Raw genomic sequence first — 125,783 nt, 5'->3', positions numbered from 1 at the left:
AGTCCTGCAGCTTCATATTGCTGCAGATGGTGTCAATGTGCATCGGTCAACAATACAGCACACGTTGCACAAGGAGAAGCTGTATGGGAGAGTGATGCGAAAGAAGCCGTTTCTGCAATTACGCCACAAACTGAGTCGCCTGAGGTATGCAAAAGCACATTTAGACAAGTCAGTTACATTTTGGAAGAAGGTCCTGTGGACTGATGAAACAAAGATTGAGTTATTTGGTCATACATAAAGGCATTCTGCATAGAGGCAAAAAAAACACGGCATTCCAAGAAAAGCACTTGCTACCCACAGTAAAATTTGGGGGAGGTTCCATCATGCTTTGGGGCTGTGTGGCCAATGCCGGCATCGGGAATCTTGTTAAAGTTGAGGGTCGCATGGATTCAACTCAGTATCAGCAGATTCTTGACAATAATGTGCAAGAATCAGTGATGAAGTTGAAGTTACGCAGGGGATGGATATTTCAGCAAGACAATGATCCAAAACACCGCTCCAAATCTACTCAGGCATTCATGCAGAGGAACAATTACAATGTTCTGGAATGGCCATCCCAGTCCCCAGACCTGAATATCATTGAAAATCTGTGGGATGATTTGAAGAGTGCTGTCCATGCTCAGCGACCATCAAACTTAACTGAACTGGAATTGTTTTGTAAACAGGAATGGTCAAATATACCTTCATCCAGGATCCAGGAACTCATTAAAAGCTACAGGAAGCGACTAGAGGCTGTTATTTTTGCAAAAGGAGGATCTACAAAATATTAATGTCACTTTTATGTTGAGGTGCCCATACTTTTGCACCGGTCAAATTTTGTTTAAATGCGGATTGCACATTTTCTGTTAGTATAATAAACCTCATTTCAATCCAGAAATATTACTCAGTCCATCAGTTATTAGATATATGAAACTGAAATAGCTGTTGCAAAAACCCAAATTGTTATAAAGAAAAAAGGTTAACATTAATAGGGGTGCCCAAACTTTTTCATCTGACTGTACACCCTGCACCACACCCACCAGACACACCAGTGGACGGCTTGAGCAGAATAGGGTCGCCCACCTAGGGGTCAGGAAGGGGCGGTGAGGAGTGTTAGAGCAGAGAGTAGAGAGAGGAGAGAGAGAGAGTAGTGAAGTGAAGTGGAGGAGTAGGGAGCAGTGGCTGTCTAAGTTGCAGACAGTGGCTTGGACCTAGAGGAGTCGGACCCCCGGTCGCAGGGAATTGAGGCTAGGTGCCTGGACCTGTTAAAGAGAAGGGTAGGCAGCCTGGTCCTATCACCGGTCCGGGACCGAAGGCACGGCGGGGTACACTGACCCTAGGTCGGGGAGAAGCTTCAGGCTACCCGGCAATTAACCTGCGGAGAGCGGAGCCTTTATGGACTGTTCCCACTAGCTCCAGAATCAGAGCACTAGCGCAACGAGGGGGATAGGGCCTTCCACATAAGCAGCCCACTAAAATCCCAAGCGTGAGCCCTGAGAGCCATAGTGGGGAGCCGGGCCCGGCAAGTTCCAGACTACCAAGCCACTATGGTGAATTTAAACTTTGTGCCAGGAGGCAGGTCACGGACCATCAGGCAGCACTGTAGGGGACGGGACCCGGACAAGCTCCCCTTGAACGGCAGCGGCACCCAGAGACTTGGTTTACCCGGTTGTCAGCGTCTGCTTACTGGCTGAGTGAGTACATGAGTGATCTACCCGTCACAGTGTGGCGCACCAGACCGCTGCAGCAGCCCTGGGCTCCACAACAGCACCCCGTATCATCAATCAGAGCTCCGGGGCATACCCCTACCCATGGAGGGTAATGACACCTTTCTGCCCCATTCCATCACCCCGGGTACTCCCAACTGCAGCGGCAGTACTCTCAGTTATTGTACACCATGGGTAGCGTCACAAACTACAACTCCCCTGTAAATATCCCCCTTTACTTTAGAGTGTGGCCCCGGAGACCCTTAAGCCACCAACTGACACCATCCGAGCGGTTCGATCTGCTGCTGGGGCAGCATACTAGTAAACACAGGTGTACTGTCACAGGGATCTTTTGATTTCCAGAATATGGAGCTTTTCCTCCTTTATGTTTTTAGGAGTGGCACCGAAGGAAGGACTATCTCTTGAGATCTATGGAAGGTTTTAGCAACTTTAGGCAAATATGCTGGGTCTGTTCTTAGGACCACTTTATTGTCTAGGATCCGGGTGTATGGTGGATTGACTGATAGAGCCTGCAGATCACTAACCCTTCTAGCCAAAGTTACGGCTACCAATAGGACTACTTTAAGGGTAAGATTTTTGACTGAAGCCTGAGAAAGGGATTCGAAAGGGGGCCCGTTAATGAATCTAGCACTAGATTCAGATCCCAGGAAGGAACCTTCAGTGAAAGGATAGGTGTGGCTCTTTGACACAACCTAATAAACCTTAATCCAACTGTCCCCTGCCAGGTTGTATTTATAAAGGGCTCCCAAGGCTGATACCTGCACCTTCAGAGTACTTACAGCCAAGCCTATTTCTAACTCCTTCTGGAGGAACTCAAGAATGGGACCTTCCCATGTGGCCTCTCTCCTGAAGTAGAGATGAATTTCTTCCAGATCCTACCTTAAATTTTGGTGGTTGTTGGTTTTCTGCTACTCAGGAGGGTACAAACTAGACTCCTGGAAAAAATGTGGACTGCTAACAATTCCCTCTAAAATTCCAGGCTATCAAATGCAGGCCCGAAACATGAGGGTTAAGTACTGAGCCCTGGGAGAAAAGGTCCAGAATCTTTGGCAGTATCCAAGGGTCTGACAAAGACATCTTCCTCGCCCAATAGAACCAAGGTCTTTTGGGCCAGAATGGGGTGATTAATATTACTCTTGCCTGATCCTCCCGGGTCTTCCTCAAAACCGCAGGAATTAACACTAGAGGGGGAAAGGCATAAAGTAGTCCTGAGCATCAGGGGATCTGGAAGGCATCTACTGCCCATAAATTCTCGTGGGGGTTTAGATAACAGAACCTGTCTACCTTTCTGTTACTCTTGTTGGCAAAGACGTCTATTACCCGGGATCCCCAATGAACCACTTTCTGGTTGAAGATGCCTGAGTTTAGGGACCATTCCCACTGCCTCACTTGGTTCAGACTCAAGAAATCCGCCATAATATTCTCCACCCCTCTTATGTGTAGTGTAGAGAGAGAGGAGAGACAGGTCTGTGCTAGGATAAAGTGTCTCGCACCGCACTGGTCAAAGAGATCTTGTGCCCCCCTAGTGGTTTCGGTAAGCCACAGATACCCTGTTGTCCAAGAGGATGCAAATATGTTGCCCGACTAACACTGGAAGAAACCCCTGTAAGGCTCTTTCAATCGGCCATAGCTCTCTTTGGTTGGAGGAGCTTTGTTTCTCTTCGGAACTCCATCTCCCCTGGGCCATGTGTTCTCTAAGGTGAACCCCCCCAGCCTGACACGCTTGTGTGCCGACCCCGTGCCAGCAGCCGGCGCTGCTCGGATCCGGACCCGCTGCGTGGCTCATGGGATCTTCCGGACCAGGTGGTCACGCGGACACGCCGAATGAAAAGGGGGACGTAGTTGTACGGCCTTGACCGTATTCGGTTCGTGACGCCACCCACGGTGTGTGGTGAAGTGGGACACCACCGCTGCTGTTGTAGGATACCCGGGGGAGATGTAATGGCAGCCGGATGTTAACCCCTCCGTGGGTAGGGATGGTTGCCCCGGGACCCAGTGTCTCTGTACAGGGTATGGCGATGGTAGGGGCTTGCGCGCCTGGATGGACCAGGGGATGTTTGGTTACTCACAAGTAAAAGAATCACACGAGTCCTTTGGTAAACCAAGGTGCTGGTGGCCGGCCGCCGCAGCCGGTTGTACTCTGGTCCCCCAACCGTGCTGATGGTCGCCATCTTCTCCTTTGCACTAGTTGTGGTTGTGTTTTTAGACTTCCCGGTATGGAACTCGGGAGTCCGCTCCTGGCTTTCTGTGGGCCTGAGGAGCTGTGCCCGCTGACGCTGACCCGTGGGATCTATGGGCCCTGGCGGTTGCCCTATTCATCTCTGTAGGTGGTTGTCTGCTTTTGGGACTTTGGTTGGTACAGGACCTATAATCCTGCCCTCAATCGGTTGATTAGCTAGGCCGTTGGTTCTGGTCCTGGCTTCAGGGTCCGAGTATCCCCTCTGTGCACGGTTTTCGGTCGTGTCTCCAGTGTCGGTACCGGCGGGCCCCAACCCTGCTCCGGTCCTCCTCGGATCTGCCGAGCTGTCTTCCCGTCTCTTGCTGACGGAGACCACCGTCTGCCACCTAGCCAAGGTACCAGGGCTCCGACCCTGGCACTGTTCAACTTGAACTTCTCCGCTGGAGCTACACCTAGCTTCCAGCCTCCACTCCTCTCAACTTGAACTACAACTTAATCTGTTTGTTTTCCCACACCGGGCTGTCTAGACCCCTAGGTGGGCAGCCTGGTCACACCCACTGATGTGCCTGTCTTGCGCCAAGGGGGGGTGACTAGGGTTTCAGGTCGGCTGTATGTGAACTAGGTGAGGGAAGGTGTTATGTGGGGGCCTGTTGTGTGACTACCTGGTTTTGCCAGGGCGTCACACTTGCATCTGTAGTAATTCCATCAGATATACATTAGGTGGAGCCCAGGGTACACCAGCTGACAAATTTCATATGTCCAACTACCACTGAAGGGAAACTAGCATCGGAAAGGAAAATTCTATTCTTCCTTCCAAAAACCTAACTGCTTCTGCGCTTCCAGCACCTACCACTGCAGGAATTGCGCATGGATCTGTGCCCAAAGGACTGCTGGAATACATGATGCCAGGGAACCCAACAAGGACATGGCTTTTCTGAGGAACAAGACTGGATGGTCTATTGTGCAAAGATACTAAAGCCCTTATGCTGTGAATCTTCTCTGATGGGACTAGACACAGATGGGAATGAGAATCCAAGACGAGACCTAAAAAGGTTTGCCTTGTTGATGGCTGCAGCCTTGATTTCTTCGGGTTTAATATCCAGCCTAATTTTTCCAGAGTGGTGGTCAATGACAGGATCTGGGAACTGCAGTGCTCTTGTGATGTTCCCACTATCAGGAAGTCGTCCAAGTACCGTACTATGAGAACCTCCTTTTCGCGTATGTGGGCCATCATTTCCGCAAGATGTTTGGTAAACACTGTTGGAGTTAGGGTACGCTCATGTGAGCGTGAAAATCAGACGAGTGCAATGCGAGATAATCTCGCATTGCACTCTGACCAATGTTAGGCAATAAGGGTGAGCAGTTGGGCAGCTTTTATTGCATCCAGATTCTGGATGCGAGAAAAGCGACAGCATGCTGCGATTTTCTGCTACAGCCGTATCTCTCGCACCCATTCAAGTGAATGGATGCGAGAGATACATCGGACTGCACTCGCATGTTATCCCAGTGCAGTGCAATATACGCACAGGCTTACAATGGAGGAGATGGGAGGATTAACCCCTCCCTCTCCTCCGAAGCGCCCGTACTCAGCTTCACAGGTGTGACCCGATCGCAAGATCGGGTTACAGTTGCATGACACTAGGCTCACGCTCACAGCAGAGCCTGAGTCGGGGGTCATTAGTATATCGCATCCGATGTCATATGCTTGTGTAGGTCCAGCCTCATGGTGAGTGTGGAAGGTGGGGCCCCCCACAGGGAGGCGGGCTATCCTCAGGTATTTCTGATGTGAGACTTTGGATCGGGATATGTTAGTAGGCATTCCCAAGGTCCAGCACCCCCATGTAGCAGAGACAGTCACACACAGACAGCCAGAGGCACACAGTCACACAAAGACATCCAGAGACAGCCAGAGGCACACAGTCACACACAGAGACAGCTAGAGGCACACAGTCACACAAAGACATCCAGAGGCACACAGTCACACAAAGACATCCAGAGACAGTCAGAGGCGCACAGTCACACACAGAGACAGCTAGAGGCACACAGTCAAACACAGAGAGCCAGAGGCACACACAGACGGTCAGAGGCACAGTGGTACACACAGCCAGAGGCACACACAGACGGCACCCAGAGGCACAGACGGCCAGAGACAGCCAGAGGCACACACAGATGGCACAGAGGCACCCAGAGGCACACACAGACAGCCAGAGGTACAGAGGCACACACAGACGGCCAGAGACAGCACAGAGGCACAGAGGCACACAGAGACAGCCAGAGACACACACAAACACAGACATACACACAGAGACAGACATACAGCGACAGATATACAGAGACAGGAACACAGAGGGGAAAAAAAAAAAGCAGAGAGACAGTGTCAGATACACCCAGAAATATACAGATGCACAGGGACGAGACAATATAAACAGAGGCACATAGAGAAAGACACAGGGACAGAGACACATACATAGAGACAGAAAAACAGATAGACAGACACACAGACTGATACAGAGACAGACACACAGACAGACAGACACACACCCAGAGACACAGTAAGGGTCAGAGAAACACAGATACAGAGAGACACACACACACACACACACACACACACACACAGCCTGGTGAATTAAAGAAGGGTCTTGCAATCGTCTTCTAACTAGGGTCCAGGTACCCCGCCTGTGCACGGTTTCGGGACCGGATCTCCGCGGTTGGTACCGGCTGGCTCCAACCCTGTCCCGGTCCACTCTGGATCTCCCGCGACCGAACTCCCGTCGCCTTTGGACACGGTCCACTGCTTGCCACCTAGCCAGTACACCAGGGCCACTACCCTGGCTACCCTCCACTAGGCACAGCCTTGACCTTGCACTCACTTCCACTCCTCTCCACTTGACCTTCAAACTTCATCTCCTGTGTTCCCGCCCCCGGATCCTCAAGACCCCTAGGTGGGCGCTCCCAATCCGCCTGGTCCAGCCACTGGTGTGTCCTTCCTACCCTGGGGGGGGGGGTGGCTAGGATTTGGTGGCTGATGGAACCCAGTGTGGGATTGTGTTATGTGGGGTGTAGTATTTTTCTGTGACCACCTGGCGGCGCCAGGGCATCACATTGCCCCTTGGTTGAATACAGCCCGTCCGCAGGCTGGCCAACCACTGATGTTTATTTTTCTAAAAGAAATATAAAAGGGTAAAACAGGTAAAAAAAATGTCTTCCCTTTATGGGAGGCACTTTTTCTTAAACGTTGCAAACAATAAAAGCACAAAACATTACATTCACTTCTTCACCCGCCACCCAAACAACCTGTCCCATGGTGCCACCGCTAAGAATGGTGGGCACCCCTTTTCCCAGTCCACAGGAGTTTTGGGTAACGCCTACTCGGGCCGGGTAGAGAGTTCCTTACCAGTCAGTCCATCTCATGGGCCGCATGTCCGGGGGACCCCAGGCCTGGATATTAGCCACCAGTTGCAGTGGTAGCCGGACCTCGGCCTACTCTACCGCAGGCCCTTCCTCCAATCTACCTCTCCAGAGGCAGGGTAGGTGGTGAAGAACAACAAGAATGTGGGTGGAGGGGTATTTACAGGACCCAAGAAAGTTTTGGGTTGACCTCACCAGTCCTGAGGTCATGGTCCATGATTAAATAACGGTAAACGGGGTTAACATTAACAATGAACAGGTAGCCGGGAATCGCTACCTTTTACTCTCTATCTTCATGCTGGTGACGGTGGGAGGTGAGGCGTGGTACTTAGTCAACCATGACCCATTTCTTTATGTCCAGGGCAAACCACCCTTGCTCTCCACAGTGTCAGGTGTAGCTGACCAAATCACCGGGCTCCAGATTGCGGTCTGGATGGCCAATGGGCAATTATGGGGCTACATCCCTCCAGGACACGAATATTTTGGCATCCAGTCCCGGCTCAAAGATAAACCCCCACCCTTTCTGAGGGTCAAAATGATAAACCTGCCCTTTGTAGGTCAGTCCCCTGACCCGGAAAGTGGCTTGGTGCAGGTTCTCTTTTTCTTTATAGGTGCGGGCAAGCACATCTGCCTTTCTTTTCTCTCGGGCAGCGATCTCCCTTTTCAGCTGCTATCGCTCCCAGAACGGGGCACGGTGACCGGACTCTGCTTCCTGCTCAGGGGCCAGGCTCGCATGGATGCCCTCGGCACCAGCTACGACCAGCTTTTCACTCTGCCGAGGGCCCCATCTCTCATTGGCCTTCTCTGCAGGTACATCCCGGCTGCTCCACAACCGGGACTGGGCACTGGGGGAACGACCTGTGCGGTTGCCGTAGGTGACTTCGGGGCGGGCACCGCCTCTGGGCGGACTGCCGGGGCTGTCGTCATATCAGTCGCGGCCGGGCGGACTGCCAGAGCAGTCACCATCTCTGTTGCAGCCATGCGGACAGCCGGAGCTGTCGTCATCTCTGTTGCGGCCGGGCGGACTGCCGGAGCCGGGGATGACAATCTCTGCGGCTGGGCTCGGGTCAGAGGGGATGTCTTCCTGACTGCGGTCCGGGACGGGTGTCGGAGCAGGGATGCTGACAGGGCCCGAGGTCCCCATGGCTGGGGCCTCTTCGGTAAACATGACTGGTTCCGCTGCCGGTGTTTGGGGTAGAGGGCCGATCGGGGTATCTGCTTCGGTCACGGGTGCAGAGGGAGGCGACATGGCGGATGGGAGCAGGCCGGGCCCCTCAGCCGGGACGGCCGGTTCCTGGGGAACATAGGGGCGTGGGTCACTCCGAGGCCATCTCCATCTCGCCCGCCCGAACAGCTGCAGCTAGGCCCTTCATCTCGGTGGTCCACCGCGCCATGACGAACTGCGCCTGGATCCTCCGACACATCCTCCGTTTGCGCTTCAATCTAGTTGGCGGTCCCGGGAACTGGCCTCTCCACTTGCTGGTTGTTGGACCCCTGAGACATCCTGCCGCTTGTTTGTTCAGGAACGAGATTTGGCAAAGTCCTGATGTCCCTGCCTTTTATCCTCTTGTGTCACATGCCGCTTTTTCTGTCCTCCCCCTTGGTTTTTCAGCAGCAGTCTCGCGGGACCCACTGTCCTTTTCGCTTCCTGTTTGGGGAGTCACCAACTTCCGCCCGCGTTCCCAGGAGGCGGGGCTTCAACTTCGCACCCTTTTCCGGGGATGAAGACGTCTGCTTGTTTTTCGCACCCAAAAATGGCGGCAAAATGGCGGCTGTCCAAAAATTTTAAAACGGAGCACTGTTTACAGTCCAATTCAAGGCACACTTGCACTCGGTAGGCGAATGGGTTACAATCCTGTTCGTGACGCCAGGTTTTGGAGGTGTGCCACCCCCATGTCAGCAGTCGGGCTGTTCGGATCCGGATCCGCAGTGGCTCGAGGGGTTTCCGGACCCAGGGGTCACGCGGACACAAAAAAAAAAAAAAAAAAAAAAAAAGACGCATACTGTATGTACAGGAATTGTTGTAGATACTTTGACGCCATTCACGGTGTGTCGTAATATGGAGTACCACTGCTGCTGTTGGGAGGCACCCAGGGGCAATGGAATGGCAGCTGGTTGTTAACCCCTCCATGGGTAGGGGTGGATGCCCCGGGGCTCAGTGTCCAGGATACGGGGAGCGATGTAGGCTGGAGGTGGTGTGCTGGGCCGGACCAGGAATGCTTGTGTTCTCACTGCTGAAGAATTGCACACAAGTCTGATGGTAAACCAAGGCGTCAGTCCGGGTGTACTCGGGGCCCACACCCGGCTGGTGTACAAATGTCCCTTCCTCCGGCACTCTAATTCTTCCTCACTCTTGGACGACTCCTACCGTCCGGGGGGGGGGGGGGGGGGGGGGGTAGTCCACTCCCAGTATATTCTGGTTGGGAGACGTGCCCGCTAAAACTGACCCTTGGAATTCAGTGTGTGTTTGCGGATACCCTATCCCCCACGGTGGGCTGCCGTTATGCTCTGTCTGGGCTAACACTTCTGGAGCTAGGTTTGAAACCTGCTCCCGGCCTGGTGAATTAAAGAAGGGTCTTGCAACCGTCTTCTAACTAGGTTCCAGGTACCCCGGCCTGTGCACGGTTTCGGGACCAGATCTCCACGGTCAGTACCGGCGGGTTCCAACCCTGTCCCAGTCACTCTGGATCTCCCGCGACCATACTCCTGTTACCTTTGGACACGGTCCACTGCTTGCCACCTAGCCAGTAGACCAGGGCCACTACCCTGGTTACCCTCCTTTAGGCACAGCCTTGACCTTGCACTGTCACTTCCACTCCTCTCCAACTTCAAACTTCATCTCCTGTGTTCCTGCCCCCGAATCCTCAAGACCCCTAGGTGGGTGCTCCCAATCTGCCGGGGGGGGGGGGGGGGGTTGGGTTTGGGTTGAAGGGGGGGGTAGGGTTCCCAATCCGCCTGGTCCAGCCCACTGGTATGTCCTTCCTACCCTGGGGGGGGGGGGGCTAGGATTTGGTGGCTGATGGAACCCAGTGTGGGATGGTGTTATGTGGGGTGTAGTATTTTTCTGTGACCACCTGGCGGCACCAGTGCATCACACTAACTTCAAACCTGTTTCTAATCGCCAAACATCTCAAACGCTTGGTTCACTCCAGTCTAATCTGCTGTCAGATTACTCTTTGACCCTCTACAATCTGATTTCTGCTTACGCTTTACTGAAACTGCTTTTACTAAAGTCTCTAATGATCTACTAACATCAAGACTGCAGTGCTAACCACTGAGCCACCGTGCCGCTACGAAAAACAATTTGATTAATTCCCAACAGCCACACTTAAGTGGGCCTTAGAAAAAAAAACAAAACAAAACATTTCTTTAGACTAGCCTACCACCTCACTGCCCTCATCTAATCTAGTCCCATTCTGACCTTTACAAAACTTTCTTCCAAATCTTGTCCCCTGGATCTTCTGGATGCATTCCTCTTCATGTATAAATCCTGGCTGGCCGGATCATGCAGCTGGTTTTGAATCCCATATTATACGGATGGCTGGACCATGTATGATAGACTCCCATCCCCCCACAATTTACCTTTTGTGCTGTGCCCATTTCCTCAGATTGTAAGTAGGGCCTTCATTCCTTTAGGTATCTGTTGAATTTTGTTATTCTGTAAATATCAGTCTGTATATGTCCCCTCTGAATTGTTAAGTGCTGCGGAATATGTTGGCGCCCCCATTGATCAGAGGAGAAACTGGACCAAGTCACACCAAGCTCAATATCTACAGTGGTGATATAACATGGACTGTGTTGCTCCATCTACTCTCTGGCTACAGTTGGGAAGGATTAGAGCAAAGACTCTCCCATTCATGGCAGTGCCAGAGGTAAATCTATAAAGACATTAACTTCATATATTGTCCCCTATAGAGAGAGTCATGATTAGCAGTGTTAAAAAAAAGAAAAAAAAAAAAACAAAACTAAATCTGTAAACAAACAATTTGTTAAAAAGGTGACCTTTATTTTACTACATTTAAATACATTCCCCCAGTAAACCACGCAGTAGATATTGAACACGTCATAAAAACAAACCAATGTTTCAGTTACATTGATTATTCTGCTCCCATTTTCCTTGGAAACTTGTAGCGTCCCTACACAATGTGGCACGGTCAACACCAACTGCAGTGTGCGGAGACTCCTCATAGATAAGGCAGTACGGTTGTGAATGTAACACATTTCCAGGAGGAATACCAGAACAGAATAATGCATAGATTTAAGAAAAACACTGGTTTACAGTTTCATACACAATGTAAAAACCCTGCTAAAGAAAAGAAAAAAAAAAAAAAGTTTTAAAAAAGAATAAAAGTTTCGCACAAGTTAAAATTGATGTGAAGTAAAATTAATTCCAACAGGAGCATCTTTGGGCTTTTGTAGATTGGGCTCCTGAAACAGGGCTGTCATATCCAATATTAGGGATTAAAACTGTTCTGCAGGTAGGGGAGGATTGGTGCAGAAAGTCACGCAGGAGTCCTCAGTCCGAGTGTCAGGACTGGAACGATACGACAGTGTTGATTTTATATATAAAGTAGGACCTGTTCCAATACACCCGGGTGAAGTAGTTCACATATGGCAAATAGTTAGTTTTAATTTCTTGGCAGAACCGTCCATATTCCAAGTAGGCAAAAATGTCCTCATCTTCAATCACCACCTATCAGAACAGAGAACATGTGAGTGAGCACAGCCTCAAAATGTAACTTTTGTAGCAAAATGGGAAAGAAAAAACGAAAACCCACAAATTTGTAACACTTACATGGCCATTTCCAATGTCCAGCAGATCTTTTACTCTGCAGTTGTTCATTTTAAACAGCTCATTGCAGATGGACTCTTCGAGCACCACGTAGCTGGCTTTGTAGGTGGTCAGGATCTTGTAGATGTCCTCTGCAGACCTCATACTATAGAGCTGATACATCTGGAAGAGAAAAATATTTAAAAAGTGATTGTTTTGTGAATATAAAGCTTTAATACAAAAGGTATAAAAATAGGGGAGAGGGGTCAACAATCCAAAATGGAGAGGTGCTCTGAAGGAACATCTTTTGAGGACTTGGCTGACCGTGCAATACAAATTCTCGTTTACTTAATGCTGGGTGGAGGAATGTGGCGCCCCTGACCTGGTCAGGCACCACTGAGTACTGCACCCATGCTGGGGACAGTACAATACAGGTAGTCCAGAAGGCTGACCGGGGTGTGGTACACAGGCGCATAGTGATCAGGTCTCACACATGTACCTATGAGAGGACCCCTGGGGATCCCAGGAGGGGGAAAAGCCTTCACCTCCACTGGAATAGTGGAGGGGGCCAAAAGCCTCCATCTCCTCTCAAGGGGTGTGGTAAGAGAATCTGGTTGCTAGGTGGCGTAGGCAGGCACAAAAAGGAAAAGAGAAGGAGGAGTAAACAGTCTAGAGTCTGAAGCAGAGTGTGGAGGAGTGAGGAGCAGGAAAGTGAAGCTCTGACAGGAGCAGCAGTGAAGGTCCCAGATGTGAGCCGGTTCAGAGCAGAGTCCAGGGAGCTCCGAGGAGAGCTGACCCCTTCCCCTGGGCTGCTGTAGTCTGACAGCGTCCGCGCAGTGGCTACCGACGGGGGAGAACGGTCAACTAGGAGTGCTACCCGAAACCCATCTCAGCTAGAGAGAAGAGCACGGAGTGGGAAGTAAGGAGACTGCTGGAGAGTACCAGGCCCAAACGGGCGGCAGATCCCGAAGCGGAGATAGATCCAGCTTTCTTTTGCTAAACCTGCCGGTGTGGGGCTCTCAAAGCCCACGCCACAACACCACAAAAGCCGCAGCCACAGTTAGGGCCCATAGGTCACAGGAGGCAAGCAGCTGGAGTGGCCTGGCCCAGGCGACAAGCACACGGCAAACGAAGGGGAGAGAGGCTTCAGCATCTTCCCTGGGTGACCCCCATAGGGACTCAAAGTCGGGGTTACCCCAAACCACCAAGGGCTAAGGAAGGCGAGTTAGTAGTCACCCTCACAAGTCAGCCTGAAGGACACCTGGTTCCCACTTGGTTCATCCCAGCTACGCCCGGGTTACTCACCCTATCAACTGTGAGTAAAAACCCTGAAAGACATCCTGCCTGTGTTGAGTCATTCTGCGCCTTGTGGTACTACGCACCTACACCGGGCCCTGGGGCTTGCCTCACTCTCAGGAGGCTATCCCAACTGACTGCACCCACCATCAGTCCCAGGCGACCCTCAACCTGCAGTGGCGGTCCCCACTGACCGCAATACTGAGAGTGGCGTCACGACAAGAAGAAGATCTCCTACCTGTGACCAGATCCAGCCGAGTGGAGTCCCTGAAGGTAATGCACCGACACAACACCTGTGGGGCTTCACAGATGCTTGCATCAAATCCTACAGTGGTGTGAGCAGTGGGTTCCTACCATGAACTTTATTAAATTGGCTGCAAGTAATCAACCATGGCCAGGCAGAGTTTTTAGCTCTAGCAGGTCCCCACCACTTTTATGTACCATTACTGACTATTCTCAGGGATCTGGTTCCCTCTAGTGGGCAAGACACTGAAATCAAATGTTGAGGAAAATAAGATTTATATAGCATCTCCCCTCAATCCTAGTCCATATGTGTTAAGTGCAATCTCGTATGCAGTGTGGGGGGGGGGGGGGGGGGGGGGGGAATAAGTAAATTCCTAGTTGTAGTCTAAGGTCTCCATACACCATAGTGTTGACTGATGTGTCAGCCCAACCATCTTGCCTGACCTTTCCACACACAGGAGCACTTTGTTTGCAAATGGCTTATGATCTTGAGAGGTGCTGCCAGATCTCTAGATAATGATCAGCAGCCTGGAATCAGGCAGGGTGGATCCTCAACAGCATCTATTCAGGGAGAGTTGGGTCTCCTCCTCATATGTAGGAGTGTGACTAGTGCCCTGCAGCCCCACTGAAGAAGTCAGTTATTTTGTGTATGGGAAAGGTTTATGTGTGCTCTTGTGACGCCCTGGACCCCCAGGGGTCACAGGTCACTACACACCACACACACCCCCACCCTAGTAAGGTACCATCAGTCAACAAAGACCTGATTGCCTCCCTCAGAGTCAGACAGGCACACCAGGTGGGCGGAGTCAGGCAGATAGACACGCCCCCCGAGGAGTCTGCTTGCCTGAGGCAGGATAGGCAGGAGGAGATTGAGTTAGGAGAGAGAAGAGAGGAGTTCAGTTCTGCGTGGGGCCTGGGTTGGAGCATAGCACCCCCGATCAGTCAGGCAGGCAGACTGTAGTGGCCGCCTGCAGGAGACTGGGAATACGACTGGTGGAACCGTAAGGGACCGGGACAGGGTAGTGGCCCGCCGGAACCGAACCGGGGAGCCAACTGGATACCGGAGCACCAGGCAGGGTACTCAGACCCCGAACTAGGCTATAAGCCACCACCATAGTCAAATTAACTGATTGCGGTCTGGACCTCAGGGGTTCATTCCCACCTAAGTCCCGATCGAAGGCAACAGCCCAACCCGTTAGGATAGGAGCCACCGCCAAAGGCTAGAGATCCACAGGACCAGCGTCTGCGGGCTCCTACGACACTTATACGCCGGGGAGCGGACTACCAGTGCCCAGGCACAGGAGTCAAGATTCACATACAGGTGCAGGAGAAAGGCGGACATTACCAACCTCACAGGAAAAGCTGCAGCCGGCTGCGGGCCCCGTTCATCACCCCCGTTTGGTTTACCGGCACCTCCAGTGTCTTGTATCAGAGCGAGTACACCAGTGCCCTCAGGCACCGCAACACCGCGCCCTGCACCCCGGGCCTCGCCTACCGGGCCCCAGGACCAACATCCCCTACCCACGGAGGGAGTCAACACCTAGCTGCGCCACTACACCGCTCCCGGGAGTCCCCGTACCTTCACCGCAGGGGTGGTGTCCACAATCACCACAACCCATGGGTGGCGTCACGAACTATCACCCCAAAACCAAATACCAGCATCCCCAGTGCGTAGCGCCAACCCCTCTTGCAGAGCGACGTGACCCCCGGGTCCATGAGAGGCTCGAGCCACCACCCGTAGAACGCGAGCACGGATCCGAGCGGCTCGGCGGCCGCAGCAGAGGCCGCGGGGCGGTACACTTTCGGGTGCACAGTTTTCAGGCACCACTAGGTATCACTGTTCTCTAGTCCTTGCGGTTGGGATGGAGAACAGGGCTGAACAGTTAAAAGGTTAAATCCACCCAGCATCAGTGAGCTGATGTGGCGCCCCAGCGGTCTGGTTGCCACAGTAGTGTTGTCTCACAAAGGTCAATAGTAAGCCTGAAATCAAGGGGGGGGGGTGGAGTTGCTGGTCCCCTTGGCCAGTAATTACGTGGGAGAGGAGTTAGTGAGTAGAACCAGTTTGAACCAGTCAGTTCTAGTCAGAGTGAGTTTTCAGTCCGAGAGAAAAGTGACAGTTGAAAGCAGACGACTGAGGGGAGAGGAGCTTGAGTGAGGAGCTGGAGTAGTGCGGACATGCGAGCTGGGGTCTGGGGCTAAGATAGCTCAGCCCAGAAAAGCAAGGTCTGCAGAGAGGCACAGGAGGAAGATTCTGGGGAGAGTGGAGCTGAACCGGCTCGCCTCAGAAGAAACGCCAAAAAACGGACATCAGAGTCCGTGGTTGCTAGGGTGTTTGAGGCCCAGTAACCGAATCCGAAGGGCAGGAGGACTGCAGGTTTCCTGACCCCCAAACAACCCGAAGGTACAGCCGCACATCAGGGACTCCGAGTCATTGCCAGCAGAGCGGCACCAGTGAAGGCCCGCGCAGCCTACCATACGCGTAACAGGTAGTACCACAAAGTCCCAGCAGAGAGGGCCTCCGTTGGACTAACGTAGCAGGGTCCTGTAGAAGAGAGGAAAGGTGTAGGGAGAAGGCCTCAATACTCAACTAGCCAGGGAGACACCCCCCAACTGCTTCCAGGCCAACCGGATCGCTACCACCAGCTGTACCTGTCTCCCAGGACTTCACCGGTTGTTGCAGAATAAAAGGAAGGAGGAAACGAAACGGCTGTGATGGTCCGTTATTATCCGTATTCCGACCCTGCACCCTGAAGTTCACCGGGTTCCCAAAATAGACTTTGCAACAGTGTACCGGGGTTTCTCCACTTGTGAGGAGCAAGATCACCTCAGCTGCGCCATCACCAACTACCCTGGGGAACCCGCAGCGCAGCGGCCGCCCACATAGCTGCAGAAACCACAGGTGGCGTCACGCCACCGCTACCACCACCACCACCACCACCAGGCCTGCCATAGACTACTCCGGTGGCTGGGTCGGAGCCCAGTCACCATTGGCAAGGAGGCAGACGGTGGTGGCCGCCTGCAAGAGACCTGGAAGACGACTGGTGGAACCGTAAGGGACTGGGACAGGGTAGTGGCCCGCCGGAACCGAACCAGGGAGCCAACTGGATACCGGAGGAGCACCAGTCAGGGTACTCAGACCCAGTACAAAGCCCTGAACCGATAGGAGGGTCGAGTCAAATCAACTGATTGCGGGCTGGACTCAAGGACCTACCCCACACAAGTCCCTTTAGAAGACAACAGCCCAACCATACAGGGTAAAGCTACCGCCAAGGCATAGAGACCCAAAGGGCCAGCGTCTGTGGGCAAACGGGCTCCTCCGGCATATACCAGTCGGGGAGCGGACTACCGGTGTCTAGGCACAGGAGTCAAAACATTTACACACAGAGGTGCAGGAGAAAGGCGGAAATCACCAACATAGTCTGGAAGAAGCTGCAGCCGGCTGCGGGCTCCGTTCATCACTCCGTTTGGTTTACCAGAGACTCCAGTGTCTTGTGTCAGAGTGAGTACACCAGTGCCATCAGGCACCGCACCGCAACACTTCACCCCGGTCCGCGCCTACCAGGTCCCGGGACCAACACCCCCTACCCACGGAGGGGGTCAACACCTAGCTGCGCCATTACATCGCTCCTGGGAGCCCCATACCTTCACCGCAGCGGTGGTGTCCACAATCGCCACAACCCGTGGGTAGCGTCACGAACTATCATCCCAAATCAAACACCCAAATCCCTGCGTGTAGTGCCAACTCCCTTGCAGAGCGACGTGACCCCCAGGTCCATGAGAGGCTCGAGCCACCACCCGCAGTACGAGCACGGATCCGAGCGGCTCGGCAGTCGCAGCCGAACCCGCGGGGCGGTACAACAGTCCTGTAGTAGCTGGAGAGCAGTGTGCAGGAGGGAGTAGTGTGCAGGAAAATGTGAAATGAAACCAAACCGTAACGTTCAAGCTATGTGCTCCACAGAAACTGAGTTATTCAGTAAAGTAGTGTTTAAGGTTATCCTGGACTTTGAATTTGTCCTGGAGAGAAGCTGCGGTGTCCCTGGTTACACTGTGGATGTGGCAGGAGTGCAGCACCAAAGAGACGCTGCCTGGAAAATAGACGCTCAACTCTGCCCATGACTATGGCCCCCTGCCACCACACATACACCAAAAACTGTCGACTGAGTGTCAATACTGGTGGGTTTGAATGACAGTTTAGTATTTGTGGGCCTTAAAGTTTTTTAATGTAGTTGTAAGAGTGAAACCTGGAAAAATTCTACTTACATCTTCATTTCTCTTCATCAGCTCTTCATCATTGTAAACTGGTAAGCTGGTCACCATCCGTCCAGTGCAGAGTTTTATAGCTCCCATCAGTGCAGGGCTTCCAGCAAACACCGCTGTAGCAGGGGCCTGAGTCCTAAAGAAGGAGAGATGTGTCAGGTTCAGGAACTGCTTGGATGGGCTTGACCCATGTATGGAGTATAATGGAAGTCAGTGGGAAACTCGGAATAGTTTGAGGTTTTCTGTAAAGATACTGGAGACCACCATTAGCTTCAATTATACTCAGGTGCTTGAGTTGTGGCCATCCAAGTGTCTGTAGTGCTCGCTCATCACTTCTTCCCTGTTCTGGCTGCCAAGGAGTCACATGCAGACATGCCTTCAGTAGCTGGTGACTGGAATATCAAGTTCAGATGTACAGCACGTTACCAACTTACTTTATCCAGTTCATGACCTCCATTGTGTCAGACTCGTAGTGCTCCTCCATATCTGTCGATTCACCAACCATCTTGGGTGAGAACTGCAGAACACAAAGAAATGTGAGAAGACCTGATGGTCCCAAACAAGAGGGGCAACATAGAAAGCTTAGACTAACATTGCACACCATGCCTCTAGCAGTATGAGAAAAACCACAAGTCCTATTACATGGCTGGATAACAAGACTACTAGATCTGCAATTCACCCTGAAGTCAGAGGGCAACATCAATGCCAAAGATTAGGAATCTACGCAAAATAACGCATTCTCAGGAGCACTCTGCTCTTGCCTCTCAGCTTCCTAGGAAAGGAGGCAGTGCGCTCCTGAATGACTGCACAGATCTGACCAGTTGAATTCCTTAGATTGGAACTCCCAGTTTTCCCATACTGCAAGTTGATGAAGGCCTGCAGAGGAGGACTCAATCTGGCTGGATCTGCGCCTTCATGTTCTAGAGAAGAGTTCGAAAGTCCTTCACTTATTGCCCATGAAATTGGCCACTAATGACAAATTACATGAGGAGGTAGATTACGGCACCATGGTGCAGATTTACTTCCAGTAGAGCTGAGGAGGATTACCCCCCTCCCCCAGCACTTTTAGTCAGTGGTGAACAGTCATTTCAGAGATTGAATAATTTTGCTAGGATACATGTCAGTAGCAAGAAGACACCCCCCCCACCCCACACCCCCCAAATTCCCCATTAGAAAAAGAGAATTTTGGTTTACTTACCGTAAATTCTTTTTCTTATAGTTCCGTATTGGTAGACCCAGACCATGGGTGTTTAGCTTCTGCCTCCGGAGGACACACAAAGTACTACACTTAAAGTGTAGCTCCTCCCTCTGAGCTTATACACCCCCTGGAGAACCAGATCTAGCCAGTTTAGTGCAAAAGCTGAAGGAGAATAGCCACCCACAAATAAAAACAGAGCAAAAACCGGAACAACCGGAGACTGTCAACAACAGGCGGTGAAAACACGCGGAACAAGAAATTGCCAACAGGCAACAGGGAGGGAGCTGGGTCTCCCAATACGGAACTATAAGAAAAAGAATTTACGGTAAGTAAAGAAAAAATTCTTTTTCTTTATCGTTCCTATGGGAGACCCAGACCATGGGACGTCTCTAAGCAGTCCATGGGTGGGAATAAACAGAAAAACTAAGAAGTAGGCGGAGCCTAACTTCACAAATGGGCGACAGCCGCCTGAAGGATGCGTCTGCCCAAGCTCGCATCTGCCGAAGCATGAGCATGCACTTGGTAGTGCTTTGAAAAGGTATGTAGGCTAGTCCAAGTGGCAGCCTGACAGACTTGTTGAGCCGTAGCCTGGTGCCTGAAAGCCCAAGAGGCACCGACAGCTCTGGTCGAGTGTGCCTTGATCCCCGGCGGGGGAGGCACCTGAGAACACTGGTAGGCGTCCGAAATGGTCGACCTAATCCAACGGGCTAAGGTCGGCTTAGAAGCAGAGAGGCCCTTGTGCCGACCTGTGGTTAGCACAAAAAGAGGTGCACCGCCTAAGAGCAGCGGTGCGAGACAGATCCGGAGAGCACGCACCAGATCCAGAGTATGCAGCGCTTTTTCAAAGCGATGAACAGGAGCCGGACAAAAAGGAAGGTAGTGTAATGTCCTGGTTAAGGTGGAAAGGAGAGACCACCTTAGGAAGAAAGTCCGGAGTCTGACAGAGAACCACCTTGTCTTGATGAAAAACCAAAAAAGGTGACTCCGAAGAGATCGCAACCAAATCGGAGACTCTCCTGAGGGAAGTTATGGCCACTAGAAAGACCACTTTCTGTGAAAGACGAAACAAAGAAACCTCCCTAAGAGGCTCAAAGGGGGGTTTCTGCAAAACTGAGGACCAAGTTAAGGTACCAGGGATCCAAGGGCTGCCGGTAAGGCGGAATGATGTGAGACGCGCCCTGCATGAAGGTGCGGACCTGAGCCAGCCGGGCGAGACGCCGCTGGAACAGCACTGACAGAGCTGAGACTTGTCCCTTGTGAGAGTTGAGGGACAGTCCCAGCTGCAGACCGGACTGTAGAAAGGACAGAAGGGTCGGCAAGGAAAATGGCCAAGGAGGATGGCCGGAAGAGCGACACCAGGACAGGAAAACTTTTCCAAGTCCTGTGATAGATCTTGGCGGAGGAAGACTTACGGGCCCGAGTCATAGTGGAGATGACCTCAGGAGGAATACCAGAAGTCGTCTAAATCCAGGACTCCAGAGCCACGCCGTCAATTTGAGAGCCGCAGAATTCAGGCGGAAAAACGGACCTTGTGAGAGAAGGTCTGGACGGTCCGGAAGATGCCATGGCACCTCTACGGACAGATGGAGCAGGTCTGGGTACCAAGCTCGCCTGGGCCAGTCCGGAGCAACGAGGATGACTCGACGGCCCTCCATTCTGATCTTGCGCAGGACTCTGGGCAAGAGAGCTAGAGGGGGAAAAACGTAGGACAAACGAAACTGGGACCAGTCTTGAACCAGAGCGTCCGCGGCGAATGCCTGAGGATCGTGGGAGCGAGCCACGTAAACGGGAACTTTTTTGTTGTGACGGGATGTCATTAGGTCCACGTCCGGAGTGCCCCATTTGCGGCAGATTGGCTGAAAAACTGCCGGGTGCAGGGATCACTCGCCACTGTCCACGGTTTGACGGCTGAGATAATCTGCCTCCCAGTTTTCCACGCCTGGGATGTGGACTGCGGATATGGTGGACTTGGAGTCCTCCGCCCATTGAAGGATGCGTTGTAACTCCAACATTGCCAGGCGGCTGCGTGTCCCACCTTGGTGATTGATGTAGGCAACCGCTGTCGCGTTGTCCGACTGGACTCTGATGTGCCTGCCCGCCAGCAGATGGTGAAAAGCTAGGAGAGCCAGAAGCACGGCTCTGGTTTACAGCACATTGATCGAAAAGGCTGACTCTGACGGAGTCCAAGTGCCCTGCGCTAGTTGGTGGAGACATACCGCTCCTCAGCCGGATAGACTGGCATCCGTGGTGAGGATCACCCAGGACGGGGCCAGAAAGGAGCGCCCCTGGGACAGAGAGAGGGGCCGAAGCCACCACTGAAGAGAGCTCCTGGTCTGTGGCGACAGAGCCACTAACCTGTGCAAGGAGGAAGGCCGCTTGTCCCAACAGCGGAGAATGTCCAGCTGCAGGGGACGCAGATGGAACTGGGCAAAGGGAACAGCCTCCATTGACGCCACCATTTGACCCAGCACCTGCATCAGGCGCCTGAGGGAATAACGGCAGGGCCTCAGCAGAGAGCGCACCGCCAGTTGGAGAGACTGCTGTTTGATTAAGGGCAACTTCACAAGTGCCGGCAAAGTCTCGAACTGCATCCCTAGGTACGCGAGACTCTGGGTCGGAGTCAGAGTGGATTTGGGAAGGTTGACAAGCCACCCGAATTGGGCTAGAGTGGCGAGAGTGAGCGAGACACTCCGTTGACAGTCCACGCTGGATGAAGCCTTGACTAGAAGGTCGTCCAGGTAAGGGATCACTGCCAACCCCTGTAGGTGCAGGACCGCAATCACTGCTGCCATGACCTTGGTGAATACTCGAGGGGCCGTGGCTAACCCGAAGGGGAGAGCCACGAATTGGAAATGTTCCTCTCCGATTGCAAAACGTAGCCAACGCTGGTGTGAAACTGCAATTGGCACATGCAGATAGGCATCTCTGATGTCGATGGATGCCAGGAAATCTCCTTGGGTCATTGAGGCAATGACTGATCGCAGAGACTCCATGCGAAAATGCCGCACCTGAACATGCTTGTTGAGAAGCTTGAGATCGAGGATGGGCCGGAAAGGATCAGTCCTTTTTGGGGACTAGGAAGAGATTTGAGTAAAAACCTCTGAACCGTTCCCGGGCGGGAACCGGTACAATTACTCCGTTGGCCTGCAAGGATGCCACGGCCTGTGAGAAGGCGGCGACCTTGGAGCAGGGGGAGTTGAGAGAAAAAAAATCTGTTTGGCGGGCTGGAAGAGAATTCTATCCTGTAGCCGTGGGAGATGATATCCCTCACCCACTGATCGGAGACGTGTTGAAACCACGTGTCGCCAAAGTGGGAGAGCCTGCCACCGAGTAAGGACGTTGCTGGCACGGACAGATAGTCACGAGGAGGCTGCCTTAGCGGCAGCACCTCCTGCGGTCTTTTGTGGACGCGCTTTTGGGCGCCAGTTGGATTTCTGGTCCTTGGCTGAGTTAGTGGACGAGGCCGAGGGCTTAGAGGACCAGTTGGAGGAACGAAAGGAACGAAACCTCGACTGATTCCTGCCCTGGACAGGTTTCCTGGTTTTGGTTTGTGGCATGGAAGTACTCTTCCCGCCAGTAGCTTCCTTAATAATTTCATCCAGCTGTTCCCCGAACAGCTGGGACCCAGCAAAAGGGAGTCCAGCAAGGTACTTCTTTGAAGAAGCATCTGCCTTCCACTCTCGAAGCCACAAGATTCTGCGGACAGCGAGGGAATTAGCCGAAGCCACCGCAGTGCGGTGAGAAGCCTCCAGCATGGCAGACATGGCATAGGATGAAAAAGCTGACGCTTGGGAAGTTAAGGTAACCATTTCGGGCATAGATTCCCTGGTGAGGGAATGCATCCCCTCTAGAGAAGCAGAGATGGCTTTGAGAGCCCACACTGCTGCAAAAGTCGAAGAGAACGAAGCCCCCGCCGCTTCATATACGGATTTGGCCAGAAGGTCAATCTGGCGATCAGTGGAATCCTTAAGAGAGGTGCCATCAGCCACCGATACAACGGTCCGGGCTGAGAGTCTAGACACCGGGGGGGGGTCTACCTTTGGGGAATGAGCCCACTCCTTGACCACCTCAGGTGGAAAGGGAAAGCGGTCATCAGAACCACGCTTTGGGAAGCGTTTGTCAGGACAGGCTCTGGGCTTGGTCACAGCGGCCTGAAAACTGGAGTGGCTAAAGAACACACTCTTTACTCTCTTTGGCAGAAAAGCACCAGTTTACCTCGCCTGAGAGGGTTGCTCCTCTGATACTGGCGGATTGAGATCCAGTACAGAATTAATGGACGCAATCAAATCACTAACATCTGAGTCACTTTCGGACAGATCAATGGGGTACATGGAGTTAACCTCCGAGCCCCCCGTAAAGACATCCTCCTCGTCCTGCGAGTCAGCTTGAATCAGAGCCGCGGGACGAGGAAGGAGAGGGAACCCTGCGTCTCTTCTTAGAAGGACAGGGTCTGGGACCAGATGATGAATCCTCTGTGAGGTCCGGTCCTAAGAGACCCCTAGCAGCAGAGGCACCCTGTGAAAGGGGCTGATGCATGTTCAGCAAAGTCCTGGACAGAAGTCCCATGGAGTCCGCAAAAGACTCGGAGATAGACCTAGAAAAGGATTCTACCCAAGCCAGGGGTTCAGCCACAGGAGCAGGAGCAGCCTGAGAGACCACTGGGGGTGAGACTCCAGGCTGAGGCACCGCCAGGTTAGAGCAGGCATCACAATGTGGTAATATGCTCGGTTCAGGCAGCAGGAGCTTACATGCAGTGCATACTGAATACAGCTTTGGAGCCTTGCTCCTCGTGTGAGACATGCTGCTGGAGTGGGGGCTCTGCCAGAGAATGAACCCCAGAGAGTATAATCAGAGGTCCACAACCGGAGACCGGTTGTGGCTTACCAGACCGCTGGAGCGGTGTTGTGTGCCCTCCAGATCCCAAAGCCCGGACCCCCAAGCACAGCAACTCAGCAGAGATGCTGCAGACCAGCGCTGCAATGCAGAGAGAACGCTGAGAAAATGGCCGCCGGAGCGAAGAGAGGGGGCGGGACTTGCTTGAGGAGCGTGATCTGAAGGGCCATAGAGATCTACAGGGGAGGAGACACACTGCAGTGGGGAGTGTCCCTCCCCTTGCAGAACGGCCGCCGGGCGGAGCCGAGCCTGTCCCTCTGCATGAGTGACATGCGAGGGTAGTGAAACCGAAAGTAGGCCTCCGGCGAAGCCGGGGCCTAAATTTGAGCGGTGCGGCCGGCGCGCAGGCACCATCGGCGCGGTTTTCAGGCGACAGCCAGAGAACCCACCGGAAATGTCATAAAAACACATCAGCACACTCTCCCACAACAATAAAGTACAGGGACCCCCAATATATAAACGTCTCAGGTACTTAGCTTGCTGAGACGCCGGGTTCCAAGTCCCTGGGGATGAGTGCTCCGGTCCAGCAGGGTCCTGAAGGGCTGCGGATGGAGACTGGTCTCCTGCTAAGCATGGAGACCGTGCTGGCTCCCACTTCAAGCGAGAGCCCAGGAGGGATGGTGAAGGAGCGCGGCATGTAAGGCTCCAGCCTTGGAATCAACCTTAACAACACCGCTGACACAGTGGGGTGAGAAGGGACATGCCGGGAGTCCAGACTTGGACCCGCTTTTCTTCAAACTCTTTCCAAAAATCAAAAATCAGATGAGAATGCATGTGTGGATGTATGCCTCCTGAACACAAAGCGATAAACTGGCTAGATCTGGTTCTCCAGGGGGTGTATAAGCTCAGAGGGAGGAGTTACACTTTTAAGTGTAGTACTTTGTATGTCCTCCGGAGGCAGAAGCTAAACACCCATGGTCTGGGTCTCCCATAGGAACGATAAAGAAAAATGAAGCGAACAGTACCATGATATTTTAGGGTTCTTACCTCCCTCCATAAACTGAAGCCAATCAAAGCAGGGACAACAGCACTTAACAATAAGGCCTATGGGGAAAAGCAAAATAAAGAACATCTTTACAGTGTCTATATCATAACTGGCTCAATCGATTAGGCAGATTAGAACAGCCCTGGTCATTTAAGGGCTGTTGCGGTGTCCATAAAATCAGCTCATAGTGTTGCTGATCGAGATCTTCAGGACCCGTCAGCAGCCATTAGATTCTATAGAGAGCTGCGGTGTTCTGCCATATACACCAGTAACATCCCACCACTGCTAGAAGTAATAACTGAGGGGCCGAGAGTCAGACCCCCACCATCTTCTATTGATAGCTCAATAGTGGACCTGCGTATTAAATGTTAGGGCTAATTAGTGTATACAGAGCTCCCTATAATCTCAGATGCATACACCGGATACAAGTATGGCAATTACCGTAGGTGCTACTTATGATTTGCCAATAGTGAGTAGAGCAGATCCAGTTACATAGCAAAGGTAACGCTTCATCCTCACCAGCACAACTGGATTTACAGCTCTCAGACGAATCCACCTGAAGACTGTTAGCCAAAGTGCAGGAGAACAGACACCAGAAGCAGCAAGGACGCAGACGTAAGGAGTCCACAGGTACTTCAGTCTAAAGCAAAAGAAAATCACATCTCAATGTGAGTTGTACACAACATTCAGCCCATAGCCTAGGAGATTTTGAAGTTTCTTACCCCTCAAAGTTCATGGCAAATAGACCAAGGATCAGACTTTGGAAGACATGATAGTTGACACCAAGCCTCTCCCCAATCCTGCAGTCCTCAGATGTAGAATGGACCAGATTGGCACTAAACAAAAGCACAAAAGTAGCCCACAACTTTTAATCTTTAAGATTTACAGGCCTTAGTGGTAACTGAAGGCTGTAGTTAATGGGGGTATTCCAATTGTATAGCGTGGTCATGATAACATGTCAGCTTACTTTTTTTTGGGGGGGGTGGTGTAGAGGGGGGGGGGGGGGGGGGAGGTGAGCGAATGATACCTACTAATCCTTAGAATAAAAGGGGCTGCAGTGCTCACCCCGATGCTTTATTCCTAGGGATGGGGAGCTCCACATGTTGAGCAACTGATGATATCATGTCCTGCTGTGTGATCACTCCTGATTATGGGAGGGAACTTTTAGGCTGTGTGCGCACGTTGCGGTCTATTCCGCAGCGTGTAAGTCACTGCATGTGAGTCTCAGAACGCCGCCGAAAAGCTGCGTTGAGACGCATTGTTACTGCAGAATTCCTGCTGAATTCATGCGTTCTGGATGCTTCCAAAACGCACATTTTTTTGACAGTGCGGTCCCACTCGGCTCTGCAGCATCCCCATAGACTTTCAGCAGAGCCAAGTGGGACCGCACGGTCAACAAGAGCATGGCTGGCTGCGAGACAGAGCCGTGCGATCAGAATGAACTTCACCCAAATTCATTGTGATCGCGCGGCTCTGTGCATGTGCCGTGGCTTGATTTGCGGTCACACATGAAGGACTCACCTGTGATCGCAAATTCCCCGAGTGACTGCAGTGAGCCGCGCGATCAGCTGTGCTTTCACTCAGGTTAAATGCGGCCACAGATTCAGTCCTCCACCTGAGAGCGGTGGCCACGAGTAACATCAGTGACAGCACAGCTGATCGCGCGACTCACTTCACTTGCTGCATGGAGCTCACAGGAGCGGCAGTGTTCTGTCGCTCCTGTCAGCTTCCGATGTAGCAAAGCTGAAAATGTTGTGGGACCTTGCGTAAATTACGTCGGACCTGGAGGTGTTTTAGGGGTTAATAAAGTGGTGAAAGAGGGTGTTTTTTTGACTCATTACAAAAAGGATTTTTTTAGATGTGTGTGTGTGTGTGTGTGTGTGTGTGTGTATTTTTTTTAACTTACAGGTTAATCATGGAAGGTCTCTCAGGGAGACACCTGCCATGATTAACCTAGGACTTAGCGGAAGCTATGGGCTGCTGCCATTAACTCCTTATTACCCAGTTTGCCACCGCACCAGGGCAATTCGGGATGAGCCACTTAGAGTCCCGGGACTGTCGCATCTAATGGATGCGGCAATTCTGGGCAGCCGCTGGCTGATACTGTTAGGGTAGGGGGCTCCCCTATAACGTGGAGCTCCCCATCCTGAGAATACCAGCCTTCAGCCATGTGGCTTTACCCTGGCTGGTATCAAAATTGGGAGGGGGGGGGGCGCGGAGGTCAGCCGCACTTATTTGTTTTTACTGCTCGATAGACACGCCCACCAGCGGCTGTGATTGTTGCAGTGAGGCAGTCACTCAGCATGGGGGTATGTCTGACTACAACCAATCATAGGCGCCGGTGGGGCGGGGGAAGCAGGGAATACGAGATGGATTAATGAGCGGCCGGCATTTTCAAGAGGAGAAGAGAAGCCGCCACAGTGTGAACGCCATGCAGAGCAGCGCCGGTGATCGTGAATCGGTGAGTATGCGAGAGGGGGTAGGAGGGAGAGACCGACATGGACAGAGACCGAAAGATCTGCGTTTGTTATGTAAAAAAAAAATATGCGTATCGCAACAAAAATGCAGTGCAAACGCACTGCTTTGTCCATCTTGGCAGCGTTCTACACCCATTGATATCAATGAGTTGTAGAAAAACGCTACCAAAATGCTAAAGATTTGACATGCTGCTTTTCTAAACGCAGAGTTTGTCAAAAAATTGACAATCAAAACGCTGCGTTTAAAAAAGCATTGTGCACACGGATTTTGCATGATTCTCATCGATTTTGCAGGGGAACCAGAACGCATGCAGTTTGACAATGTGACGCTGCAGCTTAAAACGTGTCAGAAACTGAAAAAAAATAAAATCATCATGCAACGTGCGCACATGCCCTTAAGGATATGTGACATCCCTGCAGGGGGGAAAACAAACACACACACACACACACACAAATCTGTTAACTCTGCCAGGCAGGTGGGTTTTCAGGACTCATCTGCTACCACTAACGTCTGAGGCATCAGCAGTAAAGAGGGGACTGGGACATATTCCCTTAAACAGTCCAAGCTGCCTGCGGCAGGACCCAGACACCAGGAGGACCTCCAAGTGCTACACGCCAGAGAGGACCCACATACACCAGAGTGCAAAAGGTGAAGAGTGGCACTGTCGGGGGCGGGGAGGACGCCACTGCGCTGCGCTCGCTAACGCTCGGGTCTGGCGCTGCTGCTGCTCGGTGGCTCGAGCAGTGGGCCGGATCCGGGGACTCGAGCGGCACTCCTCGCCCGTGAGTGAAAAGGGTGGTTGATTTGGGGGATTTAGTCCGTGACAACACCCACGGGTCGTGGTGAAGGTGGGCACCACCGCTGCTGGTGACTGGGATCCTGGGAGCGATGGTAGGGAGCAGCTGGGATGTTGTTTTCCCCCTCAGTGGGTAGTGGGGGGGAGTGGGGGGGGGGGGGGGGGGTTGGGGGGGGGGGGTCGGTGGTCCCGGGGCCCGGTGGTGTGACGGGGAGGCAGGGTTGGTGAGGTGCAGGGTTGCAGGGACAGCGCGGCGCGGTGCCTGATGGCACGGGTGTACTCACTCAGCAAGAGATGCACAAAGTCCTCGGGAAACCAAACGGCTGGATGGACGGGTCCCGCAGCCGGCTGCAGTGTCTCTCCTCGGACAGGTGATGGCGGCTGTCTTTCCCTGCACCTTTGTGTACTTGTTTGACTACGATGGATCCCCAACGGTAGTCCGCTCCCCGGTGTATGGGTGCCGGAGGAGCCCGTTTGCCCGCAGGCGCTGGCCCTTGGGTCTCTAGCCTTAGGCGGTAGTTGTTACCCTCACGGTGTGGGCGGTTGCCTTCTATCGGGACTTTTGCTGTTAGGAAACCCCTGGGGTTCCTGTCACACTCTGATTTGACCATTGTCGGCGTCTCCAAGCCTGGTCGGGGTCAGATGGCCCTGCCTGTGTGTGCTGGCTTCACTTCGCTCCCCGGTCGGTATCGGCGGGCAGTCGCCCGTCCCTACGGTTCTGCATTGCTCCACCACTCCTGCAGACGGCCACCACCGTCTGCCAACCTTGCTGTCAGTGCCTGGGCCATGAACCCAGACACCCTAGTGTTTACTCCTCTCACTTCAACCTCCTAGACTGTTCTGTTACTTTTCCCGCCTCCAGGACTGTGAACTCCTCGGTGGGCGAGGCCAACCGCTTGGCTCCACCGCACCTGGTGTGGACATCAGACCCTGGAGGGAGGCAACAAGGATTTTGGGTTTGGCTAATGTTACTGTCTAGTGGCGGGTGGGGTGTTTGTGTGTTATCTGGTGACGACCTGGCTAGGCCAGGGCGCCACAGCACCAGGTTGGCTGGCAAAGTCATCAGGGACACGGACGCACCTGGGATGCAGCACGTCCCCAGGGTGTGAAGCGAGTAAGTAAAGAATCAATCTGCACTGTCTGGACTGCTTCATTGCGCTGCGACTCCACATTAACCCTTTACCCACCCCTGGAGAAAAGCCCTGCTTGCAGAGGGCTCGACAATCCACGCTGCCCCCATCTATCATCCCCAGTGGGAACCCGCAGCGGCGGCCCTGCCATCCCAGGCCGCAAACTGCGAGTGGCGTAGTCGGACTTTATTTTTAAATTAAAACTGTTAACTGGTGCCCCCCGGGAACGGGACTCCACGAGCCACAGACCGCCTGGATCCGAGCAGCTGGGCTTCCCCAGGGCGCGACAGATGCAAGTGATGAAATACCAGTAATATGCCATAACCTGATTGCTGCTGGACCAATATAAAAAAAAAACAAAAATAAAAAAACAAACACCAACCAACAAAACTACTCACCGATTTTTAAACAGTCCCAGGCACATGGAGACCAGGCATATAATTGAGACCAGGATGTAAAATGGTAGAAGTGAAGACTGTGTGAGCCTTGAGAGGCAGTCCTGAGAAAGTGGCTGAAATGATTCTTGACATAACAGCCAGTTCACTGTGAAGTCCCTGCTCAAAAAAAAAAAAATACAAAAAAACAAATAAAAATAAATAATTTCTATACAATTTGTTACATTGGATGATTTTTTTTGACTATTGCATAAACTTACTTGTTCGTTTTTAGTCCAAGTTTAACTTCCACAGACTTCAGGATTTGATCGTCGTCTTTTTGAGTAACTAGAATCTGAAAAACAAATTTACAGTTGACACCTGACTGCAGGAGACAGTCCATGGGCTGTGGTTAATTTTGCAGCTTTTTTTTTTTATATAAAAAAGGATGGTAAATTAGAAAATATGAGCCAAATCCAAGAAACCCTTCCACACTACTTACCCCTATTAAGAAGTGAGTGGCTAAGGAAAGGGTAAACGTTAGACAAAAATAAATCATCGTCATCACTTTGGGTTGGAAGGTCCCCGGTCTCACGGTGGCCTGAGAAAAGCAAATAAATATTTATGAAGAGAGAAATCTAAAAATTTATAGAATCTCATTTGTGCACAGGAGCAGCGAGTTCATGACTTGCATTCTGCATTGACCTCATTCTGTACATTGTGGCCGGCAGCACCAGCTAATATACAAGGTCACAGTGATTTCAGTAATCTAAATCACAGTGAAAAGGTGCAGCACAGACATCTCATGTCTATTCCAGGCATAAAAAAAAAATAAAAAAAAAATAAAATAAAATAAAGAAGGGCATTTTGTTACTTACCGTAAATTCCTTTTCTTCTAGCTCTTATTGGGAGACCCAGACGATTGGGTGTATAGCACTGCCTCCGGAGGCCACACAAAGCAATTACACTAAAAAGTGTAAGGCCCCTCCCCTTCTGGCTATACACCCCCAGTGGGATCACTGGCTCACCAGTTTTAGTGCAAAAGCAAGAAGGAGGAAAGCCAATAACTGGTTTAAACAAATTCACTCCGAGTAACATCGGAGAACTGAAAACCGTTCAACATGAACAACATGTGTACCCGCAAACAAACCAAAAAATCCCGAAGGACAACAGGGCGGGTGCTGGGTCTTCCAATAAGAGCTAGAAGAAAAGGAATTTACGGTAAGTAACAAAATTCCCTTCTTCGGCGCTCTATTGGGAGACCCAGACGATTGGGACGTCCAAAAGCTGTCCCTGGGTGGGTAAAGAAATACCTCATGTTAGAGCTGCAAGACAGCCCTCCCCTACGGGGAGGCAACTGCCGCCTGCAGGACTCTTCTACCTAGGCTGGCGTCCGCCGAAGCATAGGTATGCACCTGATAATGTTTGGTGAAAGTGTGCAGACTCGACCAGGTAGCTGCCTGGCACACCTGTTGAGCCGTAGCCTGGTGTCGTAATGCCCAGGATGCACCCACGGCTCTGGTAGAATGGGCCTTCAGCCCTGATGGAACCGGAAGCCCAGCAGAACGGTAGGCTTCAAGAATTGGTTCTTTGATCCATCGAGCCAGGGTGGCCTTAGAAGCCTGCGACCCTTTGCGCTTACCAGCGACAAGGACAAAGAGTGCATCCGAACGGCGCAAGGGCGCCGTGCGGGAAATGTAGATTCTGAGTGCTCTCACCAGATCTAACAAATGTAAATCCTTCTCATACCGATGAACTGCATGAGGACAAAACGAAGGCAAAGAGATATCCTGATTAAGATGAAAAGAGGATACCACCTTCGGGAGAAACTCCTGAATGGGGCGCAACACTACCTTGTCCTGGTGGAAGACCAGGAAGGGAGCCTTGGATGATAGTGCTGCCAGCTCAGACACTCTCCGAAGAGATGTGATCGCTACCAGAAAAGCCACTTTCTGTGATAGTCTAGAAAGTGAAACCTCCCTCAGAGGCTCGAAGGGCGGCTTCTGGAGGGCAACTAGTACCCTGTTCAGATCCCATGGATCTAACGGCCGCTTGTACGGGGGTACGATATGGCAAACCCCCTGTAGGAACGTGCGCACCTTAGGAAGGCGTGCCAAACGCCTCTGAAAAAAGACGGATAGCGCCGAGACCTGACCTTTAAGGGAGCCGAGCGACAAACCTTTTTCTAACCCAGATTGCAGGAAAGAAAGAAAGGTAGGCAATGCAAATGGCCAGGGAGACACTCCCTGAGCAGAGCACCAGGATAAGAATATCCTCCACGTTCTGTGGTAGATCTTAGCGGACGTGGGCTTCCTAGCCTGTCTCATGGTGGCAACGACCCCTTGGGACAATCCTGAAGACGCTAGGATCCAGGACTCAATGGCCACACAGTCAGGTTCAGGGCCGCAGAATTCCGATGGAAAAACGGCCCTTGGGACAGTAAGTCTGGTCGGTCTGGTAGTGCCCACGGTTGGCCGACCGTGAGCTGCCACAGATCCGGGTACCACGCCCTCCTCGGCCAGTCTGGGGCGACAAGTATGACGCGGCTGCAATCGGATCTGATCTTGCGTAGCACTCTGGGCAAGAGTGCCAGAGGTGGAAACACATAAGGGAGCCGGAACTGCGACCAATCTTGCACTAGGGCGTCTGCCGCCAGCGCTCTTTGATCGCGAGACCGTGCCATGAAGGTTGGGACCTTGTTGTTGTGCCGTGACGCCATTAGGTCGACGTCCGGCACCCCCCAGCGGTGACAGATTTCCTGAAACGTCTGGGTGAAGGGACCATTCCCCTGCGTCCATGCCCTGGCGACTGAGGAAGTCTGCTTCCCAGTTTTCTACTCCGGGGATGTGAACTGCGGATATGGTGGAGGCTGTGGCTTCCACCCACATCAGAATCCGCCGGACTTCCTGGAAGGCTTGCCGACTGCGTGTCCCCCCTTGGTGGTTGATGTATGCCACCGCTGTGGAGTTGTCCGACTGAATTCGGATCTGCCTTCCTTCCAGCCACTGCTGGAAGGCTAGTAGGGCAAGATACACTGCTCTGATTTCCAGAACATTGATCTGAAGGGTGGACTCCTGCTGGGTCCACGTACCCTGAGCCCTGTGGTGGAGAAAAACTGCTCCCCACCCTGACAGACTCGCGTCTGTCGTGACCACCGCCCAGGATGGGGGTAGGAAGGATCTTCCCTGTGATAATGAGGTGGGAAGAAGCCACCACTGCAGAGAGTCCTTGGCCGTCTGGGAAAGGGAGACTTTCCGGTCTAGGGATGTTGACTTCCCGTCCCATTGGCGGAGAATGTCCCATTGAAGTGGGCGCAGATGAAACTGCGCAAACGGAACCGCTTCCATTGCCGCCACCATCTTCCCGAGGAAGTGCATGAGGCGTCTTAAGGAGTGCGACTGACTCTGAAGGAGAGCCTGCACCCCAGTCTGTAGTGACCTCTGCTTGTCCAGCGGAAGCTTCACTATCGCTGAGAGAGTATGAAACTCCATGCCAAGATACGTTAGTGATTGGGTCGGTGACAGATTTGACTTTGAGAAGTTGATGATCCACCCGAACGTCTGGAGAGTCTCCAGTGCAACAGCCAAGCTGAGGTGGCATGCCTCTTGAGAGGGTGCCTTGACCAGTAGATCGTCCAAGTAAGGGATCACAGAGTGTCCCTGAGAGTGCAAGACTGCTACCACTGCCGCCATGATCTTGGTGAACACCCGTGGGGCTGTCGCTAGACCAAATGGCAGAGCTACGAACTGAAGATGGTCGTCTCCTATCACGAAGCGTAGAAAGCGTTGGTGCTCTGTAGCAATCGGCACGTGGAGATAAGCATCCTTGATGTCTATTGATGCTAGGAAATCTCCTTGAGACATTGAGGCAATGACTGAGCGGAGGGATTCCATCCGGAACCGCCTGGCGTTCACATGCTTGTTGAGCAGTTTTAGGTCCAGAACAGGACGGAATGAGCCGTCCTTTTTTGGCACCACAAAGAGATTGGAGTAAAAACCTTGACCTCGTTCCTGAAGAGGAACAGGGACCACCACTCCTTCTGCTCTTAGAGAATGCACCGCCTGCAGAAGGGCATCTGCTCGGTCGGGATGTGGGGAAGTTCTGAAGAACCGAGGCGGAGGACGAGAACTGAACTCTATCCTGTACCCGTGAGACAAAATGTCTGTTACCCACCGGTCTTTGACCTGTGGCAGCCAAATGTCGCAAAAGCGGGAGAGCCTGCCACCGACCGAAGATGCGGAGGGAGGCGGCCGAAAGTCATGAGGCAGCCGCCTTGGAAGCGGTACCTCCGGTTGCTTTCTTGGGGCGTGAGTGAGCCCGCCAGGAATCAGAGCTCCTTTGCTCTTTCTGAGTCCCTTTGGACGAGGAGAATTGGGGCTTGCCCGAGCCTCGAAAGGACCGAAACTTTGACTGCCACTTCCTCTGTGGAGGTTTGCTTGATCTGGGCTGGGGTAAGGAGGAGTCCTTACCTTTGGACTGTTTGATGATTTCCGCCAATTGCTCACCAAACAGTCTGTCTCCAGATAATGGCAAGCTGGTTAAACATTTTTTAGAAGCAGAATCTGCTTTCCATTCCTTTAACCACAAGGCTCTGCGCAAAACTACAGAGTTAGCAGATGCTATTGAGGTACGGCTCGTAGAGTCCAGTACCGCATTGATAGCGTAGGTCGCAAACGCAGACATTTGCGTAGTTAGGGACGCCACTTGCGGCACTGCTGGACGTATGAGAGAGTCCACCTGTGCCAGACCAGCGGAAATAGCTTGAAGCGCCCACACGGCCGCGAATGCTGGAGCAAACGACGCGCCGATAGCTTCATAGACAGATTTCAACCAAAGGTCCATCTGTCTGTCATTGGCATCCTTAAGTGAAGCCCCATCCTCCACTGCAACTATGGATCTAGCTGCAAGCCTGGATATTGGAGGGTCCACTTTTGGACACTGGGTCCAGCGTTTGACCACGTCAGGGGGAAAAGGATACCGTGTATCCTTAAGGCGTTTAGAAAAACGCTTGTCCGGATAAGTATTATGTTTCTGGATGGATTCTCTGAAGTCAGAGTGGTCCAGAAAAGTACTCAATTTACGCTTGGGATACAGGAAATGGAATTTCTCCTGCTGTGCAGCTGCCTCCTCTGCAGAAGGGGCTGGGGGAGAAATATCCAACAGCCTATTGATGGCCGCTATAAGGTCATTTACCATGGCGTCACCATCTGGCGTATCCAAATTGAGTGCGGCGTCAGGACAAGATTCCTGATCACCCACCTCTGAACCCTCATATAGGGACCCTTCTCGCTGAGACCCTGATCCACGTGATGACGTGGAGGGTCTCTCCCAGCGAGCTCGCTTAGGCGGACTGGGACTGTCATCGGAGTCAGAGCCCTCAGCCTGTGATGCCTGGGACCCCCTTGAAGTACGGATTAGTTCCAACTGAGGGGGACCGGGGAACATAGACACAGCAGTGTCTATGGTCTGAGCAACTGGCCTGGACTGCAAGGTCTCCAGGATTTTTGTCATAGTCACAGACATTTTATCAGCAAAGACTGCAAATTCTGTCCCCGTCACCGGGGCAGGGTTCACAGGCGTCTCTGCCTGGGCTACCACCACAGTAGGCTCTGGCTGACGAAGTGCCACTGGGACTGAACATTGCACACAATGAGAGTCGTTGGAGCCTGCTGGTAGATGAGCCCCACATGCTGTACAAGCAGTGAGGACAGCCCGTGCCTTGGCACCCTTGCGTTTTGCGGATGACATGCTGTTGTCTCCTCAAAGCAATCTAGGGTGTACAGCCAAGAAGCGACTTTACAGTGCAGTATTAAATATATCTAGACACAGCAGTGTATGTACAGCGAAAAATATAACACTGTGGCACTAGTGGGGCTGCACGTATGTGCTGCTTACCGCCCGCTGAGCGCGGGTGTGTGGTCGCCAGAAACCCGTAGCCTGGGTCCCCCAGAGCCTGCGTGCGTTCTCCAGCCAGACTGCATGTGTATAATGGCTGCCGGCGTCCTGGGAAGCTGCAAGGCTGGGGGCGGGCCTAGGGCGTGCACAGAGAAAAAGCGCGAAGCCTGTGTCCTACTGTGCTCAGTGAGAGGGCTGGAGCATGTAAATCGTGCCCCAGCCCTCGGCGCTGCCGATTGAATAACGTCTCTCCCCTACCCTGATTGACAGGGTGGGGGGCGTTAACGAAGCGGAGCTAGGCCGCAGAAAGCCGGGGACTAAAGTTAGAAGCGCCGCCGCCGTAAAAGCGCGGTCGGCGCGACCCCGGCGCACTACAAGTCGCAGCTGCGCCATCGCTCCAGGGGCGGTCGGCGCGGCGATCCACACACAAAGTCCCCCAGTAATCTGCGGGGACTATAAGCCCAGCGCACAGCGCTACAGTCCCCGGCGAACTAGCACACCCAGCAAGCCTGGGGTGCGCGTGGCCTGCCATACGGGGACACAGAGTACCTGAAAGTTGCAGGGCCTTGTCCCTGAACGGCACTCCCGCTCCACATCCAGCAGGTTCTATGGGTCTGTGGATGGAGCCCGGCCTCAGGGCTTGGTGGCCGGAAAGATCCCACTTCCTCAGAGCCCCTCAGGGGGATGGGGAAGGAAAACAGCATGTGGGCTCCAGCCGCCGTACCAGCAATAGGTACCTCAACCTTACAAACCACAAGTGGGGTGAGAAGGGAGCATGCTGGGGGCCCTAGTATGGGCCCTCTTTTCTTCCATCCGACATAGTCAGCAGCTACTGCTGACTAAACAGTGGAGCTATGCGTGGATGTCTGACCTCCTTCGCACAAAGCAGAAAACTGGTGAGCCAGTGATCCCACTGGGGGTGTATAGCCAGAAGGGGAGGGGCCTTACACTTTTTAGTGTAATTGCTTTGTGTGGCCTCCGGAGGCAGTGCTATACACCCAATCGTCTGGGTCTCCCAATAGAGCGCCGAAGAAAATATAATAATATAATAACCTAGATGTGAGTTCTGTGCCCAGGATTGTGCAGTCTTCCCTAGCTCTCATGTATCAGCACAACTGCATTCCTGGAATAAAGGGGGCTTTACACGCAGCGACATAACTAGCGATGTCGCTCGTGAAAGCACCCGCCCCCGTCGTTTGTGCGTCACAGGCAAAATCGCTGCTCAATGTCGCTAACACTTGTCACACGGACTTACCTTCCTAGCGACGTCACTGTGGGTGGCGAACAACCCCTTTGTTAAGTCGGAGGTTCGTGCGCCGTCACAGCGGCCGACCAATAGAAGCGGAGGGACGGAGACCAGCCGCATTAACGACAAGCCCACCTCGTTGCCGGAGGACGCAGGTAAGCCGTTAGTCGTTCCCCGGGGTGTCACACGTAGCGATGTGTGCTGCCTCAGAAACAAACAACCTGCGTCCACAACAACCAATGAGATTTTGAAAATAAACGACGTGTCAATGATCAGGTGAGTATTTTTGATCGTTAACACTCGCTCGGAGCTGTTACACGCAACGCCGTCGCCAACGACGCCGGATGTGCGTCACGAATTCCGTGACCCCGACGACATATCGTTAGATATGTCGTTGCGTGTAAAGCCCCCTTAACTTCTACAAACCATGAGACAGGTCCTCTGACACTGCTGGTCTCTGGTCCTCCACTCTTTACATGATACAAACTAAAGCATACCCTGTAAATAATCCAGAATCCAGACATTGCTGCATCCTGGATGTGTTTAATGGCCAATTGCCTCAAGTTTTCAGTGTTTATCAACTTTGTTGTTTAATTTTTATATAATATATATATAATATAATATATAATATATATATAAGTATGTTGTTTCAAGGAGATCTAGCAGTAACGTAGCTTTAAGTTAAAAAATTCTTAATAGGTTACCTGCAGCTTTGTAGCAAGCATGGAGGCCAACACAAGGCTTAGCAGAGGGGAGATCAGCAGCTTTGAATTTAGAAACTGAAATAAATAGCCAGAAGATACCGAGGCCAAGTACATTAGATTTATTTCATACATCTGCAAGACAAAAAAAAAAAAAAAAAAATAATCATAATAATAATAATAATAATAATAATAATAATAATAATAATAATAATAATAATAATAATATGGACAAACTAATACTTAGTTATTAATGAACAATAAAAAAAAAAAAAAGCAACAGATTAGAATTCTAGTAGCATGTGAATGGCAACTCAATATAATAATGCATAAAAGGGAAATTGTGAAAGAAGCCCTAAAAAGCATGTATTACAAAAGGATTACATCCCCTGTGACAAAGTGGGACAAACGTTTACCCCATAATAAAGTGCCAGTGCAGATGCTGTATCAAGGGTCCTGTAGAAATTGGGGGGGGGGAGCTCCGACGCGTTTCGCAAGAGTCCCCATGAGGAAGCGCTCTTGCGAAACATGTCGGGGCTTCCCCCCCCCCCCCCTTTCTACAGGACCCTTGATAAAGTGCCAGTGCGGATGCTGTATTATGGGTAAGCGTTCGCTGCACTTTATGTCGCAGGGGATGTAATCCTTTTGTAATACATGCTTTTTAGGGCTTCTTTCACAATTAAATCCCTGTAATCTATTACCTATGTAACTTTGGGACTGCCCTATATTTACTATATGGTGTTGAGGTCCTAGTATGGGATACCTCTGACTCTCCTGTATTTCCAAGCCACTGTTGTGTTTTATCAACTCACCTCCTATGACACTGCCCCCATCTGTATTTCTGTGATTAAAATAAAAATTTATATATACACTATGGGTGCACCTTTCATGTCATTCTTACTATGTATGGTCATATTAAACTCAGTTTTTCTTTTTTATACATAATTGTTAGTTCATGCAATGCTTTCAGAATGAGAAGGGGAGGGGGAGAGCTGTCTAGGGCTATCTATCAGCTAGTCACTCCCCACAAGTTAGTGTTCAACTAAATATATATGTTTTATATGAGAAGGTATCCATCTGGCATGAAGTGTATGAGAGGCCTCTGATCATATTTTAAAGGGAATGGTTTCTGCGTTTCGAAAGGCCATGAAGCTGGTTGGGCTGCGCCCCCCGAGATGCCAGCCTAAACCCACCTGGGAGATGAGTTGGTTTGCATACTCCCTCTTCACCATTGAGCACTACCATAATTGTTTCCTTATGCAGGCTTTGTGGTTTCCACAAATATGGTGACCTCAACCAGCCTATTAGGCTATGTGTGCACGTGTGTGCTCTGCACCGCACCAAAAGCTGCGTTCTGAAGCGCATGGTGCCGGCGAGAATGTGCGCTCTGCCTGCAGCTCCTGCCATAGACAGAGCAGGGGCTGCCGGCAAAGCGCACGGAAGTAGTGACATGTCACTTCTTAGAACGCAGCGATTCGGGCAGCAGCCAAAGCGCTGCGTTCTAATATGCCACGTGCGCACGGCCCCTGCACAATCTCCATAGATTGTGCAGGGGACGCAGGACGCATGCAGTTACGCTGCGCTACAAAGCGCAGCGTAACTGCATGAATTACGCACACGTGAGCACATAGCCTAAGCTGGTTTGACACCTTCAAGAGGGGGATGAAGGTCTGTCAGTGTTCACACAACACTTACGTTACAAGACATTAAATATTTACCTTGTCTTTATTGATGAGAGCAAGTCCATCCAGCAGACACAAGGTAAGGGCTTGTACAAAAAGCAGGTAATGGCTGTACTCCCACATCATTATTAACGTATAGGAGGCGGCACAAGCAACTGAGAATCCGAACCTCTGAAAAGATCAAATTTAGTCATTAGGGATGAGGTGGCGTCATTTAGGATCATTATCTGAATGTCCCGCTCACTTACCTCTACTTTAATGTTACGGTTGTGCCGTATGAATCCGGTGAGCCCCGCTACTTGAACTGCAAAACAGGGGAGCGCCCAATTCTCCCGCAGTGGAATAGAGTCCGCTATCCGTGTGGTATCTGTCCTGCATTACACACCAAGCAGACGTGCAATTAGGAGGGAATGTGTTATCAGAACCAATTCAACAACCTCCCCCTCCCAAATGGATGGCCCTATGCAAAGTGTTTTGTTAGGCAAGGTTTTAAATTATGGGAGGTGTTGCAAGTGAAGAAGCAAGTCTGGCATTATGGCAGGACTGTTTTTGCACAGAATAGAGTTAACCCAACCCCCACAGGTCACTAGGGCTTAGGCCCTGTGCATACTAGAAAATGGAATTTTCTTAAGAAAATTCCACAGGGTCTGAAAGATTACTGCACCTGCGGGAGGGGAACACCCCTCCAAAATCCGCATGCAGTATGTTGTGTATTTGTTGCGGAATTGCCGCAGGTTGTTCCCTGCGGGATTTCACAGTTCTCCCCGCTCCTGCTGTCCGTGGTGCTGAAGTCTCCGGGCCGTGCTTTTGTCCCGCGCGGCTGCCTCCAGCGCTCTGCTGTTTGCAGGTCAGCTGTGAACTGCATATGCATGAGCTGGCCTGGAAGCAGGAGAGCAGTGTCCGGAGGCAGCCTCGCAGGAGAAGGTGAATATAAGATCAGCAGTGACTTCAGTCAGCTGATGTGCAGTGACCGCTGGCGTCCTCCACCTGTCACTGCAAAGCACATCAGTGAAGTCACCGCTGATCTCGGCGGCTCACTTCACTAGCGTCCTGACCCTCACAGTGAGCAGTCATGGTCTATGGCGCTCACTGAGTGCCAGATGCAACAGAGCTGGAAGCGTCGTGGGACATCTTGTGGATTACGTTGGACCTGGAGGGCTGTTCTTAGGGGGTTAATAAAGTGGTGAAAGAGGGGGCTTTTTTTGTCTTATTTCAAATAAAGGATTTTTGGGGTGTTTGTGCTTATTTACTTTCACTTACAGTTTAGTGATGAGGGGGGTGTCATATAGACACCTGCCGTCACTAAACTAGGACTTAATGGCAGCAGCCCATAGCTGCCACTAACTCCTTCATTACCCAGATTGCCACTGTATCATGGCAACTGGAAGAGGCAGGAAAAGTTTGGGACTGTCTCATCTAATGGATGCGGCATTTCCGGGTGGCTGCTGGCTGATATTTTTAGGCTGGGGGGGCTCCCCATAAACGTGGGGCTCCCCTTCCTAAGAATAGCAGCCCCCAGACCGCACGCCATTTTTTAAAATTATTTATTTAATTTACTGTACGCTATAGACCCGCCCACTGGCGGCTGTGATTGGTTGCACCGAGAGTTGTCACTCAGCGTGGGGGTGTCTGCCTGCAACCAATCACAGCCACCGGTGAGCAGGGAAGGAGTGAATATACGTAATTACTTACCGGTAATGTGTTTTTTCTGAACCCATGACGGCACCACGAGAGAGGGGATCCGCCCTTCAAGGACAGGAAACCTCCAGAATAAAAAGGAGCGGCACCTCTCCCCGCATCAGTTGATTACGAGAGAATTACAGAGAGGAAGACCTAGGGAGGGACAACAGTTTGCAGAACCCGCCTCCCAAAGGTGATGTCGGTGAACGACAAATCAAGGCGATCGTGATTAAAGAAGGTGGACGGAGAAGACCAGGTTGCCGCCTTACATATCTGCTCAATGGAGACCTCCGATCTCTCTGCCCAGGAAGATGCCATCGCTCGCGTGGAGTGCGCCTTCAAACCAGGAGGCACGTCTGCTCCCCCGGCCGTGTAGGCAACAGAGATTGCATCCCTGATCCACCGTGCCAAGGTGGATTTAGAAGCCTTAAGCCCCTTTCTACAACCCTGGAAGACTACAAACAGACTTATCCCTCCTCCCTTCCGAGGTGACCAGCAGATACCGTTGAAGACAACGCCTAACATCCAGGCAGTGCCATCCCATCTCCTCTGGAGTAGAAGGGTTGGCATAAAAAGAGGGAAGCACCATTTCTTGTGATCTATGGAAGTGGGAATGCACCTTTGGCAAATAGGCAGGGTCAGTTCGTAAAACTACTCGGTCATCAAAAAACTGGGTATACGGAGGAGAAATGGATAAGGCCTGAAGGTCACTAACCCTACGGGCAGAAGTGAGGGCGACCAGGAGAATCGTCTTAAGGGACAGATGCTTGAGAGAGATAGAATCTAAGGGCTCAAACGGTGGCAGTGTTAAAGCTGAAAGTACTAAGTTAAGGTCCCAGGACGGTAGTGGCATGGTTCCCCGAGGCTTAGCCCTAGCACAGGACCTAATAAACCTAGATACCCAGGGATCTCCGGCCAGGGTATGGTTATACAAGGCGCTCAGTGCGGAGATTTGCACCTTAAGGGTACTAACTGAGAGACCCAGTTCCCAACCCCTCTGTAGAAATTCCAGGACAACCGGGACAGAGGGTGGCTTAGCAGGATCCGCACCCGTAGATGTCAGGAATTTTGCCCAAATGCGCCCATAAATGCGAGTAGTGACAGGCTTTCTGCACTGCATCAAGGTGGAGATCAGGCCCTGAGAAAATCCCTTAGTGCCTAATAGCGACCGCTCAAGAGCCACGCCGTCAGATGTAACCTGGTGTGCTGTGGGTGGAAGGCTGAACCCTGGGATAGGAGATCCGGTAGGTCCGGGAGAACCCACGGATCGGTGACTGACAGATGCATCAGCCAATAAAACCAAGGCCTCTTCGGCCAAAAGGGTGCTATGAGAATCACGACTGCTTGATCCTCCCGTATCTTTCTGAGCACTGCAGGGAGGAGGATGAGTGGAGGGAAGGCATATGCGAGGCGGAAGTCCCACTTGAGCAACAGCGCGTCCACCGAGTGGGGATGATCCCTTGGATCCAGGGAACAGAATCGGGGGACCTTCCTGTTGGTCCGAGTTGCAAAGAGGTCTCTCGGGAACCCCCCACAACCTCGTTATCCTGTTGAAAACGGACTGATTTAGAGACCATTCGCCCTGGTGAAACTGGGTGCGACTGAGAAAGTCTGCCAAATCGTTCTCCTTCCCTCGGATGTGCACTGCCGACAGGGAACCCAGATGAGCCTCTGCCTGAGACATGATCCGGCTTGCGACGGACATGGTGTCTGGAGTGAGTACCCCCCTGGTGGTTGAGATATGCTACCGTCGCTTGGTTGTCCGACAGAACTTTCACATGTCGACCCCGTAACAACGGCAGGAAACGACCTAACGCCTTTTCCACTGCCAGCAATTCCCTTGTATTCGAGGAATTTTGAGCTTCTTCTCCAGACCATCGTCCCTGAATGAAATGAGCGTCCAGATGTGCCCCCCAACCGTAGAGACTGGCGTCGGTGGTTACCACCACGGGCTCTGGCGCCCTCCAAGGCACCCCTCTGCCCAAGTGGACCGGATCTAGCCACCAATAGAGGGACTGCAATGTGCGATGTTTGAGAATGATGAGTCTGTCCAGATGGTCCCCGTAAGTGGCCTGATGCCGTAAGATATTCCACTGAAGGACCCTGGTGTGTGCCTGAGCCCATCTGACGGCCGGGATGGCCGCAGTCAGGGAGCCCAGGAGAGACATACGCCGGTGCCTCAGAGTCCGGTCTATCTGGGTCCGGAGGGCTTCCACTTTGGAAGGAGGCAACCGACAAAGTTGAGTGTTGGAGTCCCAAGTGAGTCCCAGAAATAGCTGAACCTTGGATGGGATTAATCTGGACTTTTCCTTGTTGATCAACCAGCCCAACTCCCGCAGGGAAGCTTGCACCTGCCGGAGAAGAGCCGCACAATGGAGAGCTGAGGCGCCCACAATCAAGAAGTCGTCCAGATAAGGAATCAGAAGGACCTCTCTGACGCAGATATGCTGACATTTCTGCTATTATCTTTGTAAAAATTCTCGGGGCGATGGCCAGACCGAAGGGGAGGGCTTTGTCTTGGAAATGGCAGACCCGACCGTCCATGGGGAGGGCTATCCTGAGGAAGCATTGGAAGAGAGAGTGGATTGGGACATGATAATATGCATCGCGCAAGTCTATGACAGCCATGTGACAGTGGGGATACAGATATTTCACTATGGACCGCACGGACTCCATCTTGAAGCTGTCTATTTGAAGGAACCGGTTGAGGGCTTTCAGGTTGATGATTGTGCAATAGGAACCGTCGGGCTTCCCTACCAGAAAGAGGGTGGAATAGAATCCCTCTCCTTGTTCCCTTGTGGGGACTTCCACTAGAACCCTCTTGAAGAGGAGGTGACGGACCTCTGCTTCCAAAGCCAGCTGTTCCTCCGGGGAACGACGCAGAGAGGTAACCACGAACCGGGGAGGAGGAGGCCGAAGGAAGGTGAACCGGAGGCCGGAGCGTATAAGGGCCCGTATCCATGCACTGGAGGAAATCCTTTCCCAAGCCGGAAGGAACTGAGAGAGCCTCCCTCCGACCTGGGAAAGCGAGTCACTTGGACGACTTATTCTGATCTTTTGAGGGGCCCTTGAACATGAACCCCTTCCCCTGAGTCTTTCTATCGGACCAGGAATTCCGATCCAGTGGTCGGGTGGGGCGGCGAACTGGCTTCCTCCGAAAGGACCGCCGGGAAGAAGGGAACGATGGAAAGGGAAAGCCGCCCTTCTTGTCGCTAGCTTTTTCCAGGATGTCATCCAGTACTGGCCCGAACAGAAATTCACCTTGACAAGGGATATTGCAGAGTTTAGACTTAGTTTGCAGATCCCCCGGCCAGCATTTCAGCCAGAGAGCCCTTCTAGCCGCATTGGAGAGGGATGCTGACTTTGCAGCCAACTTAGTGGAGTCCGCCGAGGCGTCCGCAAGGAAGGCCGCCGCCCCCCGCAACTTGGAGGGAGGAAGCAATCTCCTCCTCCCGGACATCTCCTTTGCCACCCACAATATGGCGCTCCTATCCTGGAAGCGCCACATCACCAGCCGCCACGAGGACGCACCGCAGGGATCGCAGCAGCCGTCCCCCGTAACCCGGCCGGATGCCGGCACGCGCTGACAAGACGCTGGTAAGGAGAGGGGAGGGGGGAGGTGGGAGCAGGGAGGGAAGGAGCCCGTGCGCAGACATAACCCCCGTGGGTACGCTGCGACGGGAGAGCCCTGCGGACAGGTTTGGTAGATCAACTTACCTGCCCCGCAGGCTCCTGGCGCTCCTATCGGGCGCGCTGTACGCACTCCGGACCCCCATGGGTCCGTTGCGGCAGCTCCATAGCACCTCGGCCGACCGCAGCAGGACCCGTGCCGCTGCCAGAGCCGGCCGACCGGGCGCCGGACTTGAATCTTCGGCCCCTCAGGACCTTCGTGGATCTAGTGGATCTGGAGGCTCCCTGTTCAAGGACAGGAAACCAACTGATGCGGGGAGAGGTGCCGCCCCTTTTTATTCTGGAGGTTTCCTGTCCTTGAAGGGCGGATCCCCTCTCTCGTGGTGCCGTCATGGGTGCTAGAAAAAAAAAGATTGAATAATGAGCTGGTTTTGGAAGATGAAAGAGCCGCCGCAGGAGCAGTGGGACAGCCGCCCGGTCATCGGTGAGTATGAAGCGCTTGTTCCTACCCCTTTGGGCCAGATTCTGTTCCCCATAAACTTTATATGGGTAGCAGCATCTGGCCAGACCCAGAGTCAGCGGGTGATTAATCTGCCAGCCCTCGAAACCGCAGGGACCTGCGGAAAAGAAGTGACATGCAATTGTTTTTGCTGCGGGAATCCCGCAGCAAAACAGGCAGCTGTCAAAATCCGCAAAGTGCGCACAGCATTTTTTTTTCCCATAGGATTTGCTGGTGAATCACTGCAGAGATGTTATGAACATTTTCTGCAGCGAAACATGCAGCAAATCCGCGGCAAAAAAAAAAAACAAAAAAAACACAAAACGTCAAGTGCAAATGTCGCGGGCGGGGAGGAGGGTGTCAGCACACCGCGCTCACCCCTTCTGCTTGGGTCCGGCAGCTGCTCAGTGGTGGCTCGAGCTGTGGGCCGGATCCCAGGGTTTCTCGAGCGACACTCCTCGCCCGTGAGTGAAAGGGGATTTGTGGTTGGGTGTGGGGGATTGTTATAGTTCGTGACGCCACCCACGGTTGTGGTGATTTCACCACCGCTGCTCAATTCGGGGGTCCCGGGGATGGTGATGCGGAGCAGCCAGGTGTTGTGTTGCCCCTCCGTGGGTAGGGGTTGGTGATCCCGGGGCCCGGGGGTGGAGAAGGAGGTGCGGGGCCTGGTGGGCGCAGGGACGCGGGGGCAGCGCTGTGCCTTGCGGCACTGTGGTACTCACTCAGCCTGAGACTTGGACACAGTTTGTACGGTAAACCAAACGGCTGGTAGGACGGTCCCACAGACGGCTGCACCTGCACTCCCGGTAGGTGACGGTGATGTCCCTCTTCCTTGCACCTATGTTTGACTGATGGTAGCCGTGGATTCCCTCCGGTTACCCGCTCCCCGACTGCAATCTGGGCCGGAGGAGCTCTACACTTTGCCCGCAGGCGCTGGCCCTGAGAAACTGGTGCCTTGGCGGTGGCGATGTCTCTCTGCTTCAGGTTGGGCTGTTGCCTTCACTCGGGACTTGGTTGCTGGGGGATCTACGTCCCCTTCACTGACGGATTCGGCAAATTTGGCGACTCCTAGCCTTGCCGGGGTCCGAGAGGCCCCTGCCCTGGTGCTGACTGTCCTTCGGAACACTGCTCCAGACCACCGGGCACACAGCCAACGGGGTCCTTCCAGGAACTTCCAAACGGTCCCCCTCCAGACAGTCACCGCCGTCGCTGACCTTGCTGTTCTGGCCCTACACAAAGCTGGACCCTTCAGGCTTTCCTTCCTCCTTGTCACCTCACTTGCTTTCCTCCTTTTTCCACTTTTCTACTTTCACTTCTTGTTTACTCCTTCACTTAGCTCCTCACTCAAGCTCTGTTGTTTACTCTTGCCCTCCCTGGGCTACTCTGCCTGGTACTTCCCACCTCAAGAGCTGTGATCTCCTTGGTGGGCGGAGCCAACCGCCTGGCCCACCCCCTGGTGTGAATCATCAGCCTCTGGAGGAAGGCAACAAGGATTTCTGGTTAGCTGTGATGTGCCTACCTGGAGTGTGGGGTGTGGTGGTGTTGTGACCTGTGACCCCTGGCTTGCCCAGGGCGACACACGAACAGGGCCTTAAAAAAAACAAAAAACAAAAAAAAAAACACCATATGTACAGTTTAACAGTCCAATCAGACATTACATACTCTGACACATACACTATTTATCTGCATCAGTGAAATGCTGCTAATGTTCATGTACACAGGTAGGAGTCTAGTACGTGATCTAGATTGTCAGTGCTGCAGTTTGTGCACTTGTAGTTCATACCAGTTAATAATAAACCAGGCAGTGGTCAGCAGCCCCGCCAGCCAGGTCCCACTCAGTAGCCAGCTGGTCACAAACAAGGAACCTATATAGATGGCTTGCAATCCAAATATCATCCAGAGGTAGAAATAAGCAGGGCTCAGATCCTACAGAACAGAAAGATGGCAATGTGGGGACATACTAAAAAGAATGATGAAAAGGAATAAATAAAAAGAATGAGGATAATAACTTACTAGGTGTATATTATATACATGTATAAAAGGTTTCTTGGGCAAGTTAGACATGGAATGATCATGAAATATCTGTAGATAATAGGAGAATGAATGCATATGCCATATAACCAGGTGTATATTACGTAACCTGAGCATTATAGGTGTGGAATGATCATGAAATATCTGTAGATAATAGGAAAATGAATGCATATGCCATATAACCAGGTGTATATTATGTTACCTGAGCATTATAGGTGTGGAATGACCATGAAATATCTGTAGATAATAGGAGAATGAATGCATATGCCATATAACCAGGTGTATATTATGTTACCTGAGCATTATAGGTGTGGAATGATCATGAAATATCTGTAGATAATAGGAGAATGAATGCATATGGCATATAACCAGGTGTATATTATGTTACCTGAGCATTATAGGTGTGGAATGATCATGAAATATCTGTAGATAATAGGAAAATGAATGCATATGCCATATAACCAGGTGTATATTATGTTACCTGAGCATTATAGGTGTGGAATGACCATGAAATATCTGTAGATAATAGGAGAATGAATGCATATGCCATATAACCAGGTGTATATTATGTTACCTGAGCATTATAGGTGTGGAATGATCATGAAATATCTGTAGATAATAGGAGAATGAATGCATATGGCATATAACCAGGTGTATATTATGTTACCTGAGCATTATAGGTGTGGAATGATCATGAAATATCTGTAGATAATAGGAGAATGAACGCATATGCCATATAACCAGGTGTATATTACGTAACCTGAGCATTATAGGTGTGGAATGATCATGAAATATCTGTAGATAATAGGAAAATGAATGCATATGCCATATAACCAGGTGTATATTATGTTATCTGAGCATTATAGGTGTGGAATGATCATGAAATATCTGTAGATAATAGGAAAATGAATGCATATGCCATATAACCAGGTGTATATTATGTTACCTGAGCATTATAGGTGTGGAATGATCATGAAATATCTGTAGATAATAGGAAAATGAATGCATATGCCATATAACCAGGTGTATATTATGTTACCTGAGCATTATAGGTGTGGAATGATCATGAAATATCTGTAGATAATAGGAAAATGAATGCATATGCCATATAACCAGGTGTATATTATGTTACCTGAGCATTATAGGTGTGGAATGACCATGAAATATCTGTAGATAATAGGAGAATGAACGCATATGCCATATAACCAGGTGTATATTACGTAACCTGAGCATTATAGGTGTGGAATGATCATGAAATATCTGTAGATAATAGGAAAATGAATGCATATGGCATATAACCAGGTGTATATTATGTTACCTGAGCATTATAGGTGTGGAATGACCATGAAATATCTGTAGATAATAGGAGAATGAATGCATATGGCATATAACCAGGTGTATATTATGTTACCTGAGCATTATAGGTGTGGAATGATTATGAAATATCTGTAGATAATAGGAGAATGAACGCATATGGCATATAACCAGGTGTATATTATGTTACCTGAGCATTATAGGTGTAGAATGATTATGAAATATCTGTAGATAATAGGAGAATGAACGCATATGGCATATAACCAGGTGTATATTATATTACCTGAGCATTATAGGTGTGGAATGATCATGAAATATCTGTAGATAATAGGAGAATGAACACATATGGCATATAACCAGGTGTATATTATGTTACCTGAGCATTATAGGTGTGGAATGATCATGAAATATCTGTAGATAATAGGAGAATGAACACATATGGCATATAACCAGGTGTATATTATGTTACCTGAGCATTATAGGTGTGGAATGATCATGAAATATCTGTAGATAATAGGAGAATGAACGCATATGGCATATAACCAGGTGTATATTATGTTACCTGAGCATTATAGGTGTGGAATGATCATGAAATATCTGTAGATAATAGGAAAATGAATGCATATGCCATATAACCAGGTGTATATTACGTAACCTGAGCATTATAGGTGTGGAATGATCATGAAATATCTGTAGATAATAGGAGAATGAACACATATGGCATATAACCAGGTGTATATTATGTTACCTGAGCATTATAGGTGTGGAATGATCATGAAATATCTGTAGATAATAGGAGAATGAACGCATATGCCATATAACCAGGTGTATATTACGTAACCTGAGCATTATAGGTGTGGAATGATCATGAAATATCTGTAGATAATAGGAAAATGAATGCATATGCCATATAACCAGGTGTATATTATGTTATCTGAGCATTATAGGTGTGGAATGATCATGAAATATCTGTAGATAATAGGAAAATGAATGCATATGCCATATAACCAGGTGTATATTATGTTACCTGAGCATTATAGGTGTGGAATGATCATGAAATATCTGTAGATAATAGGAGAATGAACGCATATGCCATATAACCAGGTGTATATTACGTAACCTGAGCATTATAGGTGTGGAATGATCATGAAATATCTGTAGATAATAGGAAAATGAATGCATATGGCATATAACCAGGTGTATATTATGTTATCTGAGCATTATAGGTGTGGAATGATCATGAAATATCTGTAGATAATAGGAAAATGAATGCATATGCCATATAACCAGGTGTATATTATGTTACCTGAGCATTATAGGTGTGGAATGATCATGAAATATCTGTAGATAATAGGAGAATGAATGCATATGGCATATAACCAGGTGTATATTATGTTACCTGAGCATTATAGGTGTGGAATGATCATGAAATATCTGTAGATAATAGGAGAATGAATGCATATGGCATATAACCAGGTGTATATTATGTTACCTGAGCATTATAGGTGTGGAATGATCATGAAATATCTGTAGATAATAGGAGAATGAACGCATATGGCATATAACCAGGTGTATATTACGTTACCTGAGCATTATAGGTGTGGAATGATCATGAAATATCTGTAGATAATAGGAGAATGAACACATATGGCATATAACCAGGTGTATATTATGTTACCTGAGCATTATAGGTGTGGAATGATCATGAAATATCTGTAGATAATAGGAGAATGAACGCATATGCCATATAACCAGGTGTATATTACGTAACCTGAGCATTATAGGTGTGGAATGATCATGAAATATCTGTAGATAATAGGAAAATGAATGCATATGCCATATAACCAGGTGTATATTATGTTATCTGAGCATTATAGGTGTGGAATGATCATGAAATATCTGTAGATAATAGGAAAATGAATGCATATGCCATATAACCAGGTGTATATTATGTTACCTGAGCATTATAGGTGTGGAATGATCATGAAATATCTGTAGATAATAGGAGAATGAACGCATATGCCATATAACCAGGTGTATATTACGTAACCTGAGCATTATAGGTGTGGAATGATCATGAAATATCTGTAGATAATAGGAGAATGAATGCATATGGAATATAACCAGGTGTATATTACGTTACTTGAGCATTATAGGTGTGGAATGATCATGAAATATATGTAGATAATAGGAGAATGAATGCATATGGCATATAACCAGGTGTATATTATGTTACCTGAGCATTATAGGTGTGGAATGATCATGAAATATCTGTAGATAATAGGAGAATGAATGCATATGCCATATAACCAGGTGTATATTATGTTACCCGAGCATTATAGGTGTGGAATGATCATGAAATATCTGTAGATAAATAGGAAAATGAACGCATATGGCATATAACCAGGTGTATATTATGTTATCTGAGCATTATAGGTGTGGAATGATCATGAAATATCTGTAGATAATAGGAGAATGAACGCATATGCCATATAACCAGGTGTATATTATGTTACCTGAGCTTTATAGGTGTGGAATGATCATGAAATATCTGTAGATAATAGGAGAATGAACGCATATGCCATATAACCAGGTGTATATTATGTTACCCGAGCATTATAGGTGTGGAATGATCAGGAAATATCTGTAGATAATAGGAGAATGAACGCATATGGCATATAACCAGGTGTATATTATGTTACCTGAGCATTATAGGTGTGGAATGAACATGAAATATCTGTAGATAATAGGAGAATGAAGGCATATGCCATATAACCAGGTGTATATTATGTTACCTGAGCATTATAGGTGTGGAATGATCATGAAATATCTGTAGATATTAGGAAAATGAACGCATATAGCATATACCGTATTTTTGGACTATAAGACGCACCGGACTATAAGACGCACCCTTGTTTTAGAGGAGGAAAATAGGAAAATAAAACTTTAAGCAAAAAAATGTGGTCATGACACACTGATATGGGGCGAGGATTTGCTGCTGACACTGTTATGGGGGTAATGTCCCCAAATTCTCTACTAAGGTACCCCATCCTGGTAATGATCCTCCTGCCTTATATATGATCCTGCTATAAACCCCCATTTTGCTCATATACCCCCATCCTGCTTATATACCAGCATCATGCTCATATTCCCCCATCCTATTCATATACCCCATCCTGTTCATATTCCCCCATCCTGCTCATATACTCCCATCCTGTTCATATACCCCCATCCTGTTCATATACCCCCCATCCTGCTCATATACTCCCATCCAGTTCATATACCCCCATCCTGTTCATATAACCCCCATCCATCCTGCTCATATACTCCCATCCTGTTCATATACCCCCATACTGTTCATATACCCCCTATCCATCCTGCTCATATACTCCCATCCTGTTCATATACAACCCATCCTGCTCATATACCCCCCATCCTGCTCATATACCCCCCATCCGTCCTGCTCATATACTCCCATCCTGTATATATACCCCCATCCTGTTCATATACCCCCATCCTGTTCATATACCCCCCATCCCTCCTGCTCATATACTCCCATCCTGCTATATGCCCCCATCGTGCTCATATACCATCCTGGTATATGGCCTGTATCCTATAGCATAGAGAAAAAAAAAACAAACGTTTATACTCACCTTTTCCTCACTCCCTGCAGCCGATCATTCTCCTATTATCTACAGATATTTCATGATCATTCCACACCTATAATGCTCAGGTAACATAATATACACCTGGTTATATGCCATATGCATTCATTCTCCTATTATCTACAGATATTTCATGTTCATTCCACACCTATAATGCTCAGGTAACGTAATATACACCTGGTTATATGCCATATGCATTCATTCTCCTATTATCTACAGATATTTCTTGATCATTCCACACCTATAATGCTCAGGTAACATAATATACACCTGGTTATATGGCATATGCGCTCATTCTCCTATTATCTACAGATATTTCATGATCATTCCACACCTATAATGCTCAGGTAACGTAATATACACCTGGTTATATGCCATATGCGTTCATTCTTCTATTATCTACAGATATTTCATAATCATTCCACACCTATAATGCTCAGGTAACATAATATGCATCTGGTTATATGGGATGTGTGTTCATTTTCCTAATCTCTGCAGATATTTCATGATCATTCCACACCTATAATGCTCAGGTAACATAATATACACCTGGTTATATGCCATATGTGTTCATTCTCCTATTATCTACAGATATTTCATGATCATTCCACACCTATAATGCTCAGGTAACATAATATACACCTGGTTATATGCCATATGCATTCATTCTCCTATTATCTACAGATATTTCATGATCATTCCTCACCTATAATGCTCAGGTAACATAATATACTCCTGGTTATATGCCATATGTGTTCATTCTCCTATTATCTACAGATATTTCATAATCATTCCACACCTATAATGCTCAGGTAACATAATATACACCTGGTTATATGCCATATGCGTTCATTCTCCTATTATCTACAGATATTTCATGATCATTCCACACCTATAATGCTCAGGTAACATTATATACACCTGGTTATATGCCATATGCATTCATTTTCCTATTATCTACAGATATTTCATGATCATTCCACACCTATAATGCTCAGGTAACATAATATACACCTGGTTATATGCCATATACGTTCATTCTCCTATTATCTACAGATATTTCATAATCATTCCTCACCTATAATGCTCAGGTAACATAATATACACCTGGTTATATGCCATATGCATTCATTCTCCTATTATCTACAGATATTTCATCTTCATTCCACACCTATAATGCTCAGGTAACGTAATATACTCCTGGTTATATGCCATATGTGTTCATTCTCCTATTATCTACAGATATTTCATAATCATTCCACACCTATAATGCTCAGGTAACATAATATACACCTGGTTATATGCCATATGCGTTTATTTTCCTATTATCTACTGATATTTCATGATCATTGCACACCTATAATGCTCAGGTAACATAATATACACCTGGTTATATGCCATATGCGCTCATTCTCCTATTATCTACAGATATTTCATAATCATTCCACACCTATAATGCTCAGGTAACATAATATACACCTGGTTATATGCCATATGCGTTTATTTTCCTATTATCTACTGATATTTCATGATCATTCCACACCTATAATGCTCAGGTAACATAATATACACCTGGTTATCTGCCATATGCATTCATTCTCCTATTATCTACAGATATTTCATGTTCATTCCATGTGTAACTTGCCCAAGAAACCTTTTATACATCTACATAAGATAACTTATTAGGTGTATTATCTTCATTCTTTTTATTTATTCCTTTTCATCATTCTTTTTAGTATGTCCCGGCAATGTGAGCAGGTGCCAGAATGGATACTATAAGGCCTTGTTTGTAAGGCAAAACCAGGAGTGGAACAGAGGTAAAGTATAATAGAAACAAGGGCACCACCTCTGGTTTTGGTACAATTAATAAAGGTTAGACGCAGAAAACCAAGGGAAAGGAATATCAGCTGGTAACTGACATTAGACTCCAACAGAGCAGCTCAGACTGATGGACCATTTACCCAACCACTAGATACCAGGGATACTTACTACCCTACATTAGGAGAACTGAACCTTCCAAGCAAACTAACATTATCACCTCTGAAATTGCAAGGATAGTGATTAATTGGATGCATCAGATTAAATGCAACTACTAATTCGAGATTATATCCCTGGTAATTCAGTAGTTCTATAATAAATCAAATGCTGATATGGAAGGTTGTTAAGTTGCCAGTTGCATTCATATTAAACACTATGTTAGGCCATGTTCACACAGTGCATCTTTCCAAACCACAAAGATTTAGCCTTTTTTGCCCCAAAAAAAAAAAAAAAACACTTAGTGTGTGTGTAAAAAGTTCACATTTAGTAATTTTTCATACAGTTTGATAACAGAACTCATAGATAACTGCTGACATACCAGAAGTATATGTCCTGTTATCCATCAGTCTAGATCAGTCATGGCGAACCTTTTACAGGCCGAGTGCCCAAACTGTAGCCCTAAACCCAATTTTTTTTCCAAAGTGCCAACCAATCATATGTAAATAATTGATTGTAACCTTACCTTTGCCGTCTTCTCTTCAGCAGGGGCATCACGCTCATGCTTACCACACATTGAAGCTGAGCCCTTTCCAGACAGCAGTTGGATTGATCTTTCTGGAAATAAATTGCAGCATATTAGACAGAGATTTTAGCCTGGAATGCAATCAGAGGTCACCCTGTAATCCACATCTACATTTCAAAGTCTGAACATCTTGAAATCCCATAAAGACGTACGAGTGGCTCCCCTCCTTCATTGTGTAGTTATGTCCCCTTCCTGGCCACTTCCTGGTAAACATGTCCCCCATCCGTGTATACATTTCCTACATTCTGGTATATTTGTCCCTATCACGGCCCCATCCTGGTAAATGTCCTCCATCCTGGTAAATGTTACCCATTCTGGCATGTTCCCTCATGCTGGTAAATGTACCCCATCCTGACATATTGCCCATCCTTGTAAATGTTCCCCCATCATGGCATGTACCCCATTCCTGGTAAATGTCCTCCATCCTGGTAAATGTTCCCAATCCTGGTTAATTTACCCCCATCCAGGTAAATGTACCCCTTCCTGGTAAATGTACCCTATCGTGGCATGTTTCCCCCATCCTGGCATGCATGTTTCCCCCATCCTGGCATGCATGTGAAACGCCCACGCTGTGGCTTGCAGGGCTCGCACGGTCACCGGGCCGCTGGTATTCGGGGGTCAGGCTGTGAGTGGCCCGACCCAGCTTCCGTGACCCCCGGCGGGTTTCAATAAAAGGAAAGTCCGACCGTCAGTCCGGTGTTACAAGGGGGATGGAAGGAGGGTAACGGGGTCCCGGGGGGGGAAACTGTACGGGACGGGGGGGGGTGCTTGCAGCGCCACCCGTGGTTTGCGGCCAGGTGTTAAGCCGCCGCTGTGCGGTCTCTCTCCGGGGCAGGTGTTACGGGCAGCCGGATGGAATCGCTCCCCACGGGTGGAGCAGGGGAGCCCCGGGAGGTTAATGAGACCCAGGGCAACAGTCCTCAGGGACACCGGGGGCACAGGGCGGCGGCATTACTCACAGCAGTCACGGTGTGCGGTTCCAGTTCTTTATTTAAAGTCAGTTTCACATCGCACCCGGGTGCTGGTCCTCGCCGCCTGTAGCCTTTGGTCGGTCCCGGGCAGGTAGGAGGAAGGGGTGTCCGGTGAGGTGTTCTGGGGGTCTCTCCCTTTTGGTGCGTTAGTGCCATCCCCGTGGTATAGAGCATCTTGGGAACTCGCCGCCTCTGTCTCTCTCATCCCCGGTAGCGGACCTAACAACCGCCACTGGGTACAACTTTCTCCAGGGAACCCCAGTCCTCAGCTCCATTCCCCTCCTCTAGGTGTTATGTGGCATCTCCTCAACAGGAGCTGTTCTCTGGATGTCTGCTCTCCCTTGCAGCCTCTGACGTTCTCCCCAAAACTTCTGTGTGCTCTGCACTAAACTCACTCCTATTCAGGCCCCCCTCCCCTTGGTTGTCATGGGGACCTGCCTGTGTCCAGCCACCTGCTCATTAAGGAGACAGGATGAGTCATGGACTCAGAACAAACTTCTGCAAATGCTGTTAACTCCTTCCTGCCAGTGTGATGTTCCTGTGTGTTGTGGGGACCCTTCTTCCACCTGCCCGGGAAAAATGGGGTAACATTTAATACCCTGTAACGACCCGTTTACAGGGGCGTTACACATGTTTCCTCCCATCCTGACATGCATGTTCACCCACCCCATGCTGGCATGTGCGTTCCCCCTCACCCACCCCATGCTGGCGCTGCCCCCCCCCCCCCCATCCCCACCTTGGCACAGCCGCACACGAGTTATATATTAAAAAAAAAAAAAAAAAAGAAAGCAACCCACAACTGCTGGGTCCTCAGTTCCCACGTGGCCAGCAGACAGCGCCGGCGCCGCTCACTGACACTCCTCTGTCTCCTAGGCAACACACCTGCAGCCTGGGGGAGGAGGAGTGTCAGAGCGGAGGAGAAATGTCTCCTCCGCTCCAACACAGATTTGATCTGCCGGCGCCACTGCACTAGCAGATCAAAGCTGCAGGGTCGGGCAACAGCACGCGTGCCAGCAGAATGGGCTCAGCATGCCCCTGGTGGCACGCGTGCCATACGTTCGCCATCACTGGTCTAGATCAAGGGTCTCAAACTCTGCTGGGTGTATGGGCCGCACAGAGGAAAAAAGGAAAAAATAAAAATTTGGGGGGGGGGGGCATTCTTTGCGGGACAAAGTGACATTTTAATTGGTACCATTTTTTTTTTTTTTACACATCTGACAAAGCGCAGACAGTGGCTGCAGTCCCTGCACCAATTGCGATGGTCAACAGGGGCATGGGCCTGGGGGCCACATGAAGCCGTCCGAGGGGCCGCACGCAGCCCGCAGGCCACGTGTTTGAGACCTCTGGTCCAGAAGGTCACATCGTGCCTAAAGCAGGATTTTTTAAGAGGTACAGTTGACAGGTGCAGTTCAGCCCATAAATATCCATCACAAGAAATAGGGGGGAGGGGTCCACTTTTCTCTGCAGTGTCAGGAGCTGCAGCATGTCAGACGCACAGAGACAAACTAGGCCTCATACAAGCATAATTAAGAGAAGAAACTTTACTAGTTTAGAAAAGAAATTAACTGATTGAATCAATCACGTAAGCTAAAGTGCAATACTATTTATCCTTTTCTGTAACTTAACATATAATGAAGTCTTTTTTTCAATATAAAATACATTTAATTTTACACATTTTTGAAGTCTATTTTTCATGTGCCTCATCACGTACTTAAGAAACATACATGTAAGGCTCGTTTCACACTACGTCTTTTTAACATCCGCTGAAAACGTTATTTTAGCGGAAGTACGGATCCTGCTTTTACAGCAAATAACGTATGCAAACGCATCTGTTATTTTGCAGGATCCTGCACTGGATGTTTAGGGGCGGGCATTGGAGTCATGTGATCGGGAGTGAGGGGAACTAGACTGGGAGGAGGCTTCTGACAGCTGCAGACGCTGGTAACCATCGGCCTTGGATACCCGATATTTATCTTGGTTACGAGTGTCTGCAGCTGCTAGGAGCAGGGCTGCCTGCACGCGTAACCAACGTAAACATCGGGTAACTAAGAGAAGTGGTTACGCGATATTTACCTTGGTTACGAGTGTCCGTAGCTCTCAGGTGGGAGAGAGAGGAAGGGGGAAAGACAGAGATAGAGAGAGGGTGAGGGAGGGAGTAGAGAGATAGACAGATCACGCGAGACTGGTTCTGGGCATGCTCAGTACTTTCTGGGCATGCTCAGTACAAAAGCAGGATCCTGTCTATCAGCACGCCAGCGTTCACCTGCGTTTGCGTGCGTTATAGTCAGGATCCAGCAATTTGCAGTATTTGGACGGAGCTCAAAAACGCTACAAGTAGCGTTTTTGAAACATGTTAAAAAACTGCAAGTCACTGGATCCGCACTATAACGCAGGCAAACGCAGGTGAACGGATGTTAACGCGAGTCCATTGCAAATGCATTGAAATGAAAACGCATTTGCACTGGATCCGCTTGTCCGCTAAAATAACGTTAAGGACGGATGTTAAAAAGATGTAGTGTGAAACCAGCCTTAGGCCCATTTCACACATTCGACATTTCGCTGTATCTGGCACACTCCAGTACAGTGCAATAGTGTACAATGGCATCGCAGCAAGCTCCGGTCACATGACAGCATATGACCAGAGGTGCTGCGATGCCATTGTACACTATTGCACTGTACTGGAGTGTGCCAGATCCAGCAAAATGTCGGAGGGAAGGGAAGGCAAGGCATGCATTTTGGTGCATCTTTGAGACCTCAAAAATGCATCCAAAAACGCAATAAGATGCACTGTGTGAACTTAGTGTTCCAGTGCAACTGAGTCCACCAGATACTGATCCATTAAATCACAGGTCTCAAACACGCTGCCCGCATGCGGCCCCCCCGAGGCTGCTTGTTGCGGCCCGCAGACCCAGTGACGATCGCAGCTCTGTGCCCGGGGGTCGGCACCGTGGCAGGACTTCACTACAATTGAATCATTTGCAGAGCTGCGCAGAGGAGATGTCTGCGCTATACCTATGGCTCCTGCCTGCCAATCAGATGCAAGGAAGTGACGTTGCTGTAAGACGTCACCTGATTGGCGGGCAGCAGCCATCTCCTTAGTGTGGCACCGCAAATCATTCAATTGTAGTGAAGTCCTGCCGGGTCTAGAACCGTGATCGTCACGGGCCACAACAAGCATGTAAAGGTACGTGCTCATGGCGGGTCCTGACCTGCAGGGCCGCATATCTCCTCCGCAGGAGACTGCAGTGGCCCGTGCCGCGTTTAGGGATCAGAGTGCTGCGGTCTCCTCGCCGAGTTCTCCCTAGAGAGGATGCATGCGGCTCCGCAACATAAATTCATATGCTGCGGCCTCTGCAAGCCGCAGCGCAGGCAAGTTTTCACTGCGGGCCGTACATGCACATTGGGCATGGGATTTCTAGAAATCCCGTACACTATGCTTTTACTGCACCGCAGCGTTTTGGACGCCGGAAACGTGGAGCATTTTTTTCTTTTTACTACAAAAAACGGGCACAATACTACAGGGCACACGATGGGGGACATTACTGCAGCATGGGGACATTACTACAAGATGTTAGCTAAGATTACTATATGATGCTGCTATTTGTAAAATATTACAAGGGGATAAAATGTAAAAAAAAAAAAAAAAAAAAATAAAAGCATGATATTTTTTTTTTAAACAACAAAAAAAGTGCAGGTTTGTCATAATAATCAAGCAAAAAAAGTGATTAAAAAAAAAATAGAATCATTAAAAATGTCACTTTGTCCTACAAAGAATGCGGCCCCCAATAATTTTTTTTCTATATGCGGCCCATTCACTCAGCTGAGTTAGAGACCCCTGCATTAGATGATCAGGTAAAGATAGAACCACACAAGTCTGGTTATGGACAGTAGATAGTTGTGTAGGGATGATGGTGGATATGGTTTTACCTGTCTTTCCACAAACTGGTACAGCATAACCGTAATTACTTCCGGGTACAGCGCCAGCTGCTCAGTGATATTCAGAGTTCTCATGGGGACAGTCTTATTGTTGTAGACCAGCTCAATTATTCCTGCAAAAAATAGAATATAAAGCAGTTACATGTACAATGGCCCATACCTGCCTAGGAGCCGCTCAGCCATATACCCCATGTTACTCTGAGCCCCTCAATGCTGCAGGTCTGGCTGCTGAAACCTTTGGTGCTCAGCCATGTTGCCAGGGAAAGCTGCAAGTGGTCACCCTTTGTGGATGGTCATGCACCAGTGTGGGCTGCTCTTTTCTATGGCTCTCTGCTCTAACAGGAGGGGCGTCTAAGCATCTCAAAAGGGAATATGTAGTGACCAAAGAGTAGACATGACTAGAAAGTTCCCTCATAGGCCATGTTATCTGTGCCTCTGAAGCCCTGCTCCCAGTTGTATGTAGCCACTGACCCCTCAGTGCTACCTGTGCCTTATGTGGCAACAGGAAATGAAGCAGTGAGGACATTTCTGGGTCCTTTTTCTGACAGGAAAAGTAGGAAGATGTCTGAGGCTGAGGAAAGGACAGAGTTTGGTGGGAGGTGTATGAACGCTGGAGTTTCAGTCACTTCTATCCTCAGTGACAGTCTGTTAAGGAGAATGAAACATCCAGGCTGCCACTAATCCTATATCAAGTTAGGCAATGAACATAAGATCCAGAGACTGCTCAAAGCCAAGTTATAGATGCCTGATCTCTCAGATCCTCTCAGCACTCGAGGGACAGTTAATCCCGCTGATAAGAACTGCAGTATAGGCTGTGGACACTTATATGGATCAGTTTAGGCTAGTTTCACACTTGCGTTGGGTTGAATCCGCTGGGTCCGTTGCCGCGTCGTTTTGACGCATCCGTTATTTGTGTGTTAACGGATGCAACGGGTCCGTTATTACACAGGAATCAGCTGATTCCCTGTGAAATAACGGACCCGTTGCATCTGTTTGGCGTCCGTCTAACAGAATGCGTCAGCTCAGTTCTCTTTTTTCTTCATTCTGGGCATGCTCCGTATAAATTCGCAGAATCCAGCGGCAAATTCCATTGTAAAGCACTTGCAACGGAATCCGCCACCATAGGGATCCATTATAACTATTAACGATGTAACGGAATCCGCTGCTTGGCGTCATTTTAACGCATGCAGTTAACGTTACATGTTCCGCCCAGCGGAAGCAACGCAGGTACATCTGTCGCAATCCGTCATCTTTACAAGTCTATGGGAAACAGCGGATTGCGACTGAAGGGAAAAAACGCAAGTGTGACACTAGCCTTATAGAGTGCAATGTCATCACTGCAGGATATGGCGTAAATACAGCCTTCTAATGTGGCGCCCCTGAGGCTTCCGTCGCCACAGGTCATTGCACCCCATCAGCGGTTGTGATGCCCATTCTGGGAGAGGAAGAGAGTGAACTCCGGTCCCCTGGTAAATCCACACTACACCCATTGCTAGGGACACACAGGACCAGGGAAAGTGGCAGGCAACCCTCCCATGCTGCATGCTGAGAGGGGCTGTAAGACCCATCCCTGCTCCCATAGGGTGGTAGCTTAGCAACTGGGGAGGTGGAGGAGCCACCAGAGAGCAGATAGAGAAAGGAAGGTCAAGTTAGTTTCAGTTTACCTCAGGGAGAGAGAGAAGCAGCATGTAGTTGGAGAACAAGAACGAGAGCAAGGAGGGAGGAAGAGGCCTGCTGGAGGCAGGCAAGGAGGAGAAAGAAAGAAAGAAAGAAAGAAAGAAGAAAGAAAGAAAGAAAGAAAGAAAGAAAGAAAGAAAGAAGAAGAAAGAAAGAAAGAAAGAAAGAAAGAAAGAAAGAAAGAAAAGAAAGAAAGAAAGAAAGAAAGGAAGAAAGGAGAAAGAAAGAAAGAAAGGAAGCTCCAAGTCAGCCAGGAGCAGAGGAACTGAAAGAGACGCTTCCTGGTGAAGACCCTGGGACCCAGAGGTCCAGGTGACACCACGTAGGAGACAGAAAGGGGTCGCAGGGCCGCGGGTAGTCCTGACAGTTACTACGAGCAGGCCTAGGGGTACCAAGGACGCAGGGCCCTAGAACTGCCACGGGGGTGCAGGCTGCGGTGGCCTGGTCCACAGTGACATCGGTGGAGGGATCCAGCTGCGACAGGGGACGGGTCCCTAGAGACTGGAGGAGTGCAAAGACAATCTCCAAACAGTAAAAACCGAGGCCCAGGGACGTTGTAAGCTCCCAGGCCAGAACCCATAGCAGACCTTCAGAAAAGGGGTAATCAGCCGACAGGTGACCCCCCAGCCTGGAGGCTGTAGTGGAGGCCGAGCCAGGTCCATCTTAACTAAGGCAAGGCTAGTGAAGACAGCAGAGAAGGGACACTAAGAGAAGGGTACCGGATTTCACACTCTGAATCACCCAGAAGACGGAGGGTCCCTGACAGAGGTTCCAGCAGTCCAAGGGTCCTTCTGCCCTGACGAGAACTGTGAGTAAAGAACTGGAACTGCACCTTTGAAGTCGCCTCAGTTATTTCCTCTGCATAGACATTCACAAGCACCAACTGTGCCCCGGGCATTGCTCCACCTGTGGGGAGCAGTACCACCATAGCTGCCATCACATCATCCCGGTGGCCTCACGCAGCAGCGGCGGGCTTATTAGCCGCATACCACAGGTGGCGTCACGAACACAACCATTAACAAGCAAGCACATTTTCTACTGACACCCACCAGGGTAACGGAGCTGGGCCCCAGCCACCACTGACTACCACCGGACTAGTCCGGCCCGGCACCGGGTGTCCCATAGCCCCTGGGTGGGCGAGTCACTAACATACTGTATATAAGAGCCCAGGCTGCTGTGTGGAACATAAAAGCACTTTATAATACTCACCTAAACTGGTCGCTGCAGTGGATGTAGCTCGAATGAGCGTCTTTGTCCTCCAGTGCTGGCGCCTCCTCTTTCAGCCATCTTTGTCCTTTATCTTCTGAAGCCTGGGTGCATGACGTGTCCTACGTCATACACACTCGTCGGCATTTAGGTCCTGAGCAGGTGCACTTTGATCTGCCCTGAGCAGGGCAGATCAAAAGTATTGTAGTGCGCCTGTGCAGGACCAGCGAGTGTGTATGGCTGGAAACACATCTATGCGAGTAAAATCAGTCCGAGTGGCTGAAAAAAACTCGGCTGATTTTAGTTCACGTTAGGTCAGAGTGCAATGCAACTGCACTGCGATCCTGAGATTTTTCTCATGATTGCAGTGCGTGTGTGATCCTTTGTTTCTCAACAGCTGTCATCTGCAATTCAGCTCTGCTACATGACCGCTGACAGCAGCCACAGACAACCATGTAGCAGAGCTGAATGGCAGACGACAGCAGCCACAGACAGAGCCGCAAGATCAGAATGAACTCGGGTGAACTGCACCCAACTTCATTGTCATGCCGCTGCTCTGTCTGTGTCGCGTCCTGATTAGCAGTCACCCGTGAAGGACTCACCGGTGACCGCTAATCCCCTGAGTGACTGAATTGAGCAGCGCGATTAGCGCTGCCGTCACTCAGGTTACCCGCGGCTAGCTGGATCCTCCCCACGTGACCGCAACTCACCTGTGACTTAATCGCTGTCACTCAGGCGACTTGCTGTCACTGTTGGAGGATCCAGCGGTGGCCGCGAGTAACCTCAGTGACAGCTCAGCTGATCGCGCTACTCACCTCAGTTGCTGTGTGGAGGTGACAGGAGCGGCGGTGTCTTCTGCAGTTCGTCACCTTCATGTAGCAGAGCTGAGAGCGTCGCGGGACCTTCGTGGATTACGTCGGACAAGGATGGGTTTTTTGCATACTTAATAAAGTGGTGAACGAGGGTCTTTGTTATTGTTTATTATTTCAAATAATGTATTTTTTCACTGTGTGTTTATTAACTTTAATTTACAGGTTAATCATTGGGGGTGTCTCAGACGTCTGCAATGATTAATCTAGGATTTAGTAGCAGCTATGGGCTGCCATTAACTCCTTATTACCCCGATTGCCAACGCACCAGGGCAAATTGGGAAGAGCCGGGTACAGTCCCAGAACAGTTCCATCTAATGTATGTGGCCATTCTGGGCGGCTGCTGGCTGATCTTGTTAGGCTGGGGGGCTCCCCATAACGTGGAGCTCCCCATCCTGAGAATACCAGCCTTCAGCCGTTATGGCTTTATCTGGCTGGTATTAAAATTGGGGGGCCGCACGCCTTTTTTTAACTTATTTAATTTATTTATTTTAATTCACAGGATAGACACGCCCACCGGCTGCTGTGATTGGTTGCAGTGAGACAGCTGTCACTCAGTGTGGGGGCCGTGTGACTGCAACCAATCATAGGTGCCGGTGGGCGGGTAAAGCAGGGAATAAGAGATTGAATAATGAGCGGCCGGGGGGGGGGGGGGGGATTTGGGAAGAGAGGGATAGACTGACATGGACAGAGTGAGGGACAGAGATAGTGACAGACAGGGAAAGACCGACAGAGAGCATAGAGACCAACTGACAGAATAGTGATTGACAGACATTGTGAGACATCACTCGTTTCCAGTGTTTTAGGAAACATGCGAGAAATGTATTTAGAAAATCGGATGTCACTAGGATGGTGTGAGTGCCGTCCCGTGACATCCGATTTTTTACACACTCCCATAGACTTGCATTGGAGAGACTCGCAGTAGAAACTTGCAAAAAAGCATGCTGCGATTTTTTTCTCAGTCCGATTTGGAGAAAAAAAAAAAAACGCAGATGAGAGCTGAATCACTCACTAACATGTGTCCGATTCCAATGCAAGATTTTCTCGCATTGCTCTACTGCGAGAAAAATCGCAAGTGAGAAGCAGCCCTATGATGTAGACACGTCATGTACAGGCTTCAGATGGAGGACAAAGATGGCCAAAAGAGGAGGCGTCGGCACCAGACAACGGAGACGCCCATTTAAGTCACATCCACTGCAGCGACTAGTTTAGGCGAGTATTATAAAGGGTTAATGTTCTACACAGCGGTCTGAACTCTTATATACGGAATGTTAGAATGCTGTATACAAGAGCCCACTGGTGGTTACTGCAGCTTGTAGGCTAACCAAAAACAACAAAAAGACACAAAACACAAACCACTGGTGACAGGTTCCCTTCAAAAGGGAACTTGTCACCAGGAATTTCCCTTATAAGCTGCGGCCACCACCAGTGTACACACACACACACTGTATATAAGAGCCCAGGCTGCACCGTACAGTATAACAAAACATCCTTATAATACTCAAAGGGGTGGTGTAGTCCAATGGGTGTTGCTGCTCTCGGTCCAGCGCCTCCTCCATCTTGAGTGATTGCTGATCTCCTGCACAGCTCTGTGTGGATGACCCGTGCTGCGTCATTCACAAAGGCTGCCATTGCACACTTTAAGCTGTCCAGCTGAGGGCAGCTTAAAGTACTGTAGTATGCATGTGCGGGCAGTCTTTGACCTTCACGCTGGCGCATTACAGTACTTTGTACTCAGATCAAAGTGTGCATGCGCAGGAGTGCAATGGCGGCCGCTGTGTGAAGGACACGTCATGCACATGGGGCTGGGCAGGACGATTGTGATTTTTGCGCAAAATGGATGAGGTGCTGGAAAGAGGCCAGCAACAGCCAGTTGAGTATAAGGAGTTTGTGTTATACAGGAGTGGCCTGGGCACTTATACACAGCATTCTTGAATGCTATATATAACACACACACACACACACACACACACCTTTCCGGCCATTGGACACATCCATTGAGGGAGTGTTGTGAGGTAGCAGAACTGCTCTGCAGTCTCTTCTTACACCTCCAGTAGTTCCATTTACATCTGACAATGTGTCTACTATAGACAAGACAACTCAGCTAAAGACTCACCGTTTTTCCACTTGAATGGAGTAGTGATAGCTGCAACCAATGATTATCCTGTGACCACTGCAGCCATTGTTGCACCAGGCAAGTAGAGAAGTTTCATAAACCCCACCCTTCGAAAATTAAAAGTCCTTTACCTTTTTCAAATGTTGGTGCCCGAAGCATGTCCCTATAGAACGAGTAGTAAATTGCACCAGCTCCCTGGAAGGTGATTTCTCGATCAGTGTCCTAGATGAGAAGAAAAAAAAATGCATCTGACAGCAATTGCTAAATAGAAGGGGGAAGAGAATTAGAGCTACTAGGGTAGATGTACCGTTATGGACAGACACCTAGGAAAGGGTGGCTTAACTCCAAAGTCAGTTAAAGTAGATTTTTTTTTTTATAAAAAAAAAAAAAAAAGTGCATAAAGTAGGCAGTGGCAAAGTCGGGTAGTAGGCAGTGGCAAAGTCGGGTGTGAGCTCCTCCAGGACTACAGCAGTTTTGCACTCCATGCGCTTCTACAGGTCCATGGAAAATGGATGGAACCCACCCCCTAAGGCTACTTTCACACATCCGGTTTGAGCAGTGCGGCTCAATCCGGCTGTGAAACCTATGCAACGGATGCGGCGAAAACACCGCATCCTTTGCATAAGTTTTTACATGCGGCCCGTCCGTTTTTTTCCGGTTGCGGCATGCTACTGAGCATGCGCAGTGGAAGAAACCGCATGCGGCGGCCGGATGCGTTTTTTTTTCCGCATTGCGCCGCATCCAGCGTCCATAGGCATGCATTGAAAAATGCACCGCAGTGGCCGGATGCGGCGCGATGCGTGTTTTTTTTGCCGGAGCAAAAAACGTTGCAGGCAACGTTCCATCCGGCCGCAAGGCATCGGCTAAATCTGCCGCATGCGGCAAAAACCGGGACCGAACGCAAGCCCCCTGCGGCACTAATGTAAGTCTATGCAAAAAAAAAAACAAAAAAAACCAACCCGGCGGCAAAAAAAAAACGGTTGCGGTTTTTTCTGCAGAGCGCCGTATTGTGCCGCAGAGCAAAAACCGGAGGTGTGAAAGTAGCCTTAGAAGGAACAAACAGCTGTAGTCCTGGAGGAGCTCGCACCGGCTTTGCCACTGCCTATTTTTTATGCACTTTTTTGGAATAAATTATTTTAAATGGACTTTGAGATTTTGTGGATAATCCTCTGGACATTTGCCATACGGAAAGTGTGTACCTCCTTGTCCACGTTGTTTGATTGTGAAGGTAAACCCGAGTAGTGCAGGATCATTTTTTTTTCCACCTTGTAACTGTAATTAGTTAAAAAACACAAAATGCTGACGACCAGGTTCTCCACTGCCTTTCTATTTTTACAGCTGTGTAAGACTTCCTGCCTCGTACTATGTGGAGGGAGCCAGCCTCCCAATTCAGAGGTAGGAAGTTGCACAGCTGTCAAAATAGTGAGATAGTGGTGTATGGGAATTATGCAAACAGATTTGATGTGGTCTGCTCCATGCATGATATGATGTGCTGCCTCCATTATATGTGCATGGGGTGTGTGTGTGTGTGTGTAATATATATATATATATATATATATATATATATATATATATATATATATATATATATATATATATATATATATATATATATATATATATATATATATATATATATATATATATATATAATATATATATATATATATATATATATATATATATATATATATATATATTAGACAATTGCATGGATTTGCAATCCAAATCTTCTCATACCAAACTGCACTGCAGTCAAACTTTGTCTGGTATAAGTATGCAGTTGCTCTGACTGAAGACCTATGAATCCTCCCAGCATGCAGTGTGGCGTAGCTGTCTAGTGAGTGTGGCCTTGCACACACTTGCATTGAGTGAGGCCGGGAACATGCATATTGCCCAATTGCAGTCATGTGACTACTATTCCCAGCTCAGAAACCATAAAATCGGTGCAGCGTACAGTTTGCGAGCTGTGAAGATTCATGTGCGCAGTCACTTAAAGGGGGTTGTCCTGTGCAGAAAAGTCTGCAGTCACTAAGTGTCAGAAGCAGAGTGACGACTTTCCTCCACATCCCGCAGATTCTTATTACCTGCTGTATGAGACAATCAGCATTATATGCCAATTAAGGACTCGTTACACATTAGTATTTACTCTAAAGTTTGACGACTTACTGTGCGGCTGGAAAACAAAAACTTTTGCTCATGAAAGGTGAAGAGGTAGACTCCATACATCAAGCAAATGGCAAGCGTCAAAAGGCAACCAACCAAGATTTTCATAAGCCACTGAAGGTCAACCCCTACGGAAGAGATGGTCATGTTTAGACAGATGACTATTTGGGGTGGGAATAGTTCTTGTAATAGAGGGTGAGGCTACATAACATTAAAAAACTACAACTCCCAGCAAGTCCACTCTGTAGAGTACCAGCTGGAACAATGCAGGATTCTGACTGCTCTACCAGACACTTTATCCAATGCATTAGAATAGAGACCAGCCCCATAAAGAAAGTCACTCAATACCTGGCCTCCTTCATCTACACAGATCTCCGGGATGGAGGATTAATGCAGGTAGTGGCAGACCGACCAATTATAAACATGAGAATATAGAAAGGAGGGAAATAATTTTATTCATTTATATAGCACTGTTAATTCTACACTGCTTTACATACATTGTGAGCCCCAATGGGGACAGTGTTGCCAATCTAGAGTCCCTATCTGTATGTCTTTGGAGTGTGGGAGGAAACCAGAGTACCCGGAGGAAACCCACGCAAACACGGGGAGAACATACAAACTCCTTGCAGATGTTGTCCATGGTGGGATTTGAACCCAAGACCCCAGCACTGCAAGACTGCAGTGCCAACCACTGAGCCACCATGCCACCCATGAGAGAACTGACCAGGGATGAAGACCTGACAGGTTGTGATAACATCCCTACTAGCCAGCAAGATAAATGCACTACTGTTCCCTGTTATCAGGCATTTCAGCTTGTAGAAGTGTCAACTAGGCTTATTAATCTAGATCTGAAAAGACAGATGTTTCCATCTCTTGCAAATCTTTGAATAGTAAATTTCCCAAAAATGAAGAAGAGTAATGGGACATGTACTAGTGCACTCTGCAGCATTTTGGGGATTATGGGCTTATCACCACCTCTCTGGTTCAATGCACGTTTAGGTGTGATGCCCTGACAAAATCAGGGTGTCACAGATGACTGCACCCCTCTTCCAGGTGCAGGATTCCCTCCTCTTTGGTCCTCCATCACAACCCCACATCCAGGTACATAACACCAGCCAGCAAAGCCTAGTCACCCACCATGACAATAGGGACACCAGTGGGCGGGGCCAAGCAGATGGTGACGCCCACCTAGTGGTCCTGAGGTGTTCTGGAAGGAAACAAGACAGTCAAGCTAAGGAGGAGGAAGAGAGATGTGTTAAGTGACAAGGTAGTCAGGGGTTGGAGCTCCTGGACTACTGACTAGGTGGCAGTCGGCAGACAGGGCCACAGGCGACGGAGATCCGGTCGCGGGGAACCTTAAGTGGACCGGGGCAGGGTTGTAGCCTGCCGGTACCGACAGCGGGAATCCGGTACGGAGGCTGTGCACAGACAGGGTACCTGGATGCTGGAGCAAGGACAGCTTCACGCACCTTACTAATTGACCAGCCAGGGACAAGATTTCAGGTCTTGTCCCACAGGAGGCCCAGATAGAGTGAGACGAGGCCAACAAGGGGGATAGGGCTCCGCAATTGCCTGCTAAGATCCCACGGGTCAGTTGTTGCGGGCCACAGCTCCCAACACACAGTATCACTGGAAGTGGACTTCCCAGTTTCATGCGGAGTAGTCAGCAACAAGGATACAATACTAAGTGCAGGAGGAAGGGACCCCTGTTTGCTGTACTAGGGTGTGGGACCTGAACACACCCGCCGGAGGTCACTGGTAATTTGGTTTACTATCTGGACTCTGTGTAAAGTTATTGAGGAACTGTGAGTACACCAATATCACCCGGTCCAACCTGCAAATTGCGCTCCGCAGCACCATCCCACCTGTATTCGGGCCCCGGGACAATATCTCCCCCACCCGTGGAGGGGATAACATCCAGCTGCCCCACTCCATCAGTCCCATGCAAAACCCCCAGCGGCACCAGCGGTGTCACCCACAATCACCGCACACCACGGGTGGAGTCACTGACAAAACCTTCCCCATCTAATTACCCCCTTTTCACTTGCGGGCAATGGACTGGTGCTCATGCCCAGGTCCGGCTCCCCATCGAGCCACCGCCATTACCCCGGATCCGAGCGTCTCTAACAGCCTCCCTGCTGTGGTCTGTCCCCTGCCCGCAACATAGGCAAGAGGTGGGGGAGGGACCATGTGTTGGGCACTGGTAAGCCCTTATTTATATGATTAAGGGTCTAGGATACTAGGATACAGACTTTCAGGGCAGGGACAGAGGAGGAGCAGTTGTCAGAATTTTTTTTTTTTTTACAAAATTTGACAAAAGAAGCAAAGTGTTCATTGTTGCATTTGTCACCCATTGAAATAAATGCGGGGTTGAAACACGTATGCAAAACACATGGTTACAAATTGTTTGCATTTTGCTTGCGGTTTTGTCAACAAAAGTGCAGCTCACGAACTTAGTTCTAGAATGACAATCATTGCTGGAGTGATTTTGGGGTGTCAGTATCTCTCTCTCTAAGCGCTACATACTCACGGATCACTGGGGCGGCTGTCACACTGCTCCTGTGGCAGCTCTTTGTTCATCCCGAGTCGGCCGCTCATCAGGCTCATACATATTCACTGCTTCTCCTGACCACAAGTGTCTGATTAATTGCAGTCAGACCCACCCCTATGCTGAGTGACAGCAACCAATCACAGATGGCCAGGTCTAACAAAAAAAAACAAAACTCTTTTTTTAAATAAAAACACTCCCAAAACATTCCCTCGTTCACCAATTTATTGAAAAGATAAAACAAATCCAGGTCTGGCGTAATCCAATAAGTGGGTCCCACGATGATCCATACCATAGTCACTATCCAAGTCAAAGAACAGAATGTTCCCCATTGGCTGGGAGAGTAGTGCAGTGACCTGAGCTAACATCAATAGGTCAGCCAGGTCACTGCAGGGGATGAAAAGAGCTGCTGGCAGGTGGTTAGATTAGATCATTACCTGCTGTGACTATCTCCCGCACTCCTGACGTCAGCGCTGTCACTGACTTCCATTGCCCGCCACATTCACAGCGAAGAATCGCGGGAGCCCGTGACGTCACCGCTAGTGACGGTCTCGGGTCGCCCACAAGACGTGAGAATGTGGCGGGCATAGAAGTCAGTGACAGCGCTGACGTCAGGAGTGAGAAGCTGCTGATACTGCAGTGCGGGCAGACACTGACACTGCTGTGCGGGGCTGGCAGGGAGCGGGACAAAGACTTCACAGGCACCTGACGGAGGTCACACGGAAGTGCTCCGTGCGGCTTCCAGGGATTTTGTGGGCCCATTGACTTGTATTGAGTCACGGTCCGTTATTACGGAACAGAAGAGTACATGTTCCATAATAACGGAACGGACATACGGCATCCGATGTGTTTTTTTGTAGGATCGGATGGACACGGACGTTCTACTGTGTGCCATCCGATCCTACACAAGACATTGAAAAGATGGTCCTGTCTATGGGTCGGCAAAAAAAAAAAAAAAAAAGGAACTCACCAGGACAGACGGAACGGTCATGTGAATGAGCCCTTAGTAGTAGCAGTGGGCTGTTAAAGCCTTATTACCCTGATAGCCACCGCACCAGGAAGAGTCGGGCCCAACTTATGGATGCGCCACTTCTGGGGCAGCTGTGGGCTGCTATGGTTAGGCTGGAAAGGGCCAAATAACAATTGCCCTTCCCACCCTAACATCAGCCCTCAGTTGTTTGCTGTACCTTGGCTGGTTTTTTTTCCATCAAAAACCACCACCAAAAACACACACCACCACCAACACACTGCGCATAGAGCCTAACTCCAGACATAATACAGATCCAGATGGATGTGGTGCAGGGTGAAAGCAGGAGGAAGATATCCATCTAACAAGCAGCGAGACTGAATCTATGAAGTCCAGTGCAGAGCACTGAGTTTCTATACAAAACTTACCATTTCCTACTTCAGTGTTATTGCCTTCTCTATGCCTTCGGCCATCCTGCAATTCTGGTGGAGGAGCCCTTGCTCTCCGCCTCCTACGTGCACCTTAAAAAGGGAAAAATATAATATATACACACAGGTTACACTGTTTTAGATAGTCTGTACTAAAAGTGCAAAACTGACACATGGACCAGCCAGTGAATCTTTGTCTTGACCACCACAGGACACTGGAGACCTGTGGCCAGTCTGGACATCATTGTCTGTCCTTCATGGATGTGTTAGACATGTGAAGCCGGCCTTATGATCATATGATATGAGCTGTTATGATCGCTGCTTAGCTGTCAAACACAGCGACGCAGCAGCGATCATAACATCGCTACATGTGCAGAGAGCAGGGAGCCGCGCACACTGCTTAGCACTGGCTCCCTGCTCTTCCAGCTACAGTACACATCGGGTTAATTAACCCGATGTGTACTGCAGCTACATGTGCAGAGAGCCGGCACTGGCAACGTGAGAGCGGTGGAGGCTGGTAACGAAGGTAAATATCAGGTAGCCACCTTGGTTACCCGATGTTTACCCTGGTTACAGCTTACTGCAGCTGCCAGATGCCGGCTCCTACTCCCTGCTCGCTTCATTTCGTCGCTCTCTCGCTGTCACACACAGCGATCTGTGCGTCACAGCGGGAGAGCAGCAATATAAAATAAAAAATAAAAAAAAAAAAACGAACCAGGGCTGTGTGTAACGAGCAGCGATCTCACAGCAGGGGCCAGATCGCTGCTCAGTGTCACACACAGCGAGATCGCTAATGAGGTCACTGCTGCGTCACAAAAAACGTCACTCAGCAGACATCTCAGCAGGGATCTCGCTGTGTGTGAAGCACCCCTTAATCATGTGACAGTAATGAGACTGGCAAACCTTATGTAAAGGGGGCGGGGGTTCTGGGACTTAGATAATGGCACCGCCCACAGCAGATTGATCTATACTGAAGCAACATTGCAGCAGCTCCTCAGCCATCAGTGGGGGAGCCTGGGCCCAGACCAACACTGCAGCCAATGGAAGTAGAGGGCTCCCATTGGAAGGTGTTTACATATAAGGAGGGGCAGAAGCAATCACAGAAGTGTTTCTACAGGAGCCAAAATTACAGCGTTGTTTTAAAAAGAAAAAAGAAAAAAAAAAAAATATGAAATGATACTCATGTCGGTGAAAGTGGTGTACAGCCAGATAGGCTCCATGAACCACAATCTGTTATCAGGTGACTGAGTTATTCTTTCCCCCTCATTGCAGACATGTAGCACCCCTGACTATCAGGGTGCTACAGGGAACTGCATCCTTTCACCCAGGGTGCAGGACCTACCCCACCATGGTTCCAGGTTCCTAACGACCGGTGTCACTACCATCAGCACCACAAATCCCAACCACACCTCACATCATGACCTGTCAGACACACCAGTGGGTTTTTCAGGGGTCAGGCAGACTGATGGGAGGGGAGGAAGAGCAGAGTAGTTAGAGCCCTCAAGGAGTGAGGAGCTGGAGTAGTAGCTCCTGGGGAGCTAGACCGAGGTTGGGTCGCAGACTGTTGTCCGGGACCAGAGGAGTCGGGGACCGGTAGCAGTGACATTGGAAAAGGGTGCGACAGACATGCTAGGAGGACTGTTGGCATCAGAAACCCAAAAGAACTAACCGGTTCGAGCGCGACAGGGTACAGAACCCTAGGTCAGGATTTGATTCAACGTTTTGATAATTAACCTGGGAGGGAGAGCATATTCATGAACTTCCCTAAGAGCTCAGAGATTGAAGACATCAGCACAACGCGGGGGACAGGGTTTTCCAAACAAAAGCAACCCACTGAAATACAAAGTGCCTGCCCTCAAGTGCACAGCTACACTAGACAGTGAGCAGGGCCCTAACAGCTTCAAGCCAAGGGGCAACAACAGACAATAAATCGTGCACGGAGGCAGGCTCCGGATTACCAAGCAACACCAGTGGGAGTGGACACCTGGACGGGCTCCCGTGAGTGAGTGAGTGTGCGCACACACTTTATAAACCTCACTTGAGTACCCTGATCCCTGCCTTCCCAAATCTACCAAAACCTCAGAGGCCAGGGCCTTCCCTACCTGCAGAGAGACTGCCACCTTGCTGCTTCACACCATCTGCCCCGGTACTCCCATTACCGCAACCCGCAGGTGACGTCACAAACTTCTCCCCTGTAAATAATCCCCTTTCAAGGATCAGAGTGTTTGCCGAGCCCATGTTCGGACCCCTCGAGCCACGACCACCCCAGATCCGAGCACACCGGTCTGCGCCGGGGCGACAGCTTGGTGTGCTCATCCACAGCAGAAAACACACACACACACACCAATAGTCACCTATGTGACTTGTCTGAGCATGCACCATTCTGATATTTAGCCCCATCTCACCTGTCATGCTGTGAGACATAGCACAATTTCCATTGTCCACCTGGCCTGTACTCACCTGCATCCCCCATTGTAGTGTCCGGTCAGTGCGTGTCCTACAGATGTATGGAGAGGTTCTGCCTCAAGCACAGTATTAGCAGACACTGCACTCAATATACAGGGACACCAGCCGGAGGACGATCAGCCCTAGCAGACCTGAGTAGGGACAAGTAATGCATTATACACCAGCAGACATACACAGGTATGTAGGCAAGACAGCAAATATGAGTAAAGGACGAACCCTTCACGTGTTGGAGAAATTGCACTATAGGCGATTGACTGCAATATCTTATGATCAGGAACAAACTCAGTTATAAGAGGGAGAGAAGAGCAGATTAAGGCTAGTTTCACACTTGCGTTGAACGGCATCCGTTGCATTGCGTTGTGTGATGGATGCAACGGATGCGTTGAATATAGTGGCACAACGGATCATACAAAACAATGGAATCTGCTTTTTCTTTTTCTACAGTATTACCGGCGGCAGACTATTGTGAACGATCAGCTGATCGTTCGGCCTCCGAGAGACAAATTAAAGTTTGTGATTTAAATAAAAAAAAAAAACAAAAAAAAAAAAAAACAAAAAGAGGGATGAGCATGCACAGTGAAAAAATAAAAGGATTCCGCTGCTCAAAAAACGCTACATGCTGCATTCCTCCGCATGACGGTCACTGACTGTCACCGACAAAACAACTGATGTGCCGCCGGGCGGATGCAACGCAAGACCATCTGTTGCAATCCGCCCTTAATAGAAGCCTACGAGGACTAAACGGATTCATGCAACAGTTTCCGTAAGTTCTCAAGGCGGCGGATTGCAATGGATGCCGCACAACGCAAGTGTGAAAGCAGCCTAAGGCTATGTGCGCACGTGTGCGTAATTCATGCAGTTACGCTGCGATCTGCATTGCAGCGTAACTGCATGCGTCCTGCGTCTCCTGCACAATCTATGGAGATTGTGCAGGAGCCGTGCGCACGTGGTATATTAGAACGCAGCGCTTCGGCTGCTGCCCGAATCGCTGCGTTCTAAGAAGTGACATGTCACTTCTTTCGTGCGGTTTGCATGCTGTCTATAGGGAGAGGCAGCATGCAGAACGCACTAATCTGCCGGCACCATGCGCTTCAGAACGCAGCTGTTCAGCTGCACTCTGAAGCGGACCTTTTCGGTGCAGAGCGCACAGCCTAAGCTGCCCCCTCCATATGGTCAGTATACAGTGCTGGAGCAGTCAGGACCCCCGCCGCCTCCAACACTAAACTTGTTTCTATATAGTAGAGTAGCAATAAACAGGTCCAACTAGGCCATGGCCTGAGGAGAGGTGGTGGGGTGGACTGGCTTCATACATTCACCATACATCTGAACTCACGGAGGGGGGGGGGGGGGGGGAATTTTCATAGTATCATAGTTTTTAAGGTTGAAGGGAGACTCCAAGTCCATCTAGTTCAACCCGTAGCCTAACATGTTGATCCTGAGGAAGGCAAAAAAAACCTAATGTGTCAAACAAGCTCCAATGGGTAAAAGAAATTTCCTTCCTGACTCCACATCCGGCAATCAGACTAGTTCCCTGGATCAATACCCTGTCAAAATCTAATATACAGAACTGGTAGTATTAAATTTTTCAAGAAAGGCGTCCAGGCTCTGCTTAAATGTTAGTAGTGAATCACTCATTACAACATCATGCGGCAGAGTTCCATAGTCTCACTGCTCGTACAGTAAAGAATCCTCGTCTGTGATTATGATTAAACCTTCCTTCCTCAAGACGTAGCGGATGCCCCCGTGTTCCAGTCGCAGGCCTAGGTGTAAAGATCTTTGGAAAGGTCTCTGTACTGTCCCCTCATATTTATACATTGTGATTAGATCCCCCCTAAGCCTTTGTTTTTCCAAACTAAATAACCCCAAGTTTAATAACCTGTCTTGGTGTTGCAGCCCACCCATTCCTCTAATAATGGTCGCTCTTCTCTGCACCCTCTCCAGTTCAGCTATGTCCTTCTTATATATCGGTGACCAGAATTGTACACAGTATTCTAAGTGCGGTCGCACTAGTGACTTGTACAGAGGTAGAACTATATTTTTTTCATGAACACTTATACCTCATTTAATACATCCCATTATTTTATTAGCCCTGGCAGCAGCTGCCTGACACTGTCCACTAAAGTGAAGTTTACCATCCACCCATGTCTTTTTCTGTGTCTGTTTTACCCAGTGTTCTACAATTAAGTACATAATCATAAATGTTATTTCCTCTACCAAAGTGCATGACCTTACATTTATCTACATTAAACTTCAATTGCCACTTCTCAGCCCAATCCTCCAATTTACATAAATCTTCCTGTAATATAAAATTATCCTCCTCTGTATTGATTACCCTGCAGAGTTTAGTATCATCTGCAAATATTGAAATTCTACTCCGCATGCCCCCAACAAGGTCATTAATAAGTATGTTGAAAAGAAGCGGGCCCAATACTGACCCCTGTGGTACCCCACTATGAACTGAGACCCAGTCAGAGTACATACCATTAATAACCACCCTTTGTTTCCTATCACTGAGCCAGTTTTTAACCCAGTTACACATATTTTCCCCTATCCCCATTATTCTCATTTTATGTACCAACCTTTTGTGTGGCACCGTATCAAAAGCTTTTGAAAAGTCCATATACACAACATCCACTGCATTTCCCTGGTCCAGGCTTGAACTTACCTCTTCATAGAAGCTGATCAAATTAGTTTGACAGGATCGATCCCTCATAAACCCATGTTGATGCTCTGTCATAAGGTTATTTTTCTTGAGATACTCCAGTATAGCATCTCTCAAGAAACCCTCAAGGATTTGTTACTTTGTTTATTTGCTAGATATTTAAAGGACCACTTCCATCATGGACATTTATTGCTTATGTACAGAACAGATCATTAGGGTCTAGGGAGAGACCCCCACATCTCAGGATCGGGGAGCCCGGTCTGCATTGCTGTTCATGGAGGCAACTCTTTCTTTCAGGTCTATGGGAAATCCCTGCATGACTAATTCCCATAGAAGTGAGGAGCACACATCTAGGGAAAACTACAGCTTACGGACCCACTGAGGTCTCATGTAACAGATACACAATACAAAGAATAGAATATTTGGGAAAGAAGCAGAATGGTGTGAATTTCTTAGCAGCTTTGTAACAAACTCTTGACTAGAAACTTCTACCATTGTGCTTAATTGGGGAAGTGTTTAACTTTTTTTTTTGTCTCTAGAGTTTTTGTCCAGTTGCTTGAATTACTCACTGCAATATATAAAACTAATGGTCTTCACATCAGAACCAATGTGACACACCTAATGTGTGACCTCCAGACTAATAAGTTAGAGGAGGCTTCCTGCACCCCACAAAAACTGCACACCAGGAGAGCAAATATCACCACACTAACAATAAAAGGGATTCACAGAAAGGACATCACACCCAACATTAACATTGCGCCACCACATCACCAAACCCACTTACCATTCACTCAGCCACAACACTACTTACTACATATGGGAGGAGGCCCCGAACCCAGGTATATGGGGGCAGCACAGGTGCAAGCACTGATGGCCAACCACTCAGCTCTCATCTATGGGGAGGGGATGCTTAGGCCGGTTTCACACATCCGGCTTTTTGCCGTTTTGCCGGATACGGCGCTCTCCCGTACAGTTAATACAGTACAGTGACAGCGCTGTAACTTCCGGGTCACATGCGCCGGTCACATGACAGCATGTGACCGGCGCTTGTTGCGCTGTCACTGTACTGTATTAACTGTACGGGAGAGCGCCGCATCCGGCAAAACGGCAAAAAGCCGGATGTGTGAAACCGGCCTTAGTATTTAGGAAATGGTGTTTGTCCTTGTTCCAAAGATAAGGCCACATGCATAAATTCAGTATTTGGTGAGTTTTTTTTACCCCAGAATTTCTAAGGCTATGTCCGCACTTTGCGTCGTCCTAGTTGTAGTTTAAACACATCCTCGGGCAGAAATTGCTTTTGCCAAAGTTGCTTTTGCACAGAATCGCAGTAAATACGCATGTGTTTTTACCGCGTTTTAGCTGCGTTTTTAACGCTTTTTACATGCTTTTCCATTGCGTTTAGATAGATGCGTTTTGAACATAAAGACACTGCTAAATAAAGTTTAAACAGTCAAACACAATGAAAAAAGGGAAAAAAAAGGAACACATATATAATTATTGAAATCATAACGAAAATAGTTATATTTCATATAATTATAGCGGTTTTATACTATTTATCGCTAAAATAGCAATAAATTAATATTTTTCATTAATTTAATTGTCGGACTATGTGTGTGTGTGTAAAGGGACATATTATTTTGATGTCAGAAAAGCATGCGTTTATGTAGTCCAAAACGCATTCTTTCTGCAGCTAAAAAGCAGGTGAAAACGCAAAGTGCGGACACAGCCTAAGGCAAAACCAGGAGTAGAACAATCCGAGGAAAAGTATAATAGAAACACGGCACCACTTCTGGATTTATCACTCACTCCTGGTTTTGATTACAAATACTGAGGTAAAAAAAATCACCAAATACTCAACAAGTGCCTACAGCATGTCTTAGGGCTCATGCGCACGTTGCGTACTTGCATGCATTTACGCTGCGTATAGCACTGCAGTGTAAATGCATGCGTCTTCACACATCCGTTTAAAAAATACACATGTTGCACGCTCCGTTTTGTCCATCCATGTGGTCATCCATATGTACGCGTGTATCATCTGAGTGTGATCCGTGTGCCGTCCATGTTTTTCCGGTATTGTTAAAGGAAGAATGAGATTACAAAGCTTCTCCTATATTTTGCAATGTTAAACACGAACAGCACACAGATACCATACAGATGTCATCCGTGCTGCCGATTGAAAACGGACATGTCTCCATGTGGATCACAGGGACAGAGAATCCGGGTGGAAAGATGGAGGTATGAAAATCTCTATAGATTTTAATGAGGATCTGTGTGAACGTGTCTCCAGTACGTGTGATAACGGACGTCACGCTTACAGGAAACAAGGACGTGTGAAGAAGGCCTCATTGGAAGAGGTTGTGATGAGTTGTCTTGATTCAACATGCTGGTTTTCATTGCAGATTGGAATAATAAAATATTAGTTCCCAGCGTGCAACAGTTTTCTTTGTACCGTTATAAACAAAGGACATATAATGTAAATCAATTACACCCTATTGTAGTCAAGAGGGTCTTTCTGCTTCTGAATGCATCAATTATGTAACACATCAGCTTTGGACAAAAAAGTAAGGTCGGACTTAGGGGGGAGGCTGCCATGACAGGGATTGAGTGTTAAACAATACAGGGCTTGGGGGGGGGGGGTTTCAAGTATAGGGGAATTTTCAAATAATGCAGGGTTTAGGGGTTTTTGCTAGGCCTAGAGAAGGAGGGGATTAAAACAAAGATGGGGAGATCCCGAGGAGGTGGAGTAGCGAATTAGGGGTATAAATAGGGGAAGCCATTAGTGTAGGGCAGCCATTTTAAGCAACCTTCAATTAAACTGACCCACATAATCGTTAGTTTTAAAAATAAAAAAAAGCAGCTTAGGAGAGCTGTGGAGTTCCATGGCGGTGATTGGCTGCACAGTTTGGTGCAGTTTTTTCTGTGGAGGTCGGGTGATGGCCCCTCTCAGCCATCCCCACGTCGGCCATGGATGACAAGACCTCTGGGCGCCTCAGCCCAGACATTACCCCCAGGGTCCGGCACCACATCAGGAGCCCCTCTCGGGACTCTCTGGTCTGGGGCACGAGGAGGACCGCTCCTGCCCACCACCCCCGGAACAGGAGGAATCATTCTGTGCAGCAGGGCCTGCAACAGGAGGAGGCGTCAGCCTCCTCTTCTACAAGAGATCACACTGCTAGAGCCGGACCTGTGTCTGCGGCTCCCGGAGACCGGCACCGCAAGTGGAAGCCGCAGAGAGTTGGGCCTCAGAGTGAGGTGTCGCGGGCGGGGAGGAGTGTGTCAGCACACCGCGCTCACCCCTTCTGCTCGGGTCCGGCTGCTCAGTGGTGGCTCGAGCCGTAGGCCGGATCCCGGGGGTTTCCTCGAGCGGCACTCCTCGCCCGTGAGTGAAAGGGGGGTTTGGGGTGTTGGGATAATGTCCGTGACGCCACCCACGGTTGTGGTGATTGGTAGCACCACCGCTGCTTAATACGGGGATCCCGGGGATGGTGATGTGGAGCAGCCAGGTGTTGTGTTGCCCCTCTGTGGGTAGGGGTTGGTGATCCCGGGGCCCGGTGATGGCTTGTGAGGTGCAGGGCCTGGTGGGCGCAGGGACGCGGGGGCAGCGCTGTGCCTTGCGGCACGGTGGTACTCACTCAGCCTGAGACACGGACACAGTTTGTACGGTAAACCACACGGCTGGTAGGACGGTCCCACAGACGGCTGCTTTGCTTTCCCGGTAGGTGACGGTGATGTCCCTCTTCCTTGCACCTGTATGTACGGTTGGTTGCGATGGGTCCCCACCGGTAACCCGCTCCCCGGCTTCAAGCTGGGCCGGAGGAGCACTACACTTTGCCCGCAGGCACTGGCCCTCAGAGACTGGTGCCCTGGCGGTGGCGGTGCCTCTGTTGTACGGGTTGGGCTGTTGCCTTCAATCGGGACTTGGTTGTTGGGGGAATCTACGTCCCCTTCACTGACGGATTCGGCAAATTTGGCGACTCCTAGCCTTGCCGGGGTCCGAGAGGCCCCTGCCCTGGTGCTGACTGTCTTTCGGAACACTGCTCCAGACCACCGGGCACACAGCCAACGGGGTCCTTCCAGGAACTTCCAAACGGTCCCCCTCCGGACAGTCGCCGCCGTCGCTGACCTTGCTGATCTGGCCCTACACAAAGCTGGACCCTTCAGGCTCTCCTTCCTTCTTGTCACCTCACTTGCTTTTCTCCTTTACCACTTCTCTTTCTTTTCTGTCACTTGGTTGTTTACTTTAGCCACCCTGGGCTACTCCTCCACTCCTTCTACTTCCTCCTCCCAACTCTATCTGCCTGGTACTTCCTGCCTCCAGAGCTGTGATCTCCTTGGTGGGCGGAGCCAACCGCCTGGCCCACCCCCTGGTGTGAATCATCAGCCTCTGGAGGAAGGCAACAAGGATTTGTGGTTCAGCTTAGGTGTGCCTACCTGGGATGTGGGGTGTGGTGGTGTGTGACCTGTGTCCCCTGGCTTGCCCAGGGCGACACATTCCCCCTCAGCAAAACGCAGACCGTCCGCGGGCTGCCGTCCTACACCGGTTTTATTTTTCTGTAAAAAGGGGATAACAGGGTTAAACATAACATAACATTTTTAATAATCTTCCCTTACGGGAGGCACATTTACTTTAACGTTGCAACGGTTTACGGTTACGGTTTCCGCTCTCTCCCACCCAAGTAACCTGGCCCTGATGCTGCCCCTAAAGCCCAGGCAGCACCCCTTGACCCACAGTCCAGTACACGGTACCCGAGCGGGATCTGTCCTTGCCTTCCAGAGGGTAGCCACCGGTTCCTTTGGTGACTGGGCCCTAGCCTGCTCTGCTCAGGGCCCTCCCTCCAACCTGCCTCTCCGGAGGCGGCCTGCGGAAAACGGTAATGGTAACCAACATATTTACAAGCCACTAACGTCTGTGGTTGCCCTGCAAGTTCACGGGCTTGTCCATGGATAGTTCCCATGCAAATAACTTTTTAAACGGTCCCCACGGGGACAACGGTGCCGGCTCCAGCCGGTTGCTAATCACAAAGCAAATCAGGTTACTGTTCGGTAATCATTTTCTTCATTCTTTCAACTTTTAAACTTTTCAAACTTTTCAACACAAACAAGCACTCCTTACATTCCCTGACCCCTTTTCCTCACAGAACGGTCTCCCTGTACCTAAGTGGAGGTCTACCTAGGTTGGAACGGGTGGACCTTCGGGGCCCGGTGTCAGTGGTGCTAGACAGTGGGGTAGAGGGAACAATCAGTTCCTCCTCCCGGCTATAGTGTGGAGCAGGCAGGGGCGTAGGGGAGCTGGGTACAGGTTCATCCCTGGGCACTGGCACTGGTTCTGGCTCACGGTTAACCACTTCCACTACTTTTTCATCCACGGGTTGTGGGAACAGTATCACTGGAAGAATCACCGCGCCGTTCTGTGTAGGCCAGTTTGCTGGGAAGTCACCCATTACCGTGTGGATTACCTCTGCTGCCTTCTCCGCTGGTGGAGGAACCGGTACTTCAGCCTCTGCCTTCAACGCTGGAGGGCACTTTTTTAGATGGTCCCGGGAAACTGTGGCCAGGGTGCCCCCTTGGTCACGACTGATCTGGTAGGCCTTCCCATCTTCCCCTTCTGTGGGTTGTATGACGTAAGGGACTTGCTCCCACTGATCATCCAGCTTGTGGGCTTTCCTCTTCCGTTTCAGCACTACATCTCCTGGCTGGAAAGGATCCGCGGACACCTTCTGATTGAACCGGTGCTCCTGCTGTTCTCGACTTCGACTGAGGTTTTTCTCCACATACTCCTGGATTTGCCGGTATTGTGCTTTCCTCCAACTTTCCCACTCCGCCGTCGAAGGGAGTGCTTCGGGGGCCTCCAATCCCATCTCTAGATCCACCGGCAGGCGGCCGGGCCGAGCCCTCATCAGATACGCTGGGGTGCACTTCGTCGAGCTAGAGGGGATATTATTGTACATATCGACCAGGTCGGGTAGCTTTTCCGGCCACAGGTTCCGTTCTTCCAGTGGTAGCGTCTTGAGAAGCCCCAGGACCAGGTGGTTCATCTTCTCGCACATGCCGTTGGTCTGGGCGTGGTAAGGAGTGGTCCGGATCTTCTTGCAGCCATACAACTGGCAGAATTCGTGGAACACCTCTGCTTCAAAGGCCGGGCCTTGGTCAGTCAGCACCTTTTTCTGGGTATCCATGGGGTCGGCAGAAATAAGCCTGGAACGCCCGAGCAGCAGTTCGACCAGTTAGGTCCTTAACGGGGACTACCACCATAAATCTTGCATTACCTTCAGGGACTCCACTCGGCTGGATCTCGTCACAGGTAGGGAATCTTCTATTTGTCGTGACGCCACTCTCAGTATTGCGGTCAGTGGGGACCGCCACTGCAGGTTGAGGGACGCCTGGGGCTGATGGTGAGTGCAGTTAGTTGGAATAGCCTCCTGAGAGTGAGGCAAGCCCCAGGGCCCTGTGTAGGTGCGTAGTACCACAAGGCGCAGAATAACTCCACACACGCAGGATGTCTTTCAGGGGTTTTACTCACTTCAGATGGCAGGGTGAGTAACCCGGGCGTAGCTGGGATGAACCAGGCTGGAACCAGGTATCCTTCAGGCTGACTTCTGATGGTGACTACCAACTCGCCTTCCTTAGCCCTTAGTGGTTTGGGGTAACCCCGACTTTTAGTCCCTATGGGGGTCACCCAGGGAAGTTGCTGAAGCCTCTCTCCCCTTCGTTTGCCGTTTGCTTGTTGCCTGGGCCAGATCACTCCAGCTGCTTGCCTCCTGTGAACTATGGGCCCTAACTGTGGCTACGTGGCTGCGGCTTTTAGGTGTTGTGGTGTGGGCTTTGAGGGCCCCACACCGGCAGGTTTAGCAGGGAAAGGTGGATCTATCCCCGCTCCGGGATCTGCCGCCCGTTTGGGCCTGGTACTCCCTAGCAGTCTCCTTACTTCCCACTCTGTGCTCTCTCTCTAGCTGGAGATGGGTTTCGGGTAGCCCTCCTAGGTGACCGTTCTCCCCCGTCGGTAGCCACTGCGCGGACGCTGTCAGACTACAGCAGCCCACCGGATCTGCTCCTCACTCGAGCTCCCTGGACTCTGCACTGAACCGGCTCACTGCTCCTTCTCTCCTGTTCTTGCCTACGCCACCTAGCAACCAGGCTCTCTTACCACACCCCTTGAGAGGAGATGGAGGCTTTTGGCCCCCTCCACTATTCCAGTGAAGGTGAAGGCTTTTCCCCCTCCTGGGATCCCCAGGGGTCCTCTCATAGGTACATGTGTGAGACCTGATCACTATGCGCCTGTGTAGTCACACCTCGGTCAGCCTTCTGGATTACCTGTATTGTACTGTCCCCAGCATGGGTGCAGTACTCAGTGGTGCCTGACCAGGTCAGGGGCGCCACATACCCACTTCGGCTAGGGGTGAGCTTGACATGGTCTAGGGCGACCAATTCCAGCGGCTGATGGGTGACTATTGGATGTAAGGGTGCCCTCTGGCTAGTCTTGTCCTTTCTCCTTAGCGTACAAGGACCACACTCTCGGCACCAGGCTTCCACCGATTCTCGCATCCCACTCCAATAGAACCGCTCCCTCAACAGCATCTCCAGCTTCTTCCACCCGAAGTGGCCAGCACCATCATGGTATGCTCGCAGGACAGTAGCGACGTCAGCTTGAGGAATGACCAACTGGCATATTTTCTCATGGGTCTTCGGGTTGACCAGCTCACGGTACAGCCTCCCTTGGTGTAGGTAAAGCCGTTTCCGTTCCTTCCACAAGCGTTGGGCTTCGGCTGGAGCGGCAGGGTCTATTCCCGTAGCACCTTGTTCCACCAGAGTCTTGACAAGGCGAACAGCCGGCGCTTGGTCCTGGGCTTCCTGCCACTCTTGACTGGGCCGTGGATCCAGATCCACTCGTTGCTGATGTACCTGTACCCTCGCAGTAGGCGGCTGGTGAAACGCAGGCAACTCGATCTCCTCGAGGTCGTCATCCTCGCACCCCTCTTCTGACAAATGGGGCATTCGGGAGAGTGCATCCGCATTGATGTTGACGCGACCGGCCCGGTACTTTATGGTGAAATCATAATTGGCTAGCCGGGCTACCCACCGCTGCTCCAGCGCGCCCAACTTGGCCGTGTTCAGGGGAGTCAGCGGATTATTGTCCGTAAACGCGGTGAATGTTGCTGCCGCCAAGTAGTGGCGGAACCGCTCCGTGATAGCCCACACCAATGCCAATAGCTCGAGCTTGAAGGAGCTGTAGTTCTCAGGGTTCCTTTCGGTCGGCCGGAGTTTTCGGCTAGCATAGGCGATCACCTTCTCCTTTCCATCCTGGACCTGGGATAGGACCGCTCCTAGCCCCACGTTACTGGCGTCCGTGTGGAGGATGAACGGGCGCCCATAATCAGGGTATGCCAGGACCTCTTCTCCGGTCAAGGCCGCCTTCAGCTGGCAAAAGGACTCCTCATGCTTGTCCTCCCACGACAGTGGAGTTCCAACGGGTCTACCACCTTTGGTCTGTCCCACGAGGAGGTCTTGCATGGGGGCCGCCATCTTCGTGTATCCCTTGATAAAGCGCCGGTAGTACCCCACCAGGCCCAAGAACTGCCTTCCCTCACCGTGGTTGGCCTCGGCCAGCTCTGGATGGCAGTAATCTTCTCAGGGTCAGGGGCAACACTATCTGCACTCACCACGTGCCCCAGGTACTGCACTTTGGGTTTCAGCAGGTGACACTTAGAGGGCTTCAATTTCATCCCATACTTGGCAAGGGACGCGAACACCTCGGCCATGTGCTCCAGATGGGCTTCGTACGTCTGGGAATAAACAATCACATCATCCAAGTACAACAGGACGGTCTCGAAGTTTAGATGTCCCAGACAGCACTCCATCAGCCGTTGGAAGGTTCCTGGGGCGTTACACAGCCCGAACGGCATACTATTGAATTCGCATAGCCCCATCGGGGTGGTGAAGGCGGTTTTCTCCCGATCTTCTGGGGCCACAGCCACTTGCCAGTATCCGCTGGTGAGGTCAAGGGTCGAGAAGTAGTTTGCAGTTCTCAGCGCAGCCAAAGACTCTTCAATCCGAGGTAATGGATAGGCATCTTTATGGGTTATCTGGTTGATCTTCCGGTAGTCCACACACATCCGCATGGTACCATCCTTCTTCTTGACCAGTACCAACGGAGCGGCCCAGGGACTACAGCTGTCCCGAATAACCCCTGCCTCCTTCATATTCCTCAACATATCCTTGGCACACTGGTAATGTGCAGGGGGAATAGGTCTATACCTCTCTTTGATAGGGGGATGTTCACCGGTGGGGATGTGATGTTGGACCCCCTTAATCTGCCCAAAGTCTAGGGGGTGCTTACTAAAAACCTGTTCATACTCCTGCACCACCCTGTATACCCCTGCCCTGTGATGTGTAGGGGTGTCATCAGTGCCTACGTGTAGCTGTTGATGCCACTCCTTTGTCTCCCCCTGGTGTGGGGAAGTGCTGGTGGTAGGTAGGGGTGTAGATGGACTGGTTTCATGGATAGTATGAGGGTCCAGGGTGAGCAGCTTGGCAATGGTGGCATACCGGGGAAGCCTGACTTCTTCCTCTCCACAGTTCAGCACTCTCACAGGCACTCTCCCTTTCTTCACATCCACCACCCCTCGGGCGGCCATTACAGTGGGCCAGTGCTCGGAAGACAGGGGCTCCATCATTGCAGGGTAGTCACGCCCCTGAGACCCTACTGCTGTCCTACACCAGATCATCATCTCACTCCTAGGGGGCACAGTCAATGGAGCAACATCCATCACTCTCACTCCACCAATCTCCCCTCCTGTTGAGCTTACATGCTGGCGGTACATCAGGGCTCGGATCTCACGCTGCACAGCCCTCTGCCGGCTCCCTGCCGCCGTGGCGGCCAACTGTTGTAATAGGGTTAACACATCATCCATGCAGTGCTCCATCACATTGGTTCCCAGCACTATTTTCGGGTTATGATCACTGGGTTCATTCATGATCACAATCATACCCTGGTGTTGCAGTTCGGCTTGCCCCACTGTCATAGCTACTTGTTTATACCCCACCTGGGTCAATGGAAGTCCATTAGCAGCAATCAATGTTATACCATTGTCTGGGGGCGCCAGTTCATCTACGGCCCAATAACGCTGGTACAACGTGTACGGTATGGTAGTTACCTGTGATCCAGTGTCCAAGAGAGCCATCACTGGTATGCCGTCCACAGCCACGGGGATGATAGGGCGGGCCCCGATATATCGGTCCCGCCAGTCCGGGGGGCCACGATGTTCTACTCCTGAGGATTGGCCCGGGGCCCCAGGGGTTGCTCGTTTAACGGGCACTGTCGGTAGTAATGACCCGGCTTACGGCACTTGTAGCAGATTGGGGGTCTGCTCCGCGGGTTGTTAGCACTTTTCCGCTGCATCCAGGGAACATCCTCGGGACTGTCAGCAAGCTGGATCTGTGCTGGAGGCTGAGGTCTGGTCAGAGGTTGTAGTGCAGCCAGGATTTTGGCAAGGTCTCCGTCCATGCGACGGACCTGGGCTGCCAGTTCTTCCACTGTGCTGCTCGGGGCTGCAGATGTTGGAGCGGTTGATTTGGCTGAGGCCGCCACAACGGGAGCCGTCTCAACGGGCCACGGGGCGGGTTCCAGACCTTCGGTTGCTGGGGGCTGTAGTGCTTTAATGGCCCGCTCCTTTAACACAGCAAAGTCCACATCAGGGTGTTCCAGGGCCCACAGCCGGAGTTGCTTACGGTCCTCATGGGACCTCATCCCCTGCGCAAATTGCTCCACTAACATCTTGTTGCTATCCGCCTCATTAATAGGATTCGCCCGCTTCAGCGTGCGGAGGGCGGTCTGCAGACGTAGAGCATAGTCCTGAATGCTATCCCCAGCTCGTTGCCGGCACTGGTAAAACTGCATCCTCAGCTCAGCTTCAGTCCGGGTCTCGAAGGCAGTCTGTAGCTTCTCAAAGATGGTGGCTACAGAGAGCCGGTCCCCCTCGGCCCAGGTCTCCGCTTCCTGCTCCGCCGCACCGGTTAACTGGCCTAGCACTATCGCTGCACGTTGCTTATCAGTCAGGGGGTACAGCTCTAGCAACGGGTTAAGCTTTTTCCGGAAGGCCTGTAGGGCATCCGGTTTCCCGTCATACTGCGGTAGCCAGGCAGCTCCAGGCGCATAGGGCAAGGAAAACGGCATGACCTTAGCGAGCGTGGGGGCCGCGGCACCTCCCGCCGGTACGGCCGGGACCTGGGCAGGTCCATTCCCATCCGCGGGTGCCGCTGCGGCTGCGACCACCGCTCCTCCAGCGGCTCCGTCGGGCGCAGACATCTTGTTTCCGTCCCCCTTAGCTCTTTCCGGCCCCTCCTCTCTCGGGGCGGGGTTTTGGCCTTCGCGCCTCTACTGCTCGAGAAGACGCTCGAGCGGGAACTTTTCGCGCCAAAGATGGCGGCTTCTGAAATTTTTCTGCCGGATACCTCCGGCGGTAACAAGGTGCACCTCTACCAGACGGCAGAGCGGTAGGATCCTGTTCGTGACGCCAAGTTGTCGCGGGCGGGGAGGAGGGTGTCAGCACACCGCGCTCACCCCTTCTGCTCGGGTCCGGCTGCTCAGTGGTGGCTCGAGCCGTAGGCCGGATCCCGGGGGTTTCCTCGAGCGGCACTCCTCGCCCGTGAGTGAAAGGGGGGTTTGGGGTGTTGGGATAATGTCCGTGACGCCACCCACGGTTGTGGTGATTGGTAGCACCACCGCTGCTTAATACGGGGATCCCGGGGATGGTGATGTGGAGCAGCCAGGTGTTGTGTTGCCCCTCCGTGGGTAGGGGTTGGTGATCCCGGGGCCCGGTGATGGCTTGTGAGGTGCAGGGCCTGGTGGGCGCAGGGACGCGGGGGCAGCGCTGTGCCTTGCGGCACGGTGGTACTCACTCAGCCTGAGACACGGACACAGTTTGTACGGTAAACCACACGGCTGGTAGGACGGTCCCACAGACGGCTGCTTTGCTTTCCCGGTAGGTGACGGTGATGTCCCTCTTCCTTGCACCTGTATGTACGGTTGGTTGCGATGGGTCCCCACCGGTAACCCGCTCCCCGGCTTCAAGCTGGGCCGGAGGAGCACTACACTTTGCCCGCAGGCGCTGGCCCTCAGAGACTGGTGCCCTGGCGGTGGTGGTGCCTCTGTTGTACGGGTTGGGCTGTTGCCTTCAATCGGGACTTGGTTGTTGGGGGAATCTATGTCCCCTTCACTGATGGATTCGGCAAATTTGGCGACTCCTAGCCTTGCCGGGGTCCGAGAGGCCCCTGCCCTGGTGCTGACTGTCTTTCGGAACACTGCTCCAGACCACCGGGCACACAGCCAACGGGGTCCTTCCAGGAACTTCCAAACGGTCCCCCTCCGGACAGTCGCCGCCGTCGCTGACCTTGCTGATCTGGCCCTACACAAAGCTGGACCCTTCAGGCTCTCCTTCCTTCTTGTCACCTCACTTGCTTTTCTCCTTTACCACTTCTCTTTCTTTTCTGTCACTTGGTTGTTTACTTTAGCCACCCTGGGCTACTCCTCCACTCCTTCTACTTCCTCCTCCCAACTCTATCTGCCTGGTACTTCCTGCCTCCAGAGCTGTGATCTCCTTGGTGGGCGGAGCCAACCGCCTGGCCCACCCCCTGGTGTGAATCATCAGCCTCTGGAGGAAGGCAACAAGGATTTGTGGTTCAGCTTAGGTGTGCCTACCTGGGATGTGGGGTGTGGTGGTGTGTGACCTGTGTCCCCTGGCTTGCCCAGGGCGACACAGAGGCATCATGGCCTTTGACCTCTCTGCAAATGGAAGACCTCGGGAGCTAATCAGCTCCTCCTGCCCTCACTGCTGTCAAGCCACCTCTGCACCCACGAGCCCCCGGTGGTCAGGGAGGGCTCTGCAAGGCGACAACCAAGAACCCCAGCAGGAGACTAGAACAGGACGTTCGCTGCATAGCAACATGGATCAGGATCTGCAGCTGCTGGGAACACAGCACCCAGGTAGCTTGGCGAGTGTAACCCTTTTACTAAGGTCGGGGCCACACGGGGCATTACTGCGATCGTTGCATGACACTCGGCTCACGCTGGCAGCACAGCGGGAGCCGAGTGTAATGCGAGTGTCACTGCGACTGAGGTCTGATCGTGTGATCGTACCACAGCTGTGGGGGATGGGCCGCCTCTGAGGAGGGGCGGGCCAGTGCTGAAAAGGGGATGGCCAACTCTGAGGAGGGGCGAGCCGTCGCTGAGGAGAAAAATGAGGGATTTATCTCCCTCTCTCCTCCGTTGCTGGCTATTGCCATTCTCGCCCTGCACTCGCGGTGCACCGTTGTAATGCGAGTGCAGTGTGATTTTTCTCTCGCCCAATAGACTTGAATCAGTGCGAGAGAATCTAGGATCGCATTACAGTTGCAGCATGCTGCGATTGTTTTCTCGGTCCGATTAGTGCTGAGAAAATAATCGCTCATTAGTCCGAGTGTAATGCGATGTTTTATCACATTCCACTCGCTCCGATTTTCATGCCGTGTGTCTTAGGCCTAATTTTAGACCTCTGCTACCTATCCAGGATCCTATAGGGTTTTCCTGGGGGGATCAGTGGAGGCATTAGGGATTTAGTGCTTGTAGTTAGAGACTTGGCGGATTTATTTGGGGTAGGAAACGTGCAGAGGGGGACATTGGTAGTTGATGCATGGATTGGGGGTGCAGTATCGAGGTGATGCCAAAATGCGTGACTAATCAGAGGGCCGCGGAGAGTGGGGGGGTCTCTTGCTGGCAGAAGCGGATTAGGTGTCAGATCCTCGTCAACAGCACACGGTGTCGGATCATCGGCGATGGCTCAGTGCGACAGTTCCTCGGGGACAGCTCAGGGTGACGGTTTACAGATGGATAAGGAGGATGATGCAACAAGACTTGATGATGCAGCAAAAGGGGAAGTATATGTATGCTTTTAGGGGCTCACTCAAAGCAAGAAGTCAGAGAAAAGATATGCAAAGGGGAATACATGGATATATTTTCTCTGTTGCCGTTGGAGCATTTTAAGTTGGACAGATTTAGGAAAGATGATTCAAAAAAGGAGGATGAGGATCAAAAAAGGTGAGGCCTATAGGGTGTATGGAGGACAAGAATAGTTAAGGTATCATGAGCAATTCCAACAGCGTAAGGCGGTGCAGTCCAGCATTCGCTGGGATCATAAAGATATCGCCCTATGGCTACGGGTGACAGCACCATATCGGTTAGGTTCAGCTACCCAACCCTTTCACAGGGGTGAACGGGGGTTCCGGATAGTCGGGGCACTTGGTCACCATTCAAAAAGGACTGTTTTTTGTTCAGTGATGGCAGATGTAAGTTTAGCTCGAAGTGTAAGTTCAAACATGAATGTACCAATTGTGGAGGACAGCATGGGGCATCAAAATGCTATGGGACCGGGAAACAGAGGAAAGCAGATAGTACTGAGAAAAGGGAGACACCGGTACGGGTACAAGAGATGGTACAGTTTCTAAGTAGAAATCCGGAAAAAGCGTCGGCTGGCGTGCTTTATTTGGGTTTTATAGAAAGTTTTACCATTCCGTCTGTAGATATTGCAGTTTAGTTGTGTACAAAAAAATTAAAGTCACCTATTCAATACCCTGAATTGGAGCTGGATAAGTTAGAAAAAGAGTTAGCATGGGGTCAGATGGCAAGGCCTTTGATGCCGCTCCTTTAAGTAATCTAATGGTTCTCCTTTAGGAGCGGTCCCTAAGAAAGAACCTAGCAAGTTCTGTTTGATCCACCATTTGTGCTTCTCTAGTGGTGCTTCAGTGAATGATGGAATATGAGTTCATTGGTGTATACTTCATTTAATGCAGCTATTAGCTGTGTTTCGGGTTGTAGAAAAGGAGCATTGTTGGTGAAAACAGACACAGAGGCGACACTCAGGCTGTTGCCAGTTCACCCAGATAGAATGCATTTACTTGGTTGTTTTGGGGAGGGAAAGTTCCTTATTGACCAGTGTCTCCCCATAGGTTGCTCACTATCGTGCGCTTACTTTGAGTTCTTCAGCACCTTTTTGGAATGGGTACTTGTAACAGTGTGTCCCTCCTTGATTAGCCTTCAGTGTGGCGGGGGAGCCTGTGCTCATGGTGTAATAGTCTGTCCCTCCTTGATTGGCCTATATGTGCTGCTTCTGGTGGGAGATTATTTGTTCTTCTCAGCATGGGACTCCTCCAATCCACAACTTGGTAAACAGAACAGAGCCAGGACATCTAGAATCCTTTCATGTATCAAATGTCCAGGGGAGGTGTGCCCTTCTGCCCACCTAAAGGGCTGATCCCAGTAGAGGAGAACGAGACAAATGTTAGTTAAGTTAGTTGGATCGCTGGAGACGTACTAGGATCTATAGCTGAGGCTGGATCCTAGTGCCTGTGTATGGACTGTTACAGATTGGAGATCAGTGGCCACGTGGGATTGTGTTTTGTCGTTCACCCTGTTGCTCAAGTAACTCATATAAGAACCATTGCCATATTTTCCCTAGCGTTGGAATACCGGGAGGTGCCCCCGGATTTGTTGTTTTGTTGTGGACTCCTTGCAGACTTTAAGGATTTATATTCATATTTGGTGCTTTATCTTTGTGGTTCCAATAGAGCCCTTTGGATTGTTCCTCGGCCTAGCGTCCCTTACTGCTCTGTCACATACCCCGTCACAGTACTAAATGGGTACTAAGAGACATTTCAGGACTTAATGCAATCATTCATTATTTGGATGATTTTTTTATGTATTGATCCTCTTGTTTCAAATCGTTTGTTCCTTGTTATTGCATACTATGGAAAGCCCGTTCCTTTGGTGTGCCACTGGCAGAAGAGAAAACAGTCAGTCTGGCAACAATGTTAAGTTTTTTTCAGTATAGTTATCGATTCTTTGGCCATGGAATGTAGGTTGCCGGAAGAAAAACTTAACGATTTCAAAGGGGAGGTGCTGAGGATTCAGGTTTTACGCAAGATGACTTTGAGGGAGCTACAGTCTTTACTCAGCAAGCTTACTTTCACTTTCTGCATCATGCCAATGGGCAGGGATTTGTGTAGGCACTTGGCGTTTGCGACTGCAAGTGTGAGAGCCCCCTATCACTTTGTTAGGTTAAAAAAGGAGTTGAGGGATGATCTGCATGTATGGTCCCACTTTTTGGCCACATACAATGGGAAATTGCTAATGATATAAACACAGAGCATTTGGGATTGTTTACAGATGCGGCAGGAAGGGATGGTTTTGGCGCACATTGCCAAGGAAGTTGGTGCTATGGCAAGTGGCCAGTGAGCTGGAAACAATAAGATCTGGTAAAGAATCATTCACTTCTCGAACTGTTCCCCATGGTGGTATCATTGACCCTTTGGGGTGAGAAGTTCAGGAACAAAAAAGTAAAATTCTTCTGCAACAACATGGGACTGATGTCTGATGCAATAAATTCTTTGTCAAGATCATCTCCTCCAGTGGTGAGGTTGCTTCAGCGACTAGTTTTATTGAGCCATCTTTAAATGCGTGGGTGGTGTCAAAAATCCAATAGCTGATGTTATCTCTCGTTCACAGTGGAAACGCTTTCGATATCTGGCAGCCATCGCAGAGGAATTGAGTCTGGAATGCTCCCCGGAATTGTGGTATCTGCCATACGAGTGTCACGGGTTTTGATTCACTCATCTTTGGCACAAGTGACGTGGTCAGTTTACAATCGGGCATAGGATGCTTGGGAGAATTGGAGAACTTTCATGGGTCATAGTTTAAGAGAGGAGGAATGGTTGTTGTTATTTGTGGGCCACTGCTGGGAAAATGGTTGGTCAGTTGATGAGTTGTAGGGCTGTCCTTTCGGCTTTAAAGCAAGAGGTTCATGGGATTTCACAAAGACATTCTTAGTGGTGCAATAAAAGATTGGCGCAGTTATTGAGTGGGGGCAGATAATCGTCGCCCGGTTTCCTTTGACTTGTTGCAGTTGTTAGGAAGGCAGGTCGATATAGTATGTAAGTCAAATTGGGAGATAAAACTTTTTCGTTTAGCCTCTTCTTTCGCGTTCTTTGGGGTGTTCAGATTAGGCAAACTGGTTAGCACCTCCAAAGTCAAAAATGTGGGCCTATTGAAGGAACATGTGGATTTGTATAGGGATAGAGTAAAAATTTTCATTCACAAGTCAAAAACGGATCAAACACGTAAGGGTTTTATGGTAGTATTATTTCAGGTCCCTGGTTCGCTGATGTGCTCAGTTTGTTGCTTGCGTGAATTTTGGTCAGGGCATATGGAATTCGAAGCACCCTTGCTGGTGCACAAGGATGGGTCATTTTTGTCCCGCTTTCAGTTCTCAGACGTTTTTAAATAATGTTTAAGTTCCTGAAAAGTCGACCCCTCTCGATATAGTGGCCACTCATTTCGGATACGGGCAGAGAGAGAAGTAGCTAGATGTGGGCTAGGAGAAGACATGGTAAAGGGGATAGGCCGATGGGAATCGTGGAGGTTTTGCTCTTATGTGTGGCCTACCCAATTGGGATTTGAGATTTAATTTTTTCGGTGATAAAATGTGACTTTTGTTGCAAGCTGAGTTTTTTACGGTGATAAAATGTGACGTTTGTTAATTTGTCCCTCTTCTTAATCCTACAGACTGGGCCCCAGCATTAGTGTGGATTATGGGCCATTGTTTTGTGTTCTGGGTGGTGCTGCAGGCAGTGGTCCTCCCGGCTCGGCAACAGCTAGGTTTCTCAAGGGAATAAACCTACCATTTCGACAGGTTGGACCGTGTTCCAGTGTGCGCTGTGCTGTGTTGTGAATAAGGCCACGTGCACACGTTGACTATTTGAGTTTTTACCTCAGTATTTCTATGCCAAAACCAGAAGTGGGTAATAAATACAGAAGTGGTGCCTGTGTTTCTATTAGGGTATATCCACATGCTGCAGTTTTGTGTTTACCACAAAACTGCACCCTGTGGCCACAAAAAACGCAGCCTGTGACCCAAAAATGCATGTGTTTTCGATGTGTTTTTCATGTGGTTTTTGACCATGCATTTGTTATGCAGATTTTTTATCACCAATGGGTGAAAAACGCAGGGAAAAACCACAAAAAGAATTGACAAGCTGCATTTTTGTGGTCACCATAAAATTGCAGCCAAAAAAGGCAACGTGCTTGAATGATGGCAGCAGGAAATAAAAAATCCATGGCGCTCAATTCAAAGAAAAAAACACTTGCTGAACAAGAACATAGTAGAACGAAAGGCACTCACCAGAGTAGTTGTGTCAAAAAAACTATTCAATGGACTGGGTACAACTGAAGGCACGGGGGAGGGGGGTACACAGGGCACGTCGGACGACGGCTGTTTCACATCTTTGTTCAATGCTTCGTTGTGGACCCGTAGAAGCGTTGAGCAAAGACGCGAAACGGCCGTCGTCCGATGTGCCCTGTGTACCCCCCTTCCCTGTGCCTTCACTTGTAACAACCAGTCGATGGAATAAAAGTTTTATTTTTACACAACTACTCCAGTGAGTGCCTTTCATTATACTATGTTCACATTTCCTCTGATTGTTTAACTTCTAGTTTTGGCCACAAATACTGAGCTAAAAAACTCACCAAATACTCAACATGGGACTTTAGTCTATGGCCTCATTCAGACATCCAAATTTAGGCTACGTTTCCATTTTGAGCTTTTGGTGAGTTTTTGATGTTGCAGATTTTCTGCACCATATCTGCACCTCTTATATAAATTAGATTCCTTTTGGGTTATTTTTTTACATGTGTTTTTTGTGCTTTTTGTAACAGGCATTTTTATAGTGTTTTTCACATTGCAGTTTTTGTCTCCTTTTGTCCTGTTTTAAATAAAGCTGCTGTGTTATTGATACTTTCCAGTCTTTCGCTTTGACAATACTTTATTGATACGGTCATATACATTTTTTTCTGCATCTAATGCGAGTCTATGGGGAAAATCTGTACATAAAACTCAGCGTACTAGCCAAAGAAATTGACATGTGACAGATGTGAAATGCGAACTGCAGGTCAGATAACACTGAGCAAAAAAATAAGTGCAGTGGGTGAGAAATTTCTATAAATCCCATGCTGGAACTGTAAGATGCTGTGTTTACAACGCAGCAAAAATGTGCAGCGTCAAAAATTCATCGTTGGCAGTAAGCCTAAACACGTATGTGAGAGAATACAATCCATTTTGTTCTTATAGAAACCATCTTGTTTATAACTGAATGATGTAATAGGCCTCAGCTAACACTTATGAGCAGGGAAGTTTCACATTTCTGTACACATTCCTGTGGCTCTTATTGCTGCATAGTTCTGATGAGTTATTTCTTTATTTGGGATACTATATAAACTGGTCACATAATATAATAATACAGCAGAAACTGTCAGTACACCACAAAGAGTGTGTGCTGCAATGATATCCCGAGTGCTCGTAAAACAAATATTACTAATTTGGATTTCCAATGACATAGGCGTGTGTATTTCGCTCACAAACATGGCGTCACGGACAGGGACCCAGATAGACATTATATCATCTGGATCTTGAGTGAAAATCATTCTTCTGGGAAAGTAATTCTAATAGCTGCAGAATAAGGTAAGAAGATTAATTCTTACACTTGCCTTACTTTCCTGAGAGTTTGATCTTTTTTTTAATCTGGGTGAGTTATTTTGTATTAATAATCTGGTCCCATAACTGAGAAAGTTAACTACCTTTGTGAACTGTGTGAATGGGATGTGATCAGTGTGTAAATGTAGATTTAGCATTGTACTGGTCATTGGTCTGTGGGGTTGGATTGTAACATTGGTGGATTGTATTGATACAATATCAGAAAGGAAGCCCATATTGTTCCAAATTTCAGATGTGAAATTTGATGGGAATGGTCAGGCATGGATAAAGACAGAGAGAAGGGCCATAGCGAAAGGTAGAAGTCCCTGCTGGTTTTATCTCACTGAATCTTTTGGTGTACCTATTAAAATAGAAAGAAGATGGGTAATCTGTACAGGAAGTTACAGATTGGCTAGAGTTTGGGCTGCTGTTCAAAGGTTTGTCAGCAAAAAGATACTGAAAGAATGTGAAGGAAGTACATGTTGTTTGAATGTTTTCATAAGTGGTCCAGTATGGTGGACGCGTGTAGTATGTATCATACAGAATCTATGATGGAGGTTATGGAGTGATTAAAACCTAAGCTCAGCTTCTAAAATGCTCTTATCATTGATTATTCTAACAAAAAGAGTAGCTGGAGCAGAGAGAGACAGACACCATTGTCCCCACATCTGTAGGGTGGGGCTAGGCAGCTCCTGGGCAGTTAGAGAAGGGAAAAAACCTGACTGAGTGTTAAATGAACAAGTAATTATTCTGAGTTTACTATGTTAAAGCACTTTTTGATAATAAGAGATTTTTGGGATTCTTTCAACTTGGTGAGACTATAGGAAGTTTATAAATTCAAAATCTCTTTGTGATTTAGAATCTGTGAAGAGTGGACCCTTAGTTCTATGCTGTGCACGAATAATGCATAAATGTAGGGGTTCATAAAATAGTAGCAAATAGCAAAGCACCTAACTGCATAATAATGCAGACACTGCCAGTATACACCCAGCTTAGGCAGGCCCCTCTCAATAGTTCTTTCTTTTAAAGTTGAAATCCAAACCCCTATTAACTTTTTTTTTGGCTTTTCCTTACATTAACAACTAAAACATTTAAATAGTATATTCGCTTGATCAGACATCCAGTAAATGCTAGTCAGATATAAATAAGTGAAAACCTTCAAGAATTGCTAAATATAAAATAGAAAGATGTAACCACTCATATAAAATAATTAGTTGATATGGACCTAAGTATTTGCAGATTTGAGACTCAGGGATCATTCAGTATTTTAAATTCCTGCAGCAATACATCGAATAGAATAGGGGGAACAATCCAAAAATCTTAATGGACCTACCCCAAAGAAATGATAGAAGGTATTTTATCCATTTATAAAAGAATTAAACAGATCCAACAAAGATGCGTTTTAAAGAGAAAATATACATAAAATGCCTTTAAGGCTATGTCCGCACGTTGCGTTTTTTTCCGCGTTTCTGCAGCGTTTTTGGCTGCAGCGTTTTTGCGCAAAAACGCATGCGTTTTTGATTTCCAGCAAAGTCTATGGGAAAAGCAGAAATCCTGTCTGCACTTTGCTTTTTGTTCAGCAGCGTTTAATTTGCATATTTGTGGTCAAAAACCATGCTGAAAAAGAAGCAGCATGTCAGTTGTTTTTGCCATTTCTGCAGCGTTTCCTTAACACTGGAGTCAATGAGAAATGGCAAAAAGCAACCAAAATCACAATTCCTGCGTTTTTCATGCTTTTTACCTGCTTTTCAACTGCGTTTTTGGCTCCAAAAACGCATGCTTTTCTGGCCAAAAATTAATGGGTTCTAATGTTCCTTTACACACACACAATAACCGAAAATTTAAATGTTAAAAAATAATAAACTTTAGCTATTTTTCTGTTAAAATGTGCATAACCACTATTATTACATTAAAATTGATAATTTCCCATATAATTTTATTAAAAGTTAATTTTATACTTTTTTTCTCTTTTTTCATTCTTTTTGACTAATTCAACTTTATTTCTCAGTGTCTTGATCTCAAAAACGCATCTGCATAAACGCAGGTGAAAACGCAGGTAAAAAGCGCTAAAAACGCACTAAAAACGCGGTAAAAACGCATGCGTTTTTAGCGCTAAAAAATTGTCAAAAGCCATTTGGTCAAAAACCAAGGGAAGGAAAACGTGCAGAATAAACTGCAGGTACACCGACGCAACGTGCGCACATAGCCTTACACTTGTCTGAAGGGAGGAGGGAAGAGCAGCAGTAGTTTTTTTTTCCAAACTTTGAACAAAGAAAGATGAGGGGGTTTTTTAGGCTATGTGCGCACAGTGCGTTTTTCGCTGCGTTTTTGCGCGTTTTTCGGGTGCGTTTTTGGCCTCAAAACTGCATGACTTTGCTTCCCCAGCAAAGTCTATGAGTTTTCAATTTTGCTGTGTGCACACAACTGTTTCTTTAAGCTGCGTTTTTGAGCTTGAAAAAAAAAATGGACATGTCAATTCTTTCCTGCATTTTTCTGCGTTTTCCCCCCATGCAATGCATTGGGAAAACGCAGCAAAACGCAGAGATCAAAAACGCACCAAATCGCGGTAAAAACGCATGCGTTTTTTGATGCGTTTTTTCGACGCGGGTGCGTTTTTGTGCGTTTTAGCGGCCAAAAACGCACAAAAACGCAGTGTCAAAAAAACGCAGTGTGCGAACTTAGCCTTACTCTGCTTCTATTAGGAAAACATCCTTCTCTGAAAGAAAGTGAGATAAGATTGGAATGCAACACCTCCCAACTTGTAGAGCAAGGTCTTTTTGTGTGTTCAACTGTTAGAATTAAGGAATTGACAAAAGAAATTAGTAATAGTTTTTTCTTATTTTACTGATTGTAGCCCAATGATTAATTTAACATTGCATAGAAAATTAGATTTCTTGACGTATGCAAATAATAGTTGCTGGTTTTTTTTTTTTATTTTGTTGGAAATCATCAAAGCATTTTATGGTGATTTTCTTGGAAAATACTTTTTTTTTTATTCTGTGCCTATGGTCACAAATTGACAGTATTTTATTTCGTTTTTGTTTCTTTCACGGATATAGTTTACATTATACGTGAACCGTGTTATCACAAGATGCCCAAAATTCACCAGCAATGTATATTGTTTCAATGACATTTTATAAATGGACTTCGTTATATCCGGAAGCTGTGTTGCTTTAGTTTATAGTATGTAGATACTTTATTGCCTGCTGTCCTATTCACATCTTAAAAAATGAGTTACTTATTTTCCTTTTCTTTTTCATTTCTGCAGAAGACAGGAAAGTTACAGAATAACAACCTAAAGAGGCCATAAACTGTAGACTTTGGTAAATTGGTTAAAAAAAAGGAAAAAGAACTGGCTTCCAAAGACTAGCCAATAATGCAGTAACATAAAGTAAAATACGCTGAGTCATTAATTTTCTTGATGGGACAGGCCTGATAGAACACAAAGTTATTATATATATATATATATATATATATATATATATATATATATATATATATATATATATATATATATATATATATATACACAGTTAGGTCCAGAAATATTTGGACAGTGACACAAGTTTTGTTATTTTAGCTGTTTACAAAAACATGTTCAGAAATACAATTATATATATAATATGGGCTGAAAGTGCACACTCCCAGCTCCAATATGAGAGTTTTCACATCCAAATCGGAGAAAGGGTTTAGGAATCATAGCTCTGTAATGCATAGCCTCCTCTTTTTCAAGGGCCCAAAAGTAATTGGACAAGGGACTCTAAGGGCTGCAGTTCTGTAACTCTGAAGGCGTCTCCCTCGTTAACCTGTAATCAATGAAGTAGTTAAAAGGTCTGGGGTTGAATACAGGTGTGTGGTTTTGCATTTGGAAGCTGTTGCTGTGACCAGACAACATGCGGTCTAAGGAACTCTCAATTGAGGTGAAGCAGAACATCCTGAGGCTGAAAAAAAAGAAAAAATCCATCAGAGAGATAGCAGACATGCTTGGAGTAGCAAAATCAACAGTCGGGTACATTCTGAGAAAAAAGGAATTGACTGGTGAGCTTGGGAACTCAAAAAGGCCTGGGCGTCCACGGATGACAACAGTGGTGGATGATCGCCGCATACTTTCTTTGGTGAAGAAGAACCCGTTCACAACATCAACTGAAGTCCAGAACACTCTCAGTGAAGTAGGTGTATCTGTCTCTAAGTCAACAGTAAAGAGAAGACTCCATGAAAGTAAATACAAAGGGTTCACATCTAGATGCAAACCATTCATCAATTCCAAAAATAGACAGGCCAGAGTTAAATTTGCTGAAAAACACCTCATGAAGCCAGCTCAGTTCTGGAAAAGTATTCTATGGACAGATGAGACCAAGATCAACCTGTACCAGAATGATGGGAAGAAAAAAGTTTGGAGAAGAAAGGGAACGGCACATGATCCAAGGCACACCACATCCTCTGTAAAACATGGTGGAGACAACGTGATGGCATGGGCATGCATGGCTTTCAATGGCACTGGGTCACTTGTGTTTATTGATGACATAACAGCAGACAAGAGACAGTGAATTCTGAAGTGTACCGGGATATACTTTCAGCCCAGATTCAGCCAAATGCCGCCAAGTTGATCGGACGGCGCTTTATAGTACAGATGGACAATGACCCCAAGCATACAGCCAAAGCTACCCAGGAGTTCATGAGTGCAAAAAAGTGGAACATTCTGCAATGGCCAAGTCAATCACCAGATCTTAACCCAATTGAGCATGCATTTCACTTACTCAAATCCAGACTTAAGACGGAAAGACCCACAAACAAGCAAGACCTGAAGGCTGCGGCTGTAAAGGCCTGGCAAAGCATTAAGAAGGAGGAAACCCAGCGTTTGGTGATGTCCATGGGTTCCAGACTTAAGGCAGTGATTGCCTCCAAAGGATTCGCAACAAAATATTGAAAATAAAAATATTTTGTTTGGGTTTGGTTTATTTGTCCAATTACTTTTGACCTCCTAAAATGTGGAGTGTTTGTAAAGAAATGTGTACAATTCCTACAATTTCTATCAGATATTTTTGTTCAAACCTTCAAATTAAACATTACAATCTGCACTTGAATTCTGTTGTAGAGGTTTCATTTCAAATCCAATGTGGTGGCATGCAGAGCCCAATTCTCGAAAATTGTGTCACTGTCCAAATATTTCTGGACCTAACTGTATATATATATATATATATATATATATATATATATATATATATATATATATATATATAATTTACATTGCCTAAATGATAATCTAGATAATATGTGTCTGTCCTCATGCCATAAATGTGAGACTCAATTCATACAGTTTTGATACTGAATTCAAAAAGGGGGAAAGATGTCACTTATTATATTCTCCAACAGTGGATCACGTAGCAGACATACAGTACATACTAGAGAGGTCCCGAAACTGGCCCTGCTCCCAAAACAGTCATATTTCCTGGGTTAGTAAGAAACATGTCTGCTAAATGAGAAAGTGAAAAATAGGAAAATCTTGTCCTATATGTTATTTATTTTCTTCAACCATGTAAAGTATAGACGACCACTAACTGTATCATAGTCAGAGCGAAAGTTATAGAATGATCTAACGCATATTTTTATTTTTTTCATAGATGAAACAATGATAAGATGTTGGCCGATTCTACATTGGATATGTTATGGTTTACACAACATGAGGTAATAAAAAGCTGAATTACTCCCTCCCCTCCTATCAGGAGGCAGAGATGAAGATGCCTTCACTGGGACATGTAGAGCAGAAAAGGGTAAGATAGTCAAATGTGTATGTAGGCGGTGGATCTTTCCTAATGTCACATGGGAAACCTATAAAGAGCGCAATGCATACGAGCCTGGATGGAGGCTCTCCTGTTATCACAGGAGAGCCTGGCATAGTGAAGATAAAGCTCACACCTGAGCTGACAATGATGGAGCCAGAGGAGATGCTTGCACAGATGCAGCTGACAAGGAAGCAGCAAAGACGCCTACAGTTGAGAGTCTTTTACCAATACAGACCAGCACCTCAGTAGTGCCTGTCACTTCTGTGGCACCTATCACTCCTAATTAGAGTTGAGCGCGGTTCGTGGTTCGAGGTTCTCCAGTTCGGGGCTCGAGTGATTTTGGGGGCTGTTCGAGATCGAACTAGAACTCGAGCTTTTTGCAAAAGCTTGATAGTTCTAGATACGTTCGAGAACGGTTCTAGCAGCAAAAAGCAGGGCTTTTTACAGCTAGAGTGTGCAGGAGCCATCGCTGGCAGCCTGCCAGAAGCTGGTAACCAAGATAAACATCGGGTATCCAAGCAAAACGCTTTGGTTAGTAACCCGATGTTTATCTTAGTTACGTGCAGGAAGCCCACACTTTCCCGCTCAGCTCGCTCCGCCCCCTCCTGCCCGCAGCATGTACACATACATACACACACACACACACACACACACACACACACACACACACACACACACACACACACACACACACACACACACACACAGACGGTCCCGCTCGGCTTACCTGCGGTCGGCCCGGGGGCAGCAGTCCTTGGCACTGGAAACTGTGGCTGCCGGCCCTTTAAGGCCACTGTGTTCTCCTGCATTGAGCATCATCTGTGGGCGGAGCTACCGCCCGGCGTCCTGCTCGGTCGCACAGATGAAGGAGTCACAGTGCCAGCCAGCGACCCCCAGCAAATCGCTTCCCTCCAGCGCTGTGTGGGCCCCATCTGCACCGTGACCTGATCAGTATGTGGGACATCACTCCCTCCCCGCCCCTCCCTGTCCCCCCGTGCGTGTGTGGGCCCCGCAGAGCAAGGTGTGTGGCCCCCGGAGCCGCGTGTGTGGGCCCCGCAGAGCAAGGTGTGTGACCCCCGGAGCCGCGTGTGTGGGCCCCGCAGAGCAAGGTGTGTGTTTGTATGTATGCATGCAGCAGAGCAGTATGCGTGTCTATATGTATGTATGTATGCAGCAGAGCAGTATGCGTGTCTGTATGTATGTATGTATGCAGCAGAGCAGTATGCGTGTCTGTATGTATGTATGTATATATGCAGCAGAGCAGTATGCGTGTCTGTATGTATGTATATATGCAGCAGAGCAGTATGCGTGTCTGTATGTATGTATATATGCGTGTCTGTCTGTATGTATATATATATGCAGCAGAGCAGTATGCATGTCTGTATGTATGTATATATGCAGCAGAGCAGTATGCGTGTCTGTATGTATGTATATATATATGCAGCAGAGCAGTATGCGTGTCTGTATGTATGTATGTATATATATATGCAGCAGAGCAATATGCGTGTCTGTATGTATGTATGCATGTATGTATGCAGCAGAGCAGTATACGTGTCTGTATGTATGTATATATGTAGCAGAGTAGTATGCGTGTCTGTCTGTATATATATATGCAGCAGAGCAGTATGCATGTCTGTATGTATGTATATATGCAGCAGAGCAGTATGCGTGTCTGTATGTATGTATATATATATGCAGCAGAGCAGTATGCGTGTCTGTATGTATATATATATGCAGCAGAGCAATATGCGTGTCTGTCTGTATGTATGCATGTATGTATGCAGCAGAGCAGTATACGTGTCTGTATGTATGTATGTATGTATGCAGCAGAGCAGTATGCGTGTCTGTATGTATGTATGTATATATGCAGCAGAGCAGTATGCGTGTCTATATGTATGTATGCAGCAGAGCAGTATGCGTGTCTGTATGTATGTATGTATATATGCAGCAGAGCAGTATGCGTGTCTGTATGTATGTATGTATATATGCAGCAGAGCAGTATGCGTGTATGTATGTATATATGCAGCAGAGCAGTATGCGTGTCTGTATGTATGTATATATGCAGCAGAGCAGTATGCGTGTCTGTATGTATGTATATATGCAGCAGAGCAGTATGCGTGTCTGTATGTATGTATGTATATATGTAGCAAAGTAGTATGCATGTCTGTATGTATGTATATATATATGCAGCAGAGCAATATGCGTGTCTGTATGTATGTATGCATGTATGTATGCAGCAGAGCAGTATACGTGTCTGTATGTATATATGTAGCAGAGTAGTATGCGTGTCTGTCTGTATATATATATGCAGCAGAGCAATATGCGTGTCTGTCTGTATGTATGCATGTATGTATGCAGCAGAGCAGTATGCGTGTCTGTATGTATGTATGTATATATGCAGCAGAGCAGTATGCGTGTCTATATGTATGTATATATGCAGCAGAGCAGTATGCGTGTCTATATGTATGTATGTATGCAGCAGAGCAGTATGCGTGTCTGTATGTATGTATGTATATATGCAGCAGAGCAGTATGCATGTCTGTATGTATGTATGTATATATGCAGCAGAGCAGTATGCGTGTCTGTATGTATGTATATATGCAGCAGAGCAGTATGCGTGTCTGTATGTATGTATATATGCAGCAGAGCAGTATGCGTGTCTGTATGTATGTATATATGCAGCAGAGCAGTATGCGTGTCTGTATGTATGTATGTATATATGTAGCAGAGCAATATGCGTGTCTGTATGTATGTATGCATGTATGTATGCAGCAGAGCAGTATACGTGTCTGTATGTATGTATATATATAGCAGAGTAGTATGCGTGTCTGTCTGTATATATATATGCAGCAGAGCAATATGCGTGTCTGTATGTATGCATGTATGTATGCAGCAGAGCAGTATACGTGTCTGTATGTATGTATGTATATATGCAGCAGAGCAGTATGCGTGTCTGTATGTATATATGCAGCAGAGCAGTATGCGTGTATGTATGTATATATGCAGCAGAGCAGTGTGCGTGTCTGTATGTATGTATGTATGCAGCAGAGCAATATGCGTGTCTGTATGTATGTATATATGCAGCAGAGTAGTATGCGTGTCTGTATGTATGCATGTATGTATGCAGCAGAGCAGTATGCGTGTCTGTATGTATGCATGTTTGTATGCAGCAGAGCAGTATATGTGTCTGTATGTATGTATGTATATATGCAGCAGAGCAGTATGCATGTCTGTATGTATGTGTATATGCAGCAGAGCAGTATGCGTGTCTGTATGTATGTATGTATATATGCAGCAGAGCAGTATGCGTGTCTGTATGTATATATGTATATATGCAGCAGAGCAGTATGCGTGTCTGTATGTATGCATGTATATATGCAGCAGAGCAGTATGCGTGTCTGTATGTATGTATATATGCAGCAGAGCAGTATGCATGTCTGTATGTATGTATGTATATATGCAGCAGAGCAGTATGCGTGTCTGTATGTATGTATATATGCAGCAGAGCAGTATGCATGTCTGTATGTATGTATGTATATATGCAGCAGAGCAGTATGCATGTCTGTATGTATGTGTATATGCAGCAGAGCAGTATGCGTGTCTGTATGTATGTATGTATATATGCAGCAGAGCAGTATGCGTGTCTGTATGTATATATGTATATATGCAGCAGAGCAGTATGCGTGTCCGTATGTATGTATGTATATATGCAGCAGAGCAGTATGCGTGTCTGTATGTATGTATGTATATATGCAGCAGAGCAGTATGCGTGTCTGTATGTATGTATATATGCAGCAGAGCAGTATGCGTGTCTGTATGTATGTATATATGCAGCAGAGCAGTATGCGTGTCTGTATGTATGTATATATATATGCAGCAGAGCAGTATGCGTGTCTGTATGTATGTATATATATATGCAGCAGAGCAATATGCGTGTCTGTATGTATGTATGCATGTATGTATGCAGCAGAGCAGTATACGTGTCTGTATGTATGTATATATGTAGCAGAGTAGTATGCGTGTCTGTCTGTATATATATATGCAGCAGAGCAATATGCGTGTCTGTCTGTATGTATGCATGTATGTATGCAGCAGAGCAGTATGCGTGTCTGTCTGTATATATATATGCAGCAGAGCAATATGCGTGTCTGTCTGTATGTATGCATGTATGTATGCAGCAGAGCAGTATACGTGTCTGTATGTATGTATGTATGTATGAAGCAGAGCAGTATACGTGTCTGTATGTATGTATGTATATATGCAGCAGAGCAGTATGAGTGTATGTATGTATGTATATATGCAGCAGAGCAGTAGGCGTGTCTGTATGTATGTATGCAGCAGAGCAGTATGCGTGTCTGTATGTATGTATGTATATATGCAGCAGAGCAGTATGCGTGTCTGTATGTATGTATGTATATATGCAGCAGAGCAGTATGCGTGTATGTATGTATATATGCAGCAGAGCAGTATGCGTGTCTGTATGTATGTATATATGCAGCAGAGCAGTATGCGTGTCTGTATGTATGTATATATGCAGCAGAGCAGTATGCGTGTCTGTATGTATGTATATATGCAGCAGAGCAGTATGCGTGTCTGTATGTATGTATATATGCAGCAGAGCAGTATGCGTGTCTGTTTGTATGTATGTATATATGTAGCAAAGTAGTATGCATGTCTGTATGTATGTATATATATATGCAGCAGAGCAATATGCGTGTCTGTATGTATGTATGCATGTATGTATGCAGCAGAGCAGTATGCGTGTCTGTATGTATGTATGTATATATGCAGCAGAGCAGTATGCGTGTCTATATGTATGTATGTATGGAGCAGAGCAGTATGCGTGTCTGTATGTATGTATGTATATATGCAGCAGAGCAGTATGCATGTCTGTATGTATGTATGTATGCAGCAGAGCAGTATGCGTGTCTGTATGTATGTATGTATATATGCAGCAGAGCAGTATGCATGTCTGTATGTATGTATGTATGCAGCAGAGCAGTATGCGTGTCTATATGTATGTATGTATGCAGCAGAGCAGTATGCGTGTCTGTATGTATGTATGTATATATGCAGCAGAGCAGTATGCGTGTCTATATGTATGTATGTATGCAGCAGAGCAGTATGCGTGTCTGTATGTATGTATGTATATATGCAGCAGAGCAGTATGCGTGTCTGTATGTATGTATATATGCAGCAGAGCAGTATGCGTGTCTGTATGTATGTATATATGCAGCAGAGCAGTATGCGTGTCTGTATGTATGTATATATGCAGCAGAGCAGTATGCGTGTCTGTATGTATGTATGTATATATGTAGCAAAGTAGTATGCATGTCTGTATGTATGTATATATATATGCAGCAGAGCAATATGCGTGTCTGTATGTATGTATGCATGTATGTATGCAGCAGAGCAGTATACGTGTCTGTATGTATGTATATATATAGCAGAGTAGTATGCGTGTCTGTCTGTATATATATATGCAGCAGAGCAATATGCGTGTCTGTCTGTATGTATGCATGTATGTATGCAGCAGAGCAGTATACGTGTCTGTATGTATGTATGTATATATGCAGCAGAGCAGTATGCGTGTCTGTATGTATGTATATATGCAGCAGAGCAGTATGCGTGTATGTATGTATATATGCAGCAGAGCAGTGTGCGTGTCTGTATGTATGTATGTATGCAGCAGAGCAGTATGCGTGTCTGTATGTATGTATGCAGCAGAGCAATATGCGTGTCTGTATGTATGCATGTATGTATGCAGCAGAGCAGTATATGTGTCTGTATGTATGTATATATGCAGCAGAGCAGTATGCATGTCTGTATGTATGTATATATGCAGCAGAGCAGTATGCGTGTCTGTATGTATGTATGTATATATGCAGCAGAGCAGTATGCGTGTCTGTATGTATGTATGTATATATGCAGCAGAGCAGTATGCGTGTCTGTATGTATGCATGTATGTATGCAGCAGAGCAGTATGCGTGTCCGTATGTATGCATGTATGTATGCAGCAGAGCAGTATGCGTGTCTGTATGTATGCATGTATGTATGCAGCAGAGCAGTATGCGTGTCTGTATGTATGCATGCAGAGCAGTATGCGTGTCTGTCTGTCTGTATGTATGTATGTATGCAGAAGAGCAGTATGCGTGTCTGTCTGTATGTATGTATGCATGTATGTATGCAGCAGAGCAGTATGCGTGTCTGTATGTATGTATGCAGCAGAGCAGTGTGTGTGTGTGTCTGTATGTATGTATGCAGCAGAGCAGTATGCGTGTCTGTATGTATGTATGCAGCAGAGCAGTGTGTGTGTGTGTCTGTATGTATGCAGCAGAGCAGTATGTGTGTGTCTGTCTATATGTATGTTTGCATGCAGAGCAGTGTGTGTGTCTGTATGTATGTATGCAGCATAGCAGTGTGTGTCTCTGTATGTATGCATGTATGATGTGTATCTATGTATGTCAGTGTATATGACTGTATAGATTTGTCTGTTTATATGTATTTTTGTGAGTTTGTCTTTAAATATGTATATGTACGTGTATGTATCTGTGTATGTGTGTGTGTCTGCGTGTTTATGGGGCCCACTGGGACTCTTCCGCCCGGGGCCCACAAAAACCTGGAGCCGGCCCTGCCTGCGGTGATGAAGTCCCGCCATCCCGACCTCAGCGCTGTCACTGTCCTCCATGGTCGCCGCTTGTCACATCACCTTCTCTCGCTTCCGACCCGAGACTGACTAGCGGTGACGTCACGGGCCTCTCGCGATACTTGGTGTGAAGGCGGCGGTCATTGAATTCAGTGACAGGTGCTGTCAGCAGTGCTGGAGATCAGCGCAGGTAATGTACCTCACTGACAGCAGCACTTGTCATCCCCTGCAGTGACCTGGGCTGACCCATTGATGTTAGCTCAGGTCACTGCACTGCTCTCCCAGCCAATGGGGAACATCCTGCTCTTCATTGACTGGGACAGTGTGGATCGTCATGGCAACCCCTTGGATTACACCAGACCTGGATTTGTTTTTCATTCTAATAAATTGGTTAAAGAGGGAATGTATTGGAGAGTGTTTTTTCAAATAAAAATGTGTTTGTCGTCTATTTTTTTTATTACTGACTGGGTTGGTGATGTCGGGTATCTGATAGACGCCTGACCTCACCAACCCCAGGGCTTGATGCCAGGTGACATTACACACCTGGTATTAACCCCATATATTACCCCGTTTGCCACCGCACCAGGGCGCGGGATGAGCTGGGGCGAAGCACCAGGATTGGCGCATCTAATGGATGCGCCACTTCTGGGGCGGCTGCGGCCTGCTATTTTTAGGCTGGGGAGAGTCCAATAACCATGGACCTCCCTAGTCTGAGAATATCAGGCCCCAGCTGTCTGCCTTACCTTGGCTGGTGATCCAATTTTGGGGGACCCCTACGTGTTTTTTTTTTTAATTATTTATTTAATTTAAAATAACAGCGTGGGGTGCCCTCAGTTTTGGATTACCAGCCAAGGTGAGGTTGCCAGCTGTGGTCTGCAGGCTGCAGCCGTCTGCTTTACCCTAGCTGGCTACAAAACTAGGGGGAACCCTACGTCATTTTTTTTTTTCATTTTTTTGGCTAAATACAAAGCTAAGCACCCCTTAGTGCCACATGAAAGGCACCAAAGGGTGCTCCACTTTTTCTCCACTTTTTCTCCATTTTTTTCTCCACTTTTTCTACATTTTTTTTCTCCATTTTTTCTCCATTTTTTCTCCACTTTTTCTTCACTTTTTCTCCACTTTTTATCCATTTTTTCTCCACTTTTTCTCCACTTTTTCTCCATTTTTTTCTCCATTTTTTCTCCACTTTTTCTCCATTTTTACTCCACTTTTTCTCCACTTTTTCTCCATTTTTTTCTCTACTTTTTCTCCACTTTTTCTCCACTTTTTCTCCATTTTTTTCTCCACTTTTTCTCCACTTTTTCTCCACTTTTTCTCCACTTTTTCTCCATTTTTTTCTCCACTTTTTCTCCACTTTTTCTCCACTTTTTCTCCATTTTTTTCTCCATTTTTTCTCCACTTTTTCTCCATTTTTACTCCACTTTTTCTCCACTTTTTCTCCATTTTTTTCTCTACTTTTTCTCCACTTTTTCTCCACTTTTTCTCCATTTTTTTCTCCACTTTTTCTCCACTTTTTCTCCACTTTTTCTCCACTTTTTCTCCATTTTTTTCTCCACTTTTTCTCCACTTTTTCTCCACTTATTCTCCACTTTTTCTCCACTTTTTCTCCACTTTTTCTCCACTTTTTCTCCACTTTTTCTCCACTTATTCTCCTTTTTTTTCTCCACTTTTTCTCCACTTTTTCTCCACTTTTTCTCCACTTTTTCTCCACTTTTTCTCCACTTGTTCTCCTTTTTTTTCTCCACTTTTTCTCCACTTTTTCTCCATTTTTTTTCTCCACTTTTTCTCCGTTCTTTTTCTATGGTCGGTCTACCCATTAGCTCTGCCATGCATACTGTACCTCTACACCTACTGCACATGTTACTTTATGATTGACATCTCTTTCGTACCAGAGCTGTCTAAGTCTACTCTGACCCCATATTTGTCATTACTATATTGTCCTTGTACTGTATTATGACATTTGTATCATGTGTTTCATTTCTTACTGTGTTGCAATTTTTTTGCTGCATCCCAATTGTACCTCTACATTGTTTGAGTTTATGTTATTGTTCTCTCACTCTTATGTGATACTGATTATTGTCATTTTTCATGATTACATGCAGATAAGTCCAATCTGACGAAGGCTCAGGCTGAAACGTCATTTGTAACTTGTTTTGGACAAAAACATATATGCTTATGAAAAAAAATTTTTTCTTAATACGGACCAATAAAGAGTGATTTTGCATTACTATCCGTTGTGACTTACTGACTTAGTCTGGGAGATTTAGAGTGCCGAGGTTACTCACTAATTTTATCTATTATTACCTCTGAGCACCTATATACCAGTGAGCAGAGCTTCCTCTACAGTAGTTCTCCTGATTAGGCATGCCCTTACCTCATGAGCAGGGCATTGCAGCTTTGGTAGCAACCATTACGACATGGACTCTGCTGCTGTGGACCCGGGGAGAGTGAGTGCAGATTCATTGCACCCACACTCCTCAAATGAAGGGTCCGCACTCCTAGAAAATGGGGGATACGTTCCCTGAGTGTCTCCCCCCCATATTCTAGACGGTCCAGAGTCGTCGTGGGACCCCTTTATTTTTTTTCTTACAATAAATTGGTGAAAGAGGAAATGTTTTGGGGACTGTTTTTTCAAATAAATTTCTTTTGTCGATTTTTTTTTTTTTTGTTAGTACTGACAGTTTATGATGTTGGGTATCTAATAGACGGCATGACATCACAAACTGCTGGGCTTGATCTCAGGTGACTTTACAGTTAGTATCAACCCGATTTATTACCCCGTTTGCCACTGCACCAGGGCACGGGATGAGCTGGGGTGAAGCGCTAGGATTGGCGCATCTAGTGGATGCGCCACGTCTGGGGTGCCTGCGGCCTGCTATTTTTAGGCTGTGAAGGCCCAATAACTATGGACCTTCCCACCCTGAGAATACCAGACCACAGCTGTCCGCTTTACCTTGGCTGGTGATCCAATTTGGGGGGGACCCTACTTTTATTGTGTAATTATTAATATTTATAAAATAATTATAAAAAAGAGCCTGAGGGGACCTCCACATTGGATCCCCAACCACGGTAAAGCTGCCAGCTGTGGTTTTCAGGCTACAGCCGTCTGCTTTACCCTAGCTGGCTATCAAAAATGGGGGGACCCAACGTCATTTTTTTTTTTAACCATTTTTTAAATAGAAAAAATTAATGGGCTTCCCTGTATTTTGATTGCCAACCAAGGTAACGGCAGGCAGATGGGGGTGGCAACCCATAGCTGTCTGCTTTATCTGCGCTGAGAATCAAAAATACCGCGGAGCGCTACGTAATTTTTTTAAAGATTTATTTTTAAAGCACTGTGATGTCTAGCAATCAAAATACAGGGAAGCCCATTTTATTTTTAGTTATTTAAATAAATAATTAAAAAAAATATATATGGGCTCCCGCTGCATTTTTTGTATTGCTAGCTAAGGGTAATCCAAGCAGCTACTGGCGGCTAACCCCCACTGCTTGGTGTTACCTTCACTGGCAATGGAAAATCCAGGGAAGCATTTTTTATTTTTTTTGCCAAAAAACTACAAAAAAAAGGACGTGAGCTTCGCCATATTTTTGTATGCTAGCCAGGTACAGCATGCAGCCACGGGCTGCCTCCAACCCCCAGTTGCCTATTTGTACCCGGCTGGGAACCAAAAATATAGGGAAGCCCGTTTTTTTTTAATTATTTCACTTATTTCATGAAATAATTAAAAAACAAATGACGTGGGCTTCGCCCCATTTTTGTGTCCAGCCGGGTACAACTAGGCAGCTGGGGATTGGAATCCGCAGCACAGGTTAGCCCGAGGTTTCTGGGCCCCTCTACTGCGGATTTCAGTCCGCAGCCGCCCCAGAAAATGGCGCTCTCATAGAAGCGCCATCATCTGGCGCTGTATCCAACTCTTCCAACAGCCCTGGAGCCGGGTGGCTTGTTGGGTAATCATGAGTTAATACTGGCTTTGTTTTACTAGCCAGTATTAAACCAGAGATTCTTAATGTCAGGCACGTTTGACCCGGCCATTAAGAATCTCCAATAAAGGGTTAAAAAAAACACCACACAGAGAAAAAATACTTTAATAGAAATAAATACACAGACACATTAGAGACTCCATCTTTATTACCCCCTGTCAGCCCTCCACGATCCTGCTCTTCTGTCTTCTTTCTTTCTAGTGTAGTAGTAGTGACGATTGTAGTGAGGATGAGATTCACCAGCTCATCACTTGGGGCTGGGGAACCTCCATCCTCACTACAATGCTCACTACAATCGTGCAGCCTTCACTCCGTGAGTGATCAGTGCTGGCTGTCAGCGGTAACAGCGGTAACGCTGACAGACGCGTTACCATAGCATCGGTGCTCTCGGAGCCGCGGTTAGCGGTGACATCACCGCTAACTGCGTTGCTATGGCAACGGTGATCTCCGTTAATGACCGGCTGTGACAGCCGGTCCCTAACGGAACGGGGAGTCGACCGTGTGCTAGAGCATGTCGCCGGTACACGGCGATACACATATGTGCACCGTGTACCGGAGAGATGCACTCGCAGGTCCTACATGACGTGTCATAGTCATGTGACCAGTCTGTAGCCAATGAGATAATAGCCACGTGACTGGTCACATGGCTATTCTGACGTCACGACAGGTCCTGCATCTCTGCTGGCAGTGCCGGTCACGGGAGGATTCAGCGATCATCGGATGGAATAGCGGCAGGAGACAGAGTGCAGAAGGGATCGCGAGGACCGGTAAGTGTTATGGCAATGTTTATTAACTGTTTGTGTACATTTATCATGCATTTTTATGTGTTTGTGATTGCCTCCCATTCTAGCCTATACGTTCGAGTTCGGTTCGTCGAACGTTCGACGAACCGAACTCGAACGGGACCCCCGTTCGGCGAGCCGACCTCGAGCCGAACCGGGACCGGTTCGCTCATCTCTACTCCTAATGTTCTTAAATCCCTATAGGAACAAGCGATTCAACAGGGAATGGAGTGTGAGATGCAGGGAGCTCATCTGAATGAGGTCTGTGGATAAAGGGCAGTAAGCTTTCTCTGCCATGAACTTTTTTTCTCAATGATAGCCCAGGTAACCCATGGACAAATACATCTGTGAAAGACAGTTATCAGTGTGTGCTTTGGTAGACAAAAGGTATGGGTGGCATCAGGATTCAGTACCCAGATGGCCAGACACATCCAGACTTGTAAGACGTGTGCCTAAAACAATGTAGGAAAAACTGTAAAGATCCTGCAGAAACACACCCCTCATCCGCTCTACCCATTCTAGAGATTGTAAATTATTATATACATATACTGTCACGCTCCCCGGGTCCTCGGCTACCCTCCCCGGGTCCTCAGCTCCGCTCCCCGGCTCACCTGCCCTGCTCCCCGCTCTCCAACCTCCGGTGCCCGTCCTTCCCAGGCCCCCTGGTCTCCGCTCCCGGCGCCCGACGGCTTCCCAGGTCCTGGCCGGCTCCCCTGCGTCCTCCTCTCAGCTTCCTTCCCTGGCTTCTGGCACCCGCGCCGCGCGCACGCGCATTAGGGCGCGCGCGCGGTCACTGACCCTTTCTTAAAGGGCCAGTGTCTAATTACAGGAAATGATGCACATAGGCACAGGGTATATAGGGGGTTAATGTCCAAGGGAGCGGGGCCTGTTCTTCGTGTTTTCCCAAGCTAGGAGTCAGGTCTCCTTGTGTTTTGTGAGATACTTACCTCTCTATCTTCTAGAGCCGATCCTGCATCGCCATCCGGTTCTGCGGTACCTCGAACCCCGAACGCAGTCCATCTGCCATCCTGACAGTCCGTACCATCTCGGATCCCTGCGGTGACCTGTCATCTCGCTCCAAAGGTTCCGGACCCCGCCTGACATCTTCTCGGCTTCCGAACCTGAGCTGCGTCACCCGGACTACCACCAGTGACTCCGTAGTCCCAGGGACTTCTCCGTTATACTCCTGTGCACGGACTGTTCTACTGCCTATAGTGCTCCAGCTACCGGACCCCTTACCACCATCTAGGAGTTCGGCCCAGTGGATCCACCTCCTGGGTCTGCCCGTCCACCTGGCCCTGACATATACCATGAGTAGATATATGCAAGTTTGTGCGTCTTGTCTGAATTTCTTTCCAGGCTCGATCTGAGGCATATCCAGTTCAGAAAACAACATTATTGCTGAACCGCACCTGATGGAGGTGGTATGTAACAATGGGGTTCCGGAAGAGGTAAAAGTGCATATGTGTCGCCCTGGGCAAGCCAAGGGACACAGGTCACACACCACCACACCCTACATCCCAGGTAGGAACACTTAAGCTAACCAAAAATCCTTGTTGCCTTCCTCCAGAGGCTGATGATTCACACCAGGGGGTGGGCCAGGCGGTTGGCTCCGCCCACCGAGGAGATCACAGCTCTGGAGGCGGGAAAAACCAGTTAGTTGAAGTCTAGATGAGGGCTAGGAAGGAGTAAACAGCTAAGATGAGCTAAGGAAGTAAAGTAGTAAAGGAGGAAAGCAAGAGTGGTGACAGAACAGAAAGAGTGTTCAAAAGCCTGAAGTAGTCCAGCTGTGTGCAGGACAGGTCAGCAAGGTCAGCAACGGCGGTGACTGTCTGGAGGGGGACCGTTTGGAAGTTCCTGGAAGGACCCCGTAGGCTGTGTGCCCGGCGGTCTGGAGCAGTGTTCCGAAGGACAGTCAGCACCAGGGCAGGGGCCTCTCGGACCCCGGCAAGGCTTGGAGTCGCCAGAATTTGCCAAATCCGTCAGTGAAGGGGACGCAGATCCCCCAACAACCAAGTCCCGATTGAAGGCAACAGCCCAGCCAGTGTAGGAGAGACACCGCCACCGCCAAGGCACCAGTTTCTCAGGGCCAGCGCCTGCGGGCAAAGAGTAGAGCTCCTCCGGTCCAGCTTGAAGCCGGGGAGCGGGTTACCGGTGGGGACCCATCGCAACCAACAAGTACACAAAGGTGCTATGAAGAGGGACATCACCGTCACCTACTGGGAGAGCAAGTGCAGCCGTCCGTGGGACCGTCTTACCAGCCGTTTGGTTTACCGTAAAAACTGTGTCAACGTCTCAGGCTGAGTGAGTACCACGGTGCCGCAAGGCACAGCGCTGCCCCCGCGTCCCTGCGCCCACCAGGCCCTGCACCCCCCAAGTAACAGACAATTATATTCCCAAATATTTCTTTATTTTAAGTATATAAATTAAATATCCACACCTACAGTGAATTAATTATAGTACATGTACCTTTGGTATATTCCCAAATATTTCTTTATTTTAAATATATAAATTAAATATCCACACCTACAGTGAATTAATTATAGTACATGTACCTTTGGTATCAAAGACAGTTCGCATACATATAGCATACAGTAGTTTATAGTACATATAGATCCTTGATAACAAAGAGATTTGCATATAGCATACAATGATTATTCAACATAAATACAGGCCGCTCACTCCAGGATTATGGATAATGCTTCACAAACACTTAACTTGTGGGCTTATATGCTCTTTCCCATTATACTCATGGCAGACGCTTTTATGATTTAAGCAAGTCCAGAATAGGCCAGCATATAGAATCCAGTCCCAGTATATTCAGAGTGAGTTTGACATCAAGCCTGTTAGTTTGATCTTCACCTCAACGCGTTTCCCCACATGAATTATTGTGGTTCATCAGGAGGCTACAAAAAGCAGAATATAGTCTATCAGGTTTGCATATTTGTATCATTAAAAATAACACATGCATGTGTGGAAAATAAACAAAGACATAGTCAAAATACATTGTATCTACTTGCCATAACAAAGAATCAATAGGGTATGCAGATCCACGGAGTCTATCCTTAATGGAATCGGCGGTAGCACAGAGCGATCCTGTCAAGATAAACAGCCACTTCCGTCCCTGGAGACTCTATGGATCTGCATACCCGTGGAGATTTATAAAGCCGGCATAACTTAGATCAGCTGTGTGCCCCTAGGTAAGATGGGCTGGCGCGTCATAATGCCGCTATTGCGCCTGCGTGCAGTAATTAAAACACTGCAGCTGTGTATCATGAATAGTTTATGAACGATGTCCGCGCGCGTGCGCGGCGCATAACCCCACCGCGCATGCGCGAATCGTCACCATGACGTCAGCGCGCATGCGTAGTGCATCGCACCGCGTCCCGCAGGTGCAAATCCATCTCAACTCGGACAGATTGGCTGCGGCCTTCCGTGTCTCATAATGCCACATCAAGGCTAAGTGCCGCATATGCCCATCTGATTACCCGCAATAAATATGCATAAATCGATAAGATACCGGCAATCACAGTGGCAATATTAGTGCGCATGCGTGATGCGTCATCTCTGACGTCACAGCGCATGCGCAATACACCACATTCCGCCACACTCAGCCGTCTTGGGCAGATTACTATTGCGCCTGCGTATCGCAGCGAACCCTTGCGGTTACATATTGGCATACGATCTCTACAACGCCAATATATATTACAAGATGAAGCTTGTTTTATATATATATAGCAGGTATAGATCATATAACTATTTTCAGTATATACTATCACATCGCTATAGGGCACACAGATATGATCTTTACATAGACAAATATGCACGGCAGATACATATTCATGATCATAAATTAGCTCTCTGTTGCATATATTTCTTTTACATAATCATACTTATATATATTCATATATTAATCAATGTAGCTTATTATACAACATAAAACAGGGGCCCTGTGTAAGATTAATAACATATACATAAACAGGCAACCCTAGATGCAGAAATTTTCCAAGACTGATCATTAATATACTCCAATTTATCAAAGCAAGAAGATAAATTTATAATTCAATATTTTCCAAAAATTTGGATGAATGCCATAGGCATTCTATCTCTAATGTTATAGCGTTATAGGATATTAAACAGACAAGTCCTTAGGTACTTTTACATAGGTAGGAAACAACTAAAAGAGAGCAGTTCGTTAAGCCCTTTTGGAGATAAGGAACCCATTTTAAAAATCCATTCAGATTCTTTCTGTAGTAGAATTCTATCGAAGTCCCCCCCCCTTGGATTACGCCTTACTACTTCAAGTATAGAGAATCGGATATGCTTTATATCCCCGTGATGTATGGTATTTATATGCCGGGAAATTGGGGTATCCCTTTTATTCCGTATATCGGATAAATGCTCCCCTACCCTTCTCCGAAATTCTCGTCTTGTTTTACCTACATAGTCAAGGGGGCAGTTGCAGGTGGCTCTATAAACAACTCCTGTAGATTTACAATTACTAAAATCTCGTAGAGTGAAAATTTTTCCTGTTGCTGCACTTCTTACTATTTTACATGAATCCATAGAATCACAATAACTACAGGTCCCACATCGGAACATACCGCATATCTGCCTGTCCAGCCAAGTCCCTAACGGACGAGGTCCTTGAAAACAAGACGAGAATTTCGGAGAAGGGTAGGGGAGCATTTATCCGATATACGGAATAAAAGGGATACCCCAATTTCCCGGCATATAAATACCATACATCACGGGGATATAAAGCATATCCGATTCTCTATACTTGAAGTAGTAAGGCGTAATCCAAGGGGGGGGGACTTCGATAGAATTCTACTACAGAAAGAATCTGAATGGATTTTTAAAATGGGTTCCTTATCTCCAAAAGGGCTTAACGAACTGCTCTCTTTTAGTTGTTTCCTACCTATGTAAAAGTACCTAAGGACTTGTCTGTTTAATATCCTATAACGCTATAACATTAGAGATAGAATGCCTATGGCATTCATCCAAATTTTTGGAAAATATTGAATTATAAATTTATCTTCTTGCTTTGATAAATTGGAGTATATTAATGATCAGTCTTGGAAAATTTCTGCATCTAGGGTTGCCTGTTTATGTATATGTTATTAATCTTACACAGGGCCCCTGTTTTATGTTGTATAATAAGCTACATTGATTAATATATGAATATATATAAGTATGATTATGTAAAAGAAATATATGCAACAGAGAGCTAATTTATGATCATGAATATGTATCTGCCGTGCATATTTGTCTATGTAAAGATCATATCTGTGTGCCCTATAGCGATGTGATAGTATATACTGAAAATAGTTATATGATCTATACCTGCTATATATATATAAAACAAGCTTCATCTTGTAATATATATTGGCGTTGTAGAGATCGTATGCCAATATGTAACCGCAAGGGTTCGCTGCGATACGCAGGCGCAATAGTAATCTGCCCAAGACGGCTGAGTGTGGCGGAATGTGGTGTATTGCGCATGCGCTGTGACGTCAGAGATGACGCATCACGCATGCGCACTAATATTGCCACTGTGATTGCCGGTATCTTATCGATTTATGCATATTTATTGCGGGTAATCAGATGGGCATATGCGGCACTTAGCCTTGATGTGGCATTATGAGACACGGAAGGCCGCAGCCAATCTGTCCGAGTTGAGATGGATTTGCACCTGCGGGACGCGGTGCGATGCACTACGCATGCGCGCTGACGTCATGGTGACGATTCGCGCATGCGCGGTGGGGTTATGCGCCGCGCACAGCGCGCGGACATCGTTCATAAACTATTCATGATACACAGCTGCAGTGTTTTAATTACTGCACGCAGGCGCAATAGCGGCATTATGACGCGCCAGCCCATCTTACCTAGGGGCACACAGCTGATCTAAGTTATGCCGGCTTTATAAATCTCCACGGGTATGCAGATCCATAGAGTCTCCAGGGACGGAAGTGGCTGTTTATCTTGACAGGATCGCTCTGTGCTACCGCCGATTCCATTAAGGATAGACTCCGTGGATCTGCATACCCTATTGATTCTTTGTTATGGCAAGTAGATACAATGTATTTTGACTATGTCTTTGTTTATTTTCCACACATGCATGTGTTATTTTTAATGATACAAATATGCAAACCTGATAGACTATATTCTGCTTTTTGTAGCCTCCTGATGAACCACAATAATTCATGTGGGGAAACGCGTTGAGGTGAAGATCAAACTAACAGGCTTGATGTCAAACTCACTCTGAATATACTGGGACTGGATTCTATATGCTGGCCTATTCTGGACTTGCTTAAATCATAAAAGCGTCTGCCATGAGTATAATGGGAAAGAGCATATAAGCCCACAAGTTAAGTGTTTGTGAAGCATTATCCATAATCCTGGAGTGAGCGGCCTGTATTTATGTTGAATAATCATTGTATGCTATATGCAAATCTCTTTGTTATCAAGGATCTATATGTACTATAAACTACTGTATGCTATATGTATGCGAACTGTCTTTGATACCAAAGGTACATGTACTATAATTAATTCACTGTAGGTGTGGATATTTAATTTATATATTTAAAATAAAGAAATATTTGGGAATATACCAAAGGTACATGTACTATAATTAATTCACTGTAGGTGTGGATATTTAATTTATATACTTAAAATAAAGAAATATTTGGGAATATAATTGTCTGTTACTGATGATACATATTCCCTAGGCCCAATAGCCAACGTCTAACCCTGCACCCCCCAAGCCATCACCGGGCCCCGGGATCACCAACCCCTACCCACGGAGGGGCAACACAACACCTGGCTGCTCCGCATCACCATCCCCGGGATCCCCGTATTGAGCAGCGGTGGTGAAATCACCACAACCGTGGGTGGCGTCACGGACAATAAACTATCCCCACACCCAACAAACCCTTTCACTCACGGGCGAGGAGTGCCGCTCGAGAAACCCCCGGGATCCGGCCCACAGCTCGAGCCACCACTGAGCAGCAGCCGCCGGACCCGAGCAGAAGGGGTGAGCGTAGTGTGCTGACACCCTCCTCCCCGCCCGCGACACATATTTTATAGGAAGGTGATTAGGGAGATCTTACAGTATCTGGGAAGTAGCACCTTTCCACACTTATCACCCTCAACAGAGTAGTGAGAAGGTGGAAAGGCTGAATGGGACAGTCAATGTAAAAATACAGAAGGCAAAGGTGGAAACTGGCAAGTCGTGGACCAAATGCATGTTTTCTTTTCTTTTCTTAATAAATAGGTCTCTAAGATATTTTTTGGTTTCGCACCTAGAGCATGATTATATTTCCCATTATTTTTCCCATAAATACTTCAGATTCAGCAAGTGACATACGAGTCTTATGTGAATGACTAAATACTGTGATAAACAGGTGTATTCTCCAATTCCAAATCCTAAATCAGTGCCAGTAGCACGTGGTCTCAAGCCAGGAGACTGGGTGTCCTAAAAAGACAAGCAAGAAAGAGCCATGACCCAAGATTAGATGGGCCAACCCAGTTTCTCCTAACCACAGAAATGTCGATGAAGCTTGAGGGAAAACCCATGGATACACAGAAGTTGTAAAGAGTCACAGAGCACCAGCAGAATGATTGTCTCAACACAGCATAGTGCTGGACTATCTCACATAGGACCTTATGGGATATCTTCAGACTGGAGCTGATATATGGAAAATAGCCAAAATAAGGGAACAATTGTTACAGGAACACATTGCAAACAAGGACTCATGGTGAAAGAAACATTCTCTGTCCTGAACTACCCAATCATAATCATAAATAAGGGTTTAAGTGGGTAATTTTCATGGATAACACACATGTATGTAGCTGGTATTGTCTTGCATGTTGGTATATGTAGCTGTAAAAGTGCTACTCTGTGTTATACAAAAAGGTAATCATGTTCATGAGTAAGGGAAATCCTGTCAAAGAACTCCTGGTTGTGGAATACAGAAATGAGGCAAGAAGAGATCCGTTAGTGTTGTGATATAATTATGGGTATCCAGGTAGGGAACTGAGGTGAAGCAGGTAGGAACGTCCCGAGGATGCTGGTAGAGTGCTCCTATATACCTCCTGCTATACCCATAATTACTCACAAAAGGGGGGATTGAGAGAATACAATCCATTTTGTTCTACCGTCTTGTCTTATAGCTGAATGATGTCATATTGCTCAGCTAATACTCATGGGTGGGGGAAGTTTCACATTTCTATACACATCCCTGTGGCTCTTATTGGTGCGTAGTTCTGAGGAGTTATTTCTTTGTATTTTATTTGTATTTTGCTCACATACAGAAACTGGAGAAGCTAAAGGCAGATATTTTGCACAGTCCTCAAATCAGAGGACTCATAAAAGATCCACACTTCAAAGATTCATTGGGCAATACTGAGGCAGATGCATGGAATCCTTTCACTATGGTTGTACAGAATATTCTTGGGAAATCTAAAGCAGGTAGCATTCTTTCTACTAACTATCTTCTTTCCATCACCTTGGCTGTACAATGAGTATCAAGGTAAACGGTTCCACCAAGCTTTAAGAACTGTAGAAGAACCGACAACACTGATTTACCCACATGATGATGGGTTACTGCTTTTCAAAGTGATTGCCCTGGTGCAACTCACTGCAAGACATCTTTAAAGGGCCACTTTTGCTAAGTATCTTAGTAAGTAGACAATGTCTCGATCACAACTTTTTATGAAAGGTCAATTCTTTTTTTGTGATGTAAATTTTTCATCAATAAAATAAATCTACTTGTATGAATTTGTTTTAATAACCAAGAAGGCAAAACAATAATGTTTAGTAGACAGCAGTCCTAATTTTTCGATCGGTCTTCTGCATATGCCTAGGGTATATCACATCTCATTAACTAGAGCTAATAGACGAAAAATAAAAAAAAACTGTGGAAAAAGAAGCGCAATAGGGTCTTACCCCGGTAGATTGGGGGGGTGTCAAGAGGGGTAATGGTACTCACCTATAGGGGTTGTGACAGTCACAACGCCTATAATAGCATGTATGTAACTCCACAGTCACGGCAGCGGTCCCCGGGTATGGCAGATAAAAGAGAGTAGTAGAATCGGGTATCCAAGCCGCGCCAAATGACTAGCCGATCATGGAAGTAGGAGATAATTGTAGCTTTAATTATGCATAAGTCAACGCGTTTCAGAAGACACAGCTTCCTTCCTCAGGACAAAAAATGGCAAAAGTACAACAAGTCTCTTGTTGTACTTTTGCCATTTTTTGTCCTGAGGAAGGAAGCTGTGTCTTCTGAAACGCGTTGACTTATGCATAATTAAAGCTACAATTATCTCCTACTTCCATGATCGGCTAGTCATTTGGCGCGACTTGGATACCCGATTCTACTACTCTCTTTTATAGACGAAAAATAAAGGCAGATTTAGAATCTGCAACAAAAACTGACCTAAAAACAGTTTACATTTCTCATGCACCAATTTTTTCATTCCCCAGTGATATATAGGACGAGTGCTAAACGTGGGGTTTACAGCTAGTGTGACGCCCTGGGCAAGCCAGGGGTCACAGGTCATGACACCACCACACCCTACACCCCGGATAGGTACACCAAAGCTACACAAAAATCCTAGTTGCCTTCCTCCAGGGGCTGATGTCCACACCAGGGGGTGGGCCAGGCAGTTGGCTCCGCCCACCGAGGAGTTCACAGCCCTGGAGGCGGGAAAGCTAGGCAGATCAGTGAGAGAGGAGTTTTAGAGTTGAAGTGAAGTGGTAGAGGAGCTAGAGAGAGGAGTAAAAGTGGAAGAGAAAGTGACAGTTGAGAAAGCCTGAAGTTGGTCCGGGTGTGTGCCCCGGACTTAGAACAGCAAGGTCAGCAGACGGCGGTGACTGTCTGCAGGAGAGGCTACTCGGAGGTTGCCGAAAGGACCGTGGACGGGTGGTGGCCCGGCGGTAACGGAGCGGTATACGAAGAGAAGCCAGCACCATTGGCAGGGGCCTTTCGGATCCCGGCAAGGCTAGGAGTCGCCGTGAATTTGCCAAATCCGTCAGTGAAGGGGACCTCTGGGTGTCCCAACAACCAAGTCCCGATTGAAGGCAACAGTCCAACCGTTAGAGAGAGACACCGCCACCGCCAAGGCACCAGTTTCTCAGGGCCAGCGCCTGCGGGCAAAGAGGGGCTCCTCCGGCACATATCCAAGCCGGGGAGCGGGTTACCGGTGGGAACCAATCGCTACCAACATTTCATTGGGTGCAGGGACAGAGACCGTCACCGTCAACTACCGGGGAAAAGCAACAGCAGCCGTCCGTGGGAACCGTCTTTCCAGCCGTGTGTTTTACCGAGAACTGTGTTACCGTCTCAGGCTGAGTGAGTACCACAGTGCCGTGAGGCACAGCGCTGCCCCCGCGTCCCTGCACCCCACCAAGCCCTGCACCGGCCCTGCCATCCAGCATCCCTCACCTCATCACTGGGCCCCGGGACAACCACCGCCTACCCACGGAGGGGAGAACTAACAACTTTGCTGCTCCCTGTCACCGCTCCCGGGATCCCCATACAGAGCAGCGGTGGTGTCCATACAATCACCACAACCGTGGGTGGCGTCACGGACAATAAACTATCCCAACAACCAAACCCCTTTCACTCACGGGCGAGGAGCGCCGCTCGAGTCCCCGGGATCCGGCCCATCGCTCGAGCCACCGAGCAGCAGGAGGCCGCAGCAGCAGCGGCAGCCGGACCCGAGCAGTGGGAGAGCGCAGCGTCCCCTCCTCCACCCGCGACACTAGCACTTGTACCAATGATATTCTTTGGGGTTATGCACAAGTCCGATTTTTTTTTTTTTTGGACCAAGATTTTAATTTTAGTGTTGGATGAATGCAAGTTTATGGGTCCAAGTTCAGTTCAACAGTTCGATTTTCACAGACTGACTTAATGGAGAAGGTAGTAAAAAAAATTATTTTTTTTTCTTTTCACTTCCTAGAAAAACTGATTGCACTCTGATCAAACTCGGATAAGACTCTGAACAGAATAATCAGACTGTTTTTCTTGGATTGACAGAAAACCGTCTTGTAACCCGACCATAACTTAGGTTATATGTACGGTAAATTCTTTGTGTTTTTAGTATAGTTTTGTCACAAAACTGCAAGCAAATTCTTATGCCAACAAAGTCCATGATAAAGCTGAAGTTTTGCGCATATATTGCTTTTTTCCTTGCAGATTTGGTGCAGAAAATAATTTGCAGCATGTCAATTCTTTTAACGTTTGTGCAGCATTTTTCCACTGCCAGCTCATGGAGATCTCATTCCCACAGCATTGGCTGGCCTCTGTAGCCGGGTGTATGCTTGTGGGCTTATGATCCAAAGTCTCCTGCACTTCTAACCAAGCACTAGCCTCATTTTTATTTTTCCTTTATTTTTTTTTTAATTTCCTGAGTGCCAGATCTGGATCAATATCTAGAATCCCAGGCCCCAGTCTGGCACCCAGACACCTTTGAAACTGCGTGGATCCGGACTTTTACAGTCCAGGTCCATCCATCACTACTTACAGCCAATGAAACCCTAAAAGTCTCAGAAAATTAGAATAATTAACAGAAAACACCTGCAAAGTCTTCCTAATCATTTAAAATGGTCCCTCAATCTGAATCAATAAGCTACACAATCATGGGGAAAGACTGCTGAGTTGAGAGATGTCCAGAAGGTAGTCACTGACACACTCCAAAAGGAGGGTAAGCCACAAAAGGTCATTGCGAAAGAAGCTGTCTCTTCACAAAGTGCTCTATTCAAGCATATTAATGGAAAGTTGATTGGAAGGAAAATGTGGTAGGAAAAGGTGCACAAGCAATCGAGTTAACTACAGCCTTTATAGGATTAAGAAAAGGCCATTCAAAAATTTAGGAGAGATTCAAAAAGTGTCGACTGCTGCTGGAGTTAGTACTTCAAGAGTCTCCACACACAGATGTATCCAGGACATGGGCTACAATTGTTGCATCCCTTGTGTCAAGCCACTCATGACCAATAGACAGACAACGCCAGAAGTGTCTTACCTGGGCCAAGAAGAAAAAGAAATAGACTGTTGCTCAGTGGTCCAAGGTGTTGTTTTCAGATGGAAATAAATTTTGCATTTCATTTGGAAATCACGATCCCAGAGTCTGGAGGAAGAGTGGAGAGGCCACAATCCAATCTGTTTGAGGTCTAGTGTGACGTTTCCACAATCATTGATGGTTTGGGGAGCCATGTCATCTGCTGGGGTAGATCCACTGTGTTTTGTCAAGACAAAATCAGCGCAGCCATCTACCAGGAAATTTAGAGAATTTCATGCTTCCCTCTGCCGACAAGCTTTTTGGAAATGGAAATTTCATTTTCCAGCAGGACTTGGCACCTGTCCACGCTGCCAAAAGTACCAATACCCGGTTTAATAACTACAGTATC

General features: G+C 48.2%; 1 protein-coding gene across 1 annotated transcript; it reads right to left on the bottom strand.

The window, feature by feature from the left end:
• Positions 1 to 11,327: 11,327 nt before the first annotated feature.
• On the bottom strand, positions 11,328 to 73,974 carry LOC142243820 (putative C-mannosyltransferase DPY19L4). Its single transcript, XM_075316024.1, has 16 exons — positions 73,962 to 73,974; positions 71,502 to 71,594; positions 59,516 to 59,637; positions 39,487 to 39,615; positions 39,275 to 39,409; positions 37,560 to 37,691; positions 30,217 to 30,315; positions 29,996 to 30,069; positions 29,739 to 29,894; positions 25,659 to 25,772; positions 25,456 to 25,576; positions 24,939 to 24,995; positions 18,295 to 18,377; positions 17,864 to 17,996; positions 12,089 to 12,247; positions 11,328 to 11,986 (listed from the first exon to the last, which is right to left on the bottom strand). Exons 1-16 carry the CDS (start codon positions 73,972 to 73,974, stop codon positions 11,822 to 11,824), a joined length of 1,785 nt encoding a protein of 594 aa, XP_075172139.1. The 3' UTR covers positions 11,328 to 11,821.
• Between the last annotated feature and the right edge of the window lie 51,809 nt (positions 73,975 to 125,783).

Source organism: Anomaloglossus baeobatrachus, chromosome 6, assembly GCF_048569485.1.
Source record: "Anomaloglossus baeobatrachus isolate aAnoBae1 chromosome 6, aAnoBae1.hap1, whole genome shotgun sequence".
In the NCBI taxonomy this organism is placed as follows: Eukaryota; Metazoa; Chordata; class Amphibia; order Anura; family Aromobatidae; genus Anomaloglossus; species Anomaloglossus baeobatrachus.
The sequence above is the reverse complement of the archived record's forward strand: the minus strand, read 5'-3'. Positions and strand labels throughout refer to the sequence as shown.

Bases quoted from the DNA above. Each gene is read 5' to 3' on its own strand.
- LOC142243820 (XM_075316024.1), bottom strand. The intron at 37,692-39,274 runs GTAAATATTTAA...TTTGTCTTGCAG, and splicing joins CTCTCATCAATAAAGACAAG to ATGTATGAAATAAATCTAAT. The intron at 29,895-29,995 runs GTAAGTTTATGC...TTTTTTGAGCAG, and splicing joins CTTGGACTAAAAACGAACAA to GGACTTCACAGTGAACTGGC.